Source organism: Scedosporium apiospermum (genome assembly GCF_000732125.1).
Source record: "Scedosporium apiospermum strain IHEM 14462 chromosome Unknown SEQ_SAPIO_0097, whole genome shotgun sequence".
NCBI classification, from domain to species: Eukaryota; Fungi; Ascomycota; class Sordariomycetes; order Microascales; family Microascaceae; genus Scedosporium; species Scedosporium apiospermum.
Window position 1 is genome coordinate 213,173 of NW_015971798.1, and position 139,376 is coordinate 352,548.

The 139,376-nt window shown below is 51.4% G+C and overlaps 20 protein-coding genes and 5 pseudogenes across 20 annotated transcripts; 13 read left to right on the forward strand and 12 right to left on the reverse strand.

Annotated features, from left to right (window-relative positions):
- Nucleotides 1-3,283: 3,283 nt before the first annotated feature.
- SAPIO_CDS5130 (uncharacterized protein) lies at nt 3,284-5,061 on the forward strand (the record flags this gene model as incomplete). The annotated part of the gene is made up of 2 exons (XM_016787520.1): nt 3,284-3,638; nt 3,722-5,061. 2 exons carry the CDS (start codon nt 3,284-3,286, stop codon nt 5,059-5,061), a joined length of 1,695 nt encoding a protein of 564 aa, XP_016642851.1.
- A 941-nt stretch (nt 5,062-6,002) lies between these two features.
- SAPIO_CDS5131 (uncharacterized protein) lies at nt 6,003-7,251 on the reverse strand (the record flags this gene model as incomplete). Its single annotated transcript, XM_016787521.1, has 7 exons — nt 6,003-6,175; nt 6,228-6,485; nt 6,540-6,568; nt 6,655-6,677; nt 6,755-6,834; nt 7,078-7,109; nt 7,211-7,251. The coding sequence occupies 7 exons, from the start codon at nt 7,249-7,251 to the stop codon at nt 6,003-6,005; spliced, it is 636 nt and encodes a 211-aa protein (XP_016642852.1).
- A 16,835-nt stretch (nt 7,252-24,086) lies between these two features.
- On the forward strand, nt 24,087-25,658 carry SAPIO_CDS5132 (annotated as a pseudogene; the record flags this gene model as incomplete).
- A 2,452-nt stretch (nt 25,659-28,110) lies between these two features.
- On the reverse strand, nt 28,111-29,744 carry SAPIO_CDS5133 (uncharacterized protein; the record flags this gene model as incomplete). The annotated part of the gene is made up of 2 exons (XM_016787522.1): nt 28,111-28,524; nt 28,608-29,744. The coding sequence occupies 2 exons, from the start codon at nt 29,742-29,744 to the stop codon at nt 28,111-28,113; spliced, it is 1,551 nt and encodes a 516-aa protein (XP_016642853.1).
- Nucleotides 29,745-30,008: 264 nt separating this feature from the next.
- Nucleotides 30,009-30,440, forward strand: SAPIO_CDS5134 (uncharacterized protein; the record flags this gene model as incomplete). The annotated part of the gene is made up of 3 exons (XM_016787523.1): nt 30,009-30,011; nt 30,073-30,279; nt 30,357-30,440. 3 exons carry the CDS (start codon nt 30,009-30,011, stop codon nt 30,438-30,440), a joined length of 294 nt encoding a protein of 97 aa, XP_016642854.1.
- Nucleotides 30,441-30,658: 218 nt separating this feature from the next.
- On the reverse strand, nt 30,659-31,862 carry SAPIO_CDS5135 (uncharacterized protein; the record flags this gene model as incomplete). Its single annotated transcript, XM_016787524.1, has 4 exons — nt 30,659-31,266; nt 31,338-31,369; nt 31,602-31,765; nt 31,836-31,862. The coding sequence occupies 4 exons, from the start codon at nt 31,860-31,862 to the stop codon at nt 30,659-30,661; spliced, it is 831 nt and encodes a 276-aa protein (XP_016642855.1).
- Nucleotides 31,863-32,210: 348 nt separating this feature from the next.
- Nucleotides 32,211-35,072, forward strand: SAPIO_CDS5136 (uncharacterized protein; the record flags this gene model as incomplete). The annotated part of the gene is made up of 3 exons (XM_016787525.1): nt 32,211-33,186; nt 33,261-33,529; nt 33,597-35,072. 3 exons carry the CDS (start codon nt 32,211-32,213, stop codon nt 35,070-35,072), a joined length of 2,721 nt encoding a protein of 906 aa, XP_016642856.1.
- A 754-nt stretch (nt 35,073-35,826) lies between these two features.
- SAPIO_CDS5137 (uncharacterized protein) lies at nt 35,827-37,908 on the reverse strand (the record flags this gene model as incomplete). Its single annotated transcript, XM_016787526.1, has 5 exons — nt 35,827-35,862; nt 35,946-37,018; nt 37,127-37,265; nt 37,749-37,815; nt 37,904-37,908. 5 exons carry the CDS (start codon nt 37,906-37,908, stop codon nt 35,827-35,829), a joined length of 1,320 nt encoding a protein of 439 aa, XP_016642857.1.
- Nucleotides 37,909-40,561: 2,653 nt separating this feature from the next.
- SAPIO_CDS5138 (putative coatomer subunit gamma) lies at nt 40,562-43,699 on the forward strand (the record flags this gene model as incomplete). The annotated part of the gene is made up of 5 exons (XM_016787527.1): nt 40,562-40,637; nt 40,743-41,053; nt 41,144-42,455; nt 42,537-43,355; nt 43,467-43,699. The coding sequence occupies 5 exons, from the start codon at nt 40,562-40,564 to the stop codon at nt 43,697-43,699; spliced, it is 2,751 nt and encodes a 916-aa protein (XP_016642858.1).
- Nucleotides 43,700-45,664: 1,965 nt separating this feature from the next.
- Nucleotides 45,665-47,119, forward strand: SAPIO_CDS5139 (putative CDP-alcohol phosphatidyltransferase class-I family protein C22A12.10; the record flags this gene model as incomplete). The annotated part of the gene is made up of 3 exons (XM_016787528.1): nt 45,665-45,972; nt 46,074-46,216; nt 46,317-47,119. 3 exons carry the CDS (start codon nt 45,665-45,667, stop codon nt 47,117-47,119), a joined length of 1,254 nt encoding a protein of 417 aa, XP_016642859.1.
- Nucleotides 47,120-48,765: 1,646 nt separating this feature from the next.
- SAPIO_CDS5140 (Hsp90-like protein) lies at nt 48,766-54,581 on the reverse strand (the record flags this gene model as incomplete). The annotated part of the gene is made up of 2 exons (XM_016787529.1): nt 48,766-48,987; nt 49,059-54,581. The coding sequence occupies 2 exons, from the start codon at nt 54,579-54,581 to the stop codon at nt 48,766-48,768; spliced, it is 5,745 nt and encodes a 1,914-aa protein (XP_016642860.1).
- Nucleotides 54,582-61,457: 6,876 nt separating this feature from the next.
- On the reverse strand, nt 61,458-62,275 carry SAPIO_CDS5141 (uncharacterized protein; the record flags this gene model as incomplete). Its single annotated transcript, XM_016787530.1, has 2 exons — nt 61,458-62,068; nt 62,125-62,275. The coding sequence occupies 2 exons, from the start codon at nt 62,273-62,275 to the stop codon at nt 61,458-61,460; spliced, it is 762 nt and encodes a 253-aa protein (XP_016642861.1).
- Nucleotides 62,276-63,962: 1,687 nt separating this feature from the next.
- SAPIO_CDS5142 (Allantoicase) lies at nt 63,963-65,135 on the forward strand (the record flags this gene model as incomplete). Its single annotated transcript, XM_016787531.1, has 2 exons — nt 63,963-64,062; nt 64,153-65,135. 2 exons carry the CDS (start codon nt 63,963-63,965, stop codon nt 65,133-65,135), a joined length of 1,083 nt encoding a protein of 360 aa, XP_016642862.1.
- Nucleotides 65,136-65,836: 701 nt separating this feature from the next.
- SAPIO_CDS5143 (Dil and ankyrin domain containing protein) lies at nt 65,837-68,587 on the forward strand (the record flags this gene model as incomplete). Its single annotated transcript, XM_016787532.1, has 4 exons — nt 65,837-65,984; nt 66,136-66,512; nt 66,604-67,005; nt 67,073-68,587. The coding sequence occupies 4 exons, from the start codon at nt 65,837-65,839 to the stop codon at nt 68,585-68,587; spliced, it is 2,442 nt and encodes an 813-aa protein (XP_016642863.1).
- Nucleotides 68,588-75,959: 7,372 nt separating this feature from the next.
- Nucleotides 75,960-79,107, forward strand: SAPIO_CDS5144 (GTPase activating protein; the record flags this gene model as incomplete). Its single annotated transcript, XM_016787533.1, has 3 exons — nt 75,960-77,479; nt 77,564-78,680; nt 78,748-79,107. The coding sequence occupies 3 exons, from the start codon at nt 75,960-75,962 to the stop codon at nt 79,105-79,107; spliced, it is 2,997 nt and encodes a 998-aa protein (XP_016642864.1).
- Nucleotides 79,108-97,726: 18,619 nt separating this feature from the next.
- Nucleotides 97,727-98,860, forward strand: SAPIO_CDS5145 (annotated as a pseudogene; the record flags this gene model as incomplete).
- Nucleotides 98,861-108,158: 9,298 nt separating this feature from the next.
- SAPIO_CDS5146 (Hsp90-like protein) lies at nt 108,159-116,007 on the reverse strand (the record flags this gene model as incomplete). Its single annotated transcript, XM_016787534.1, has 3 exons — nt 108,159-113,230; nt 113,307-115,678; nt 115,877-116,007. 3 exons carry the CDS (start codon nt 116,005-116,007, stop codon nt 108,159-108,161), a joined length of 7,575 nt encoding a protein of 2,524 aa, XP_016642865.1.
- A 4,011-nt stretch (nt 116,008-120,018) lies between these two features.
- SAPIO_CDS5147 lies at nt 120,019-121,125 on the forward strand (annotated as a pseudogene; the record flags this gene model as incomplete).
- A 645-nt stretch (nt 121,126-121,770) lies between these two features.
- On the reverse strand, nt 121,771-123,769 carry SAPIO_CDS5148 (uncharacterized protein; the record flags this gene model as incomplete). The annotated part of the gene is made up of 7 exons (XM_016787535.1): nt 121,771-121,953; nt 122,045-122,461; nt 122,579-122,947; nt 123,021-123,371; nt 123,446-123,526; nt 123,587-123,656; nt 123,756-123,769. The coding sequence occupies 7 exons, from the start codon at nt 123,767-123,769 to the stop codon at nt 121,771-121,773; spliced, it is 1,485 nt and encodes a 494-aa protein (XP_016642866.1).
- A 1,974-nt stretch (nt 123,770-125,743) lies between these two features.
- SAPIO_CDS5149 (Uncharacterized protein) lies at nt 125,744-127,152 on the forward strand (the record flags this gene model as incomplete). Its single annotated transcript, XM_016787536.1, has 4 exons — nt 125,744-125,874; nt 125,954-126,021; nt 126,121-126,716; nt 126,808-127,152. The coding sequence occupies 4 exons, from the start codon at nt 125,744-125,746 to the stop codon at nt 127,150-127,152; spliced, it is 1,140 nt and encodes a 379-aa protein (XP_016642867.1).
- An 880-nt stretch (nt 127,153-128,032) lies between these two features.
- On the reverse strand, nt 128,033-128,773 carry SAPIO_CDS5150 (uncharacterized protein; the record flags this gene model as incomplete). Its single annotated transcript, XM_016787537.1, has 3 exons — nt 128,033-128,040; nt 128,151-128,487; nt 128,711-128,773. 3 exons carry the CDS (start codon nt 128,771-128,773, stop codon nt 128,033-128,035), a joined length of 408 nt encoding a protein of 135 aa, XP_016642868.1.
- Nucleotides 128,774-129,562: 789 nt separating this feature from the next.
- SAPIO_CDS5151 lies at nt 129,563-130,345 on the reverse strand (annotated as a pseudogene; the record flags this gene model as incomplete).
- Nucleotides 130,346-131,648: 1,303 nt separating this feature from the next.
- Nucleotides 131,649-132,914, forward strand: SAPIO_CDS5152 (annotated as a pseudogene; the record flags this gene model as incomplete).
- A 509-nt stretch (nt 132,915-133,423) lies between these two features.
- Nucleotides 133,424-134,967, reverse strand: SAPIO_CDS5153 (TFIIH basal transcription factor complex p47 subunit; the record flags this gene model as incomplete). The annotated part of the gene is made up of 2 exons (XM_016787538.1): nt 133,424-134,258; nt 134,387-134,967. 2 exons carry the CDS (start codon nt 134,965-134,967, stop codon nt 133,424-133,426), a joined length of 1,416 nt encoding a protein of 471 aa, XP_016642869.1.
- Nucleotides 134,968-136,224: 1,257 nt separating this feature from the next.
- Nucleotides 136,225-137,492, reverse strand: SAPIO_CDS5154 (uncharacterized protein; the record flags this gene model as incomplete). The annotated part of the gene is made up of 5 exons (XM_016787539.1): nt 136,225-136,770; nt 136,871-136,964; nt 137,035-137,225; nt 137,324-137,359; nt 137,463-137,492. 5 exons carry the CDS (start codon nt 137,490-137,492, stop codon nt 136,225-136,227), a joined length of 897 nt encoding a protein of 298 aa, XP_016642870.1.
- Between the last annotated feature and the right edge of the window lie 1,884 nt (nt 137,493-139,376).

The window sequence follows — 139,376 nt, forward strand, 5'->3', positions numbered from 1 at the left end:
GCGAAGAGTCACTGTCAGCATGGCAGACAGACAATGCGGACTCGAGCGGTGGATCATTGGTACTTTTTTCAAGTATTGATTGCTGAACACGAACTGAAGAAACAAAGTACGCCCGACATATCAAATGGTAATCCATGAAATGATATAAACTACGCATAACAATTAGGAAATTTGTGCCTTTTAAAAATTGCTTCTTCTCTTCTGGCATGCGATCCTTCCCGCTTTCCATCGAGGCTCAGTCCTATGCATTGTACAAGTAGACTTGCATCCTTATCCGAATGCCATGCGACTTGGTTTCTCAATGCTCCGACTCTGCCCAAATGTGGGGAAGGACCAGGGCTACATTTCCCATGTTACCTTGCATCAATATAGTGTAGTTTACACTAACATTGATCAATTGGTGCAAAACGAACCCCCGAAGATGTGCTCCCACCATCGAAGCATATCGCATGTGCCCGAGACGATTGGCTCAGCTCTGTGGGACTGGCTGGGTCCTTGAGCACCTAAGGCAGTGGCTGGCATGCTTGAATTTACCTTGTTGGGAGAAAAATCCGACCGAGGAAAGTTCCTCAACCACATCTCGCGTTCAGTTCAAGGCATTTCCCAGAGTCTTGATTCTTAGGGTCATGTCTAAAACGACTAGTATGCGCTATGGAACTGCCGACTCTAGGATGCTCATGGTTCAGGGTTTCTTCCCCTTTGGGTCGAGATCTTAAGAGGATATTGCTTCATCGGGGACGGTAAAGCCCCCATGAGCCCACGTGCCGAGAACTGCTGGACGAGTGGCCTGGACCAACTCTTGGTGTTAATACTCTTCTTCTTTTCGACCTCCCCACCGGAAAACCGTTGTTGCCCTAAATGCATGGGGATGCATCCCAACTCCCGCGGACCCCGAAGATGAATCAAGGTTGCTCTAGCTTCATATCGTGGTCTTGCGTCGATTGCCCGAAAACGTTGATATCTTTACCTTTGGGTCGGCCCTAGCCGGAGAAGCACCCTCGTGATGGAAGATCCTACACCTACGCCCCGACGCGGCTGTTTCTTTTTCGTGTTGAAATGTTCCTCCTGTCGGCTGTTTCTGCCCCCCAGATTCGATCTGCGGGCCACCGTCTTCTTTTTTTGTTGGTTCTAGACTGGTCGAAGCGTAGATCCGCAGTCCCATCTTTTGCTTCGAAGACTGCGCCCTGAAGCTGTGGCCATTCGCGGGTCCTTTTGCGCAAGGACTGCGACCCTGTTTAAGCATTTTGCTAGGAAGCCGGGCGTCGCGTTGCGCTTTGGCCAACTAAGCACCGCCGAAAAGTTTCCCTCTCGAATCACCATTGTTTCATGGATGAAGTCGGCACCCTCCGTTCCGTATCTGCAGGTCGAAGAGAGCAATTGAAACTGGATACATCACCTCGAAAACCGATTGGGCAAGCGTCCGTGTGATTTGTTTGAACGTTGTTTACTTTGTGCTATTGTTCGCAAGACCGGTTTCTCTTTTTGCTCGGATTTGGGAAGTTCGTTTCGTCTTTCGCTGACAGCCCAATCTTCCTGCTCGCGTGATGAGACTTCCTTCACGCCCCAAGCTTTCCAGCCTAGAGAAAACCTCCGGGGGCCTTTAAGTCTCCTCTACACCCGCTCGCTTCCTCCAAAAGGCCTATATGGAAGATAAGGCCTGCGAGCTTCTAGGGGTTGAAATAGATTGAGCAGATATCTGTTAGACCAACCCCCATTTCCCATAGCGATGTAGATTGGATTATCAGGAGCTGCATATGAGCGGCTCAGAAACTTGGCTTTACCACCCGAGAATTCATGGGACAATATATTCGCTTTATCGATCGCTACCAAGGCAATGGCAAGAAGTCCATGGCATCCAAAAATTAAAAGTGACTCAAGTAGTGGTTGACAGTGTTGATCACCACCTCCTCGCTTGAGTCGTCCCGTCATTAGTGTGCTTTCGTACGGCCGGTTCTGCAAAATGCAAACTAGGAACTAATATTAAAGATCCCACATACGCGGGAGCATTCATTGCCGAAATAACTTGATTTTGGAAGGCCCGGAATCAACTTGGAATATTCCTGAGCCACGAGCGCAGGCGCCGCTGTTGATTCGTTACTTGATAAGCTTTCTCCAATTCTAGGCGCTATCTCTCACGACCTACCCCCGCCAGTATTATGAAGTAAAATTGCCCTACAAAGGTATATCTAGAAGGAAAAAGAATAGAAGATGGCCCGGACCACGATGTCTCATCCGGCGAACAACAAACCCCGCAGTCGTTTGGCTGATATTCCTCTCGGAATCTTTTCCAGAAACAAGATGTTTTTTTTCTTGAACAATCCTTCCCCAGAAAGATCTTCGAACCCAAGAAGAAGGGGGGTTCGCCAAGTGATTCTTGGGTCAGACGCCAAGAGAGCTAAGCTCTGCTTCCTCGATTCCCTTTGGTGCGCCGGGAATGTCATCGTTCTGGGCACTGCACTGGGTCCCCCTGCGCCGAATGCTTATACCTTTGTCGCCAGGAAGATGATTGATTAGTATTATACCAAGGGGGGATCATTGATGCAAATTCTCCAGATCCCCCTCGCCCTCCTCCAACATGCGTGCATTGCAACATATAGGCTAAGATCATGCAACGACATGGTCCAATTGACCCCCCACGAAAAAGATCGTGAATTATGTAATCCCGAAAAATGTACAATGTCAAGTATCTTCTGCTCATGTAAGCGGATTGGACATTGGATTCTCCGTTGGAACAGAGCAAGTTTGAACTTTGGTTAACACTGTGTCAACGAACGACGCATCACGACTTCGTCATCGTCGAGACTAGATTTCTTGCCACGCACTCTTTAGCCATTGTCTTCTTCCCATCAAAAGCTAATTCCATCGCCATCTCCTCGAGACGCCTAACGGTAACGACTAACATGTGCGGGGGAAGATACGTCTAATTCTCATCCATTTCTTCGCCCAATCGCCCATACTCCACAGCCACTCTCCCCCCTAATTATAGCTTGTACGCCACATCTTGATGGCTGCAGGAACCACCTCACCTACCAACTTTATTCATTTCCCCAACGAATCTTCAACGCAACACGTATCGTCAAGACCAAACCTCTTGCTTTTCTCAACATCACGCGACCCTTTCTTGCGCCTGCGCCTGCGAAATTAGACGCTTCCATAATCCTAATGTCCTTATAACACCCGCCTCAAACAATCGAGATCTAACCCCCTATAAAAACCGAACGAACGAACCACCCCTTAGGCCGAAGCGCAAGGGAAGAAAAAAGAAAAATCCTCCCATGGCCCGATGGCCATCTCTCTGCCGACGCGCACGCAGATCGACTTCGATAGGCAGTTTCCTAACTCGATCTCCTCGCCGGCCCTAACTCGCTCGAGCACGGTACCGACGAATCTCGGCGGTCAGAGGACCGACCGATCGCATCTCGCGCCCGAAGATGCTTTCTACGCACACTCGCCCCCGCGGCGGATACCGCCGGCGGTAGCTTCCGCCGCTGGTGATGGCCCTTCCTTGCTGAGGCAGAGGAAGAGGAATGGAGGCGTGAATGGGTCGGGGACGGGAACTGGAACGGGAACGGGGACAGGGCATAGGTCGCGAAAGAGGAGGCGGAGCTGGAAGAAGCTTCTGTGGGTGGACAGAGTTTGTAGGCGAACCCTCATGCCCTTCACTGTTTTTGGTATTGTTTTTTTTTCCCAACGAGGGTCATGGCTGACTTTTCTTCTTCAGATCCCGACAACTATACAGACCAAGCGACATTCCTCGAACAACTCCAACGAAACCCCCGCCTCCAACCCTACGACTTTTGGCCCCTCGTAGCCGACACGACTATCATAGTGCAGCACGTCTGCTCCGTCATAATCTTCGTCGTCGCCTTCGTCGCCATTTTCCAAGAGCGCGTCACGCACATCTCCATCGTGACCTACAGCTCCGGCCTTACCTTTCTCGGCTGGCTCCTCTGGGAGCGCTGGGTCGCCGACGCGGAGGATCGAGAGGAGGAGCAGATCACGGCGGGGAACCCGCCTCCTACGACGACGTTGACGCGCGGGGGGAGTCGTCGGCGGACGGGCAGCATTCGCCGCAGGGCGACACTTCTTCAGGAGGCGAGGGCGATTCTTCCCACGGGTCTGGGCATCACGACTACTTCGTCGACGACGACTACAACGACGACGACGACGACAAAGGAGAATCTCAATGCCGTATCAAACCGTCTTCAAGAGTCTTCTACATCCGCGCACCGCCACCATAACCACCATCCCCCTAGGATATCCGCAAACGGCAACGGCGCATCTTCTTCCACAGTCACCTCTTCCTCCTCGACCTCTCACCTCGCCGATTCGTCAACCACCACCACCCGCCCCAGCTCTATCCCAACCCCGCGGAACAACACCAGTAACACCACCAGCAGAGGCACCGCAACCACCACAATCCCCGAAACCCTCCCCCCAATCCCGCAACCCAACCGCACCCACGAACGCCTCGCAACCATAAAATCCGCCCTCCTCATCTCCTCCATCCTCCTCGGCCTCTCCCCGATCCTCAAATCCCTCACCCGCTCCACCTCCTCCGACTCCATCTGGGCCATGTGCTTCTTCCTCCTCACCATCAACATCCTCTTCTTCGACTACTCCGGCGACGTCTCCGGCGCCAACTTCCCCGCTTCCTTATCCACCAACGCGGCCCTCATGGCTTCCACTATGCTTGCTTCCCGCCTCCCCTCCACGGGGCAGGTCTTTTCGCTCACGGTGCTCTCTATCGAGGTTTTTGGGCTGTTTCCCGTTTTTCGGAGATATGCGCGCCATAGACCCTGGCGGTATCACGTTCTCCTGACGACGATACTCGTCCTCCTCTCCGGCGCGGGCGTCGGCCTCGTGCTCGGCGACGTCAACGCCGCGGCCTCGAGGACCGCGAGGAATTGTCTTTTGGGCATGTTAATGGGCGCTGTTGTTGCTGCTTTGGCCATGGGCGGGTGTAGTTGGTGGTTGATTGGGTTACAGAAGTATAAGAATGAGATTAATGGGCCTTGGGATGCGGCGAGGCCGGTTATTATTAGCAGGAGGTATTACTGAGTACTTTCTTTCCTTCTTACGGTTTTTTTTTTTCGTTTCGCTTAATAGATTGATGTTGCTTTTTGATTTTTGAGGTTGGTCGGTTCGGACCCTGCAGTGATATAAGGTCGTGAGATGGACGGATGGTGAGCAAACAACACGAGGCTTCGAGATTCCTACAAACGTTTCGGGCGAGATTCTCTCACTAGCAAATGTCACCTCTAGAAGTATGCCCCATGGATCACTCCCTACGCCCACGGCAGGGGCTCTTGACAGAACGGCATAGACATCGCGAGTCCATCCCAGATTTTATCAATCAAAGCCTCGTGTTCGAAACCGTGGCATTGTACATAAAACGCTGAAAAGAAGGGGAGAAGAAAGATACAGGAATCAACCTAAAAATAGAATAGAAATACGCAACGCCTGCTTTGCCATCTACATCCATCCATGTGATCAAAATTCCAAAACCCCACAGGTGAAATCCAGACGGAGCTCGATACAACCGACACCAAGGGGTCCGGGCCATGACAAGAAGAACATGAAACTGAGAAGGCGCGAGATAGCTGCAGGAAGAAGTCCTCAATTCTTCCCGTAGTGGTCCAAGAACAGCGGTGAAAAACAAATATAAGAGGAACAAGAAACAGAAAAAAAAAAGCCATCGATAGTGCTGCCTTGGACGTTGCGCATGGAGATGAGAAAGTATGCAGTGGTGCTATGTGTTGTCTTTTCGTGTAACATAATGTAAACCCAAACTCTTCGAGACTCATGTCGTGTCATTCCCATGAGTGGAAGATGCAAATCGAAGAAAAAAAGAAAAGGAAAGAGGAAAAAGGTCCAACGGAAACGTCATGTCGATACGGCATAGCTCATTCATGCGGATTTTCTTTTGCTCGTAATTCAGGTGGTGAGTGTCCCCGTAAGCGGATGAGTCGTGAGTCCAGCCAGGGGGTTGCTCGATAACCTCAAAGAATGATGCAACGAGGTGCGCCGTCCTTCTTCTTCCTCTTCTTCCGGCGCCTGCTGATTCTGTGGACGGCGTCGAACTTGTCGTCACGGTCGTCAAGCATGTCGTCGGATAGATCATCTTTCCGTAGCATCTGACGGCAGAGGTCGATGAAAACTTCGTTTACGTTTCCTGGGGCTCAAAGTCAGCAAAGGTAAGTGATTTAAAAGTGTGTTTAACATACGTCTCGTTCGAGCACTAGCTTCATAGTACGGCGCACCCCACTGCTGCGAAATGCTAAATGCCCTAGCTCTAGGGACAGCCCGCTGATCTTCCAGATCAGCCTTGTTTCCGACAATGACGATAGGAACATTTTCATCGTCCTTTATTCGGATAATCTCCTCTCGGAGCTGGGCCAACTCGCCCAAAGATGAGTTCGAGGTAATGCTAAACACAAGTAGGAATCCCTGCCCTGTCTTCATGTACAGGTCCCTCATGGCCACTGTGGACAAAGTCAGTTTGTGGCTTTATAAGGAGGGAGAGAATTAAATCCTACCGAACTGCTCCGTTCCCGCCGTATCGAGACTACGCCTAGTTAGCTAGAGAACTTTGAAAAGAAGAAGGCAATACGACGGGAGTGGCCTGGCTCCGTAGGGGGAAGTCGAGCTCACATTTCCAAGACCACTTGTCGATTCTACACGGCAGATTAGCTTCATCCCATCTAACATACTCCGCCAGAGGTTGTGTCTAATTGAGGAACAAACGACTTACATCGACATTGATATGTGTCCTATACGTGTCCTCGATGGTCGGGTCATAACTCTCAATCCACTCATTGTGGACGAACTGGGCTATTTCAAGCAACTTGTCAGAATCTAAGGCCAACAATCGTTCTCTAATCAAAGCTAGAGGCCGCGACGCCCCTGATCGGAGGCGAGAGACGTGGGGGGGAAGCCAAAATAAGGCCATACCTGTGAGACATGACTTGCCAACACCCCCTATTCGCACAAGAGAGAGAGGCGAAATCAGTGACTTGCCCACGTGATCTCACTTATGGGCTAAGAAACCCAGAGGTGCAAAGCGGGAATGCTTACCAGCGCCGAGGACGACGATATGCAACTCACGGCTTCAAGCGCGGTTTCAGTCAGTTCAAAGACTCAATTTCGAGAGAGATTTGCCAACTTGTGGTTGCGATGCCGCATCAGAACTTGGATGGATATGACTTACCAGGGTTGAAACCGACCAGCGCGGAGCTGTGACCGACTCATTGCGCCGTCAGTAGTTGCGGAGAGCCGAGCCCAAACTAGGCCCGGATCTCACGTCGACTTGTTGAAATTTCAGTCTCCTGAAAAGAGGGGGGAGAGAAAAAAAATTTAAAAGAAAAAAGAGCCAATGGTCCGTTCTTCTTCCACTCTCGCACTTTTTCTTCTTCGGCTCTTCAAGAGTCAAGCAAACAGCCCTCCGGCTTGAACAAAGCTTCGGGGGTCGAGGTTGGCAGTATTAAACGTAGCGCCTCCGACTTTTTGTGTCGTACCAGTAGCAAACAAGGTCTCGATAGAAAATGAACAGATGAGCGAAGAGAGCGCGGCGAGGCCTTTAATGAAAATTCCTCATCCACAACAGATACCGGCAGAGCTGGGTAGAGTAGGGCTCGACTTTCAAGTAGCAATGAATAGGAGGCTTGTTGGGGGCGGCGGCATCGGGTAGCGGAATATTGCTACTGAAAGAAAACGGCGAGATTCTGCAGGTTGGCCCCCTCTTTCGTCAGGCTAAGGTGTATTATGTCGGGGGTATGTGCAGAAGAAGCTAATTGAGTAGCGTAAACGAAGCCACTAAACGATGTTGCTTAAATGGAGGGACTGGCTTCTCAGAATATAGACAATCTTCCCTGTTTAGGAAGCAGGAAAAGAGACAGAAAAAAAAATAAATAAAAGGCTCGCCCCTCTTCTCACAGAAAGTGCACACCGTTCCCTTTAAAGGAAGGACTGATTAACCAGGGGTCGACTGAGTTGCCACGCTAGAAGGAAAAGAATCTAAGGAGAGAAAAGAAGGGAAGAGCCAGGGCGTCAAGCTATTCCACTTCTTGGGTGTACCTGATAGCCAAAGCCAGAGACCGAAGGGAGAAGTAAGAGGGAAAAAAATTGACGCTGTAACTTTATAGGAAGCTGGTTCCAACAAGGGAAGCAGACAGGGGTTCCGAAGGCATCCAAAAAGAAAGGGCAAAAAAAATGCGAATAACTCCGGTAAGAAGAAGAGAAAAAAAACCAACAAGGATTGGCAAGACGTGGTTGGGTAGGATTCTCCTGCAATCCTGGAATTCTCAGGGTAGGTTGGGCCGGATCTCTGGCGGGGATGTTTCCCGTCGGTCAGGTCCTGCGGGTGGAGTCTGGATTCTGGATTCTGGATGATGCCCCTGAAGGGAGACAGATCTGGGACTCCCTTCTCGTAGGCTGGAACCCCTTTGACTTCGTACCAGGTTACTGGTTAGTGTTAATCGAACGGGATTTAGCGCCAGATATGGGAGAACCAGACGGGCGGGCAAGAAGTGTCAACTGGGCGAGATAGGATAATGTTTAATCCCAGACCGATGGCTAGAATCAGCGAAGCGGGGTTCAGAGTCAGGGTCAACGGAAACCAAAAGAACCACGATGGCGAAAGAGGTTGGATGGACCTCCAATCTGGTATTTCGGAAAGACATCAACTGGGAAGGGCAAGAAAAAAAAGATTGGAAAAAATTTAGAGTAAAAGCAAGAAAAGAGGCGGAGCGCAGGCTCAAGCCAATGGCAGAAGAACGAGTACACGGAACATGAAAATGTCTTCTCACGAGTCGGAGGACGCGTATGCGCTCCCTGCAAAGGGAGGAAGCTATTGGAGCAGCGCGTGAATATTATGTGCGAGACAAAGGCAAGGCCGAAAGGGGTTGAGATGTGCGTATGTGGAGGCCTTGTTCCATCGATGGAACGTTCGAAGGGATTTCGGGAAGTTGGGGCGAAAGAGGATCAACTCGAATGTGGGAACCAAGCATCAATTGATCAATTGGACAAAGTGCACATTGAACCTTGCAACCTTGCAGTGCAGGCATCAAGCTCGTGAATGTGAATGGGTGACCTGTCCTAGCTCCATGGCGGATAGCGCCTAGCGCTTCCAGCCAAGATGTCTGTCTGGCTGGCGAGTTTCCGATGCAGCAAGCAGGTCCTCAGTCCTCTCACTTTGTGGATACCTCAAGGTGGCCAACCTCGAGTGCAGAATGCCCGAGCACAGCTCTGTGCTCCGAAATCAGACCTCTCCGGAGCCCCGTTCGGCAGACAGCGGACCTATCAAAGGGCGGGATCAACGATGCCCACCGCAGCAGCTCGAAGGTGAGTGGAAGGTGGAGATCCACAGAGTTTCCGGAACCACTTGGAGGTCGTACAGCAGTTGTCAAAACTCATCCCCAGCAGCACGCAGCTCTGAGTTGGTCAAGACCGAGGGGCGGGTCTAAAAATAAGAATTGGTAGAAAAGAAAAGAAGGAGAGACAAAATGAGGAAAAGAAATGAGGGGGAAAGGCAAGCCCGAACCTCTCAAGCGCGAGGATAATAGTTTAGACGGTTCATCAATGTGATATGTGATATATTATACAGCAGCCACAAAGAAGCTAGCAGCCTCTCTCAAAAGAGAGGAATTTCTCTCCCTCGGCTCAGGGACCACCGCCTGGAAATGTTTCATCGGCCAGCGCATTAGGTCGAGCTCAGTGGCGAACATCTGGCGAGGTCAAAGAGCAGCAAGCTGGAAACTGGAGTCATGATGGAGATCAATTGCTTATTCAGGCTCAGGCACAGACACAGCCTCACAGGCACAGGCACAGGCACAGGCTCAGGTACAGGCTCAGGTACAGGCAACAACTCCTTCCTGGACTTCCTTCAATCACAAGCGCGACAGCGACACGGTAGTTTTGGTCTGAAGGGGCAAGCGCGGAGCGGGACCACTGCAGCGAACGAAAGTAAGATTACGGAGTACAAGACATGAAATTGATCAATGAGAGCTTGACATGTGCTCTCAACTTGAGAGCTCTTGGTACTTGTACTGGTAACCTCACTACCGTGGTGTCGCCTCGCAGCAGCTACGTATCAGCTACCTCGGCACCACTGCAACTTCCACGGCTGTGAATTTCATCTGTGTATCGTGGTCGCTAGCACTTACCCATCTCAGAGGAGTCGAAGACAACATGGGCTGACGGGGATTGCAGGAACCCCTAGTCTAGCCTCTATGAGAACACGTTACTTGCAGGTGGTCCTGTCCGGTCTCACCATCGTGTTAGTGGATTCTTCCAAGCCAACCACTTCATTCCATCCTTAGTGTCCAGAGGATCCTGAGCGACGCGGAGCTGACAACGCGAAAATTCAGGAAGTAATTGATCTGTCACCGACGACCTCCACCTTCCCTCTGGCCAGAAAGGAAGGCAGAACCCAACATTGAATGTTCCATTTTCCCTCAGAAGCACATCGCACGAAGAAAGACTCCAAGTACTTCGTACATTTACCATTGGCGAATCCAGCGATGCACACAATACGAAGTCGATTTCAAGGGACTCGGAAGGATGTGGGTCAATCTTAGCACGCTCACCTAAGCGTTGCATCGCATCGAGCCCCCGATCATCTACACCAATCGACGTGAGCAAAAGCAGTTCAAACCACTCGTTTTTCATCACCCCAACTCATCACCAACAGCCAACTTGCGTCCATGCGGGATGGGGATGAGATGCAGATAATCAACGGGGGAAGTTCCCGGCAACCGATAATGGACGAGTTGATAAACCGGTGAACCCAACCACACCAATGGAGCGGATCTCTGCCCCTCCATCATCAATTTGCTGATGTCTTTTTTTTTCCATTTTTTAAATTCGTGCGCGCCTAGACTGTCATCATTGATCTCTCTTTTCTCGACTACACTAAACCGAGTCCTTCGGCACAACAGCCCCTTCCTTCCGGGCAAGCTCATCTGAGCGACGGAAACCGAGTCCACAAAGAGGACAAACATCAACCTATTTTTTAAGCCAAGAGCGGGGAATTCCCATTTCTCGGGCTCACATACCCACTCTAGCCGCAGAAAACGTTCAAGTGTGGAGGGAGGGGGTTTTACAAGAATTGCTCTGGAGGGCCCAGGTCGGCCTGGCCTGGCCATGCCCAGACCAACCAACCAATTGATATGTAGTTCGTGTGCCCACCACCTGCCGGGCAGTGTGCTATTAATCCTAGCGCCTTCGATGTTTCGTTTCTGCAGTTCCTCAAGCATCAAAGGCCCGTTTTCTTCAATATTTCGAAATATTGATCCACTTCCTCCCCTTTTTGATGTTTCTGACACTGAGCAAGGAGCGGGAGCATCAGTAATACTACATTATCTTTTTTCGAACGTCTGCTTCATAGTGAAAAGACAAAGGGGGCTATTACCTCACAGTCAAGGACGGACTCATGCAACAGAAAAGATCCCTTCGTTCCTGCGTTGGCACAGCCGCGCCCGTAGGAAGCAAGAACCTCTTACCGAGCCCTTCCCCCTCCCCCACAGAAGTCGAGGCAAAATAGCTCGGATATCGTCATTTTCCCGAGTCCTCACATATTTCGTACTTCGGATGCACTTAAAATCTCTCGCATCCCTGGCAAGGGTTTGGAACAAGCCCGCCCTCTTCTGAGACCCCGATCTTATCGGTGAAATCCGAAAGAAGGAGAAGAAAAAAAAATTTTTCTGGAAGCAGGAAACACGGGAACACAGGTACTGCTTCGTCCCTTTTCTCTCGTTTTTATCATACCGTCTCTCCGGTCGTCGTGTAAAGTGTTCCTATCCTCGAAAAGAGAGAAAATAAATAAAGCAAATGAATAAAATGAATAAACCAAAGTAAGATTCAAAAAGTTAGGGCTTCCTGCACTTGAACGAAAAGAGAAACTCAGTAGTATGCACTCAATGGCATGCTGCCCACTTAGGGTATAAATCTCATCCTACAACGGACTCTTTCGTTCGTTGCATCAACCGTATCCATGAATCTGCATCAAGGGCCCCGGTTACCCGCTTGAAGGACCAGGCATGTGAACCGCTATCCTCGAATTACCAACGACATTGCAAGGTGAGGAGGGATTTTCCCAAGGGCTTGAAGAATATCATGCACCGCTATTAGTTGGAAGCCTGTGAGCGTTGCATGACTCTCTCGGATCTCGGTCTCGGTCAAACCATCCCTCCCTCGCTCGATATTCGAACTATTTTTGCTCGTAGACATCCCGTTATCCGTCTGACCGCCATATAATATTGCATCTCTCAACCTCAATGCAGCCCCCCGTCTTACTTGCAAGGGTGGAAGAGTAATTCGCATCCGCTTGTTTCACTCAACAGCCTGCGACTTCGTTTGGACCGTGGTTCATCCTACATTCCCTCCCCCAGCAGAGAGCATCACTTACCCGTGAACAAACATCACCCCAGGAGGCGACTTAAGGCCATAGCCACTGAAGCGGACTTGTAACGTAAGACCTACCTGCCCTGGCGTCGTCTTGCCGCCAGAGACAACTTACCGGCGCGTGTATGTGCAAAGTTATGACCCCACGCCTAGCAAAACGCCTCCTGGTCTCATACCCCCGAGGCCCGCGTTCAGGGGAAATACGGAAGCTGTTTTCTTATTGTGACGATCGAGCTGATCTAAAGCACTATCAGCCTTCGATGGTGGCAAGATCGGGTGGATCCCATGATATAAGGTCACTTTTGGTCGTTTAAGAGCTGTATGTACATATGTGACGCTGAAAAAAAGAGGCAGCAGATCCGTAAAGCCCGTCGGGTCCTTGGGTCGTCCTTGTAATACAGACCCGTCCATCACAGGAGGCTTGTCCTTGACGGTCTCTGCTCGGAAAACGCGAGTTCGGCTTCCCGCAAGTGCCACTATCGTTGTGGAAGGGCTACATAGAACCCTAACCCTAATATCTGGCGAAACGGCTGACAGCCGGTTATCTAGCCCAGATGATACCCAGTCGATTGAGCTAGAATTTTCCATTCGAAGCTGTCCGACCTACCTGCCAGTAGACGGCAGAGGCTTCGTTTCGCCTAGAAACGCCCTAGCGATTCTCCGGTCTCTCACTTGCTCTGAGTCGCGGCTCCCAATTTACCCAAACACTATCCGTCTGATGAGGAGTGGGCCTGAGAAACCGAACGGGCTTGATGGAATACCGTGGGGGCTTCATACGTGCTCCGTGAACTCGCATGCTCCCAGTACGGGAATTGCCCCCATACGAAGAGGGAAGGGAGAGGAAGACTGCTGTGGACTGTTGAGGCTTGGCGCGTGGTTAAGATAAAGTAGCGGGTGTGTCCTGGGAGTCGTAGCAGGCTTTGCCAAGGGCAGTGGGTGAACCTAGCCGGCATCTGACAACTTTCATGAGAGGATCTTCCGAGAGCGATGACTCGATAAAGTCTCGTACAATGGAGAGGCGAAAGAACTGCGGAGCCGCAACGACTCTGGGAAAAAAAAGCAAGCCAAGAAGCGCCGCGCCGATGTCGTCTCGTATGATCATCTTTTGCCCTTCAGCCTACTCCGGCGAAACAAGAGGTGAAGGCTGGACCCCATCCGATCCACGGCGCGTCACGAACCGGCCTCATGGTCCTCTCATCTCGATATCAAAGCAATGGACCTGCCATCTACAAGAATTGCATCCGCGTCCTCACTATACAGGTTCGCCATGGGGTATACGTAATAACCACCTCTTCGCAAGTTGACCATCCTCCTAGCAGGGGGCGCGAGAACCGTCGGCTCAAATCAGGGCTCTCAGAGGACAGTGAACGGAGAACAAACAGCCAGCACACGGGGCCGTGATAACCAGAGCAATATAGGTTTGTTGAGTGAAGACGTTGACGCAAAGGGCGGGCCCACCCGGCACTAAGCCGTAGTGGCCAGCTTTAAAACTAGCCCGGATATAGATAGTACGAGGGCTTTGAGCTCCAAGCCATTGACAGCATTGAGCAAGACAATGAACCCAAAAGGCGGAACGGCTTCCGATCGAAGAATCGCAAGATATTGGAAGAGGAGGCTCGGATCAATCTACGAGCCGATCTCTTCCGTACTTTTCGTCTCTGGACGCCGAGTTCCCGACGGGGGAACGGAAAAGGACAGCCCCTCTCCCGCATGGGAGGGGTTTCCACTTCTTTCTCGGGATAAGATTCTCAGAGTCCAGCCCATCTGTCTTAGAAAATGTCCTCGACGGAGCACTGCAGCCGTGGTCCATGACTCGAAGTAGGATCTCCTCCCCAGACACACCGAGTCGGCCTGGATCACCTCACCTTCTCTTCAATCTCTTAGTCAAGCCCATCTCAGCGTAGAAACCGGCCCGTGACGTGGCAGGGCCCCGTCTAGAGAAGCGCCTTGGTGGAGACCCGCATGGATGGCCTTTGCTGCAAGAGCCAATCTAGACCTCAACCATGGATTTGCTTGGCTTTCAGAGAGGATGCTGCTCTTCTCCTCTTTTGTTTCCGTTTTTTCCTTCTTCACTTTCTTACAACCCTTGTCCTCTCCTTCCACCGGACAGGCACACGTGGAGGCACGCCGCGGTAAGATTTGGGCTGATCCCAACCCCATTGCCCTCTCAAGAAGCAACAGTATAATGCCTAGGTATTCTGAGGAATATTGTCGACGTCGCGCAGATGTTGGTAACCTCGCCCTCAATCGTGGCTGATCAACCTCATCGCCGCTGTCCCTCTCTCCTCTCTCTTATAATTTTTCGTACTTTGATGTAGTGACCAGAATGAAGGCGCCCCTGGTTGTTTCATTTACATAATTTGCTTTGGGATAAAAAGATTGTGGGGTACTGGGATATGGGGTTACGGGGCGACACCGAATGACAGCGGATTTTGCGGGGAGCATTGGGAGTAACCCAATCTGGGGAAGCTTGCTGGATGCTAGGGAAGAGGGCGATACACTATCAGGGTTGGATCCGTAGCCGCTGCAAATGTGATATTCTCTCAATTGGTCGTGGGTCTCAGTATTATGATGGTCATTTTCTTCACGTCTGGACCCGCAAGACTAGAACGTTAGGGCTGAGCTGGGGCAAGATGGAAGTGATGATCCTTGCGTACCTTTTCCCTTGCGACCAAGCCGATGGGCTGTCTTGATTGGATTACACTATTGGTCACGCTCAACTTGGTTTCTTGAGGAGACACCAGACATCCAGCGCTCGGATAGCACAGCATACGGAAGCAAACATCACTTGAGATAGGAGAGGAGATAGGTGTGCTTGTAGTTTCCAAGCCTGGGGAACGCTTCTCCATGTCTGAAAGAATGAGAAGATCGACAGACACGAGATGCGGCTCTTGGCAGATCTCGGGAGGAGTGAAAAATACGCGATATAACACATTGGTAGACGGAGAGATCAGGACCATTGTCAAGATCTCGAGCTCATCGGTTCCGTCGACATGGCGATTGACGGTGGTCGCACAGGATCTTGGCTGAAGCAAGGGATTTGAACGAGATTTTCTTTGGGTGTACTGAGTATAAAAGCGCCGAGTACGATGCTGCTTGACAAGCAAACACGCCGAATCCGGCCTAGGTTGCTGCAACGGGCTTCGCCCCCGGATTGTTGGGGTGGAGGGACGAAGTTGGCAATCCTCTTGCTGTTCTGCGAGCACTAGCAAGCTACACCTTTGAAGATGCACTCGCGCTAAGGATCGGGACTAATATAGTAAGATATTACACTAGTTTCGCTGGAGGACCGAAATACCTGTTCTCTTCTCGGCCATATTTTGCGTCGGGGTGAGCTTTGGCGTCTCCGCGAGTGCAGACGATGGTCTTGGGTCTTCACAGACGATCTGCTATCACCCTCGTCCGGTAGGGTAGCATTTCTACTGTGCAGTATGGCAGGGTATAGTCGGCATTAGGTCGCTGAAGAACTCATTCTCCCAGATCCGGCCTGGCTGGGTGACTTTTAGCGCCGACAAAACCTGCTCAAACTCCGTGTTCGGGGGATGGCATCGTCTCCAACGGGTGAAAGAGTCAAACGAACTTGGCATTGAAGCGGCTCCAGCCGCCCATTCGCCTCTCCCAGGCACGGTAAGGGGGGGCTGGACTCTCAGATCCCAGTTGACTTTGCTTGTCCCTCGAAAAATAGTTTAGCTTCTGGCGGACTCAGGTGACTGGTTCTAGCCCGGAGTATATGAAGGAAAGGTGGCAGCGCTATTGTAGCGCCATCTTAAACTAGTTTATATCGTCGGTGGAGGACCACTCGACGAATAGGGCCGCTTCTCCCTTGTTCCGGTGTGATGTGAGACCGATGGATCAATTGAAGCGATGTGGACCAACTGGGTCCCTTGAACCGGAAACGACGGAGCGAGATTGACTGATGGAGCGAAGCTCCACTTAACCTGCCTTGAACTCCCCGGTGGACAACTTCGCCACTCTCATATCATCGAGGGTTGACCGGGAGTGTAAGCTGCGTATGCGTACTTTTCCTGGGCGAAACTTTCATTGCTTCGAGAACTGAATAAAGTATAATCCTTTGCTTCCCTTGGCCTGGCTCCGACACTCTGAAGGATGACACATCGTCGTTGAAGATCGCAAGGTCCCATTATGCTGGGATTTTCCGGGGAGGATGCATTGCAAGCCCCCCCGGCACTCCTCTGGGTGCACGTGCGCTCTTCCTCATCCGCGCAGGAGCACCATTATTATCAGACAAGGATTGACACTGGTTCGATTCCGTCCTTCGTACAAGTATTATTGATTTCGCATCTCGAGATAAATGTTACAGAGGTTCTCTGGACATTGGATCTCAATTGGACAGGGGTAGAATCGAGATCGCTCGTAGCATCATTCCGTTAACGTTTTGCAGGTTAAATACGGCGTTTCCCACCGCCGTTCGACAACCGTTTGAATCGCAGCGCCGTCCACAGAGACGCAAGCCCCTCTTCTAGCGCATACCTGATGCAGGCGGTCCTTGCCTCCTAAGATCCAGACCAGCAGTCCAGTGCTTCAGGTACGCCTTCTTGGGCGAGTGGCTGGCGGGAATGTACTCATTCCATCTTCAGTCACTGCTGCAATTTGGGAACCACGCGAACGCCAAGCTTTTTGCAATTGATCGTCTTTGTGGTACGACAACGCTGCCCACTAAATAGGACGCAGAGGGGCATGGGGTCGGTAACCCAGCTGGTTGGATTGCCGACTCTTTTGCAAGCCGAGTCGACCGATGCACCCCTTGTCGAGTAAACGCACGGATGCTGGCTTGGTGTCAGGCTCCCTGTGCCATTGGGCTCCAGAAAAAAGGCTCCTGGGTCAGGGTTGTTAGGGACACTCGTGACTACTTTTCACTGCTCAACACGACGTAGCGCTATTGACAAGAACGGCTAGCTGAGGCATACAAAGTAAACTACAGACGGGGAGCGACAGGGGCCGATGATGTCTCGCTCCTCAAGAGAGTGCTGGTCTTAGACAGAAGAGGGTCGAGAGCTTGAACCTTCGGATCTGGTGGACTGTTGGCTCTTGGGTGATGGGGCACCCTTGCGGACCGGCCGCTAATTTTGGGGGCAACCCTGTACATATCTCTTCAGAAAATAACTCTGCATCCTCCTCGAGATGTTCAAGTGGTGTCCCAAGACAGCGTTGTGGTCCGACGGAATATCCGAGAAATTCGCAGTTCGATCAGGGGATAACCGTAACGGCAACAGGGCGCAGAAAAAACGGAGCAAACGGTCGCACATAAAGAGGACCCAGGACGGGACGAAGAGGGGGCCAAGCTTTTGAGAGCTACATAGGGGCTAGGAGGGTGGCACGGAAATGCAAGTCCGGTTGAAAAAGATCCATGGTCGACATTTTCACGGCTGCATATGTACTTCGTACATTCTATGAATGCAGAATTTGTAGAATTGTGTTCACTCTGGGGAGATTTTTGCAGGAAGGAGGGATGGTTGTATCGGAGGTACGAAGTACCTCTTGGGGCGACGAGGTACAATTGTACTTCGTACAAAGTGATTACTCCGTAGATTAGCTGGACACCATCATGTGCGATCGGTGAGAAGAACGTCTGGAGATTTGATAGGAGGGCAGAGGAGGTGTTAACCGGAGTTTTATCGAGGTTAAAAAGCGTTGAGAGGGGGTCGAAGATGTTATCGTTGCCTCTCACCTGCCGCCGCCGTGAGAGACCGAGCATGTGCGATCGACATTTATACTAGTACTATTGAAGACATCGCGGCGTGAGGGAAGGAGCTCCAGACACCATCACAGCTTCCAGTTGTAATTGCCGTTTCCTGCAAGTTTGCCTGATAGTGTCTTATCTCCAATAAACAAACGAGGTAACAATGTACCAACCAGGAGTACCACACCACATCACCTACCAGGGTCGGGGACGTTAGAGGAAGGGACGCAATCCTACTTCGTACTCGAAGATAATTAACAATAACACGGTTGTGGTATAGATTGCACTGCCACAGGCAAGGTCCTGGCGAGGCGGGATTGATTTGAGTTGACCCAGTTGAGAAAGGCGCCGTGCTCGTCTGGTCCATCACGCCTGTTTCAGGGCCCTGAATCTGGAAGTGGGCTGTCTTGGGGCCTCTTTGACAACATTAGCGCCACGGCACATTCGATCACGGACCAATGAAATAAATCCCTGTCGTATCTCGTCTCCCATCCGTTATATTGTACCGCTTTGTTTCTCCTCAGCACTGCCGGTTCTGTATATTAGATTGGATCCAAATCACGTCTGGAGCTCGGTACTAGGTGTGTTTTCCCGCGAATACAACTGCAACTGCCCACTGAGAAATTGTTCTTCATATCCCGAAGCACGACTCCGCACGAAGATGCTGTATGTTCTCTGACTGCTCTTGACAATGGTTGGCCCGAGGCTCGCTCCAATTGTTCGACGGCGAAACGGGTGTCCCCAAGCATAAGACAATCTGTCTTGCCTGGATGTTGAGCTTTTTCAATCAACCTATCAAATAGGAGAATCCTCTCCTGGACGGGCGCTGCTCCGAAAAGGTGCGGATGTCTCTTTCGAGACATACATCTACGGGGTAATAACACCCTATACTGCGTACTATCGGTCGCCGTCTCCTACCGTTACTAGAGTTCTAATTGAAATGCATGTGACTACGTGGAAACGGGAGGGAATTACGGGCTGACTAGAGTTGTATTATATCGGATGATGAGATCAAACAGGAAGACGTCAATCCCTCACCCGACACTTGGAATTTTGAAACACGGTGAGTGCTTGATGAGTATCATATGGTGTAACGCGCATCAGTTCGGTCTGGGGTCTGACAAGTTCTCGGTGACCCGCCCTTCAAGATTAGCTCGAGAACATGACTATCATTGGCGATTTTCTTCTATTTTCTTCTTAGTTTTCTTCATTATTATGATTTGTTAAGGGGCATCCTGACCACAATCCGAGGTGCCAATCGGTTTGTATATTATTAATGCTCCATACCTCTATCTTTGATATTTGCGAAAAGAGGAGAAGAAGAAGAAGATGCTATACAATAGGCAGAAGCTGTGAGGGAAAGCTATCAGCCCGTCGCGTCATTCGTCCCCCTCTGCATTCTCCGAAAATCAATTACTCTGAAACCGCGTTCCATCCGGTCCACCACCCTGTTTCCCTTCGGAGACCCAGGGCTTGGTAAGCCTAGAGACGCGCCGGGGGGATGTGCTGCGGCATGCCATGGCATTGCCTCATTGGACGCTTCCGTCACTAGAGGCCGACCGCATATGTATTATGTGTGAGGTCTTCCTTTGTTACCCTTGTTGCAAGATGCAGATTACTAGACACCCACTGGAATTGTGGACAGCAAATTACGATCACAGGAACTTCGCATTGCCTAAAGTTCAGAAGCTTCAATGGAACATCAAGTCTTCCTCTTCACTGGCCAGGCGGATCGAGGCTTGAGAGTTGACTCTTGCTTCACCGAGGCACTCGTACGCTCTCGCCTTTTGGTGCCTTGTCTTCATTTATTGGCTCTTATCTGCGAATTATACTGGAAGCGAAAAAAAAAAAAAAGCCTCGTGTCAGGTTATCTAAAGATAGAGGAAGAGAGAGAGAAAAGAAAAGCAAAGTATCCATATCCCGTGGTCTGGTACGGCCCGAGAAATGACGATAGCGGGGTATCAGCTATCGTCATCGGGTAGACTACAGGATTCGGAACCTCAGTGCGTGGATCAAGGGGTTCCCGAGTCCTCCGCACATGGTGTGGAGACCTGAAGGAAATCCGCCCGAAAACGCCGCTTTAAGTAAATAAGAAGTAGAGCAGTCGAAGCCGATCTCTCGTTTTAGCATCGTATGTTGGGGATATACCTTTTTTTTTTTTTTTTTTTTTTTTTTGGTTGGTTGGTTGGTTGGGGGGACTGTAATGATGCTGGACTTCGGCGTTGTGAAGACGGGTCAGATATCCAGGGGAATGGCATGTGCGTCGTCTCACAGACCAGGTACTTTGCTCTGACAGGTTCGGCCCATTCCAGAAAGAACAGAAGACCAAAGGTCAGTGGGAATCTTGGCAAATAACCTTTCCTAGTGCTGTCTTGAGAGCTCGGGGATACGACAGGCAATCGAGACATTGGAGTCTACAAAACAAACACGACCAGAGCTCGTTGTCCTCGTCGTCTACTTCATACTTCGTCCTGGGAAGTATCCTTGTACTCAAGAGTCTGTTTAATTGATTGCACTTCACAATAATGCTCACCTGCACCTGATAGCGTCTGGACAAGAGCGGAGCAGGAGCCACTTTAACCCGCCTTGGTTTAGCTGTTTTCCTCTCGAGGGTGTCCAGTCACGGAGCCTCATTGGCCAGTGTGACCTGATATAGTTTTTGACCATATCGCTCCAGCTCGCGGTATAGAGGATACTTCGTACATTAATGTGGACCAATCTCCACTATCAATGTACCCTTCTACTGCAAGACCGCACACCTGTGCTGCGTTCGCCTCTTGCCGATAATCCACCCGCACACATTGATTCAATAGCTGCATGTCGTGCCGGACAGTGCCCTCCATAAGGCTATAACGCGGGTCAGGCTGGGCGACGCAACTTTATTCGTCCAGACCTGGAGGCAGGCACACCCTCGAAGATTGACGGGAAATCATTTGATAGCTTCCCGTCGGCTGTTCGAGATATCGCCATCCAACTTCTTAGAGGCTGCTGATCTGAATACTACGAAATATCGGTTCTTCCACTCTCAAATCCCTCATGGCCCTAGGCTCAGATCGCCGAATTGTGAAGCTAAACTCGAAAAAGCTGACAAGAGAGCGCCGCGATTTCCAAGAGTTGACACTGGCTATCAAGAACTTAAAACACGAGAAGAGTAAGTGCGCAGATCCACGTGAATTGGAACCCGTTCGTTTCCATTTAAAAATAGCGCCGTCGCTCTACCCATGTTGCCAACGTTCGGGAGGGATAAGGCGAAACTGGGCCGCGCGTACATCTGTGACGTGACCGGAAGTCGCTCTTCTTATGCAACAGATCGACTCGAACCATCCATAATTGTGGTGTAGGTTGTACAAAAGACGATGCGGTATCAGGAGTTGGAAATTTCGGGCGACCGCTCTGAGACCCTGATAAATCCTCTAGGGGAAAAAATGCGCTCCAGTTAAAGGGAGGGCTTCAGGAACCCGAGAAGTGGCAAAATTTGATTTGGATGGGTTTGATTCTGAGGCGAGCGGGGGATCGTCCATTTGAGTCATCCTCACTGGCAAAAGAAAAGAGGTCTCAACCCTGTCGGACTGTACTCCGGAGTGGTGCAACTTTGAAGCAGAGTGGCCGACAAGGGAAAAAACGACGCTGAATGTGACAAATCGCCCAAAATGAGGTACAGGCCCACCGACCCTGCACCTCGATTGCAGGCAATAATGTCCCCTCTTGAGACAAGATTCCAGCTTCCACAATGCCCCGGCATCCGTCCGCCAGGTTGGGCACAGTGGACCGTATCTTCCCGTGACATAAAACTAGAAGTCTCAACTCCTCTGTCTATGCAATCCGCTGGGGCGTGCTTGTACCTAGTGCGGTCACTGCTATGCTGCGTGTTTGCTTGACAGACTTGCAGTTGGCAGTGCAACATTCACGGATGATCAGATCACGCTAGTGTCGCTAATACCTCGTTGATAGCACTAATAACTTAGCCCATAACCTTACTCTTTGACTCTCACCAAGGCATGAAACCTTGCTTCATTGAAAGGCGAGGGGAATACTAGTGGACAGATGTCAAGAAGTAAGGAGTGGCGGCATTTCTGGTTGTCTTGTAACCTCAACTGTCTTTTCGAGGATTCTAGAGTTGAACGAACTCGGAGGCAGTCGCGCTCGGGCGTTTTCAGGGCTGCACCATCCAACACCATGACGTACCGAGTACTTGTGAAGAAAGCCAAGTGTGAAGGCATGTGGGCTTACTCCTTCCAGCAATGAATTGATAGGAGACGACCTATAAGCTCTTTGCCTTCAAAATCTCTGCAGGCTGGTTCGGTGGGCAGCGCGGTATCTGATACTTTCGGACCCAGGCTGGCACGATGGAAGCTTCCCAGATTATCGTCAAAGGCTCGGGAACTTACTCGATGGGTATTTATTATGACGCAAGACTTCTCGACACTTGCCTGAATAAGCGCACGTTGTTGCCCCCAGATTGACAATCTGACCGTTGAAAATTGGATGGCTCCTTCGCTTCCAGACCAAAGTGGTGGTGGATTGATCTTTGGTCTAGTGTCGTTGACGGCCAGCCTAGCGAGGTACTTACTTGGATGGATCAATCTGTCCCTCCACTACAAGGTACTTGGACCATATTATGAGGGAAGTTGAAGTCTGGAGAAATGGGAAGGCAAGTCCAGGAGGTTGTTTTGTCGTTCCGTCACATACTGGCTGCTCTTTCTTTTCTGACGAGCTCCTCCCCTCTAACCAACACCCAATCCAACAACTTTCGACTTTTAGTCCATCCAGGCCCCCCCTCCACAACAAAAAGCAATCGGCAGGTACAGCAGAGCAGAGGTGTGCCACCCCGTCTCTGCAAGTACTTCGTAGAATTATCTGTAGGCACACTAATAACTGGGTCCTAATGTACTTGTACCGTATTACTTAGACATACTTGTATTTCATAGCTTTCCCTCTGGTCCAACTCACTAGCATCCATTTCATGAATACACTTGGAAATGTGGGTTTTAATGTACAAGTACCTACAACGGTATACCATCCATTCTCATCCCCAGCCCGAGAAAGCTCAGTGTTGTACTTCGTACCTCAGTCCTGATATCAATCGCTAATCTCGAAGTACTTCGTGCATGTACCAAGGTACTGTGCCCCGTTCTGCCACACTATCTCGGTACCTCGCCGTTTCCTGCCCCAAGTCGAGCCAGTTTCCAGTCGCCCCAAGTTCCCAAGTTCGCAAGTCTCCAGTCCCACACAGCACACCACCCTCCATTCCTCATCTCCTCCTCCTTTCTCATCCGGTCGCGTTCCTGCCAGGCTATTATTGTGCCCGCTGAGCACGACATTATTAACCTGGTGCTTCTTCCTTTTGCATTTTGCGACAAACCACTAACGTCGAACTGTCCACCCCGTCCCCAGTCCCTGCACCTTTTGCACAACGCCTTGTTCCGTCCTCCCACCTTTCCCCATCCCACCAAATTCCATCTCCAACCCCCAACTTTTCCATCGAGCCCTCTTTTTTTTTTTCTTACCACTTCCGCTACTGCCTGCATTTCCCCCCTTCCCGCAACATCTTTTGCGCCGCGCCGAAAAGTCGTCATCGAAACACATCTTAAAAAAAAATTCCTTCAAGCGCGTCTTGTCGCCTTTCGTGCCGAAGCGATCAATTCATCAAATCACCCTCTAATCCGATCCGACCTTTTTTTAATTCCCATCGCTGACGACCGATTCATGTCCCTATTTGACCAGCATTGTTCGTCTCCTTGTCCACTTGCATCACTCGCTCCTTTTTCGCCACTTGACACGATCCATATCCCGAATAGCGTCACTCCCGCAACACAAATTCTTTCCCGCGCATGCGTCTCCATAGATGGCAATGAATGGTGAGCAGAGTGTGACGGGCGCGTCGTCGGTCGCGTCAACAAAATCGCAATATCCTCTCGGACTCACGACAACTCGCACCAACCAATATACCCAAGTCCCTTCGAACACCGCGAAATCGACAGCGATGGCCGGTTCCGCATTCCTCGCGCAGTCCTCGACTTTCACCCCCGGCATCGGGCCTCAATTCCATATGAAGCAGTCTACGCATCCCTTCGATCGCGACGCGACGACCAAACCAATCGGTACGCCGTTTGGAACGACCCCGTCACCACCGGGCACTTCGTCCGTCCTCATCCGCCAACTACCCCTGAACACGTCCGAAGAACAGCTACGATTGATGGCCGTTTGGTCCAAGGAGCTTATTAGCGTCGAGGTCCTACCTATCGAACAATCGGGCGACCCGGGATTCCGCTCCGCGATCATGAATTTCAAGTCCCCGGCTGGCGCGCAAGAGGCAAAGGCGATGCTGGATGGCAAGTCTAACATTGCCAACGACGCTGACATGATTGTGGAAATTCTCGCCGATACGGCGTTGTCGACTAGTTCAACCGCCTCGTCTTCGGCAGCCTCCTCCACGGTCAACTCGCGACAAACGTCGCGGTTCAAGAGTGGCCCGTTCCAATCGCTCGAAAACATCTCCCCTCCTCTGAATGGCAGTGCGTACACCGGAACTGAACTCCCGACTCCCGAGTCCAGTGTAATCTATCAAAACCTCTTCTCGCCGCAGTCTCCTATCGGCAACCATCTGACGGAGCCCACGCGAATTTCAGGCAAGTCGCTCATTAAAAGCAACGATGCCGCTGATGATGATGAGACTGGCGAGCTGCTCAAGGATCCTGTGGCCTACGCAGAGAGTGGCGCGACGGCCCAGCGACGTGCGACAGCGCCCCAGATTCCCATCTCTCGGATGGCAGGCCTCTCGCTCAATACAACGGCGCCCGGCCCGTCGTCCTTGCCACAATTTGGCCATCCCGCAATGGGCGGTATCCCTACCCACCCAAGCGCCATGTCTCCGTTGATGGCGACAGGTTCCGGTCGACCGATGAACTTCCCGGTTACTCCCCATTACCCGAGACACAACTTCCCACCGCCGGTCAATCCCGCTGATCAAAATCCACCGTGCAATACTTTGTACGTCGGCAACCTTCCGATAGATACGTCCGAGGAGGAGCTGAAAGCCATCTTTTCCAAGCAGCGAGGTTATAAACGCTTATGTTTCCGCACCAAGCAGAACGGACCCATGTGCTTCGTCGAGTTCGAAGACGTTTCCTTTGCGACGAAGGCGCTTCACGAGCTGTATGGCCAGCCTTTGCACAACAGTGTCAAGGGAGGTATTAGACTAAGTTTCTCCAAGAACCCTCTTGGCGTGCGCTCTGGGCAAACTTCGGCGCAAAGTAGCTCGGGCGCGATGGGTGGCCTGAATGGAATGATATCTGGGCAGGTAGCTGGCTTCACAACCGCGAGCGGTCCACCTCCTGGACTATCCCTACCTCCCGGATTGGCACCTAATCGTGGGGGCTACGGTGGAGGACCAGGAGCTGGACCTCATGGCTACAACGTTCCCGGCATTCCATCGTCAGCGCATACTTGGGGTGCACCGGGCTACAATCCTGCCATGGCTGCCGGCGGCTCGCCGGCCAACACGATACACAATGCCACATCGAATTACCTACCCCCGCACATGATGGGCTTGTGAGGGCCAAGCAAATCACGGGGCAAGTCTCGTTTTGCTCGTTTCTTTTCCAACAACAAAAAATAGCTCTCATCATCCTTGGGCTTGATAACGGTGGTTGTTCGATTCCCCCTTCATGTTGTTCTGTTGCCTTTTATTTCCCCCTTTTTTTTCTTTCATCAATTGCGCAGTTGTCACCATCTTCGGGATCAGGGTGTTGGGCGTTTTTTTAGGAATGAAGATATGTCAGGGATGGGAATGACGGGAAAGGGATACCTGGGAGCGAAGGCGTGTACACTTTGGGGCATCCACGGCGGCAAGGCTTCGGAGCGGACTGACGCGACCCGCCCCCTCTCGATTCGATCGGCTCTTGCATTCTTTCAGTTCGGCTATCCCATATTTCTGTTCGGTTTTTATTTCCCAGTCAAGCCACTCTTCTCACCTTTTGGAGTGGTAGTTTTTTCATCATGGCTGCATTTGTTACTGCATTGCGAGTCTGGCATATCTCATCTTGGCAAGGGCACCAGCACGGGGACCCTCTTTACTTGTTTTGGTTCTGCTTGGAATCGGTATGGTCATAACTGCGATTTTATCCAACTCTTCACGATTCCCATGCACATCTGCTCAACTCTTTGATATTCTTGGCAAGCTCGTTTGGGACGGACCTTGATTTAGGTGGAGTTGGAAGACTTGTTCGAGTTGCCTAGTCTGGACTCCCAAGAGTTGGACGAGGGACATGCTTCGGTGTTATTTGTGATTCTTATCAGTGGCATGGGTCAGGACCTTGCAGTAATCATTGGGACCTCCAGTCATTTCTTCCACGAGCGTTTTCGATTCTCATTTTACGATTTCTGTCTGCTTTTTTTCAGCCCTGTTCACTCCTTGTTACCATCACATACAATATAGCCTGGCGCGTGGGAAGGATGGGAAATCACTTTCATCTCAGGTTGTGGTCAACGCATAAGACGCAATACCGGTCTGTATCGCACTTTGCCACTGGTTAATGGTCTTTCTGTTTCTGGACTGTTGTTAGCGGGTCATTATTACGTCGACCGCATCGTTTTTCTGTGCTTTTTTTTTTTTTTTCTTCTTTTCTCTCACTTCTTTTTTAACTTATGGGCGGAAAAACACAAATTTAATGTGCGGCTTTATTGTCAACGTGGTCACGGTCGATCCTCAGGAGTGGTGATGACATTTGACTTGGGAGGCAGGGCGAAGCCGAACGCATTAGGAGCCTTCGCTCGACGGAATGCGAAGCGGACGGCAAGGCCATTCAACACTCTCTCCGGTCCCGTATCCATTACCTATTAGCGCAGATATGAACCTACGCCATGCGTTCGCGAGTACTATTTTTATCGTCTTTCTTTGGGAGCGGTTGGCAACTTGAATCAACAGATACAAAACTGGGCGGGAGTAAAATGGTCAAGAGAAAATTGTCTGACACAAAAGAGAAAAACAAAAAGAGGGAACTTCGGGCAAGGTCATTGGGAAAACGGCCCCCATCATCGCATATACGAAACTCGGGTTTGGGGCGGCTTAGACGGGAATCGAGGCGTCTTCCTTTGCGACGGGGAACTGATCAATACCATTCAACATATCCGGTGCCGGCCTTTTTAAGACTTTGCTACGAGGAAGGAAGCAGAGAGTATGCGGAGGTAATATGAACAAGGGATTGTCTTTTTTTGTTTTGGGCCAGAGTTTTGTAGGCATGGGTTGCAAAGAACAAACGGATATTGGTAGCATACAGGAGCTCGTGGAGTCTCCATGGTTTGGGTTTGAAGAGCATCATTGTAGGAGGAGGTCCTCGACACTTTTCTTATTGCCAGACTTTCGGTTTGGCGCTCTCACTGGGGGTTGTCTTGAGAGAGAAATTCAGGTACTTTTTATTTCTTCCTAGCTTATTCGTCTCGTTTGATGGAAGGAAATTCGGGTCTCATTTCTTAACGTCAACTTTTTCATGTCTGTTATCCAGGTCCACTGCATTTGAGCGACATTGGTCTTCATCCCCTTATGGTCAGATTCTACTTCTTTTCCCTCGTCTTTCCCTGAGCGTCTACACAAAGAATACTTTTTAGGTGGCGGATGTTTCTACTTTCCTCTCAATACACAACCATTCTTCGGTCTGTATACCTGTTGTGTTCTTATTTGTCTGTGACAGTGTCCCAAGTCGTGGGTGCCCTCTGCACTCGTGCCCCGAGGGCGTTGGTAGTGATGTAGATATCAATAGATATTCGGAGGCGCTTGGTGTATGGAAGACAAAACATGATCGATGCTGATTGTACTCGAAACATAATTCTCAAAGGAAACTCAGTTCTTTTCGTGGTTCCATCTGACCATGCGCCTCAGTTCCCAAGCAACCGACCCAATAATATACACTCATGTCATGAACGTCTAAGCAAGGCGAGAAAGGGCAGCAGAAATACATATATAGAGAGCAAATCCAGAAGGACAAAAAAAAAACGCATCTGGATTCATCTCACCCTTTCCGACGGAGATACTCCATTCCCACCTCCTTACCCACCAACTTGCTCCCAATCTTCGCCTGGAAGATATCCTCAAGGCTCTCGACAAACTTGCCAACATTTGGCAGATCCTCAGGAGTGCCGCCGTTCGCGCTCTCCTCTTTTCCGGGCGGTGGCTTCTGGGACTTGACCTCTTCCCACATGGAGCGGTGGGCCTCTTCGAGGTGCATTTTGAGGTTGGAGGAGGCGCAGGGGAGCGAGCAGTAGATGATGGCTTTGCCGAGTTGGTTGACGCATTCTTTGCAGAGGGAGACTTGTGGCGTAGCGTCGTCGGGTTCTTTAGGGGCAGGGTTCGTCGAGGATGTGTTGCGGACTTGGAGGCAGTACTTTCCTGCTTCGCAGGTGTGGCTGGTCTCAAGATGGCGCTCCTAGTAAACTTTTGTTAACCTTTTTTTTTTTTTCATTTCTTTTTCTTTTTCTTTTTCTTTTCAAAGAGAGTAGACAAGCTTACATGGGCCTTCTCGAAGCATTCCATAGAGCAGTAGGCGACCTGCGTAGTCTGAAGCCCCATGTGCACAAGCACCTGGCACAACGAACAAGCAATCAAATCCTTCGGGTCCACAGCCTTCTTACACGCCTCGCACGGTGGCATATCATAAAACTCCTTGGGCAGCTGCCGATGCTTCTTCTCAGACTTGGCGTTCTGGATCTTCTTATGAGCCATCTTCGCCCTCTGCAGCTCGTCCATGAGCCGCCTCTTTTCCTCCACCACGATGCGCCTTTGGCTCCGTTCCTTGAGCGCGCGCTTCACCTGCTCGACGCGCTTCGCGTGCTCCGAGGAAGGTTGGTTCTCGGCGGGCGCGAGGACAGGGGTGGCGGCTGGCTGCTGCTTGTCGAGTGCGCTGCGTCGATCGGCATCTACGGCGTTCATGACCTGCTCGATGGAGAGGTCTGGGGTTTCTCGGTACATTTCTGCGTATTTTTCTGACCCTTCAAGGATCTTGCCGGATCCGTTGACTTCGAAGAGGAATTGGATGACTTCCTCCTTCATCTTCTTCACGTCCCCCGTGTCCTCGGCGCGGGTGACAGCCGCAAGGTAATCTTCCAGGTTAATCGGTCGGCCTCTAACCCTCCCGATACCTTTGCGCACCGCGCGCGCGAGGTCTTCAGTGGACTGCGCATCGTCCGCCAGAAGGCGACCGAACTCGGCCCCAAAATTCTCCGCGACGTCGAGAAAGTAAGGGTACCGCGCTAACACCTCGCGATACCACGCCGCTTTTTCCTTCTGCACCCTCGCCTCGACGTCTGATAACCGCGCCCGCAGCTCCTTAGCTTCGTCTAGGAGATGGGCTAATTCCTTCAGCAAGTCGTCGCGGCCGGAGAACCACTCGTCGCTGGCGTCTTTGCTGAAATACCGCTCGCGAATCGCTTCGATGACGGATCCGTAGTGTTCTCGGCATTGTATTACGTGCGCTTTGTTGCAGGAGGTGTGGCAGGTGTCTGTTATGGCGGTGACGCGTTCGACGCATCGGCGCCGCGAGCTTCGGAGGTTGCGGAGGGTGTGTGTCCAGTCTTTTATGAGTGGCAGGGTGTAGTCGGGTTGTAAGCCCCGGGGTTGGGTCGCGGGTGCGACAGCATTGGCGGGCATGTTGGCGCGTCCTTCTAATTGGAAAGGGGAATAGAAAACTAAAAGGAATTGAAGGTATTGATGATGGGATGTGAGAAGGTGTGAGCTTTTGATGTTTAGTTAGTCAACTGTGAAAGACCAACTGAGAGGTGATTGTGATTACATAAGCTCCAACCTCAAACTTGCGTCTGAAAGCCAAGCTCGACCAAGACTTTGCGAAGCTGCAAGGTTCTTCTTCGCATCACAAAAGCATCTCATCAGCTTTTGAAACAAACCACACTAACCATGGTATGTGTTTTACGCTGTTTCGATATTTGTTTTGTAGCACTGAAACTAACTTTCTACGTAGGCCGACAAACTCCGCACGCAGCAAGAGCTCGAGCGCCTTCAGGCGAAATATGTAGGCACCGGCCACCCCGACACGTCGAGCTGGGAATGGCGCACCAACATCCACCGCGACACCCTCTCGTCCATCGTCGGACATCCTCCGCTTATCAACTACATTGCGACGGCCGAGAACGAGCCTATTCAGATTGTGCGCGCGAGGTTGATCAGGGTACGTTCCCGATCCCGCCTTGTCTTTCGATTTGTCTATGTAGAGAGTTGCTAACGTGTTTTTCGTGAGTTTTCTAGCAAATGCTGCAACCTTGTGGTCCTCCTCCCCCGAGAGAGGAAGATATCCCGATTCCTGCCGAAATGATTCAGAAACGAAAATAAGCGAGGAAAACATAAACTAGACGACAAGCAGATGGAGAAGGCTCATCCCTGAGATTACGCGGGTGCGAGAAGTCAAGAGTGCTAGAGAAACGGCTTCGTCGCATGGGTATCATCACTGTTTTGTGCTACTCTACGGTAGCTAATCTTCATCTCTCTACTGGCGGGCGGCTGTCATACGTATGGGCCAACGCTATTGTCCCTTTTCGGCCCCTCAAACCTCAATCATCCTCAGCATAGCGGTTTCGCGTTCCTCGCCTACCGCTCCGCCTCGGTGCCTCTTCCGCCATCCGCGAGTTCCCCTCTCCATTATCCTCCTCGTCTTCTCCATCCTGCTGCGCCTCCCGCGGCTCCTCACGCGGTTTCGTACCAAGGCTTGCCGACAGCTGCTTCTCTAACCTCGGCGTCGCGCCTCCAAACACCTCCCTAATCATGCCCGCGACTCCTTCGGGACCAACCTCCTGCTTGCCCCTAGGACCAACGAGCCAACTTATGTTTTTATCCTGATCGGCCGATATATTCTCGACTCTCTTCGCGACGTATCCCGACTTTTCCATCTTGGTTAGGACGTCGTCCGTCTTTTCTGCTCCGAGCTTGCTATCAGCGTTGAGCCTATTGAGGTATCGTTTGAGCTTTTGCTCAGTGATTTCGCCGCCGTTGAGCATGATGAGCGCGATGACCATTGTGTAGAAGCCGACGTAGGTCGCTTCCACTTCGGCAGTAGGGGCTTTCGAGGGCGTGACGATGAGAGGATTTTGGAAGGGCTTAGGTAATGTCGAGACGAGGATCCATGTCTCGGCAACTTTTGTCTGGCTGTTGGCGCTTATGGCTATAGTGATGGCAGAGGGTGTTAGCAGCTTTAGGAAGGGGGTGACATATTGAGCGAAATAGAATCGAAACCTTTTCTCTTTTCTTCGAGCGTGAGCTTCTCTCTGGTAGGGAGTTGCATCATCTCCATCCCGAAGACATGTTGTAGCTGCTGTTGCGCTCGTGTGAATACTTTTCTGAAAAGACGAGGGTGCTCCCCAAGCACTACACTTCTCGTCAGAATAATGTTTTCAATCCCAGGTATTTCTGGCAGGATCTATCCCACCTTTGTCTCTTATCCCCTGCCGCCGTATTGGCGTTCTGGAGAACTCGCATGATAGCGCATATCGAACCAACTTCGTCGCTAGCTGTTCCTCGAGGCCGCCGCCGGGTCTGTGGTCAATGTCCATTTCGTCGTGGTTATCTTCGTCTCCATCCTCCGCAGAGTCGCCATCGTAGCCCCGGCGATTTGGTTGAATTGAAACATCTGCTTGTTCCGTATCTTCCTCGTCATATTCCGTCTGTTGCGTTCAACCAGTTAGCGAACATGGGCGAAGGGCGCAATCAAATTCAAAAGGGTAAGAATTTTACCTGGCGACGGCGTCGTGGGGGAGCCATTCTGAAATAACAGGAAAAAAGGTCGCAATTTGGAAAGAGGATTATCGAGCACGGGGGTTTATCTATGACTTGATAGCGTTGAGAGGCGATGCTTTAAGCTGCGTTGTCTAATTCACATTTGCGCTTTGGAGGGGTGTGGTCAACGCGCCTTCCATTTACGCCGGATTTGGACGCGTTGAGGTGGGTCGGAAAATCTTTGTTCCTTATCGATAAGAGCAAGGAAATGGAAATTTGATGTATGCTTAAGCTGGGGGTGTCCAACATTTTGCTTCGATGACCCTCTGATACCTAGCAGCTTTCTCTCCTCTTCTTTTAGTTGTATAATTGTTTCATGTAAATCTATTCTCAATGCTTTCCAAAGCTGCATACGCAGCTCGTGTATGCCGAACATGTCGCGTCCAGCTCCAGCTCAATAACTGCCACTACAGGCCGGCCATACTTACTCCTCAACCCTTACGTTTTGGAAGGCTGCGATACTCGACGAACACTACCGACGATGCTGATCACAAGCCCGAAACAGCTGAAAAGCCCGTCGAGGAAGCGAAAGAAACCGTCGGTGAAAATGCTACCCCCGCGGTGAAGCCGGAACCAGCGGAAACCCTCGCGACCGAAAGCGACAAACCTCTCGAGCCGACGTCTAAGCCAAGGCCGCGCAGGAATGTCAGGCGCGGCATCAACCACAGATTCGATCTCGAGACTCCCAGTCTTGGCATGGATATCCTCGGCAAGCCGGGCCACACCATAGTCCTGCGCGATCGCAAGAGGAAGAGGAGAGAGCCGCCAAAAGTAGTCGAGGAAGACCAGGATAAGGGCGATGGATCAATTGCGAACCAGCTCAACCTCGAGGGGAGTCTAGAAGACCAGGATCGGGATATCACGGTCGAAGAAGCTCGGCGAAACATCGAGGAACTGCGGCCGAGCGAGTCGCGCGACCTGCTTGCGCGGGAGTTCGATGAGCTTCTTAATACCCTCCTCGACGGCTTTACCACGGCGCAGTTGGAGGACTACATGTCTTCATCGATAGCCATTAAGGCAGGCCCAAGAGATGTGCCTTTGTCGGATAAGAAGAGGCGGGACGTGGTGAAGCAGGTTACGGGGAGCCTGGGGACAAAGTTGAGGTATCCAATTCCACCACGATACCACTGGATCAAGAAACAGTACTCCTGGGTGCCGCCGTTGGATTATTATTGGGGCAGCTCGGCGAAGGAGAAGATTGCGTTGATTATAATGCGCATGTCTTGGCGTCTTCAGGTCATGGAAGAGACGCCGCATATCGGTGAGGTCGAGCTCAAGGTTGATAGCTCGACTCTCAACTTTCTTCTTAGTGAGTTACTCCGCTCCCCTCCTTCCCCCGTACCACGGCCCTTTTTTCCGGATTCGGTCTAATATATTTAATAGCGGAAAACCGAACCATGAATACCATCAACAGGCATCTTGGCGACGGTGCCGGCATCAAGGCCGTACCCGACAAGGAGAGACTGCACATCTTTGCCACCAGGTCGAAGTATGAAACAGTTCTCGCTCAATTGGACAAGTTTGTCTCCAAGATCCGGCACTCTACTATCCCAATGTCAGGTTTGGGTTCCAAGAGACTTAGTAAAGAGGACCTCCGTCAACTGAGCATCTTGACCACCACATGGCTTGAGTATGGTACCGGTTCAAAAGTGGTACGTTTACAGGTTCTTTGTGATATGTGTTTAGCCCCAGCTCCTAACACCAGACTGTCTTCTCTAGATCCACGTTTTCTGGCTCCAAAATGAGAAGCGCCCGGACTCCGTTGAGTCGACTAAGGATGTCATCTACCGCCTTCTCTCCCATGCGACGCAGCAACCTGGCCTCACGAGACCGTCCTTCGACATAATTTACGATGAGACCAAGATCAAGGAACGTGACCTTTTGCTCCTCAGGCTTTGGGGCGACAACCATGAGCTACCATGGGACAAACGATACCATGTGTGGTCTAGACTTGTACATCCAGCGCTGCCTAAGCCGGCCTATGAACAACCGGTTGTTGAGGAAGAGGTACCAGCGGAAGAGGGTGTCGGTCCAGCGTCGGAGACCCAGACGGAAGATAGTTCGACAACGTCCGTCGTGTCTGAAGACTCTGCCCTCCCTGCCTCGACAGAAGCAGCGCAAGATGAAGCCACCACGATCACGCAGGCTAACTTGGACAAAGATACGGACGAGCCATCCACGGCTGCATTCAAGCTGCCCGCCATACGTTGGGCTGCCGCCGATAACGCCCCAGAAGGATGGCACCCACACACTACCAGCACGTCTGCCACATTCGGCCACGTCCTTTACCCTTATACCTCATCCGAGCCCTACACACCCCTCAAAAAGGGCGATTTCCCCACCAAGCTCCGCCCCGTCTCCCCTCCACCCTCCGCCTTAACATCTCTACAAGTCCCACCCTCCTCCGCACCCAACGAGACCACCACCAAGATCATCCTCCGCTTCGTCCCCCACCCGGAACTCCCCAAGCCCGAACGAGAAGTCTGTCCCGACCTAGAATTCCACCTGCGCATAGAGCCCTCCCAGCTCTCGGGCCCGCTATCCTGGCCCTCAACCACCAAGCGGCTCTTCGCCGTCAACGAGCGCAAGGTCAGCCAGGTTCTCCTCCCCGGCTCTCCTGTCGACGCCGAAATCACACAATCCATCATGCACGAGATCCGGGCTGAGGCCCTCGAAGCCTCCGAGCCCCTACGCACTTTCTTCGACCTTTCCAAGCTTGACCTCTCAACGGGGACTCTCCTGACACCTCCTTCACTCTCCCTGCCCATCCCCACAATGTTCATCCGCCGTCGCACGGAGAGTGACGATCTCTCCACCACCTCGGGATCGAACCTCACCGACACGACCAATGCCAAATTCCTCTTCGCCGGCCTAGAGCTCCACACCGAATCCTCCCTCCCTTTCCACGGCCACACCCTCCGCTACACCTCCGTCGAAGCAGGCCACCACGCAGGCCGCAGCGCCCAGCTCTCCCTCGACGCAAGTCCCTCCACCACACAAACCACTACCACCACCACCACCACTTCTACTACCACCGGCGATGACATCTCCCCCGACCCAGAAGACGCCGCCAACAACCTGCCCGTCAGGTCCTATCTGAAAGAGGTCCTACAGGTCGCCAACGGGAGGTATTTCCCTTGGATCGGCTCGAGGCCCGTTGAGCATGTTGCTTCGGCGGATGAGTTGGCGGCTTGATTCACTTCGCCGGTGTATTTCTAGTTTTCTTGTATTTCTTCTAGATTTCTGTCTTCTTTTGTTTAATGTTTATATTTATTCTCCTCTTTTTTTTAACTTTCCATTCCATTTTCGGGAGGGAGGGGGATCGATTTAGATGGGGACTACCTGTAAAATATAGAACTTCTCGGACTTTTCGCATTAAACTATCTCTTTGAAACTTTCGTTGCGCATTTGTTGGTATGGCTTGACCAGAAGGAGGAAGAGAAGCCTATCTTTGGAGGGTGGAGAGTTGCATAGGTGATAGCTTGGGTGTTGAGCTAAGTCGAAAAAAAAATTGGAATAAACCTTTGATATTTACGGGCATTAGATACGAATGCTAGAGCATCAAGCACGCCCTCGGCATGAATACAATTAAGTCGAGAGAGGATACGGTAATACTAGCGATAGACATCACGATCACATTGACATTTAGGAACACGCCAGAGGGCAAGAACAGTCTTCGGGAGAAATCACTTCTTCGGGCTCTATCTTCTTTTTGGTTGGGGGGTACTAAAGCACATGACAAAAAAAAAACCTTTTCTGTCTGCAGATGCCTGGACCATTCCATCTCCCTACGTGTCCCTTAACGACACGAGGTAGTCCTTAAAGTGCTCATGCATCTTAGAGCAAAAATGATATTATAGCGCCATCGCAGAAGTGAGTACAGGTCCGACGAGCGAAGTGCTTCGCTTGATTGCCCGCCGGAGGAGAGGGAGTTTTAGGAGGGGGTAATTTATTTCTTGCCAGCCTTGGCAGCGGACTTGGTGACCTGGAGAGCGACGACAATGGTTAACATGGATGCTCGGTTGAGAAGAGGGGGAAAGAAGGGGAAGAAAAGTTTTCAATACTAACCTTGGCGGTACCACCGACGGACTTCTCAACGGACTTGATGACACCGACGGCGACGGTCTGACGCATGTCACGGACGGCGAAACGACCGAGAGGGGGGTACTCGGTGAAGGACTCAACACACATGGGCTTGGAGGGAACCATCTTGACGATGGCGGCATCACCAGACTTGACGAACTTGGGGTTGTTCTCGACCGACTTACCGGTACGGCGGTCGATCTTCTCAAGGAGCTCGGCGAACTTGCAAGCAATGTGGGCAGTGTGGCAGTCAAGAACGGGAGCGTAACCAGCACCGATCTGGCCGGGGTGGTTGAGGACAATGACCTGGGCCTGGAAAGAGGCGGCACCAGCGGGGGGGTCGTTCTTGGAGTCACCGCAGACGTTGCCACGGCGGATATCCTTGACGGAGACGTTCTTCACGTTGAAACCAACGTTGTCACCGGGGACACCCTCGGTAAGCTGCTCGTGGTGCATCTCGACGGACTTGACTTCAGTGGTGACGTTGGAGGGAGCGAAGGTGACGACCATACCGGGCTTGAGGATACCGGTCTCGATACGGCCGACGGGCACAGTGCCAATACCACCGATCTTGTAGACATCCTGAAGGGGAAGACGGAGGGGCTTCTCAGTGGGACGCTTGGGGGGGTCAATGGAGTCGATGGCCTCGAGAAGGGTCTTGCCGGTAAGGGTGTTACCCTTGACCTCACGGACCCAACCCTTGTACCAGGGGCAGTTGGTGGAGGGGGTAAGCATGTTGTCTCCGTGGAAACCGGAGATGGGGACGAAAGGAACGGCCTTGGGGTTGTAGCCGACCTTCTTGATGAAGTTGGAGGTCTCCTTGATAATCTCCTTGTATCGGTCCTCGGACCAGTTGTTGGTGTCCATCTTGTTGATGGCAACAATGAGGTTCTTGACACCGAGGGTGAAGGCGAGAAGAGCGTGCTCACGGGTCTGGCCATCCTTGGAGATACCAGCCTCGAACTCACCAGTACCGGAGGCAATGATGAGAATGGCGCAATCAGCCTGGGAGGTACCAGTAATCATGTTCTTGATGAAGTCACGATGGCCGGGGGCGTCTGTAGGTGGTGGGAGAACGACGTATTAGTACGCGGTTCATAATTATCGTGGGCTAGAATTGTGCAAGGCACAAACAGGCACAAAAAGACAAAAAGACAAAAACATACCAATGACGGTGACCTGGTACCTGGGGGTCTCGAACTTCCAGAGGGCGATATCGATGGTGATACCACGCTCACGCTCGGCCTTGAGCTTGTCAAGAACCCAGGCATACTTGAAGGAACCCTTGCCGAGTTCAGCGGCTTCCTGTAGAATGTGTTAGCTGCCATGCCATGCGATGCTCGTCATGATGCATTTGGGCACAGATGCCAGATGCCCCAGGCCCGCCAAAAATGCGCTGGCTTTAGTGGGGCCAAATACCCCGCCGCCTAAAATGGCAAGAGGGGAGGGCAATCTCAGCGAACCCCGCCAAGCAGGGGTAGGAAAAAAAAAAAAAAACAAGCGCATTTCCAGGCCACAAGAAGTCGGATGGAATAAAGGCGAAAAAAATAGTCGAATAGGGCAAAGAAAGGGAGAGAATGAATAGACAGAGGGAAGATGAAGTGTGTTTGCTTGCCTTCTCGAACTTCTCGATGGTACGCTTGTCGATACCACCGCACTGGTAAATCAAGTGACCGGTCTGTTATCCGTGAGAGTTAGCCCCGCCGTCCAGGGTCATAGCAGATCGCGGGGTTGCGAAAGCCACGACGACATCTCGCGTCGAGGGGACGACCGGGGGTTTGAACTTACGGTGGTCGACTTGCCAGAGTCGACGTGTCCGATGACGACGACGTTAAGGTGAGTCTTCTCGTCCTTACTGCGGCGATTGTTAGCATCGGTTCATCGACCGCGCGCCGATGGCGAGCGATCAACGCGATGATGAAAATTTTTCCTTGTCGACTTACCCCATTGTGAAGGTTTGATCTGGTTAGAAAAAAAAGTGGAAAAAAGTTGAATAGGGAGATGGAAAGGAATTCTGAAGCAGACAGTTAGTTCGCGACGCTCTCAATGATGATGAAGATGATGAGAACGATGGAAAAGCATGGAGAAGAGGATAAACATACGCAGATTGGGATGCCAAATCGATCCTCGGTGTGCGAGACGATCAGAAGAGTTCAAAAGTGTGTGATGGATAGAGGAGAGGGAGGTGGTGTTTTTAAAGGCGACTGGGGAAAAACGAGTCGAGGGAAGTGAGGGGCAAAGCACTTTTTTTGGGAGGGGTAGATTTCAAAGTTTTTGTGCAGGCCTGGCCGGGAAACCGCCATCCCACCTTTAGGGCAAGTCAATAAGTCAATGGGATGTTCCCTTTCTGACCAATCAGAGCCTGCGCTTTCCCGACCCGCGAAATACAAGCTCGTACCTTGATTGTACCTTCCTAGGTTTCCTGCGCTTTCCAGATTCCAGATGCCCAACTTGCTCCAGTCGCGCCTAACAAGTCTCCAGTGCTGCTTCCTCCTTGCCGTGACTCACGTAATGAGCAGAGAATTGCATTGCGAACGAACGAACAAGGGAGTCCATCATTCCAATCTCGTACTTCGGTACTTCGTAGCTCATAGCTTGTAGCCCGCACTCCCTCGTTCTCGTTCTTTCTCGACTGGCCTTGGAAGTCGCCGCCTCTGCTTCGTACACGGACGGTCCTTTCCCATGGCAAATTTTGGCCCGTTTATGTGGGGAAACCTGAGACTGCCACTGTGGCAAAGCGACCCTCCAATCCACTCCGTTGCTCAACACAACTTTTTTTCTCCCGTCTTGTTCTCCTCGCTAGTCTTATCTACTAGTCTAGTTTAAGGTAATTCTCCTGTGAAAGCTCTTCCTTCTCGGACATCTCCTTGTGAGAATGATACGCGACCGAGGCCCCCAAGCCTAAGAAAGTACGTGTGTGGAGTGGTGCCTACGGAACGCCATGGAGAGAGGGGCGCGAATGGAGGGGCTAAAGAAAAAAAAATTTCAATACTTTCGATGGCGGGGTAACTTGCAGCACAATGTGAGACGAAAATCCGGGAGCTGTGTCCTTGCTGTCCCCCCTGTCCTCAGAGATGGATGCCCATGTCCGTGACCGACGCGGCATAGAATAGGCTGCTGTACAAAATATAACAGGTTCTTTTGCGCTGGACCAAGCATGGTCTGGCCCTGGTCGAAAGTTGGACCTATGCTACCTTGTTGCATGTGTCCACAAGGTCCAATTTGTTGACGTCTGTTGAAGTTTAGTCTAGGAGCAGGCCCGATGATACTACACGACGCTGGGCGACAATTGAGGTCGAAAAGAGCCCACATAGGACGCCGCACACCAAACCTAGATGATCCACCCCTGGCGAGAGGAAGAAGCAAAAAAAATGAAAATATGGAGTTCGCAGAGAAGAAGTAAAATTGGCCGCTCTACTCGCCGCATAAAAACACTAGCAGCGCGCAGAATAATATGAGCGGTGGGATTGGCATGCAGCGCCGAGCTGACGAGTACCCGGCATGTACCTGTGGGATCTGATGGTAAAAATACATTTCTGATAATGCTGGGATTCCTGCTGTGGCCAAACGGCAGCCAGCACAGCCTTCTTCCCCTCCATTATCTGCGAAGTAGCTTGGAGGGGTAATGGTGCTTTGATGATGGAAAAGCGTAATACAAAAACGGATGGATAAGTCGAAATCTCAGACGAGCTGCGGCCTTCATTCCACACCGCATTACTCACACATAAGCGCCGGTGACTCTTGAGTCTCTGGGTGGTTGGTGTTCCTGAGGGACTGAGCTACTTCGTAAACTTATATTCATGTGATGTCCTCTCGCGGCAAGAGGACCCGAAGCTGTTTGAGTTTTGTTCTTTGGTCGGATCAGATGTCAAACAGCCGTTGATTCCCCCGAGGGTTTTCGCATCAATGATGTTGTGGGATGGAGATGATAGGCTTGTTGGGTCGCCAAGTTCCATCTAGGTCTGCTCGTACCCAACTGGCCTTAGAGTTGTTCTGGAAATCAGTGTCTTGGCCCGTGACAGGGCGGTACTTCAGAACAAACACAAGGCAGCATTGATCCATCTCCCCTCAATACAATAAAACATATATTACGCATTCATGGAGATCACATCGGTTTATAAATTGGATTTTTGAGCTGTGATACCCTGGGGCTGGAGGGAAAAAAAAATTAAAAAGAAGAAAAAGAACAAGGCTCTAATTGAGGTGTGTAACTTGGTAAAGGATGGAGTCTGTCTCGAACCCGGGCCAATGCAGTAGCAAATGATGATGGCTCTAGCTATCACTCTTCAAAGCTGGAAGATAACGAGAAAGGATCGACGAAGACATCAATTGATGGCAGGAATAGCTCCAGGGTCGAGGCTTTGCGGGCTCTGAGCATTTCCCAAACGTCGCCAGATGCCAGCTGTATGACACTGGAGCTAAGACCGTGGCACCTTGTCCAATCGAATCACGTGACTTTGTCAACCGCCCCTATCGAGCATCTCAGACGTCCAAGCTCGCAACGTGGTTCGAAGGGGGGATACTATACACGCACACTTCACGTCCTAACCTACCGATCCCCGACGCCGTAGACGAGGACCCCAATCCCAAACTCGCCCACCATGAGCTACGGCAAGAAAGACGAAGACGCCGATTTAGGCCTCGTCAAGGTCGATCGGACCCAGGTCTTCCAAGAGGGTATGTGGCCCAAAATCGACGCCTAAAGGCGGTGATGCTGCGGTCCATCACCGGTATACACCAGAGAGAAGCAGAACCAATAGCTAACTTGACCACCCCAAACAGCGCGGTTGTTTAACAGTTCCCCGATACAACCTCGGAAATGTCGTATCCTCCTTACCAAGATCGCACTCCTCCTGTACACGGGGGAGAAGTTCCCCACAAATGAAGCTACCACGCTCTTCTTTGGCATCTCGAAGCTATTCCAGAATAAGGATCCCAGCTTGCGACAAATGGTCCACCTAATCATCAAGGAGCTTGCCAACTCCGCCGAAGACATAATCATGGTCACCAGCACCATCATGAAGGATACTGGCGGCAGCGCCGAGTCCATCTACCGACCTAATGCCATTCGAGCTCTGTGCCGCATTATCGATGTGAGTGCCGTGCTATATATCCCGGGTGTAGTCGATTGCAGACCTTTAGGTTTGATATATTAGAGCTAATGTAGGTTTTCTTGTATCTAGGCTACCACCGTGCAATCGATTGAGCGAGTAATGAAGACGGCAATCGTGGATAAGAACCCATCGGTATCTTCCGCTGCCCTCGTATCCTCCTATCACCTTCTCCCCATTGCCAGGGATGTCGTTAAGCGATGGCAAAGCGAGACCCAAGAGGCTGCAGCCTCGACGAAGTCCTCGGGGGGCTTTTCCCTAGGCTTCTCTGGCAGCCAGATGCCTGCCAACAACTCGACTATGACGCAATACCATGCCATTGGACTCCTCTACCAGATGCGCATGCACGACAGGATGGCGCTCGTCAAGATGGTGCAGCAGTTTGGAGTTGCTGGTGCCGTCAAGAGCGCCGCTGCGGTTGTCATGCTCGTCCGGTTAGCGGCCCAGCTCGCCGAGGAGGATGCCTCGCTGAGGAAGCCCATGATGCAGCTTCTCGACGGGTGGCTGAGGCACAAGTCGGAAATGGTCAACTTCGAGGCCGCCAAGGCCATCTGCGACATGCGAGACGTTACCGACAACGAGGTTGCGCAGGCCGTGCACGTCCTCCAGCTCTTCCTCACGTCGCCGCGCGCCGTTACCAAGTTTGCGGCGCTCCGCATCCTCCATAGCATCGCTTCGTTCAAGCCCAACGCCGTTAGCCCTTGCAACCCCGATATCGAGCTTTTGATCTCTAACAGCAACCGGTCAATTGCCACGTTTGCCATCACGACGCTCCTTAAGACGGGTAACGAGGCAAGCGTTGATCGATTGATGAAGCAGATTTCGGGCTTCATGTCGGAGATTACCGATGAGTTCAAGATCACCATCGTCGAGGCTATCCGAACCCTGTGTCTCAAGTTCCCGAGCAAGCAGGCTGGCATGCTCACGTTCCTCAGCAGCATCCTCCGCGATGATGGCGGCTACGAGTTCAAGAGGGCGGTCGTCGAGAGCATGTTTGACCTGATCAAGTTTATCCCCGACTCCAAGGAGGAGGCGTTAGCGCATCTATGCGAGTTTATCGAGGATTGCGAGTTCACGAAGCTGGCCGTCCGCATCCTTCACCTGATCGGGCTCGAGGGCCCCAAGACGGCTCACCCGACCAAGTATATCCGTTACATCTACAACCGAGTGGTTTTGGAGAACGCCATCGTCCGGGCGGCTGCGGTGACTGCGCTCGCCAAGTTTGGTGTTGGTCAGAAGGACCCCGAGGTCAAGAAGAGCGTGCGCGTGCTTCTTACTAGGTGCCTTGACGATGTCGATGACGAGGTCCGTGATCGGGCTGCGCTCAACCTTAGCCTCATGAAGGATGAGGAGGACGAGCTTGCGGAGAAGTTTGTCAAGAGCGGTACGTCTAATCAAGGAAGCAGAGTTTGTACCTTACGTGTGAGAGATTTCTTTTTTACTAACTAGCGCCTTCGTTACACAGACGACATGTTCTCCCTCCCATACTTTGAGAACCAACTCGTTCTTTACGTCACGTCGGACGAGAAATCTACGTTTGATTCTCCATTCGACATCTCCAAGATCCCCGTCGTCACACGCGAGCAAGCCGACGCCGAAGACAGGACAAAGAAGCTAACGGTGACCACGCCCTCACTCAAGCCTCCCAAGGTCGGCCCCACAAAGACCAGCGCCTCGGGAGCGGACGCCGGAGCGTCGGCCGCAGCTGCTTCTCAGCGCTACGCGCAAGAGCTCATGCAGATCCCCGAGATGCGCGAGTTCGGCAGTGTGCTCAAGTCGTCTCTCCCCGTCGAGCTCACGGAGGCCGAGACGGAATACGCCGTCAGCGTGGTCAAGCACGTGTTCAAGGAGCACATCGTCCTCCAATACGACGTCAAGAACACGCTCCCCGACACGGTGCTCGAGAACGTGTCGGTCGTGGCGACCCCGGCGGACGACGAGGAACTGGAGGAGGTCTTCATCATCCAGGCGGAGAAGCTGGCGACCGACGAGCCCGGCAAGGTGTACGTGGCGTTCCGCAAGGTCGAGGGCGAGGGCGCGCTCCCCGTCACGCAGTTCTCCAACGTGCTCAAGTTTACTAGCAAGGAGATCGACCCCGCCACGGGCGAACCCGAGGAGACGGGTTACGACGACGAGTATGAGGTTGCCGAGTTTGAGTTGGCGGGGAGCGATTATGTGGTGCCGACTTTTGCCAGCAACTTTAATCATATTTGGGAGCAGGTTGGTGCCGCGGGCGAGGAGGCGCAGGAGACTTTGCAGCTCAGCAGCGTCAAGAGCATATCAGGTAGGGCCCCTTTCTCTGTTGTTTCTTTGCTTTCCGCACCACAGATTACACGGATTATCTCATCCGAGAACCATGATCTTACTAACACGGTGGGAAACCCCAAAACTACAGATGCTACGGAACAACTCATCAAGGCGCTCTCCCTACAAGCGCTCGAGGGTACAGACGTGCCCGTCAACCAGACCACGCACACTTTGAAGCTCCTGGGCAAGACGGTGAATGGAGGAAGGGTCATCAGCAGCATCAGGATGGCGTACTCGGCCAAGTCTGGAGTCACGATGAAGATTGTGGTAAGGGCCGAGGAGGAGGACGTGGCTGCGTTGGTTATCGCTTCGGTGGCTTAATTGTGTTAGAAACAAACACCGCTGGGAAGATGTTACAAAAATCGTGGGCGATTATTGGGGGGAGGGAGATGGGGGCACAGATTGGACTGGCGTTCTTTTTTGCCTTGTTTTCTTGTTTTTATGAGAGAACGAATATAAATGAGCATTTCTCTTTTTCTTCCGACTTCTTGCACTCTTCTCTTCTGTTTGCCGTTTGGCGTGGTCGTCCTTTGCCTTCGGTCGAGGTCAGAGCAAGACGACAGATTTGATGTTGGCGTTTCCGTAGTGCGTAGTGCAGTGTGTAGTGTGTAGTGTTTCGTACTGTGTACAGTTCTAGGAACGCTGTCCGAAAGTCCGATATCGAGCGAGGCTTGGCTCGAGATCAAGTGTGGCTGCCTGCGTCAGTTGGGGGTTAATAAAAATGTCGGCGATCTACCTCTGTACTGCGGAAAATAGCCTTCGTACGATAATCATTCTCTGGAATGCATGATGTCTTCGAAGCTAATCAGAGAGAGATGGTGGCCCACGAGAACAATTTCGGACTTTTGAGCCAAGACCGAGATTCGGACCATCAAGGCGCACCGGGGTCATCATGTCAAGCCACCCGACTGACAACACGTTTTCACCGTTTTATGGGCGAAGAGGAACTGACAGCGGACACTATGAAGCACTGCAACGGCGGTGAAGTCTTCTGAAGTTTGTAGTGATGAAAATCATGAGCTTCGGGTAGATTATCGTGCACGGACGAGATGTTGCCTGGTCCGACGTTTGCCATAATAATCTACCTTTGCACGAAGGTATAGTTTTAGCATTGAAGGAAGCGGTCTCTCTAAGAAGAAGCACGTCCTTGTCAGAACAGGAGGGCGGATGAACGGGTAGAACCAACGGCCCGAGTCAAACAAGGGTTTCCCACCATAAGTCACCATAAGTCACCCCCATGCTGCAAACACCATCGACCCAACAGTCCAGCCCAGCCAGGCGTTCAAGAGGGCCAGATCAGCACATCATTGGTTCCTGGCTACCGACATGACCTATGTCATACCTGCACCACACTGGAAAAGTATGCGTAGGCACAAGGATTCCGAGATGGATGGTATCACCAATCTGTAGTGTAGTGTGTAAACTAAGCTCTGGGAGACTGTGACAGATTCTGCAGCGCGTGACATCTTGTCTTGTTAGGACAGAAAGGGAAGAAAAAAGGCATGATGCACATGTTGGTCGCGTGGGCGCAAGAGCCAGAACTTCATCCCCAGAAAGGGGCAACGGGGGAAATGAACGAGAGAAGATGACGATACGATACATCCCGCTTGTACCCTCCCTCCTCCCTCCACACGCGGGTTGTGTGTGGACGCGACCCTGGTCGAAATCTTGCAATCTTTGGCCAGATCGTCATAAAAAAAAGATTGGCGCAGGAAATTTACACACCTCCCTTTTCCAGGAATTTTTCTTTTCTGCTTTCGCTCTGCAGGTATTTTTCGGCATCATCGATCTCGGCATCATCCACTGCTTTCGGGAGACCCAAGGAAGAGTCAAGTCCACTTCGGTCTTTCTCCTGCATCGCACCTTCCGCAGGCTTCTAGTCCCCACTTCACCGCTTTCGAGTTTCTTTCTTTCTTTTTTTTCCGCCTCCTTTTTTAATAGCATTTTTTTTCTTCCCCGGCGTCCTGTGTTGTTTCTCTACCCGTCCGAGATCCCACATCGAATCTCGCGTTCGTTCCCGGCTACCTCTTGTCGCGAAACGTTGGCTTTCATAAACAACAGCAACCCTTAACAAAGGACTCGAATCTTACGGTTCCTGATTGATGCGACGCATTTCCCGGTCGAGCTCGAAAGCCACTCCGCCGTCTCCGAGATCAGATCCGCTAAACTCAATCTTTGTCGGCCCAATAGCTCTAGCTTCCAAACAGAAACCCAATAAAAAGGACCTAGACACCGTTTCCAAACAATCGAGTTGACACGAACGGGCAACCGAAAACCACCTCCAAAATGGCCTACCTACGCAGCCAACACCTCCCCAACCTCAAACAATACAAATACTCTGGCGTCGACCGGTCTCTGACCTCCAAGTACATCCTCAAGCCCTTCTACACCCATGTCGTCATCAAGCTCTTCCCCATGAGCATGGCTCCCAACCTCATCACCCTGACCGGCTTCATGTTCGTCGTCGCCAACTTCCTTACGCTGCTCTGGTACAACCCTTCGCTTGACCAGGATTGTCCGCCGTGGGTGTATTATTCGTGGGCGTTGGGCTTGTTCTTGTATCAGACTTTTGATGCTGTGGATGGTGCGCAGGCGTGAGTTTTTTCCCTTTTTCTGTCTCTCTCTCCCCGGCGTGTTGGCGCAATGCTCGAGTCGGAGGGTGTTCTTTGACTAACAACGACGTGATGTGGCACAGTCGACGAACGAAACAGAGCGGTCCCCTGGGCGAATTGTTCGATCATGGCGTCGACGCGCTTAATACCTGTCTCGAGGTTCTCATCTTCGCCGGGTCGCAAAATATGGGTCAGAGCTGGTACACCGTAGCCACCCTCTTTGCCTGTAAGCTCTCCACCAGATTTCCTTACCCCCGTTTTCCAAGCTCGGGCTCTTTTTACCCCGGATACACACAGCAGAGAAAACTAACAATCTCTCCTCCCAGCCCTGCAAACCTTTTACGTCCAAACCTGGGACGAATACCACACCAAGACCCTAACCCTCGGCATCGTCAACGGCCCCGTCGAAGGCATCCTCCTCCTCGTCGGCGTCTACGCCCTCACCGGCTACAAAGGCGGAGCCTCCTTCTGGCAACAACCCATGCTCCCCACCCTCGGCCTCTCCTCCACCGCCCTGCCTCTCCCCGAATGGCTCTACAACCTCTCCTTCACCGAGTGGTACATGGTGCAAGGCGCCGTCGTGCTCGTCTGGAACACCCTCGAGTCCGCCCAAAACGTCATCCGCGCCCGTCGCGCCCGCGGCGACAAATCCCGCGGCGCCCTCCTCGGCCTCTTCCCCTTCTTCGCCATCTGGTCCCTCGTCGTTTCCTACCTCTATCTCCAGCCCACCATTCGGACGAACCACCTCGTGCCCTTCGCCGTGTTCGCCGGCGTCGTTAACGCGTACTCGGTTGGGCAGATGATTACGGCTCATCTCGTCCTCCTCAAGTTCCCCTACTTCAACGTTCTGGGCCTCCCGCTGCTCTTCGGCGTCGTCGATAGTCTGGGCCCGCTTCTCCAGGCCCATTTCGGCTTCGGGTGGCCGAGCGCGTTGGGCGGTGGCGTTTACCAGGTTGCTTTTATGTTTTGCATGCTGGGCATGGCCATTGGCGTCTACGGATCTTTCGTCGTCGATGTCATCGTTACGCTGTGTGATTATTTGGATATTTGGTGCTTGACTATTAAGCACCCCATCACCGAGGGTCGCATTCCTACGAATGAGAAGAAGAAGGAGGAGAAGGCGGCGTAAGTACGAAAAAAAGAAAAAGGCGAAGATCAGAAAAACCTTGAGGGGGAGAGAAGGAAGGGTGATGGAGGAAGAGAGTCTTGCTTCTTCTGGATAAAGGCGCCCCGGTATATATAACTAATCTGTTGCGGGAATGGGAAACGAACGGTGTATGGGCATGGACAAGGATGGGAGGACGATGTCGACGATTCTGTTCCGCGGTACATAACGCTACGAGTAACATGTCGGGCAAAAGACACGACGATGGGAGGAGGGCAGGGATCAAGTTCAACACGACGAAAGAAAGCGGCCCAAACGGGGTGGAACCGCCATGAATGCGTTTCGCTGGGAGATATAACTTATTTTTTTTTTCCCTCTTTTCTCCTGTATATGCATATTACAGAACCATCTTATATATATCCCCATAGACGGAGTTGGAGGCGCAGAAACTATGGTATTTTTGTTCTTCGAGACGAATAAAGGAGAGACGGGGCGGGCAGCTTTATTTACATGGGTTTACTTCACTCTAGAATTATTTTCTTCCTCTTCTTTTTCCTCCTTTATACCCCCTTTCTTCATGTTTTTAGCTCCCTTATTAGACAGATTCAAGATGGGACAAAGTGTCCAAGTCCAAGTATAGTGAAGAAAAACCATTGTTGTTCCGATCTTCAACGTCGAGCCTCACTCAACCCTTTAGGCTGTCACTTATCCAACTCTTTGCTCTCTGGGCCAACTTGATCCAGGAGTCGGCGGCTCAGATATGTATATTAAGCGCGACAAGCGATGGACTGATGCCGAGAATCGTAAACTCGAGCTTGGGGGGTATCGTGAACATTGAGAAGTTTCACTTCTCCCCGAGCCCGAAACTGGAACCTTAGCCCTTCGTCCTCTCTCTCCCCACTGATTTTTCACTACTCTAGACGTTCTAGGATGGGCAAATAGATGCGCCTATATATCAACCCACGAATGAACAGAAAGGGAAAACAGGTATACATGCCGAACACAGCCAATATGGATTCTCCTCCCTTCCCAGTATCCCGTGCGCCCATCAAGCTTCACGAGGGCTAAAAGAAAAACAACTACGAAGCAGGGAGGGTGCAAGGGGGTGGAAGAGAGAAGAAGTACAATACTCCTGTTTCTTATAGTATTCCTTCTTCTTCTTCTTCTTCTTCTTCTTCTTCTGGGAAGAGAATGACCCATATGTTTCGACGAGAAGAGTCGGTCACCTAGAAAGTGAGGGTCAATGATAGAAGTCGAGTCGAGGATAAGCAAAAGCGAAGTGAGGAAGCGGTAGCAGGCCCAATGTCTTGATTCTTACGAACTCTCTTTTCTTTCCTGTGTCATGCATGCCCAAGACCGTCTTCGCCAGTAATAATAGAAGACCAAAGCACGTCAACAAGAGAGAAGAACCAGAGAACCAAACAATGATATAAAGATATAAAACTAAAGCCTCCACTCCAGAAGCACAACATTAAAAGGTATTAACACCCAGACAGCGAAACCCAACCCACTCAGTAACGCCCCATAAACATGTTTGTTCTTGCCATCCCGAAAAGAAAGAATAATACACGATATCAAACAAAGTACCGAGTTCGGTAATAACCCCGTTTTCCTAACCCCCCGGTTTCCATTTCCCCGTCCGTTAAGTTGGTTTGCGTCTTTTCTCTTTTTTAAAAAAACTTCGACATGGCTGTGCTAAGGTCGATGAAATCGACGGGTTTGGTGATATAATCGCTGAACCCCGCAGCCAAACACTTCTCTTGAACATCCGACATGACGTTGGCCGAGAGCGCAATAATGGGCATCTTGGCCCTGTTACCCTTTAGCTTCTCCCAGTCCCGGACTTCGCGACACGCTTGATAACCGTCTTTTCGAGGCATGTGTAGGTCGCACTGAAGGTAGCAAAGTTAGAAACCCAGTACAAGCAGAAGATCAAGGAAAAAGGGAAAGGGGGTGGACCTACCAAAATAAGAGAGTAGTACCCGTAGGGCCTCGAAAATACCATGTCGACACAGTCCAGTCCATCCGTCGCAATGTCGACTCCGACACCGACCTTCTTGAGGTACTTGGTGAGAACTTTCTGATTCACCGGGTTATCCTCCACAAGCAGCACCCGGTACCCCTTGTTGCCCATGCGCTTCTCGATCTCCAGGTAGCTAGCCTTTTGGCTTTCGACCATCTGCTGCGCCGTCGACCGGTTTCGGTCGATGCTCAGATCACGCACCTTGTCAGGGTCGAAAATGACTGCGAATCGAGAAGGTTTAACAGGCTTGTAGATAAATGTGATTTGTTTTTCGCTAATCAGCTTTTCGCACGCCGTGCCTGACGCCAGCTTGATCACCTGCTGGCGCTGTACCGTATCCGAGAGAACTAGGATGATGACGCCCTGTCGGTTTGGCAACTTTGTCGTCTGTTCTATGAGCGCTATCACCTCCTCCGGCGTGGGTAGGTTGAGAACGATGTGAGTGAATGGCGGTCCATTCTCCGAGTTGATCAGCTTCCGAGCCTCGTCGGCCGAGTCCAGAGCCTTAATCCGGCAAGGCACGTCCCTGGGCAGCGTCGTGGCAATGTGCTGGCTCGTAGCCTCCCTGCTGTGCGTCTGGGGGCACACGATAAGAATAGAATAGACGGGTGGGCGCGGGTCAGAAACCATCTCCGGAGGACTCCCCTCGCATGGGTTTGGTAGTACTACCTGCGATAGATCGTGTCCGGTTGCTTTTGCTGCTTCGCTGAGACGCACTAGACCCGCCTTGATAGATGGCACGGATGACCCTCCCGTGAGCGTGGATAAGCCGGATTGAGCTGAAGAGACATTGGAGCTGTCACTAGATTGAGGGCCCGAAGAAGTAGTCGAAGTCAAGCCCGCATCGGCGTCTGGGTTGTTGCGAGACGACACACGCGTTTTGGGGGGCTGTTGTTGTTGTGGTTCTTGTTGTTGTTGCGGCGCGCTAATAGCTGACATTGGAGGAATTGTGTTGTCTTCATGGCAGTCATGGTCTGCTGGGATTGATGATGGGCTTGGTTGTAGCTCTGGATAATCCTCTTCCGTCGGCAGACCAAATTTCGCCGTGAAGGTAAAGGTGGAGCCCTTGCCCGGGACTGCAGTGCCTTCCATCTTACCGCCATGAAGCTCGACAAGTTGTCTCGAGATCACGAGGCCTAGTCCGCTGCCGCCGTGCTGGCGCGTACTGCTGCCATCGATCTGGCTGAATGGCTTGAAAATGAGCTCGGCCTCTTCCTTCGTGAACCCTCTGCCCGTGTCAACGATGGCAAACTCGAGCTTGATCTCGTTCGATGCAAGGCCGGAAGCGTCATTTCCGCGATAAACCTTGCACCGACTAAACACCTCGCCTTCGGACGTGAACTTGATTGCGTTGCCGATGACGTTGAGGAGAACCTGTCGGATTCGGATTTTGTCGCCCTTGACATAGGCAGGGACGTCCTCATCCACGATGTAATTAAGCTCCAACCGCTTCGCAATCGCCATAGTAGATACCAATTCATTGACGTCCTCAATCAGAGCTCGAGTATGGAACCATTCAAATTTGAGCTTCATCATGCCCGCCGCGACTTTGGATAGGTCTAGGATATCGTTGATAATCATGAGAAGGCTGTTGGCACTGGTCTGGATGGTGTTTGTGTAGTCCCTTTGCTCCTCGTCGAGTTCGGTGTCTTGCAAAAAGCTCACCATGCCAGAGATTCCAATGAGTGGCGTTCTGATCTCGTGTGACATATTGCTGAGGAATCGGCTCTTCGACTCCATCGCTTCCTTCAGCTTAGCCTCCAAGAGTTTATGATCGTTGATGTCCGTCGCAGAACCAAAGTACGAGTTCGCGCCGTCGCCAAAGTCGACATTGTCAATCTCGACACAGCGGACAAGATGCCACCGATATTCCCCAGACTTCGACCGAAGTCGGACTTCTGTCGTGTATGATAGTCTTCCGTTACTATCTCTCGCGACTTTGATGACTCCCTTTCTCGCCAATTCATTCAAGTCAGACGCCGAAGCTGACTCAAGGTTGTTTTCATCCTTTCCCTGACCGATGCGGCCATTCAGATGCAAGTTGGTGATGTCGTCGGGATTGAGTCCGGTATCGACGTGCCCCGAGATGTGACGCAAGAAGGCCGTCGCGCTGCCAGTGAAGGCTATTGGATCCTGAGGAATGTTTAGCTTCTTCTCCGGGCTCTTCTGCGGGGATTTCGGTTGCGACTCGGAAGGAATATGGCATTTAGCGAGATCTTCAGGGTGAACATATTCCATAAATCCCAGGCCCAGAGAATCCTCAAAGCTTTGGCCTGTATAAGACATCCACTGCTCGTTCGCCGAGGTGATACCCGAATTGTCCGTGGCTGTGAAGATGATCTGGGGAATAAGGTTGGCCAGCAGCTTATGCTTGGCTTCCGATGCCGCGAGCTGTTCTTGCCTCGCCGCCTTGATTTCGGCTATTCGCTGATCGTGGATGTCCATGTATGATCCAAGGAAATGGTGGATCACGCCACGCTTGTCTCGAGACGCAACGGCTCTCGCGTAAAACCAACGATACGCCCCATCGAACCTCCGGATACGGACAACTCTGGAAAACTGTTCACCAGTGCGTAAGCAATGGCTCCATGCCTTGAGATAGTCATGTCGGTCCTCCTCGTGGATACTACCCCACGGATCGGCAATCAGATCTCCAACAGACAATCCGCGGTAGGTTAGGTACCGGCTGCTAACCCAAACGACCTCCCCAGTCTGTGGAAGGGCAACGAATACATGGGCGGGAAGGGAATCAAGAATCAGTCCTTTCAGTCGATCCGACGGCGGAGGCATTTCGGCGTTGCTCGCGGAGACACCGCTCACCATCGAAGCGGTCCGGGACGGCATCGGCGGTTTCGACGTGATGGTGGAACTCGGTAGAAGAGAAGGAAACGTGGTTTCAAAGTCGGCTCCGTAAGAATGCAACCTCGTGTGGCGGTGTTTGGGAGGCGTTGTCTCTTGGGCTTTGGATGTCGTCGAGTCGGGTGCCCCGAGTACCGCATCGGCCGGTTTGCTATCAGAAGCAATGGAGTCCCCACGTTCTCTTGATAAGATAGATGTTGAGCCTGCGGCGGCGTCCTCGCCACTTCGGCGTCGACGATCTGTGGCTACCTTAGTTTCTAATAAGTCAGATCCTTGGGCGCTAGTTGTCGAGGATCCTCGAGGCCTCCGCTTCTCGGTTTCCCTTGACGTAATTGCAGTCTTGCCCCTGCGACCCGCGTTCGCAGACGCCAGCTCTACTCCAGGGACGATTGGAGGATGCTGCGCACGAAAGTAGTCATCCTCCGTCTCGGGGACCGGGCTCATTGTCATAGGGCCCTTGTCTGGCCTATCCGGCAAGTTCGCCTGGTCCACCACACCTGGAGTAACCATCGGAGAGCCTACTGCACTCCGCGAAATGGCCGAATAGTCACTAAGGCTGGTTATACTTCCTGCATGGGAGCTCTGAGTTTGAAGATCCTCCGGGCTCAAGTGGAGCATGGTAGCAAGGCTTGAAGGGATGGTAATGGGCCGTCCGTCGGATGTAACTGCCCCAAACCCGGGTGTCTGCGGCCTCCTCCTCTTCATGCCGGCAAGCTCCGTCTCTAAAGTAGAGTAATGCTGGCAAAGTGAAAACGACGTCGCGAGATGCATGGATAAATGGCCTAAAGAACGGCGTAGATTGGACGGATAGGGTATTACGGGGCTTAGGATTGAGAGGATGGCAACCGGCGTCGTTCGTCTGGGCGAAAACTCGCTCCCAGGGGCCGCATCACCGCCTAGGGTTGACGCCCAAACCTCCGGCCTCGGATTCGCGTTTGAGTCGGAGGGGAACGGTTGGTGAGGACGAGATAGGAGGACATGGTTTAACGGAATGTGTAGTACGGATGAGGAGTTATCGATGCCAATTGTTTCTGGCGGTGATATTGTCGAGTAATCCGGGGATGCCACTCCAGGATTAAAAGAATCTTCATCCACAACAGCATCTGCGAAAAATGGGTTCTCCTTTGGATCTGCTCGGACAGCGGGAGACGGAGCAGGTGACTGGGTCCAAGGGGACTGTGGTGCCTGTTCGTATTCCTCATATTTTGGTGATACCGGCCGGCGGTGGAGCTCCTCTTCAAACCGGGCTTTTAATCTCCCTGACCGAGCTCCCTCTCGTGATGATGTCACCTTTGATGGTTGTTGACCTGCAGAGGGACCACCGACGTCTGCTCGCCGAATTGATGAGTCCGACTGCCTTCTCTTCGCCGGATCCTTCTCATTTGGCGCCGAGACGGGCACATTGGGGGGCTCAGCAATATCAGGGTGCAGGTAGGGATATGTTCGAGTCAAGGCAATAACCTTCCCTCGCCCGAGAACTTTCGTCACACTCGCATTATCGATCAGAGGATCCGCTTCATAGTCGAGGGCCTGCAGAACTGGCAAGACCCGAGCCTTGGGCATCCTCCGCTGGCCTAGCGATGCCTCCCAGGTTGGTGTATCATCCCCATCGGCGGCAGCAAGTTGTTGCAGGGCCGACTTGCTCAGGGCGGGATGAGATGGTTCCTTAGCCGAGACCACCGACGGCATATAGCTCTTGCTTCGGGCTAATCCGCTCGGCCTCCTTGGGGGTTGGTCTTGTATGCCAGTCTGATCTTTAGATTCTTCAAAAGCCGTGAACGAATGGCGGCTGGAGAGAGTTGGCCGCAGTGGGGGTGCTTCGGAAACCTCGTCGGGGTGGGAGGGTAGGTCAGGCGCAACGTCGGCGGGGTCGGGCGTGTCCGAGACGCCGCCCGCACTTCTCTCCATGTAACCCATACTCAAGCCATCTTCTTGGTGTGCATTATAAGTAGCCCGTTGGCCCCATGGCACATTCTCAATGTCAGTAGTATCTGCAGGGACAGACAGGGTTACACGCTCAGCCTTGTAAACCTGTGTCATGATGTGGACAACAGTCTCCCACCAGGCATCAAGTCCAGGCTCCGCCGTGAGCATTAGCGATAGGTCAAAAAGATTCGGGGTAGGATACTCGGCTGCATGGCCCCGTGAGGCCTCCGGAGACATCGAGGGACCATCGGGATGGAAGACGAAAGGCGAAGGGGTCGCGTCGGATAAGCTAGGTAGGTCACGTTCGAGGAAAGGAAAATTGAAATGTGACAGTTTCAGAGGAGATTGGGACGAGGCGGGTGCCCATGAGGGCTTGGTAGAGTGTGAAGATTTTCGGGAAAAGGACTGCATGCGAGGGAAAGGATATGATGGTGTTGACGCGGTCAGACCGGGAGTGACCCCGCCACGGATTGTATTACCGGACTCCGTCGAGGTCGTCGTCAGGTTAGGATTCACCAATTCTTCGATGTGGGTTTCGGCGGTTTCTTCTTGAATCGGGGACACACGTTTCTTGTCGGACGCCCCGGCCATCGAGTTTATCGCAGACCTTTCCCTCATTTCCAAGTCCCGCGCCAGGCGCTTCCTATACTGAGTTAGCGGGCTTGGAGCGTCGGCCATCTCCCGGGAATATCGGTCCTGAAGCGAGTCTACGCTATTGGTCGGCATGTTAAGAGGCAGTTTCGCAGGTACCGTCGAAGATGGTACGTCATCTCGGAGATTGGACGGGCCTAGGTCTAAGGTCGAATCTATTATGCTCTCGGAAGACAGGCGGCTTCCGTCTCTAGACGAACTGGTGGCTGATGGAGGAAGATCCAGAGCATTGGGGGACGACGCGGGAAGACCGTGGATGGGCGCTAGGATTGGTGAGGTTTGCGACAGCGGCATATTACATCGAGAAGTCCCATTCTTTATATCCCCGTAGGATTCTCCATTTCGTGACAGCAGGATCGACGCGTTTGGATCGGAAGAAGACGGCAATGACGATGGTTCGGTAGGCTGTTGTCGTCGTCGAGGGAGAGTGGCAGTTGATTCTTTCCCGTTTGCGTCGAAGCAAGAGGAATGAGGTCTTACCATTACCTACCTCCGCTGGACCTCGAGAGAGCAGACCAGCTAAACCGTCCCAGGAAGCAGGCGCCAGAGACAGATATGCAGACTGCAAACCGGAGGTGAAAGGCAAGAGGTAGACGTCAGCAAGGACGGTCTATGAGGTGATGTGGTGGGGGGACGAAGCGTGGCGTCGAAGGAAGAAGTCGCAAATTGCAAGAGCATGCGATTGCGTCGCGATGATGGATGGACGAAGAAGTGGGATGGGAAAGGTATCTCCAAGGGCGAGGAGAGAAGAGGTTGGAAAACAGCAGGTACCAGTACGGTACGGGAACAGGAAACAAACCCGGACAAAGGCACTACTTCCAAGAATAGTAGAATGCACAGAATACACAGGGTTCTCTTAGTAGGGGGAAAGGAGTGCTGCTGGGTTGGAATGAGAAGGCGTCGTGTTTCGAGAAACAGCACTGGGTGTGAAGCAAGAACTGTGAGATGAGGAAGATCAGAGCAGGGCAGGGCAGGGCAGAGCAATCAATAACTTGGACAGACCAGTTCCAAACACAGCATGATCCAGATTCTCTTCTCTCTATCAGACAAGACAGGGAAGTCGACAACACTGAGCACTGCACTGTGGGACCTGTGGAAGAAGTTGCGGTGGGAACATTGAAGGGGAGTTTGGAGACTTGGAGTTTAGCTTGTCCACGTCCTTCCTTGTTCATCAATGACAGCGTGCCCGTCCCTTGCTACCGCTTGTACCTGAGTACCTGTTACCATCCGACCCTGAAAAACAGGTTATGACGTAGCCAGAGGAAAATTTGCAAGGCAGTTTCTAACACAATTCTCCACTTCGGGGGAACGTACTCGGTACTTGGGCCTAGACAGTGCATTTCTCGGTCTTATACGGCAACGCCCCACATGTTTTCGTGTTTCTTCACAAGGCAGGACAAGTGTTAATTCATATCCAAACTGTAGGTCTCCAGTACTTGTACCTTGGCACCTCATTTCTCTTCCTTGTCCACTTCGGAATTTACAAGGCCTATTCGGGTACGTACCCAGACAGTACCAATAACATGGACAGCCACCGTGTTGGATCGAGATTGGTGTTACGACGGATTAATCTTGTCCATAGACTCATTCACTCATCCTTCCGGATGGCGTCCGAAAAAAGAATGATCAGACGAGTGCCCGGCGTCTACAGTGTATCTTCCGACGGTATTATTCGTTCGATCGTTTAGGAATTGCGCAGAGCGGGGGATTGCGAGGGGAAGGTTTAATGTTCCTTCACTGACCCTGCTTTCCAGAGGGTGCCTGGAAACTTTGACACTATCAGAAGTTGATAAGGGGCTGGCTCGAAAGAGGCTGCTGGCGGCGACTAGTAACAACAAGAGCCATTGATATTTGCTGCCTCAAATTGGCGGACGACATGGAGGCAACGTCGACCTGGACTTAGACGAAACCCGGGTAGTGGTCGTTCGCCCCCCCAACAGCGCCATCGTCGCCGCTCGCCGCCCATTTACTAATATAGGATTACTATAGAGCTTGATCTCTCAAATGGTTGCAATGGTAAACTAGTTGCCATTCGAGTGCAAATCGCAACGAAGTGGTCGATGATGAAGTATGCGTAGTGAGAAGATGTGCAACGGAGAATAGGAACTAATAACACCTAAACTAGAATGCTTCGGCAGTTTGATGGCCTCAAACTCGGGATAGGCACTCGTGACTACCTTGTCCGGATCAGCTGGGAAGACGGGAGAAGGCTACAATCCGCGTTGAGGTAAAAACACTAGAGAGGCAAAGCACTTCGAAATCATCCCATTTTGACGCGGTAGTGGATCCTGTTGGCCCCGACTGGGTGGCGAGTTGAACGGCGAGAACGTTTTGTCCGTCGTACCACCAAGACAAAAGAGTCTCACTACCAAGATCAGCCAGCCGCTGTTAAGATAACCTTTTTCTTGTCGTTTTTGCCTTGATTCAAATCCGGCCTCGTCTCCGTTTAAAGGATGCCAATCGGAGGATCTCCCAGAAGATGCAATTTGGGGACTGTATGCAGGGTTACGATTAATGGATTAATGGGCATTAATGACAAACCCCCTCTCCCTGCCATGAGACGAGATGAGGACAAGAACCAAGACCCAGCCCTCTACGAAGCTTACGAAGGATAGAGGCTGACTTCAAACAAATAATCTGGAGGACTGAATGACAAGAAATTGAGATTGCTCTAATATACCACAGGCACCACACAGTGCAGCACACCGCAGTGGAACAGCAATTCGAAGGTAGTCGAAGACCAGAGCTGCATTTGATGACATGGGGCTGGGATCGGGGACTGGGGCTGGGGCGGCTTTTATTGCGATATCATCATCAGCTGTGCTGTGTCCTGCGGTCCGTCCTTGATTTTCACCTCGTCGGTCTGCAACGATCCGCTGGCGCTGGTAATGTGTCTCTCCAGCTTGACCAATCACGAGAGCGATCCGAACTCCAAATTTACAATTCCCCTCCACAAGCCGGACCCAAATCGAAAAAACCGTGTTCAGATTAATGTCGGTCTCCATGCATGCTTCAATGCAAGAGACGGCAGCAAGACCTGGGGGAACTGGGTGAAAAGGGGAACCGAACTCCAGGACAAGACCCTCCCATGGGGTGGGATACTTGCAGCCTTTCGTACTCACGAGATAGCTTCCCACGAATCGATGGAATTTGACTGCCTCACCCTGAAGATTCCGTCCCTAATTTTCATTCCTTTCGTTTCTTTCGCCTCCCGATGGAGAAAAAAAAAAGATTGCTTCTGGATGTTCGCTTTTTTTTTGGCCTTTCCCAATAGGAAATATCCCGACGCCATGCCGTATGTACTTGTACTCACAACTTTGTACACTCTAACTTGTATTTGTAAAGTACTGAGGTACCCATGTCCAATGAGCAATGCCCTGGAGAAGTCCACGACGACGCATGGTGGCGTCAACTTCGGAGTGACGTCATATCTATGTTTGGCACCCGCCTGATGACCAGTTCGGAACACTCCCCGTTCCTTCCATTCCTCCACACAGGTTGTTCCGTGCATACCCACCACACCTTCCTTGTTTCCCGCAGGCGATGGGACTTTGGGGTATCGTATAAACGGGGAAAAAAAAGGAAAGAAAAAGAGAAACATTTAGGGATAAGGATATAAACCTATAACGCTGGCCGGAAAGCAGTGACCAGATGCGTTTCTGGGAAACGAACCACCTTTCAACAACCCCATGCTTGCAATGAGTCCGCTCCTCAACAATTCCGAATCTGTCCACGACGGTTTGCTCACCTGACTCCCTAAGAAGCCTTCTGCGTACTAAACTAACCAAGCACCTCAACCCAGTTTCGAACTGGACAACTCATCACCACCAGATGGAAAATAACGAGATCGTGCAGGCGTTGTGAACGTGACCGTACTTCGGGCTTCAAAAGCACCTCTCTGCACGTTGCTTCGAGCGGGATTTGAAAGAGCCCGACCCCCACGCCTCCAACCTCGAGTGATAATCAACAAGGGGTTTAATGGCCGAAGCCTTATAAATCCCCACGCTCTGAACGCCACGTATAGAAATCATAGAAATTTCTCCTTCAAGTCCTCTAGGGTGCAATTGGGAGGCTGGTTTCTTTCGGTTACGTCTTAATCTGCCGAGGATGACGAACGGACGACAACACGTCGGTGTAAGGATATGCAAGGATGATAATGCCTTGGTCGTATTACTCTCTGCGTGCGTGCATTTAACATGTCTACACCGTCGAGACTTGTTTTCGCCGTAGAACATAGGTCTAGCGAATAAGTCGTAACCCTGCGTAACCGGGATTCATCGGGGCTTGTTTCACTTGTTCCAAGGGAAAGGGCCGTCTCGTCCATCCTTCCCGTCAAACCGGGCTCGAGATCAACATATTTCCCATCTAAACTTCGAAGCGGTGTGATATCACCAGTAGCCGCCCGGCTCACTCTGAGCTAATTCTCGTTCTCGTCACTTCTATGCATATATATTATGAGGGGGAAAAAGTAAAGAACACGACGAAGAAGATAGAAGAAGTGGGCCCGGCTGTCGACCCGTTTCTTGGACTTTTCTAGTGGCAAAGACCTCCTGAAAGGTTATCTCCACGGGCTCCCATGCGGCTGTTAACTCGTCGCCATCGCGGAACGACAAGTTAAACCTTGAGGACTAGGGGCGCGTGTGGCTCTTTAGGTCGAGGAGGGCGCATATCTCGCACGCGGAGGGAGTAGCCTAGATGCCTTCAGCCACCCTTCTAGCGAGGGGAAAGTCTCTTATGAAGCTTTTCCTGTTTCCTTGTTTCCGAGGCTATGAAAACTCTACAAACTCGAGACGTGTTTCATAGAAGGCGAGACACCCTCTCTTGCTGCATTTATCGTTTACGATCACCGTGGCCATATTTTCCTCCTAATCGGCTCCTCCTTTGCTGCACTGAGAAAGTGAAAAGGCGACTGCCCACTCCTGTGATGGCCAGTATTGTGCGACATGCTATACGTCATGACGTCGGCTTGGAATCTCTAAAAAATATTCATATTGCTGTCGGAATATTTCGAGGCCAAGTGGACGTCCGGAGAGCCTTTTCGTCCACACGCCTCTTCTTTTAGAATATTTTCCCTTTGCGCCTCTCTAGACTATTACCGATGGAAAAGAAAATGACAAGGATATTGTCAAATATGCCAACTAGCACATGGGATCCAACTACTGTGGATTTATAGGATCTCATGGTTCGTCGGTGGCTAAAAGGGAAGCTCTTCAGATCGGGAGTAGTCCAGCATTTCGATGGTGAGAGATCCCTAGCTTGGTGGAGTTGATACTCGTGCTCCGTCTCCTTATCCGCTTTTAGCAGCCCGAATCTAGTCCCGGAAATCCCGAGGTGGTATTGAGCCCAAAGAGGCTTTCACGAAGAAGCTTGATTCCTCGACAACTTCCCCTACCGCTAGACTCCCCACCACTGCTGCAACGGAACTACGGCACACGGGCAAGGCCGAGTTGTGACATACGCGCTACGGAGTAATCGCTGAGTATTGCCCCATTATGTCCTAGATCTACGCATTTTCGAAAGCAAAGCCTTTCTCAACTTCTCTTTATTTTTTTTTTAAGTCTATCCGCTCGAGCTACAGTGTAGTGCTTATAGGATATGGCAACTTAGCCCTTATGAGCCCGCGTAGGCGATATTACATTCTTGTTTTGAGTAGACTTACACGCTCGCGTCGTGTAGATATTACGACGGATGCTATAAGTAATGGAAGTACTGTTGTGGCTAGAAATATCATCACCAGTTCCGACGGCTGTCGGTAGTTATAGTATGGAACAATGGTCAGTAGTCATGGTTAGAAAGGATGATGAGTATTCTCTCAATACATAGATGTTCCGGCGGGAACTGTAATCCTTTAAGTACTGCCCTAGCCAGCCGTGACGATGAGTACATCTGCGACGGTGAGTTCTGCCGGTGGTGAGTTGCAACGACTGGAAGAGCTGGCGCCCCCATAACAGTAATATAACCTTACCCAATCTGTCCCGGTTGGAAAAAACAGATTTACGGCATTGTCCTAGGTGTGAAGAGTAAGTCTAGCGGACTATTTTGGAAGAAGCTTGATGAGAGCGGGAATGATGCGAATACCCGAGGGCGGACATCAAGGGAATATTTTAGTCGAGCCCACTCTTAGCTTCTCCCAGTCCGTTCAGAGCTCAGGGTACAGCTCAGTCCACAGCTTCAACCCTCAGAAGCAGTTGCCTGAGCTCGAAGGGCGAAATAAGAGCGGCTTTCGCTATTTTGTCCTTCCATATTAATGCGAGGGCGTCTTGTATCCTGGTCTCAACAGCGCCGAGGCTTCGACCGGAAAGCACCGTGATGCATTCCTCGGCCTTCGCTCATCCAAAGCTCCTACTCCAGCCCGTTTTCGCCAGGAAGTTTAGAGCATCCCCCGCCAGCTCTAAGGGTAGACCCTGGGTCTTGTTTCTAGGGTAAGTTCACGGTCGTGGCTAATTATACGAATTGCCTTGGATATTATCCTAGGGATAGACGTAAAAAAACTACTTGCTGAGCTCTAGCGGGAATTCCTTTCGGGATGGAGATCGGCGGTCGGCGGTGTGTAGCTACCGAGTGTGTCTCAGTCTTCAGCTCCATCGTTAAGTGGTTGAGATTCGTAGATATATATTCATGCTGAAAGTCCGATACTTATCGTATATCTCGGGAACGCCTCCTGACAACCATTAAACCAAGTCTCATTCTTATAATCCCTGTTACTCTTTCCTATTAATACTCTCAAGAAATTCCCAAATTAACACAGAGTAAACCCAACTTTTACTCCCTGCATGCTCTCATCACCGCAACACGAGAGTCAGATAAGCGTTTCAGTCTCACCGCTGATTTGTGTCCAAGGCAGCACCGCTAATAAGCTACAACCCCCCTCTCCCGACACTCCAAAAGCCAACATTCTCAAACTCAGTAGCGGCGACGCTGTCCAAGCAACTTCCACAGGTGAACTCTAGGAATGACCCCCAACAGAATAAGGACCGACAACCCAAACACCCACCAGAACTTAATCCCGATATCCTCCCCAACGAACGGAACACCAGTAGCACTCGCCACCGTCACCAGAAGCAGCACGAGCGAGAGATATCCGCTCCACCGATGATACTTCCAGATAGACCTCGCACGCTCCTCGGAGCCGTAAAGCGAAGGCGTCGCCCACATGGTGAAACCCACGGCGTACTGCAGGAGAAGCAACACTGCAGTAACGGCGCCAATGTAGGCGTGCGCGGAGTGGAAGTGCGGGAGTTTGTTGACGTGCTTGTTGTATTCGATGACGGTGATGCCGGTGATGAGGGAGAGGAAGGAGATGAGATGGAGAGCGGCGTGGATACGCGCGCCGGTGCGTTTCTGATCGGGGGTGTGCGTTGGCTGTAAGATGAGGATGGCTTGGATCACTGTGACCAGCAACAGAGATTGGGCTAGAGGATGACCGGAGAAAGCGATCCAGGGACGACGGAGTATGAAGGCCCAGATTACGGTGAAGAGGACGACGGCACCGAGTTGTGCAAGAAATGCCGTCCCTGACCCACGGTTTAGCTTCCAGGCACCAGCAATTGAGAATGAAGAGCGGTCATACCGATGTAGAGGTTAGCAAAGATTGGGGAATCGTCGCGTTGCAATGCTCCAGCAGCTCTGGGACCTCCGAGTAAAGGCTCCATTTCCGGTATTTGGGAGCTTGGCTCTTGGGTTGGGTTTTGGGTTGCTTCTGTGCCATTTGGGGTCGCCATTGTTGCGATGGGAGCTTCACAAGCTCTTATTATAAAGAAAACAGCAGTTGTTATGACACGTGGACTAGAGTCGATTACTGCCGAGCTCGATACCTTGCGGGGGGCCTTCGAAATTAGTTCACGGACTTGAGACGAAAGGCGTTGAGCGGACAGTCGAGAAACGAGCTGCGGGGAGCTTACTCAGTCCACAACAAATCTAACGCGGACCGGCGTATTCTCAAGCTTTGGTGATGTTGCCCGGGTCCTCAATCGAGAGAGCTTCGTTTTTGATCCCGAAATACTTTCACCGAAAATCACGATTGGATATTATCTCGCTAGAAGGGAAATGAACACCGGAGAAGTAGCATGATAGATCGAGGTGGAAAGTGGAGGAAATGGAGTCGGCGGAGATGTCAGTTGTTCTCGGCATCTTGTGAGTTCCCGGAGGAAGCTACACTAAAGCTGCATATGCTTAAGCAAATCCGGATCAGATTGACGCAATTCGGCGGGATGGTGGGGTAATATAGAAGGGGAAGGTGCCCAAAAACGGCGGCAGGGGGGCTGGCGCTGACAATTCGCGCCATTTTAGTGGTCCATCCGGGTTCAGAGCGAGGAGGTACATTGGTTTATCAGAACATCAATGATCAAATTGATTTGATTTCAAACGTTGTGCCTCAGGACTTGGAGCAAGTCATCAATTATCTTGGGCATGCTGAATCAGCCAGTGTTACGTTCTGGTTACGCATTGGCAAGAGTACACAATTGCACAATCAAGATATTATCAACTTGTTGAGTTTGTTTGTGTCCGTCAGTTGCACCAATGTCAGGTCAGGAGCTGTTGTTGAGGCAGAGTGACACAATTCATCAATTGCCTGTGAGAGAAACACCAATCGCGCAAAAGTCCGTCCGGGGGGCGGTTCTTCGTTTTATTCAAATGGTTTCAGTAACCTTTAAAACCCTAAGCAGGGGCGTCTCTCTGGACATGCAGCCTCGCTACTGACTCGGGAACTCAGATAAACGGGAGTTGGGAAGTCGCAAGAGATGGCGACCATCTCTAGTCTCCCGCCGTGCTGTGACAATGTGATTTTCTCAAGCTTCATTACTTCAGTTTTCACTGGCACCTGGGGTTCTCTCTTTACAAGCCATGCATGTTGCACCTGTATTTCTCTTAACCCACGACGTGATTTCAAGTATCTTAAGTACGACCAGCAGCACCCGTGGAGCAAGCGGTGTGCGTGTGTGCATTGCATTGAAACTCGAGAGAACAATGAAGGCCTAGACCGTTGCCGGTCATGGCTACCGGCTACAGCTCCGGTTGGTGCCGGCTGTCCTATTAGCTAATAGACGCCTACAAATCAAAATCGCCCATGTCCTATCGCAAAGCCGCTGATGGTTCCAATCGGACTAGCACCGGCCGAGCTCTCAAGCGCAAGTCGTTATCATCAAACTTCTTTCGGCCACAAAGGGTACCATCGGGATCGGCCGATGGGTTTATCGGCGTTGGCCATGGCTATGGTCAAAGCGAGTCCCCACTAGACACATATATTCGAGATGCGTGTACTCCGGACATCGGTGCCCGTCTTTGCCTCACGTTTTTCTTACTTCCTAGGTAACTCTCTCTCTCATACTACGAAGTAGTGCCACGTCCAATCCATCCTCGTCCCCTTCCATATAGCCATCCGCACCTGCTTGTGAATCTAAGCCCAATATGTCCGTACTTGATGATATTTCTTACCCACTGGACAATGTCGATGCCAACCGAATCGCCCCAGGGGATATCGACAAGACGTTCCGCTCCCACTGTATTGGTTAGTAGTCACGCGACACCTTCACGAAGAGCCCCAGACTCCGCACCGACACCCGAATTCACTAATACATGATCCTTATCCTACGATTAGACATGATATCAACTGCAATCGGTGGAAAAGTCCTCGCCTATTCCGATCAATGGTTCGCCGAAGCTACCAATCTCCTAACTCCTACGCCGCCAATCAGGCAACCTGGCAAGATGGTCTACACCGGAGCCTGGTACGACGGGTGGGAAACCAGGCGTCACAACCCCGAGGAATTCGACTGGGTTGTTATCCAGCTCGGCGTTGCCTCCGGAACCGTAGAGGGTGTTGAGGTAGACACGACTTACTTCTCCGGTAACCACGCCCCCGCCATTTCGGTCGAGGGCTGTTTCAGCCAGGATGACGAGGAAGTCATCTCCTGGAAAGGCAGCAAAGGAAAGTGGGAAACCATCCTCGGGCTTCAAACATGCGGGCCCTCGGAAAGGTTCGCGTGGAAGCTGAACAAGCCTACAGAGAAGCAGTACACGCACGTGAGGCTGAACATGTATCCGGACGGCGGTATTGCCAGGTTTCATCTCTACGGCCACGCCATCCCCGTGTTTCCCGAGGATGAAAACGCCATTATCGATCTTGCGGCGGCTCAGAACGGAGCCGTTGCCGTCTCATGCAGTGATCAGCATTTCAGCAAGAAGGATAACTTGCTGCTACCGGGGCGAGGGAAGGATATGGGTGATGGGTGGGAAACGGCACGGTCAAGGACAAAGGGCCATACGGATTGGGTTATTGTGAGGCTTGGAGCCCCGGGATTCGTGCAAAAGGTGATTGTTGATACGGCGCACTTTAGGGGCAACTTCCCCCAGGCGGTCAGGATTGAGGTCATTAGCTGGGAGGGCGAATCGGAACCGGGCCCGGAGGAGGAATGGAAGACGATTCTTCAGGATTCAAAGTGCGGTCCTGATAAGGAGCATGAATTCGAGTGCAAACAGGGCGATGCCACGGGAGCTGTCACGCATGTAAAGCTCGTCATCATCCCCGATGGTGGGGTGAAGAGACTGAGAGTGTTGGGCAGGAGAGAGATTAAGCCGTGATAGTATCGAGACCTGTATGAGCTAGCCATCTATTATATAATAAGGCTCATCGTGTCGAGCGAGAATGGTGAGACGAAATGCCTCCATATGAGATGCCGTGAAGGATGGGCTCTATTTGTTGAATCGGAAAGGATCAAATTGATTCTCGAGTGTCCATCAATCTTGATATTACTGTGTGGGTGCGGGGTGAATGTGGCTAAGTCTCACTTTCACCGTGCTAGTTTAGGCCGCCTGCTTCCCACTGTTTGGAGGAGAGTCCCACCAAATTTGGGAGTTTCAGTTGCATTCTGTGGGGGGCGGATCTGTTTGAGGCCGACCCAAGCCACAAACCCCTTGTGGCTAACAAAATGATCAATTAAATCAATCGATCGATTCGGCTTCCGCTCGATTAATCGCTCTGTTCGCGGTCCCCAGAACATACGTAATATTATAGAACACTTCCCACGACACCTCGACACCCGACACTACGACACTCCCGACCTGACGACAACCCCACGCGACCACTCCCAACAACCAGCGACGAACATCCCATCCGAACAATAGCCATATCGTCGCCGACGTAGCGCAAAGACACTGGCGAGGCGACACAGCTAACCGTTGTATATTTATTTGCCAAGTTGGCACCTCGCAACCACCTACCACAAAGCCTAATGATTTAGGGGGGGAACAGCCCAGCGAATCCCCCTGCCCCTCATTCCACCATGGATCTGGGTGCTGCTTCCGACGGCGGCGATGGCGGAGGGAAGAAGAACATAACCCTCCCCGATGACTTGCCCAAATCGCTAGACGACCGGAGGGTGGTGTCTACAATACTACTGCCCGAGACGGAAATGTACGATGGGTGGAAAGGTGCGTCGCGACTCGAACCTTGGAGACGATCCAGATCGAGATGAGGCTCCCCACTTCTCAGCACGGGGAAGATCTCGGAGGACGAGAGGGAGAGTGATTTTGGAAAAATGACGAAAACGGGCGGAGAGCTGACATAAATCATGGAATTTAGGACAGTCACAATTCCTCACGTCCCCCATGTTGGCGAAACCACTAGACTTTGGGGACCTTTCGCTCAACGATAGGACCTACCCCGATGACGAGTTACGCAGCCCTATGAGCAACGAGGCGAGATTAATGGAGATGCTCGCTGCGCAAGCTGCCCATTCCGCCGACCCCGGCTATGGAGACGAAGATACCCTTGCATCCGATGAGAAGATCCCCGCAGAGAGGAAGCGAGAAATGCTTCAAAAATCCTTGAATATGGCTGCCAGCAATGGGGACATCGACCGAATCCAGAAAATCCTTAATGGGAAGGCGAGAGCCTTTGTAGACGTAAATGCACCTGACGAAGATGGAACACCGGCTCTGATTTATGCCAGCTGCTTTGTAAGTCAAAAGTCCCCCCACTCTCAACCCCCTTTTAATGCCCTTCGCCTGATAAGCGCATCGCGGCCTAACTAATCTCCTTCCTTGGCAGGGTCACGAGAGTGTCGTTCAAGCGTTAGTAGATGCCGGCGCCGACGTCGACAAGCAAGATCGGAATCAGTGGACGGCACTGATGTGGGCCATGACGAATCGCCACAAAGGCATAGCGAAGCTTCTTCTCGATCACGGAGCATCTGCAGAGCAGAAGACATCGACCGGACGGACAGCCTTCGACTTTGTGCCTCCCGATAGCGACATGTCGTACTACCTCCATGATAGTGGCTACGGCCTCGGAACGGCGGGCGTGACGGACGACTTTTATCGGCCGGGGTTCTCTCAAGATCGATTCGAAGAGGAAATGGCAGCACAAGAGATGCGGACACGGTTAATGATGGATAGTGCTCGTGATCTGGAGGTGGATCTCGGAAATGTTGGAATAGATGACCAGCCTGAGGTAAGGTGTTACACTTCGTCCGCCGCCAACCCTCACTACGAGGTGCCTAACTAAAACATTAAAACAGCCTATCGACGAGTTCGAAGAGGATCAACAAGAATTCGATTGGACACGATGCAACCACGACCAGATGTTTGTTTTCCAGGAGTCCGAGCTAGACGCCATCTTGGATATCGTTATTACGAAAATGACGCCTCAGCGGTCACCATCGCAAAAGCCGGTACCCGCCAACATGATCTTTCTTTCTGCGAGATATGCACACTATCATGCAAGCCCAGAACTTCTAGCGAGCTTGCTAATCACGGCCATGGACAAGATCAACGACGTAGTAGAGAGATATCAATGGGACATGACGATACTCGCTTTTTGGATGTCGAACGCCACGCTCCTACTACACTACCTGAAGAAAGATGTAGGCCTCGTCGAAGCCACGGTGGAGTTCCAGGCCCAACTCGCGGAGCTGATCAATGAGATCTTTATCCTCATTGTTCGCGATGCCGAGAGGCGTATGGACAAGGTCCTCGACGCCGCCATGCTCGACCACGAGACTATTCCCGGGTTCGAAGACATCACGTTCCAAAACGAATGGAAGATCTTCAAGCGAAAGACCCAAGTGAAAGAGGAGCCGATAGAAAGGCGGTTCCGACCTCCCTCGCCCAAACAGCGAGCGAAGCCGGCGCCGCGCAACGTCACCTCCCTCCTCTCGTCCACGCTCTTCGTCCTTGACCTGTACGACATCCACTCGGTCATCACAGCGCAGATCATCTCGCAGCTCGTGTACTGGCTCGGCGCTGAGCTCTTCAACCGCATCATGTCCAACAGGAAGTACCTGGCGCGGACGAAAGCCATGCAGATCCGCATGAACATCTCCATCCTGGAGGACTGGGCACGCGTCAACAATAGGCAGCCCGAGCACTACGAGGGCGGCGACATTAAGGCCTCAGGCGAGACCACGATGGAGGCGTCGAGGAGGCACCTTGAGCCGGTGATCCAACTCTTGCAGTGGCTGCAGTGCTTCTCGTCGCTCGGCGCAGATGACCTCGAGGCGCTCGTGGGGACATTGCAGCAGCTTAGGCGGTTGACGCCGCAACAGCTTCTTCACGCGGCGAAGCACTACAGGCCTGAAGTTGGTGAGAAGGGCCTCCCTAAGAGCGCGATACAGTACCTTGAGGCTATACAGAAGGAGCAGGCGTTACAGCGCGAGAAGAGGAGAAGCCGGAGCGCTCCGGCGACGCCGACCAAGCCCTCAAACGGGCAACAACAACTAGAACTACAACAACAAGCAGGCGAAACAACACAAGATAATAACGACAATAACTACCCAGCAGGAGGCGACGAAGATAGCGACGACGAACCGCAGGAGCATCTACTCCTCGACCCGGCGCTCATGCTGCCGTTCACGCTGCCATCGGTGACGGATATGCTCGTGAGCTACGGGGCCGGGTTCGGCGGGATGAACCGCGAGAGGGAGAGGAAGTACATTCCTACGGTGCCTCCCGAGTTTCTTGCCAAATTGGAGGTGAGCGGGGCGCGGAAGGGACCTATGTTTGAGGAGAAGGATTGGGAGAATGAAGAGCTGTAGATAGAATGGATAGAGTCTGAGGCTGGGAAGAAAATCCGGGGGTGGTTAGAGGGAGAGGAAAAAACGATTGTCTGAACTTGTCACGTTTACCCACTACTTTTCTTCCCTTTCTCCTTTCTTTCTTGTTTTTTTCCCACTTTTTTACGACGGGCTGGCCTCGGATACGGCTTAAGTGAGATGCGTCGACCCGAACGAGAACTCTTGGACGAGAGAGGAGCCACGATAGAAATGCGACCCTGGGGAGACAGTCGATCAGTCGGCAAGCGCAAGAAATAGGAAAGAATACCCAACACGGAGGAGAAAAAAAGAAGCGAGATGCTCCCCCATGTCTAGCCCGAGGCCAACTGGTCGAACAACGAAGGAATCACGGGGATTCGAGACGAAAACATCAGAGAATATTACTATAATGTTGCATTCTAACAAACAATTTTCGGATTTGCAGGCGGAAGAGGGTCGTTTGTCTTTGAGCCATTAGATTATTTTTTTTTTTCCTTCTTCTTTTCGATTTTCTACCATTGGGGTTTTCTTAGCTTCTTTCTAATGCGTTGTAACATTCCTTCATCCGATTTCTCTTCAGGCACGAACTTCTCGTCGCCCTATCATAGATGCCTAATCTCGAGGGATTTTTCTTCTACTACTACCCTTTTTGGAAAATATTCCCCAGAGCCCGTTCGAAAAAGGGAAAAGGATTCTACTGGTCCAAGAATGGAACGGAAAAAGAGATTATTATTTTCTCCGTCTCTCTTTCTCTCCCTCTCTCCATCTTCGGCTAGCCGTGGGGAACACAAATGCGAGGAAGAACACGTGTGATGCGGAGGAAAGATGTTAGTGAAGTCGGTGCTTAGCTGGTTCCAGTAGGATGTCGCGGATGGGGCTGCAAGCTGGCTGCAAGCTGCAAGGGACGAGGGGTAGCGTAGGGCAGATATGTGGCATGCCAGGGGAAAACGAGGAGGAATGGAGGGCAATGTTGAGATGGGGTGGTTTGTTCGTTTGGTAGAGTGATGGTATTTTTCTGAGGGATTTTAAGGTCTGGAGGGCTTTTTTCTTTCTTCTTCTCGTGGCAGGGATTGTGAAAAGGATCTGAGTCCGACCGTGAAGGCTTCAATGTTTGGTGTAAGTCGGAAGAGAACCTGGGCGGTTTTGCGGGATAGTGGAGCCTGATTTCGAGGGCAGAGCCCGACGAAGGGCTACGTGGATGGAAAGGACGGGGGAGGACCACCCGTGGCACATTTTTTTCTTTTCGGTTGCACGTGTGAAGCTTTTTCGTTTTTCTTTCAATACTTTGTGATAGACCGAAACTCTTCGGAGATGAGCGGGAGTTTTGCCCTGCCCTTGGCAGAGAGCACGGGGACTGTATCGGAATGTCTTGCTCTCCGAGGGGGGAAATGGGGCGTTTTCTGGTATGTACGGGGAAGGCATCTGAGGGGAAAGATTTGGTCACAAACACCTGCTATTGAACACGGAAGAAGGGTTCGGGGAGCACTATGACGCTATTGATCTTTATAGCCAGCTACTCCACTGGTTCGTTGGGAACGGAAGACGGACAGTAAAAGTAATTAAGCGTGGGATGGGGGGAATGAGATTGAGACAATCTGCGACTTGGGGGAGCAAATAGATTGTTTCCGGAGTGTTTTGGAACTACGCAAGATCAAGATCAAAACGAGCTGTAGGAGAAATGGTCCCCGTGATGAACTCCGAAGCGTCTTGGTTGGTCTCCTGGCCCTGACAATGGTTCTGACAATGGTGGTGTTTAGATGAGAGACACGCAGCAGGCGGACAGTATCAGTGTCGTCTGGAGGAGAGACGCCGGAGGGAATCGTAGATACCAAGGGAAAAGGTCGAAGATAGGCGACAACGCAAGGACCAGAGGGGAAAAAAAAAAATAACGGAAGACAGCTAAGATTGCATGCACGCACTTTGATAGAACAACGTCCGATCCCGATGGATGCCCACCCCAGTCGACATTTGCTGTTACTATTCGGGGTCCGGGCTGTGGGCTACAGCGATCACTTTGCTTTTTTCTTGAATAACTTCAGCCCTCCGAACAGGGTTCAAGGGACTGAGAAAGGCTAGGGACCTTCGAGATGGGATGATGGAAAATTGACAGAACACGGAGAGTGACAATCCAAATTTGGACGATCCCCACAGGAGCAAGGAACAGGGAAGCGGAGACAGAAGAGGCAATGGAGACCCTAGCATCAATCCTTGAGATGGCTTGCCCGAGGTTCACTGGCGTAACCGAGTATGGTTTTCCTGAATATGGGAAAATGGGCGACAGCCTCGAGGAGAAGTCGAGCACATGAACAACGCACTTCGCAGGAAAGAAATCTACGAAAAACGAAGTAAAGGATGGTATGACGGACTACGAAGCAAAAGAGAGATTAAAAAAAAAGCAATCCAATTTTTCATCGGACTACAACGTCCATCGTGTGCCGGTCAGTGGCAGGTGCATCAGACAAGGGTCCCGATCCAACGATCGTGATCCCTGTTGAACCCTCGATTTTTTTTTCCTCTCTCGTTTGTTCGTCGGGTCCGACAGAGATGAGAGAAGAAAAGAGAAGAGAAAAAGAAAAGAAAGTCAGAAAAGGCAGGGGTCCAAGTTCGGTTCCCCCCTTGTCGGGTGACTTGGCTAAATGGCCACGTCAATCTGGACGTTGATGCAAGGGTCTTCGGAGGGCGTTTGCGTTGAGAGCGTTAGGAGCGGTGGGCTCAAGAAGGAGGCGGGATCGACTGCAAGGGACGCAGAGCATGGCAGCAGAATCACATGGATTCTGTGGAACGGTCTCTGATTAAATGTGATGGTCAATTGATCAATGGCATCAAATTGCATCGACCCGGAAAAGATACCAGAATCAGCTCCTGTGAGGTTCGTTATTGGTTGCAGAACCCCTCGTGCTCAGTGTGTCTGCTAATAATATGGAGGGCATGAATTTAACGTGATTCTGCCCGTCTTTTTTCCTCGGGTTGCTTGCATCCAGCTGAAGAGCATCACTTTTGCTCTGATGGTGATGGACATCCGCTGCAGCCAGTGAGCGGGCGTATGCGACCTCCAGCTCCGGAATGTTCTGTAGTGTAAACCGGAAGCTATGCCGACTTTTGCGAAGTCGTTTACCTGTGTACAATTTGGCTAGTTCGCGAGGTACATCAATGAAGTACCAAGTGCCTGGCTACTTCGCAGTTGTTGAACCACTTTGTATAGGTACTTTATACTCCTCCGCTCTTTCCCAGAGAGCACGCAGGCTTAAAGTACTGTACTTATTCATCATGGATGCTCGAAGTACTCATTGTCTTCTGCACCGCGTGAGAAGCAGGATGGAGGGACTTGAATGTCTACACTAATACTTCACCTTCGTACATGAACTTGGAGGAAACACGGTGAAAACCCGCCATTTTTGTCGGCTCAAGCTATTCCCAAAGCAATCAGCCTTCCGCCCCTCCCGATAGATCGGTAAAGCCGTCTGGGGCCGGGGATTGGCGGGCCGGACTGGCACCCTTAATCTGGAGCATTATCAACTCAATTTAGAGAGTCCCAGCTTTATAGGGTCGCTGCACCGTACTCGCTTCGTCCGCCGTCTGTGCCATGGTCCTTCAGGTGAGATATCAATTAATGGCAAGACGATTGTTATATTATTTCCCATGCAGCGGATATGCAACGAGGAAAAGCCCCGGGGTGGCGACACCATTGAACAGAGCCGCGTCTGGGGGGTTACTTCTCGTGCCTCGTCGCGTGTCTGCTAGCCCGGTCACCTCCAGACTTGTACCGTGAAGATCGGTCAGGTTCGCCTTTCGCCCGCTTGAGTGGCTCTTCCGACTTGAGTCACTTCACGAGGCATAGAAAACTGTTAGTGTTGCCAGCGAACAGGGATCTAAAGTGCGAAATCCCCACTTAATTCCCCAGTCTGAATCCGAGTTTGTCGTGATGGGCGAGCATCCATACGTGGCTAGTCAGGTTGACAGGTTCACCACATACCGGAACCGGAACGTTGAAATCATCCTTCACAAGGCATACAGAGGTACTAGGAAGAGAAATCGGACGAACTTGGGAGTTTGTGGCTTGCAGCATCTGTCAGGGGTAATCGACGACGACAGCTCAGATTTTTGCCGTGGCAGCCTCCCACGAAGTGTCAAAAGAACGAAGGAGTAGTGTTTTTTTCTTCTCAGGGACCATGCTTGGTTTTCTTTCGCGCATCATTCCTCCGGCTCCATGTCGACACCCTGTTCCCTGTTTTGTCTACCGTAGCAGGTACTCGCCTGATGGGGCTACATTCCGTTAAACTGCGTTTCTGTCTTTTTCTTTTTCTTTTCTTTTCTTTTTTTTTTTTTTTTTTTTTTTTTTTTTTTCTTGGCCTTTTTCTGAGTGTCTCTCTTCTCCTTCTCCTAACTATCGTCACTCCGAAACATGTACTATTGGTATCACCATGTCTTCCTTGGAAACAACGCAATGACGAGAGCAACCTGATTCTTGTCGATTGCCCTCCGATTGCCCTACGATTGCCCCATGAAATGGCCCGAGATGTGAGCGTTTACATCAGACCCGTTTGCAATTGCTTAAATTATGCGTAGAATTTGTAGAATGATCTACCTCGGTACACACAAACAAATTCCTGCAAAATCGCTCAGAGCAGCGTACACGGATCACTGGGCAAATTACCGCTTCTCTAGCAGTATGCGAGATCATCCGTTCTGCATAACGGTGTAAACCACACCTAGTCAGCTTGCCTGGTCATATCTAATTTTTTTTCTTCTTCTCCTTTGCCCTTGGAACTGCTCACCGCGAATACAGTGGAGACCAGACCTTGATGATACCACATGATGGGACTGAATTGGGGCCGGAACCCGTTACCAGCATTGAATTGATGAATTGAGTGAGTCCCACCGCTTGGTAGTACTCTGGAAGAATCGTCACATGAGTCCCTGGAACCAGGGATCACAGACCCCTAAGTTATCGTCGCTCGTCAATCCTCGAACAACGACTGGGTCAGAACTGGAGACACCATTCCGCACGGCTCCCCGCCGAATACCAACAAGTTTGCCTCGGAGGGGGGGATGGATAGTGTAGATAGATTGATGAAAATTTTATTCTCCGCCGCTGATTCCTCCGTCCATTTTGAGTGCGTGCAGGATTACACTAGGTCTTCTCCGCATTCCCTCCTGTTCAAACCAGGTATGTTTCCGCATTAGGGAAATGGCACGAGAAAAGGATTCCAGTTGATAGCCGAGGAAATTATTTTGGCGGAGCAAAAAAATGCGCGCCTTCTCTGGAGATGAGCCTTTACCCTTGGCCCAGTATACTTTGTAAGTCACACCGTCGGTGGTCAAGCGTTTCTGAAGCACACATCAGTATCTAGGCTAGGCATGGTGCGCCTGCTCGAGTGACTACGATAGTGATTGTTCAAGTTTGCTTTTTCCGTTGGTTATCTGCTGAAGGAAGCAAGCACTTTACCTACGGTTTACATTTTGCAGAGTACAAGATGGTACAACCAAAGGAGAGGTGAAGAAGTGGGGACGCACCAACAGAATCCACAATTGCATGTACCAAAAGTCCATGGAAGTCGACATGTAGTCACTTGTACTCTATGTACGAAGTACCGAGCCGGTGTTGCATTGGGAAACTGGGATGCCGCAAGACCAACGATGTGTCTGTGTTTGTGTGGTGCAAAAAGCAAGACGGGACCCAGCTAACATCGGAGGACCAAGTCAGAAGAACTCTTTCCGCACTACAATAAATATGTTACATGCTTAGAGGTTCAAGTTGAGGGCTAAAAAGTAATGGGAAACTGAGAAAAGAAAACAGGTGAAAAAAGAAACGAAAAAAAAAGGGAAACAATATATATTCACATCACACTGAAAAAGAAGCACGAACAAGTAATCACAGGCCGCCCCGAGTAGGCAGAAGGAGTATATGAAATTCCATCCCCCCACAATTTAATCAACCCGTCCTCCACAAGGTCCTTGGAGGTTGAATTCGATCAAATCGATGTTATTCGATTCCTCCCAGACTCGCTTGGCCTTGCTGCTCTGGTAGCAACATTCTGCCCTCGTTCTCATTAGTTGGACCCTTTCCCCGACTTGCTGGGCCTATTTCCTGCAAGTAATTAAATCACAGGTCCCAAACTGCGGAGGCAAAAACGGGACAAACGACAGAAGCGTCGACACGTCGACGTCCCCTTGCTCCAATTCAACCCAACGCCCACCAACAAAGCTCGAATTGGACCACATCAGACCAAACGCAGACGACAACACGACTGGTCCATCTCCTGGCCCTGTCTCGCGTTTGTTCTTTATTCTCTCAATTTTCTCAATTTTCTCTTTACCTCTTTTGTTTCTGCCCCTCTTATTTCTTCAAAGGCCTGTCTCTTCCCTTTGAGCTTTTTTTTTTCTTCTCTCCTGGTCCAAGACCTTAGAGTCGTACCAATATTGGCCTTGTTTATCTGTCTCGCTCTTCCTCATCCATCTTCTTCATTCGGCCTCGTCCGCTTCCCCGTCTCTCCCCGTCTTATTACTTTCAGACATTCCCGCTCTTAAGATCCAATATTCTCGGATCTCTCTGCACTTCTTTTGAGTCCAATCTCCATTTACCCCAGACACACTCCGGTGGGAATAGCTCAGCTTCATCAGCACTCCGTCCTCTAAGCTTGCCCTCGTTGCCCGACCATATCCAAGCATTGTGCGGTCGATATTACCTTGGCCTTCGTCAGCAGAGCTCGACCTAGACGGATTCACTTTTCTGACCGCCTCATATCTGGTGAGTTTTACCCTCTTTAATTTTTCTTTTCCCTCACCCTTCTCATTTCCTTCTGCTTCTGGCTGCTGGTTTGTTCACATCTTCATTGTTACTTTCTATTGTTGGTCGAGCCTTCCCTTCCGCCTTTTCACTGTCGACTTCCCCCACTCCACTTACACATGATTGGAGTTGGGAGTCGTGTAATTCGTTCCTTCCCAACCGCGCCCAACCCAAACAAACCTCTTTCCACATTGTGTATTTGTTTTGGTATCTCCTCGCTCGTGCCTTCCGACCCGATTAATGTCGTCTAGCCCCTTTTATTATCCTTCGCCAAATGTCTCTCTCTCTTGAATACTGCGAAGCTTGAATTCTTTTGTTTTCTAATGTTCAAAACTTGAACCAGCAACCAAACAGCTCCCCCATCATACCCTGTCTGCCCAAGCGTCAAGGGTCCAGCTCCACCGTTGCATTGAGGAAAATCCACACCAAGCCGGGCGAAGCAGCCCGACCAAAGCTCACCGACCAGACCGACTGCCAATCGCCGATAACCACCGAAGACAGCTTTTCCGAATAGAATCGCGCTGCTCAGCCGGCACCCCGGCTTCGAAGGGACAAATTATCAGCCCGATGCCCCCATCCGCACTTGCCATGTCGGCCCCCAAATTTTCCAGCCTCCGCTCATCAAAACGCCGGACATCGTCTTTGATCCCGTTTAGGGACGATACCAGCCTTGTCGCGTTTAGATATGAGCAGACCGTTCAGGCAGAGCCTCCCATTCCCATACCCGCCCCCCGAAACCCGCCCTCGCGGTCACCCTCAATCTCGACGCGTACGACCTCGTCGAATCCTGCAACCCCATTTCTGATAGGCGGCCATTCACCTCCCATGCCTCCCGCTGAGGAGCATCCAGCTTTAAGAAGTGATTTTTCCTCGACCAAAAGCGGCGAAGAGTGGAAGAGGGATTCTGGCTCAAGCACCGCGTCCTCGGCCACAACCATCTACGAAGAGGAGATTGACACCCCGGTCTTGTACGAAAAGGAGGGATTAGAATCTGCTCACCAATCTTCTGTGCTACCTGCAGTTGTGGAACAGCCCGATCTCGCTGAGTCGCTCGTCGTGTTCGGTGATGATTCTGCCAGGACCATTGAACAGCTCCTCGCAGACGCCCAGCGCTTTTCGTGTGACACCAACAATCCCAACAATAAAAGCACGCAACCGGAGCCTCTTCACCCTGCTGCAGCTCCGGCCCCCTTTTCCTCGCGAACTCTTCTGCCCCAAGACCCCTTGCAGAATTCCCTCGATTCTCCCAAGTTAACTAGCCCGACGACGACGACGACGACGACGACGACACCACAGCGGAGGCTTGTTAGGAGTTTTAGTTTCCGCGTCGGTGCATCGAATCGTTTGAAAAAGAAGAGCATAACGGAGATGCCTAGGGGCAGTGAGAGCAGCAACGATATCAATACGACGACCAGACCTACAAGTCCCATTTCTACCATGTTTTCCTTGTCGAAACGACCCTCAAGTAGGCGGAATGCAAGCAGCGACAGTGTTGTTAGTCGCATTGGGCAAAAAGGGCCAAATTTCGGACAATCCTCACTAGATTCGGCAGCTAATAATAATAATCACGACGATGCCCAAGCGCCACACGGACCACCACCACCACCATCCCCGAAACGCCCCGCCACCAATCACAGCTCACGCACTCCCGACACCAACTTCGCACCTATTTCCATCTCCATTCCAACCGACAGCCTCCTTGATGATGATTTCATGACCAATGTCACCTTTTCGAAAAGGGGCAGCATAATGTTCGGCGGAAAACGCGCTATTTCTGGCGAAAATATGCCTGATAACTCGACTACAGAAACCGACAGCGACGCTCCCCATCCCACGACGAGTTCAGCCGCCAAAAGCAAGATGAACGACGCGACCACATCGACCAAGATGGACGCCGCCGCTGCAAACAAGTCGGCGGAACAGCCTCAACAGGCCATGCCACGCATTCGCGTTCTCCCTGCAGATGTAGAGCGGGAGTCTGTAAAGGTGAGATCGCTCTATGAAGCTGGGGATGACTTCAACTGGGAGCTAGGAGCCCCTCCGTCTTCGACGGGAGAGCGCCTTGCACCCACCCCTGAAGACCCCATTGAGAAGGAGGTGCATGACTCGTATGGTTTCCTTGGTTTTCCCGGAATTTTCAATCGTGGTCTGCATAGAAGGCTAACTTCGGGTTTCTTATTTACTGTGGACAGCAGCCCCAGCAGCGTGGCCGAAGCAGGACCGTCAACTCAACAAACTCATCGTATTTCAACATCCGCCGACTCTTCAGCCCGGCCGCACGACTTAGTCAGGCGCGAGTATGAGCTTGCCGGCGGTGCTGAAGACTGGCAGGATGTCGACGGCGCTGATGTCGACCGATATGGCTTCATTCGATCTCATCGTCTGAACACACCGACCGGCAGTTCCTCCCGGCGCGGACGAACAACTTCTAGGAGGAGAAATGTCTTGACGAAGCGGGACCCTTCCGAGCTCAATAGCGCCCGCGTACCTAATAGAAAGGTTTCCGCGAGATCTCTGCACACGCAAGCATCTGAATTCTCGGTGGCCTCGAGGCGCTCATCGATATCCACCTTTAGGCAGGCGGCAAATCTGCTCCCTCACAATAGAGACCGCCGGTGGGCCGATGAGGCTGGCGAGATGCTCACGCACACCCCAGGAATCACTCACATTACCGAAGATGAGAGCGCAGAGCGGCTCTCCGAAGCACTGAAGCAGAAGGAATGGGAGAGGGCGGAGAAGTGGCGAAAGATGGCCAGAGTGGTTAAGAAAGGAAAAGACGGCGAGGGCATGGAATTTGAGTTCGATACCAAGAATCCGAAACTGATCGACCGCACGTGGAAGGGTATTCCCGATCGGTGGCGAGGCGCCGCGTGGTACTCGTTCCTCGCGACGAGCGCCAAGGCGGACAAGGATGCGCCGACCGAAGAGCATCTTCTTGCCGAGTTTCACCGACTGCAGAAGGAGTCTTGCGAGTACGATGGCCAGATCGACTTGGATGTTCCCCGGACCATTAGCCAGCACATCATGTTCCGTCGCCGATACCGCGGTGGCCAGCGACTGCTCTTCAGGGTCCTCCACGCCGTAGCGCTCTACTTTAGCGAGATTGGCTACGTCCAGGGCATGGCCTCGCTGGCGGCGACGCTTCTCTGCTATTTTGACGAGGAGAAGGCTTTTGTTATGATGGTCCGCATGTGGCAGCTGCGTGGACTGGAGGAGTTGTACCGTCCTCCTGGCTTCGAGGGTCTGCTGGCTTGTCTCAAGGATTTCGAGACTCGCTGGCTGGCCGGAAAGGACGTTGCCAAGAAGCTCGTAAGTTGGAAGGACAAGAAGAAGAAGCAGCATTCTTGGTCCACGAGATAGCTAACAGCTTCCTTAGAACGATTTGGGTATTGACACCACCGCATTCGGGACTCGCTGGTACCTTACGCTTTTCAACCTATCGATCCCATTCCCTGCGCAACTAAGAGTTTGGGATGTCTTTCTGCTACTCGGTGGCCCGTTTGCCAAAGGTTCGCCATCCTCGGCAGCGGGTTTATCCAAGTCGGACGATGGGCGGCTGGATGTTTTGCATGCCTCCGCCGCAGCCCTTATAGATGCTCTGAGCGAGATTATCCTCGACTCAGACTTCGACAACACAATGAAAGTCCTCACATCATGGATTCCTGTTAAGGATGAGGACCTCCTAATGAAGGTGACGAGAGCCGAGCTGAAGTATAATGGTAAGAAGAAGGGTTGAGCACTCTTCCTCTCCTAAGCTGCTGCAGGGGACAGCCTTGACAGGGCGACATAATCAATCTCCTTTGTCTTGTTTTTTCGTCTCTTTTCATCCGTTTCGTCTTTTTTTGCCTTTATTAGCGTTGCTGTTTGAGAGTTTTACCTGCGGTTGCGAGCGATTCTGGTCCTATTACGGCCATTCTTGATACCCATCATACCCAGTCGAGTACTTTTTCAATCTCATATGTCTCCTGTTTTCTGCTCTTTGTAAACACTAAACACTGCCATACGGCGACTTTATCTCTCCTTTGTCTTCGTCTTTTTTTTTTTTTTTTTTCAAAAAGAAAAATCGCTCCCTTTTGTCCTTGAAGGACTGCAGAGCAAGACGTGGGTTATGATCCTTAGAAAGGGTGGCTCGCGGTTAAACAAAATACGATAAAAATGGAAGGGATGACATACATGGTGAAGGGTAATATACGTTATTATGAGGGGTACATGTACTAGGGAAGGAAAAGAAGGAATGATAGGATTACTGAAGAGGTTTTGGAGGTTGAGTGCTTGGGAACGATGGCGGAGGGTTGTATAACTTAGGTGCAGAAGGGTTGGTTATTCCACTCCTTTAATACCCAACTTCTTTTCTGTGCTATATCAATTGGTATTCTTACTCGTGATCCTGTTTGAGAGTGTATTAAGTTGTCCTTGGTGGTATGAAGGCCTTGCTTTTGGTGACCGGCTCTGTGACGTTGGGGAGCACTGACAGAGGGTATCCTTTGGGGGAAACGGAAAGGGCAACAGGATCAATACACGATGGCAACAATCTTAGCTCTTATTTGTCCACTAGGAGCAGCCAGAAACCGAGCAGAGTCCAAGGAACTGCACTGGGATTCTTGTTAGGCTTCGTCGAGGTCGTTCGAGCCACCCCTGAACCTCTTGTGGTGCAGTTCTCTCGCCGGACGGGGTGTGTCATAGGTACGTGTGACCGCCCGTCGGTTACCTTGATAAAAGCCTGGAGAGAGAACTGGTTGAATCACAGATGGACGGAGACCTCAATTAAACTCGTTGGTGCGCTAGTTGGACATTCATATCGACATTGTCTTTAAGACCCAAATCACCAAATCACTCTCCACAACCTGTTGAAAACCACTTCACCAGAGAAACAAACAGTTCCAGAAAGACCAAAAAAGAAACGAAGAGGAAACAAAAAAACATACAACACCAGGGATTCGCTGGTCGTCACCGACCCAACTACTAGTCTGGCGCTTCGCAGCTTGTGTACAGGGGAGCGGACGGGACCCTCAATATTCTGCGAGCTATGGTCGTATGTACTAGAGGCTGGTTTAAACTTGGGTTATATCGTCAAGTTTCGAAGTATGGGGGAGGTAGGGGTGGGTTGGCTCTTTCCAGTGCTCCGTGATTGACTATCCTAGTGAATTTGACCCATGACATGCCTCAACTTCTGGAAAGGAGTTGACCTTAGCGGCTTGGCCGGCTTGAGATGTCCCTTTGAAGATGGCTGTTTCAACAACGACGCTGTAGTTAAGTCGTGAGCAGGAAGATCAGACATCGAGGCCCCTTCGTGGCCTAGCCCAACGCCGGCAATGGCAGGAGGAAGCTTTGGACGGAGACACGAGCAAGTGTTAAATCCTCGGTGTTCTATTGTGCATGATGGCCCCCTTGTGCCCTATGCGAAACTTCCTATAGTTCTGTCGTGACGCAGGAAACGCAAGTGTTCAAGATGGTATTAAAATGTTCGACGAAGGTAGACGTAGTGTCACCCCCCTAATTTAACCCATGTCGATGAACATTAAGCTGGCGAAGTAACCTAGCATAGTTCACATCGTCTACGGGTTGAGCGGTCTCGTGAGTACCCCATCAACAAGTCCCCATCCGCTGGCAGCGCTGACGTTCGGTCATCGTGAAAGAACGCCGTGAGGAATTTCCGGCCCGGCTGGGAGTTTCCCCCGAGGGAACGCCTAATCTATCATATTCCCAGTCTTGCCTTTTACCAAGGGAGACCGAACTCCGGGCTCTCTGGGGTCGGAACCAGGGCAGCCCTTGAGGATAAAGCGACGTGACGGGGATCTTAGTTAGGCAAGATCCAGTCCATCCCTTTTTTTTTGGTTCACTGGTATTAGGAAAGAGAGCGAGGAGAGGAACCAGAAAGTGCATCTCATATACTCGAGGACCATTTCCATAGTCAATGGCGATATAGAGACCATCCTAGAATCCTGAAGGCCGGCGCCCTCGGTACCTCTAGCTCACCATCCCAAAGGCATGCCCCAAGGCTTCACGCAGATTCCTGCGAGCACGATGGACTCGATGAAGATTCAATCCTCTGTCGGATCTGATCGACGACTGAGATTCCCATTATCGAGACAACGTACCGTTTGTGAGTATTGCCTAAAGCATTACATCCTTTTTATTCTTCTTCAAATTTGGGATACTCCGTATTTCCATCTATCCCATGAGAACCCGGTCTAGGAGTAGGGCACGCGGAAGATAAGAATGGACAGGTAACTGGAAGAGAAAGGCCCTGATACTTCGGGGAAACATCGACGTCGTGGTATTGCGCGACAGGTCAGCATTTATCTTTCTATAAAGGTTCAGAGAGCACTGCCCGCCAACATCTTGCATAGTTGACTATCATCCACCAGGCCCATGCCCCGGAGGCGCAAGAAACGAGAAGGTGTTCGAGGGCAGAAAGGGTCATCGCGCTGGTAAGAAGGGAACCAAGGCGGCCAGCTCGAGGCACGACGTGAAGAAACAAAGAGATCGTCCTTCGTTCGCCCCAAAGCACATCATTATCCCGTTTTCCCTTGTATCTCATCCTGAAGCGCTGTTTGAAGCTCTAGGTGCGCCAAGTCTTCAACGCTGCAGACAGTGAAGTGAACCTTGGGGGACACATGGCCGTGTTTTGAAACGGGGCGATGGCCTGCTCGACGGGGATACAGCAGGAGCCCTGTTGAAGGTGACGGTTGGGACAGCTTGGGCTGTTAGGAAGGGTGGGGGAGACCTTCGCCGCAATCTACTTGCAGGCTTGCTTCTGTACAGTGCTCTTCTATCTCGTTGTTTTCTTCTCCCGTGTCTGTTTGGTTTCGCCCTGTTCGGGGGCTGCATACGAAGAGGAATGAGACCTGACCTGGCCCCGGGGCCTCGGGGGGTTGACGGCATCGGGGTTGTTTCAAACTTGACGGAAACCACACAAAGATTGATTATCCTCTATTTTATGTGTGCGTTTTTTGGCTTGTTTCCAGTTTCTTGCTTCCTCTAGAACTCGCATGCGTGGTTTGTGCGCGTCTGCGAGATTACCAGCCTCTTGTTTTTTTTTGTTTCTTTCTTTTTTTTTCGGTACAAAAAAGGAGGGCCTCAAGGTACGAATGTTTTAGCGTCGGTACTAACGGGCGGGTGGGATATTGGAGGGTAGATGCAGGGTGTGATTTTCTGTCTGCTGCAAGTATTTCTTGCAGGAAGCAGGAGGAAAAGGAATTTATTTTGTTGCTGGGTTCCGTGATGTTTGATGCATCGAAGGTGAGAGAAGGAGCAAGGCACGAGCAGGCACGAGCAGGCACGAGAGCAGGGGTGGAACTGGAACTGGAACACGAACACGGGAGGTTTTGCTCGACATGCACGATGGACGAAGCCACGAAGTAGCTGTACTTCTTGATCGATTTATGCAGGTTGGTGCGTGAGCGATCGATCTTTGGGGGTTTTAGCAACTCTGTTATCAACTCTGCAAGTACAAGAGTTGTGTGGACTTTCTTACGTCCAACAGACCAAGACGTGAAGAGAGCTGGGACATGTTGAGAGTGTTGCTAATGGGTTGCTGAGGGATGATCTGGCCTGTATAATTTTATACTTGCTCATTCATCCTCGCGTCTTTTTTTTTACTTCCATTCTCGACAAGTTGGGCGGTTGGACCTCCTCTCACAACACACCGACATTGGCACCGATACCTTGCATTTTTATTCCTCATCACCCTTGGCGTTGTGAGGCTGCCCACTGCATCCAAGGTGGATCTGGTCGGATCGGATGGCGTCGTAATAAATCCGCGACACCAGTGCTTGTGACATCGTCCATATACGAGGTGTGAAGATGCCCCGGGGCTTCTCTTATACGGGCCGGCGCTTACGACGTTCTTCGGGGAGGGTTATAAATCCCCCGAGGTCTTGGATGGATTGGGCAGAAGAGGGTTATATGCCGGAGTTGAATGGTATGCGCGATATGTGTCTGCGTTTCTTCTCCCACGCCCCATCTTTATGGCGCCGCTGTCAGGGGATGGGAATGAGTAGGAAGTGGATCAAGTCTGCGACTGCAGTGAATAGTCTATCGGCAGTAGAGAGCGAAAGATGGACCCGCATCGGCGTTCGTTCTGAAGAGAGCAGACTCCCGGACTGGACCGGCGCGTTACAATATTGTATTATAGGTCACGGATTTTACATATATGCCTAGATATCAAGCAGCAAAGCTCGCTCTGTCCACTCGTTCTCCGAATCCCAAGACCGTCATCGATGTCCAGTTTAAAGTCCATCTCGAAGCTTCTCGGACAAAACTCACAACAATACCATCCGGGATTTTCGCTTATACTTAATCCCTACTTGTGCCAAAACGTCATCTGACTGGACCGACGGGTTCGTATGCTCGATTCCATCTCGTATATTGCTTCACCACCTCCCCCCGCTCACGAGCCTATCACGGTCGTCTGTCAACCCTAGCCTCACGGTCAGAAGAGCACACAGCACTATATCGTACATATAAAACGAGCTATCCTTTATAGAGCATCACACCCACAGCTGACTGTTTCCCTTCTGTATTACTCTTATTCTCTGATTTCGTCTTTCCTACTTTTTTTGTCGTCCTACCTTTTGCGACTTCGACAGACTGACTACATTCACGCAGTCATAGTATTCTAGACATAGAGAGTGTTGCGACAGAGAGGGAGACATCACTGTGACCTGCAAGGAGGATATACTTTGTCGTAAACGACTCACATCTACCTTTCCTTGCTCTCTTCTTCATCGCTCGGGATTTAGTTCAAGTTTCTTACCCCCACGACAATCGGGCGGATAGGGTCCAAAACCAAGTGCCGATGGAGGGGGAGATGCTATTCCTGTCCCCGTGAGGTCATGCCGATGGCTGGGTTCCAGGTTATCGGGAGGGTCTTCACTATATCGAGATTGACCGGTGATAGTATGGTTCCCCCCGTTATTGGTCTTTCTGCCCCAATATAAAAAGCTCTATACTCAGCTTTCTTCGTCCTGTATGATACGTCGCTAGGAAACACGTTCGAAGATATTGGCCCGCTCCCGGCAACAAAGGATACAGAGTGTAGAGAGCTTTACCCTCTCTCCCCATTTCATTGGCCGTTAATAGATCAAACTTGAACCAGGTAAACAACCAGCCATCCCGCATGGAGAGAGAGCGCGTCGAACCGTCAAACCTCGAACACTCTCTTGCACACCTCCGCTGCAGTACGTCCACCACCCGCCATAAACCTGATCACGAGGATCTACCAATAAAGAACCGCCTCCGTGCATTCTTTCTCCCCCTCCTCCACCTCGTAAACCAGATCAAGCAAGCCTCCTTCGGGAATGAACAGCCTCCCAGTATGAAACGACACCAGCTCGTCATTTCACAGCCCCCACGGTCAAAAAGGTCTAAAGCGTTGGATTAATATCCTAAACAAGCCGCAAAAGAGCCCGGACTCACAGAAACGAATGTAGAGAACGGCATTTTTACTTTCCCCCCATCCCCACACCTCCCATCCCCAGTCGTTGCATGGTCATGTATGCGCCTTCTCTACCCAATCGATCTCCCGACTCTGACTCGACGACGCTAGGGCGGTAGTACAACCAAAATGCTTCCCCGTAGTACGACGCGGATATCCGGATGAAGAAACGAACTCTACCCGATGGTGCACGAGGAGGGAGGGGGCGTGTGTGAGAGTAAGTTGGAGACCTTACTGCTTCTGGAGGGCATATGGAACTGACATAAAGGTTGCTATGTTGTAAGGTTTGTCTTGGCATGTTCGGGTTGCGAAATTGAAAAGGGAAGTGCTCCCTCCCCGATGCGGCCGAGCGAAAGCTTGATATTGAAAGACGAAACTCAAAAAGTAGTCTCATGAGGGTCTAGATGGACGGCCAGGCTTCGGCTCGTAAGACTGGAAAAGCTTCTCGGAAGAGGATTGTAGGAAAACGGCATTGTACCAACCAAACTCCTGGGATTTCGGGGGCCTCTACATACTTCCTTGGAAGGAAATACGAGCTTGGCCCCTTTGGAACGTTCCACGGGATTTTGCTCGCCTCACTCGACCAGCCTTGTGGATGGATCGTATCCTCCCCGTAGAGAGTAGGACGAGTCCCACGGCCTCTAATGTCATCATTCGGAACTGCGAAACCCTTCGCCCAGGATTGAGGACATCGCCGAGCTGGGCTCAGCACAGCACTCTTTGTTAAACGCGACGTGCAAAAACAGCATCTCTCCACGTTATCCTTACGGTCTAGATCGTGAGACGATAGTTTACCATCCATGCTGTGTATGGTATCCCCCCGTTAAATTTGCGCCGTCATTCATGTCGGTCCGAACTTGGTAACGAAGAGGTGTCGTCAAAGTTTCCCTCTTTTGCTTTTTTCCCTCTCCTCGACCCTTTTTTTTTTTCTTTTCGTTTTCTTACTGTTTCTGACGTCCTTCAAGCAATCCCTGGACCGGTCTGACGTAGCTCATCGAGACCTTTCCGTCTTACTACGTGAGTTGACGCATGCGACTCAAGTCCCCTCCCTTCTGGCTGAGACATGGTCCACAGTCTTGCCTCTTTGGGCCAGAGAGAAACAGGAAACTTCCATCCCTTGGACCCCTCGGATGGGTTCTCCGCGAAGTAACTAGCACTGAGACTTGCGGAATGCTATTTCTCCCATGGTAAACATTGACGCTTGTGTCGAGTTGGATGCCTCCGAAAAACAGGCTCTCGCCGCCTCTTAGCACAGTTCGCTTCTCGATCAAGAAATGAATCAATCATACCCGTCGAGACACCAATAACAGAGTGGCCATAGCAAAGATTTCCTCGTTGATTAGGCAGTCATAAGAAGATAGGAGAACAGAAGGGGGGAAGGGGCCTAGTTCAATGCGCGGGTTGAGGTCCGGGTTCCTTCAAGTTCCAGTTTACATCACTCTAGATAATGAAATCATTAAGTATCCAGACGTTACTCCCAGAAACCCTCCATACGGATCTCGGACTGTGCAGGCTAGTTCTCTAAGCGAAGAGACACCATTGGACTTCTCCTCATCCATTCATATCCAACACCTTGTGCTATTGCAGGATACGGAGCCACTGAGCGCACAGCACCGAGGCTCCTTGTGTTAGTTACGCCACCCAATTCCATAGACATATCTCCCCTGAGTTGTTTCACCAGTCCTGGGGTTTTACTTGCGGCGTGATTCACCGCCAGGTTGTCATCCACACACCGCTGTCTTTGTCTTTTTCGAGAACTCCCCTCGCCCGCGAGGAACACCAAGCCTATGGAGACCCGGGGGAGTGCAAAATCCAAGCACTTGGTGTCAGATGATAGACGCGAACGCCGCCATTAGGATCCTGTCCAATCCCGCAGCCGACGGATCGAGGTCCTCCTTCGATCTTCGGCGTTCTTGAGGCAACTAGACGTCCAGCGAAACTTTGTTAGCCTGGATATGTGCCCACTCCACCGGCAATCAAGCCGCAAAGAGATAGAGTTCGGTCGATCTTCTGTCTCACAGCGGGAACGCCACCCAAGAACCTTCCATTTTCGAAAGATGTCAAAAAAACCATAATTTCTATAGACTTCACCGGAGGCCATCCACACAAGCAACTGACAACCGACGCCAAGTCAAACTTAATCGAGATCACCCTGAGTCGAGCTAGCCATTCGGAACAATACTTCGTTCCTCCTAGGGATTTTTGCGGGGGGAAGGGAAAAAAGTCCCGGTTAGGTCTCCGAGCTAAGAAGAATGCGACTCGCCCTCTTTGTCGGAGAACACAATGGTTCCTCGCCAGGCCGCCCGACGTCTCCTGTGGCGGTGGGCTAAGTGACAGACCCCCGTCATGGCCGGTGCGACCCTAAAAAAGGCTCGTATTCCAAATCCTACAAGGACACGATAGGCTCATTTTTGTGGGAAAAAGGCCGCAAAATGCAATGCTTTTTGGCCGGACCTGGTAGTAAAATTGTGTTACCGCGTGTCAGGTATGTCGACCCCAAGAATGCAGATGGTGAGCGCCCGCGATGCTCCGAGAGTAGAGGGTTTTTGCTATTCGTCGTTGCTTGGATCATTGCCGAAAAAGGGAGCTCTGTTTGCAAGAGCCAGGACCTCGGGGCTGGAGCCATGCTTGCCTGCTGTCAGAACGATTCAGCCCAGATGTGCGCAGCACGGAGAATAATACCCCATGCAGCTATGTATGCGTATGTGCGTAGAACAATTATACATAATTGTCTTTGAACGAAAACGCACGCGCCTGCCAAATGTCAATATACTTCGGACCGCCAAGGTCAGAGACCTTGACTGCCCCTGCAGCAACTCGGACCAAGTATCTAACACCGTTCCCTCGTGCAACAACCAACCTCACCCCCGCATCCCCTGCGACAAGTGATCACCGGCTCGAGCCTCGCGGCTGAAGGAACGTCTTGATGTGTTCGTCGCAGGAACAATCCAAGATTTATTTGTCCCCATGTCACCTTAGGCCCGAGGTGTCAGCCCCGGATCAGCTGAGACCCTGACGAGTAAATCATGCCAGACAAGATCCTTTCATTTTCTGCTCTCGCTCGTTATTGATCGCTCTTTTTGGATACCTCGGCGAATGCACCTTGAATGATCTTCGCTTCCGGCACTTATCAGGGAAAACCGTCGGAGAGGCATTTTCAAGGAAAAGGGGGAAAGGGAACGGGGGTGTTAAGATAAGAAAGTTTAGCAGTTGGGTCTGGTGAGGTAGAGGAGTCCGCATGCTGGCACGAGCTGTTAGGTGCAGCCTATTTGAGGGAAGGAATCTGGAAGCCAGAGAGGAACGTAACGCATCGTAACCTTTGATATTATAGGAGGGCCTTGCAGTGGGGTGGAGGACACTAATCCTTTCCGGGTATCCCCATCGACACGCCGGCTCGTGTAGTGTTTTTCACTTCGTCGGAAACTGCGGATTGTATTCTCGAATTGGTATCGCCAGCTTGCTTTGGTGTTTACGCACATGCTGCATGGGGTGCGGCTGGTGGAAGCCGATTTGGGCTGTCTCCGAGCAGTGGAAGGTATGAGCGGCTTAAATGAATTGATCCCACATGTTATTGTAGTGTGTAAGCCAGGAGTAGTCAAACAATCAGCGCTGGCGCTAGCGCCTTACCATTTGTCTCATTAGGCGGAACAGTGAAGCAACCGTCTGGAGTCAAGTTCGAGCTAGACTAACCAGTTATGATCTGGAGAAGACTCACTGAAGTCGAATCTGGAAAGGGCTGATCGCTTGTTGGTGGGGGTAGCACGCTGAACAAGCACACTACACTACTCGTCATACTACCACACTCTAGCGCCCCTTTGTACGTAGTCTACACTAGTGTACGAAGTAGAGACTCGTGCACGCCAGGTAAACTACAGTAGCATGTTGCCTGCCCACTTGCTCCAAACACCGGTGGCGGGCTTCCTTCCAAACCCGGTGTCCAGGCACCACCCTAAGGAGGAGCTGGGGTGGCCAAGGTCTGTTCAAGTTCAGCGATCGCTCGATTAGGCCATAATAGAAGGGCATAAGGGCCCAAGAGTGGCATGGATAGCCGTGGTACCTCGTTTGGGCAGAGCAACCTTTTTTGCACTTTTGGCATGATTATCTGGTTAGAGAGCCGGTCCGGGCACATGGACTATTTCCATAACAGCTTGGGTCCGGGGGCTGGTCCAAAAGGGGGGAAGGAAGAGGGTTGCAACCTATCAATCTTTTTGGTTTGGGTAAAACCACGCCTGGAGAGAGGGGTTACCAAACCTTGGCGTCTTTTGGATCGCTCAGGGACGAACGAAGGAGAAGTTTGGGTCGTTGCCGCGGGATGAGGCTACAATTGTTCGGTTTGGGTTTTGGGGGGAGGACCTTTGGTGCTTTGCTTGCCATCTTTGTCGATCAAGTGGGCATGAATTTTCAAATCCAAAAACCAGGATCAAGATCAATTGAATGCGCATAAGTCAACTGGAATGAGCGAGAGGAGCAATCAAATGGATGATCGATCAATTGGCCAATTAGAAAGCCCATTAACTGTTACAAGCATTTATTCCTACACTTGATGTGAGCATCATCATTACGCACTCACTTTTGGCGAAATTCGCCAATCGGTACAATATCATATCAACATTGATCCCATCAATTGATACATTTACATTCTCCATCCCGTCAACTGCTCGGTACAAAACTACCTTCCCGAGACGAGGCAAGTGCTGCGCATGTCGGAGATTGCTCTCCCGTATTCTCTGGGAAGGGACGATGGCGTCGCGAGCGGGCACGACCTGATGAGAGGCCCAAGTTCCCAAGATACAGCATCACATGCTGCATTTGGCAGATCCAAGAGGAAGGTATGGTGAGTCTTGCATGCAGGATCGCAGCAACCGACTTCATAGTGCGCTAGATATGCGGCGACCATAATCTCTCTACGGCGTGCTTGAGAGGAATAGGAATAGTATGGCCTCTGGCCGAGATAGGGTCCAATTGATGCATCGTTGTTGCAGTTGCAGCGGATTTGTAGCAGAATTGTACGACCGACTGTCCTTCGCACTTTGTGGTTCGTACTTTTTGCCTTGGCCTGCCTGGGCTGCGGGCAGCTGTTCAACTTCGTATGTGCATTAAAACATCAAATTATGATCCAACACAGCATTGAGGCGTTACATCAAGCACCGCCCGTTTATGTGAAATGCGCCATAACACGGGACCGTGTTGTTGGTAAATAAGTAAAATTGGTGGTCTGAGTTCCAGCACGACGACAGATCGCCATGACAGATCCGATCACCCTTCCCCCCTTCGGTCAGCAATGCATGACGACAAAGCACTTTCACACCGAATCGGGCGAATCCTCGAGCCTCAAAGAGAATCAAGTCACACCCAAGAGCCAGTCATGGGTAGCCTAGAACAGATTATCAATGCATCAATTGCCATTACCGAGAAACTGTGGCTTGCACGCGATATAGGTCAGGAGAAAGTATTATAGCCACAGCCAGGGGACCAGGGAAATCTTGCGATGGAGGGTAATTACGCTCTCAAGCCTACACAAGCCACTCGGGGGTAAAGCAAAAATAACGAAATAAAAAGGAAAGACTCCAATCTGCAGCCATGCATGCGTCCCGTGCGACTAGAACACGCTCCAAATATGAAAAGGGAGGGGGCGTGAGCTTCGTTGATGTCTCTCAGGAAGGTCAAGGAAAATATCGCCTACATTCATTCCATCTCGACGGCGAGGAGACAAAAGGGAAAGAGCATGGGAAAAAAGTAAACGAAAAGACCTCATGTCTGCAACGAAGTACACAAGTAACCTAAATCGTGGTTAACGTGTCATCTGCTAGCCTCCCAGTAATATGCGTACATGCATTAGGTCATGCAGGTCCGGTCGACATACGACGCGTCTGGTCTGTCGAGCGACTCTTGTGCTTTCTTTCTGCGAAACTAGTCGGGAACGGCGGGAAAACCATACATGGACTCATGTCTTCCGTGTCACACTTCGTGTTAACACGCCTCGGTGGTGATGAACGTGGATCTGGTAGATATTTGATAATCAGTGTGCCCGTTTGACGATATAAAATCTTCTAGCGGCCAGCCCTATTGAGGAGATGTCGCTTGTACTTTGTACCACCGTTTTTCATCGTGTTGGTTTGAAAGACAGCCACAAGACGTCGATTGCTCCACCCCCGTTACCATGACTCGGATCACGGAACCATGTAATGACGCCAAGGTAGTTCTCCATGGATTCCTTACAGGGAATTTCCTTTTTAATTGACTTCGTGCTAATAATACTGGTCAACCATGACTGGTCTGATCCTGGTCCCGCAAGCTTAGACCCCGGCCAGGTTCAGGGCCAGATTAGGACTTCGTCAGCCCAGGTTTTTTCCCATTTCCGTTCTGAGCTCCACACGCACAATCCAGATCTCGTTTATCGCCCTCCTGACCAATCAGGTGTCTCCACTAGACCAAGAAGAGCGATCCCGGTTCCGCTCTCCGTTCTCCGGAGTCGTGCCCTGACTTGATGGATGATGCTTGACCACCTGACGAGTACGAAGGAGAATTCTGGGGTTCAATTTTGAGGCAGAAAAAAAAAAAAAAAAAAAAAAAAGGTGTGGAGTACTTCGTAGTAACAATTGCAGAGGGATAATAAGAACCAAAAGAAGAGAGGGGAAAGAGGTGCAGAATAAAAGGTGAAAATACCTTCGTAAAAAAGACTGCAATACAAGAATACAAGTCCAGCTGAAATACCAAATACCTAGCTTCTTGCCCCGTCCTACTTGAACGGTCCCCAACAGTCTCTGGCGTGATGATTTACACGGCGCATTTTTCCCTCATCGACATAGCCCCCCCTTTTTCTAATCAGTCTCCCCTTTTCTGCTCTTCTCCTGCGTCCTGTGTCATTTCAAGGTGTAGATCACCACCAGTGTCCACTAATGATGTTATCCTATAGGATCAACGCAGAAAAACACCCTGGTTCGGATTGTTACCCTAGGGTTCTCTCGGTCAATGGATCAGAGGGAAGGAAATTGAAGGAAAAAAAAAAAAAAAAAAAAAAAAAAAAAAAAAAGCGAGGAGCAAATATCAGCCTCAAGCATAAACCTGGGCGTGGATCAAGAAAACCCGCTTGGCTGCTGAGAAACCTCCAATTTTTTTTTCCCCTTTCTAGTTTCCTTTTTTTGAATAGATGTGGACGAAATAGGAATCATAAACCAAACACACGCATGTTAAGGATTTATTTTCAATTATTTACAAATTTTGGGACTGACGCTGACAACATGCAGCAGAGGATACGAATAAATATATGGAGTTGGAGATAGAAAAATGTGTAGTTCTCCCATGTCCCAACTCTGACGAAGTACTTCGGAGACGCCACGACTCCGGTACGCGTTCCCGAAAAAGAATCAAATGTTGAGGAACAGACCGGCCACTCTAACTCAATCAGACAAGAGCAGCGCACTCTTTACATAATTCACCAAGCGTTTTTTTCGGAGTGACGCCTTATTTCTTCAGTGGCTTTCCGTCCCTGCATCGAAAAGGGCCGACGACCGAGGAGAATTACCTCTTATTTGGGAAAAGAAGAGTCGGAAAAGGGACAAATAATGGAAATACATACGAAGCATCTTGCAGGCGCCAATTTACAGGACGCAAGGCCAAATATTAGTTTCGTTTTGTTCTTTGAGGAATAATAAGTCTTGGGGAAATGCTCCCGTGTTCTTTCTCGGAATGGTCTCCGGATTTCTTGCTTAGTTCCGCCATTAGTGGTCTGGGCTTTCTCCCCAAACCACTCTCATCCCGCGTGTTTCCCCATACTTTGCGTATGAAGTATTTGTCGACATTCCCTATTACCGGAATAGGCAACCCTTGAGATATCGCGAACAAAGACCCTGCAGAGATGGACGACTAGAAGGTACGAAGTACACCGCAATCATGCTTCGTAGGGCCAGACCAATCCTTAATTTCCAAAAACAAGACGCAAAAAAATTGGAAAAAAAAGGAAGAAGGGCGAGGCAGCAAAGGCTAGAAATGTTAAGAGAAGAGACATGGCTCAAAATAAGCGGAGCGAGGAATGATGCCATTCGTTCCCAACAAAACCCGCTGAGCCATGCGTGTTTCTCATGTTTCTCTTGTGGTGTATCGCCTCTTTTCCTGTCACTTTGTTTTAGTTTATGGCTTCATAATTGTCATCGCCGTAGCCGCCGGGATCAAGTTTATTTTTGCGACTTCCGACAGGAGACACTCGCGATTTTAACCGCCATCCCCCCCCCCTCCCCCGAAGAGCAGGAGGGGCGGAAACTGGTAGCGGCGCGAGAGAGCGCCAGATGGAGGATGAGCGACGAACGAATGCCGGATCGTCGCCCCTCACCAATATATTCCTAAAATATCTTATGCATTGATGCATTGGGTGTGTGGGAGTAACAAAATAGGGAAGGGGAATTTGCATCAGCGTGGCGAAGCCCCACTCCGGTTTAAGCTGTACGAAGACGCCTTCTCATGCGACAGAAATTCTGTACGCGACCGAGGCAAAGCCAGGATCGACTTCCTTAAAAAAAAAATAAATAAATAAATAAATAAAAAAAATAAAATAAAATAAAAATACTGACCACGTGGGTGGTAGACTGAATCCGCCCAAAGATCAATGAGAGACTCAAACGGGGTGCCGAACACGAATGAACGAGGTGCCTGGGTGGGAATACTGATTCCGGCTGTTGTGGATGTATGCCAGAACTTCGTACAAGAAAATAGAGTTGTTCTTGTGTTGGCTGTTCCCTTTCCGTACTTGGTACTCCTGACATTTGTGCGATGTTATTAGCTCCCAAGCCAGGATTCCTCCACATTAGACGCGGGAAATCTCCCAGCAAATCGTTTGTGCGCCATCTGTCTCCTTCGGGGCATATGATCTCAGATATTATACGTCCCACGCAAGTGCCCCGTGCCCTCCGTCGCTCCGATTCTGCCTGTTCCAGCACGCCAGATCTGCCACATCCTGATGCCCTAGATCGGAGACGCATTCTCTCTCTCCTCATGACAATCGTGTCGACCTCTGTTCAGATGTCGATGCTCTCGAGAACTGGCGCTCCTTTTATTCTGTTACTTTCTCTGGTGATACCTAGATCCCTGGAATCAGCTCCAGCCCCACAGAGGGCAATCTCACGACCTCCTTTCCTTGTGCATCAATCCTTCGTTCTCACTAACAGTGACTTAGATGCTGGACCCCGTCCCCTGACTCCTGAATTGTCCTTCCTTTTTCTTTTTTGGTCTTGTCAACCCATATATATACCGGGGCATTTGATTAAGCCGCTGTCATAAGAGCAAGCGGAAATTTTTTTTCTTTCTCGCTCTCTAGGAAAACTGTGTTATGTACTGTCAAGTCTTGGAACAGGGAGACACTGTGACCCACAAAACCATCTGCTGAGGCCCGTCCATCCGCCTCGGGTCCGCTGCTCTCCTCGAGCTGCCTGACGAAATACAAACGCCTCATGGAACCAATTGAGCCTTCGCAGGGAGAAAGATAGACGATACACACAACTGGCGTACAATTGCGAGGCCCCGGCACCGACCAGTTGTGCAGGCCACACCCTAAACAAACGACAACATTATCATAATGTTGAGGGAATCGACTACTTCGCAAGGGATTCGCCTCGTACAGTATCGCGGGAAACACGCGTGAAGGGCAGCTTGCTTACAGTCTAATATCATCCGGAAGGACATTGGATGCAGTCGGTTCCCCCCGAAAATGAGCGCCTCCTTTAGTACGCGTCGAGATACACAACGCGAGGCCGATAAACTAGATGCATGTATTGGAAGGCCACAACCACAGCCACATACGAAGTATACAAATACAGACGAGGTCAGCCTGCAGCGACCTGCAGACCTGTTTTTGTTTACTATCAAGAGAGAAAGGCAAAGAGGGAAAAAAAAAAAAAAAAAAACTCGCCTCCTAAATACAAAACCCAGAACCTGGCCTCGGTATCGAGTCACTGGAATATCTTTGTGCATGCAGCTATATTAACATGATTGATCATGCAGCGGATGGTACCATTCCCAGCAGCCTCCAACATTCTCATGGCGGGATAGTCGGCGGCAGGGAAAGTTTTGAGGCCTCCCCACTGCTGAGTCTGTTTCTTCACTGATGTTTTGGGCAACATCGGTGATCATGATACGCGAGGTAGGCCGTAAAAGCGGCCAGGTCGTAGCCCTAGTCTGTAGGCTCCATAACTCGATAGCACGAGACCAGTCTGAGCCTCGGGCCGTGTGGGCGGGGAAGAATGTTAGACAAAACCATTGACAGAACCTCTTAGACTTGTTTACGAAGTGGTTTTCAAGATACTGAGAGGGGGGAGTTTGAATTGAATCTCGAATGGGAGAAAAGGAGACGAGTCAAGAAGGACGACAGAGTCTTGTTTGGCAAGGTCCCACGGTCGACTCCTGCCTTTTATTCTCGCAGGATCAGGATACGTATTAATCCTTTTCACATATGAAGCCACACAGTATTACCGGCCACGTTCGGCTCATTCTGGCGTTCTTCGACTTTTGCCAGGCGTATGTACTCCACTTCCCTCGGCCTGGACACACCAAGACCAAGCTTGACCACGCGGACTGGGTCTGTCTTGCCCCAGGACGGGAGCAAGTCCATCCAAGGGAAAACCCCTCAGCCTGTGAAGCTAACCTAATTAACTCTCTCAGCGGCACCTGCTCCTTACTTCTAGTGCACACCAACACTTCATGTCATGGTAGACTCTCGAGAGGCGTGGGTGTAGAGTCTAGAACTATGCGCGTCCGCTATTCATCAATGACTACTTCGCAGGAGAGGTGCAATCGTAGTGTACTTTGTAGTGTCGCGATCAATGACCAATTCGTTTTGTACGTACCGAGTCCCCCAGATTCGTCTTCGTCTCTACCTGCCTTATCCCAAGTCCCCCTAGGCCCACTCGGGACCAATTCGATCTTCATTATTCTCCTCTCCTTCCACGCTACTGTCCACTTCTCTCCCGCTGCCTTCCTTTCCCCCCGATTCCTTTCCACCCTTCCATCTTTCTTCCCTTTCGCTTCTCTCCTGGTTCGACGCGCTCCCACTCGTTCTTACTTTCTTTCCATTCGGCCACTCATATCGACCCCGCCACCTTCCTCTTCTAAAAGGTGTGGGCCTCGTCATTCGCTCAACCATTTTTCTCCCCCTTGGCTGGCCACCTCCACCTTCTTTTACGCTTTCTGAGCCACAGAGCTTTACACACCAATTTACACGCACACGCGCACATCCGCCCACACAACACGCATTTTACCTTCTGCCTGCCCTGTGTCTGACTCGAAGTCTAGCCCTCAATTAATCTTTTTTCGTCCTCTCCTCGCCACCCACTATCTTGTCAAGTAAACCTTGATTCTGCCCTTCTTATCTCTCCGGACTGTCATTGAACTAAGCTTCAACGACACATTTGAGCTTGGTTGGTAACCCCCTCATCAATAGGGCCAGTCCTCAGTCCTAAAGCCACACCACCAGCCGGAACCTCGCGTTATTCTATCACGTTCTTCTTGGTCGCAGAGGCTCTCCAAGGTCCAGTCGTTGCTAATATTACAGTGCTACCGCACTTCCTTCTTCATTGGTTTTCGTCTTACCACCGGCCGTGCTTCTTTCAATCCTACTCCCGCTCGAGATCCCAGGAACCCGACGGGGAACAAATTTTTTTCCCCCATCTTTTGCCTTCTTTTTACCTTCTGAGCAAACGAAAACGACCTGAAGTGCGCGTTTCTGTAAACGAAATAAACAGGACTGACCCACTGTCGTGCATCTGGCCTTGTTGTTACGGAGACGACTTCATCAGCCATAAGTGTACAGAACCCGCCCAACTGACACGCTGTGGCTGCAAATTCCCCTTCACCAGGCGGCAGCTGTCCACTTTTTTTTTCTTTTCTTTTCTTTTTTTCTCTCTTTTTTTATTGTTTTTTCCCTTTTCCCTTTTCGTCGACGTCTCCCCGCTGCAGTCTGCACTCTATTCCACCCTCGACTCAGACTTTTCCACTCAAAAAAAGGTTCCTGTCGTCACGAACAAGGGTCCTGTAATAGGCCCACCCAGTCTTCGTTCCCAGCGCCCTTGGTTGACAGACAACACTGATCGAGTATTTGATCCAGTCCACTACACACCCCCTCCAAGTCCCCTTCCACACGACCTTGTTCTCTCCCCACCCCACCCCACCACCCCCCTTCCCCCCCAACCAAGCCCTCTCTCCCGCGCCTGGTCTTGGAAAGCCGCAAATAACACACACCCGGGCTCTCATTACCACCTAGCGCCGAGTATCTTGTACATGCGCCTCTAGCGTCCTCCCCCCTGCTCTTTGATCTGCCACTCCCCTGCCCTTGACCACGACTCTACCCTTCCCCCCCTGTCTCCTCCTCATACCTGCCGACCTTCCACCTAGGTTCCGCTTCTGTCTATGGTCCAGTTGTAGACTCGTTCTCAATAACCTGTCTAAATTCCTCTCGGTCAAGCACAAGCATCCGGGAAGTAATACTACTCCCTAACCCTTACTGCAACCCTCACCATATCGGACGTACTCCCTTATACCAATGCGACCCGAGGACCAATGACCAAATGAAGTTGGTCTCGCCTGTCTCGCGGTTTCATAATCCACTTCGCCGCCTCTCGACACTACCGCACCTGAGCTGGCCGCCATATCCAGCTTGCTTCTTCAGAAAAGGTTATATCCACTTCCCACCCCCCACCCAACCTTAGCTTCTTCCACCTTCACTTCACTCGTGGACCTTGCGCATCATATCACCATCCACTTGTTTATCCATTGATCCTTCGGTGCCTTTAGTTGCCTGCTCATCGAGTGATACTCACAATCGATGCTCCCTACTCTTTGCTCTGCTGCTTTATCTCTTCATGTTGTGGTTCTCGTTGAAGCTGTGCTCTTGATGTTCTTCTTCTAAGACAATCGGTTCTAACCTTTGACGATGCTTACTGTCAAGCAGTCTACGCCCTGCACCTTCAAGTCGGTCCATGACCTTCCGACCCCTCCTTCTACGTCTCGATCCTCCCCTCCATTGGTATACCAAGACTACTACTACAGGCCGGCCTCGGCCTCAGCTATACCGCGGTCTCACAGCCCACAAAGACCGCCCATGTCGGCCCATCATCGTCCTTTGCCGCCTCCGGCAGCCATGGCCCTTCCTCCTCAACAGCCGCCTCCGACTTCTGGTCCTCAACCGCCAACGTCTTCTCTCGGCCACGCTCCCCCTCCTCCTCCTCCTCTCCATCACCCGCAGCAACCGCAGCACCCACATCAATCAACTCAGTCGCATCCGCCGCCTCCCCCGCAGCAACATCCACAGCATAGCTCGAGCCTTGGTCAGCTACCAGCACCACCCACACAATGGCATGGGGGCGAGGATGCCATGAAGAACTGGCTTGTTGCGAAGGCGGAAGAAGAACGGAGAAAACAGGAAGAAGAGCGTACACAGCAGGAGACACTGCGCCTTGAACAGCGAAGATTAGAGCACGAGATCCTGAGAACGTCTTTAGCTGGAGGCATACCACCTCCTATGGTCCCGATTGTGTTTGCAGGCATGGGTGGTGGTACCCTTCCGCAGGCTGCGTTAGAATGGGCCCAGCAATTCATGTCCTCGCAGGCTTCCGGACACGGCCCCATAGTACCTCCCCAGGCAGGAGGGCCGCTTGAACGACGAAGAGACTCTCAGGGCCAACTCTTCTCCCAATACCAACCATCGGTACCATCGACTCCTGGCGGCACGGGCCAGCACCCGCCTTCCACATATACGTTTCCCGCTTCTCCTACGAGGGGAAGAGGCCATACCGTCCCCAGTCTACCTCTAGGCGGCGGCCGGTCGCTTGGCCCGATACCCAGTCTTCCCCATCTGAACACGAACGTCCCACAACAACAACCGCATCACCAACCTCCAGGTCCTCCTCTTCAGCAGGCGGGCCCCGCGCAGTCAGAATCTCAGGCTAGCCCGATCTACTTCCACCATTGGCAACCTCCAAGCACCCAGGGCGAGAGCGGCGGGTCTAATCAACCTTCTGCACCATCTGGTTCGTCAAAGCCCAAGAGAAAACTCACTCTAGGCTAGACTAACGTGAGATTTTTCTTGTTTTTACCACATTAGCAGGCGAGCCGCCGAGAAAGCGTAAAGCGACAAGTTTACACCATAGCCAGTCAACTTCTCACCCTCGACATCGATCCCCACCATTTTCGCAGCAACCTGGGGGACTCTCCAACCCACCTAGAGGGCTCAGGAGGACTCACCAGCGCCAGCAGAGCGATATATCATCTTACGCATCTTACCGTCGCAGGGAGCAGGAGAGCGTTGGACCCCCTCCTCGGAGACCCTCGCCGGGGCATCCACAGCTCTCGGGCGGGGTTTCAACGGGAAGAGAGGGTGTAGGCGGGGAAGACGAGAAACCAAGAAGCGGCGGCGGCCATACGGTCTCTTCGCTGCTCTCGAATGAGCCTTCGAGGAGTTCTCAATACGATGTATCCGGTGGTGTGGCGAGAAGCCAAGCAATACAAGGTGAAAGCAACGAGGCTTTACAAGAACAATCGTCGCGTAGACGAGCGGGAGACGATCGAGAAGGATAGGTTCTCCGCAACTCAACTCCACCACGACCTCGGGCACCGCGCGTCGAGTCGTTATCCTACCGAACTCCCTCTTTCACCGGCTGGTTCCAACGATGAATGAAATATATACGCTTATAGGTGTACCCCTTTTTAAATCGCTATGCTCGCTTCCGACGTCGATGATTACGAACTCCGCCTGATGTACCGGCGGATTTATTTGCAAACGCGCTCCATCTATTTCAACAGCTCCTTTTTGCTCTTTTTTTCTTTCCTTTTCCTATTGGTTACTGCACGATGACGATCTTTCTTTTTCAATTTTCCTCTCCTCGCGTTCACGGGCATGCCCTAACTATGCTCGGAATAAAGGTCCAGCCATTGTCAAGAACCAGGACGGGTGACCGTAACACTATACCCGTCATGGATGCGCAGATTACCTAGACCGAGACGGAGATTGTGTTAACAGCGAACTTTTTGTTTTCTCTTTGTTACTTTTCTTAAATGTTGCGGTTTCATTCGTCATTGGTTGCATCGGCACTGGAGGAATCATGGTTCGGTTTTACTGTACTTCAACGTGTATACACAGCTTAACATGGAACGGGATTGGGTGTATTGCTATTTTGTTTCCTGTGGTATATTTCTTCGTGGTATTATGCGGATGGTTGGTTCTGGCTCGGTGTTATAACGAGGAGACGGGAATGGCAAGGCTACATAATGACGGGGGGTAGGACGAGCTCCGAATATCACTCCCAAGGTCAAGAGGGTTATTGATATCAAAGTTTGTCTTTGGAATGATCACGGCTCTATGATTATGGTACGTTGAAAATCGGTTTTACCAACTTTGGGCAAGTGGAAGCGTTCTTGCAGAGTGTCAACTTCTCGATTGGCCCGTGTGGCTATCACATTTTTCTTTCTTTTTTTTTTCCCTTTTTTTCAGGACAGGCATTTTAATCCTGGCCAGGGGAGGGTAATTGCCTGGATTGCAAAGAGTTCAATAAGAGGGGGTGTCTACATATCTTGGGTCGTTCGCGCATTATTTACGATACCCCTAGCACAAGGCGGGAAAGCGAATTTAACGTTGTTTCCTTTGCAAGTCTTCTCCAACTGTTCTATGCGGTTTGAGTCGTATTTCAAGTATGCATGCACATATGCAGTCGGATATGGTGTATGGTATGGGTACACCTACACCTACACCTACACCTACACCTACACCTACACCCACATCTACATCTAAGCTGGGCTTTTTCCTTGAAGAAAAGCTGGCCGGCTTCGGGGCCAATCGGTCAGGAGGTCCGTGTGTAGGCAGGCGTGCGTCGGCGTCGTCGCACGAGAAGGAAGAAGAAGAAGAAAGGAGCCACTGCAGATTGGCCATGGAGAGCGAGAAGGGTTAAGTTTGCGCAGCATGGATTCGATTCCTGAAGCATGCAGATGTTGGGTCGTCTCGGCCCTTCATCTCCAAATGATGGATCACACAGTTTTTGTTCTTGGCTTATTCTATTCCCATATTGTTTTCCCCCGGACTAATGCCCGGCTAGCTGGCTGTTGGCTGTTGGCTGAAAACAGACATCATTAGAGTGTTCGGGAAGTTTAAATATTACAGGGTAGCTCAACGTTATAGTAATAGTGGAACGGGAACAAGGTCGTGGCACGGCGGGAGATCGCAATCGCCACGTATTAAAAGCGCGGAAAAGAAAGCTCTCGCAACACACGAAGCCAGAGATATACCAGTTGGAAGTACGGGGAGGGTGCGGTAGGCAAGGGAGGCGTGTACGGAGTGTTATGCGTGTTTGTCAAGAGGAGCACGAGCAGCCCTGAGAAAGTCGGGAATTCTTAAAATATCTTGGCAAGGCAGTCCCGGGGATAATTGATTGTTTGTATAAGCGTTCAACGGAGATCGAATTCAGCCAACCGCCCGAGAAAAAGAGTGAGATGCGATAGGGCGATAGCAGCCTGAAAGTTTTTTTGGGGAATAAGCCCGAGTTGTGGAATGCGGATGGAAGGTCAATAGTCTGTGTGGCTTGTTACAGGTTCAGTTGCTTCTCTCTCTCTCTTTCATTCCCTTTGTTAATTGCGGGGGTGTATGTGTGTGTGAGTGTGGGGACCGGGCGGGCATTTCGGGACGGCATTTCCGTTCGTTTACTTTCACGCTAGGGTGAAAGAGAAAGACTTTTACTACGCATAAATAACAGGTTGTCGAGAAGCAGACTGGGGGGGCATGGAAGGGACATGGAATGAATGGATTGGGTAATATTGTTGGGTATTAAAGCTAAGGCGAAGCTATGACCCCGAACTGCCAAAAGAGGTTTGACATTATTAACATCAATCAATCATTAATGTCTTCTTATAAGCGGCGCTTAGCAGAAGTGGGAAGAGAAAGTGGGACGCCGGGGTGGGTGTGGAAGCCAAGCGAGCGAGCGGAGCGGGGAGACGGTGATGATCAGGGAAGTGACGTTTGGAGCGATAGAAGGGTGGAAGATCACCCAGAGCGCCTAGTGATTTTGACCAATTTTTTTTTACTCGGGTGTTCTCATCGCGATGTGTAACCGATGCCTGGTCCTCTCCTCTTCGCAATGCTCGGGTGTCCTTCATTCCCCCACCGCGTTCATTCCTTATCGGTTTTCCATTTACCAAGGCAGTGGGGATGGAAAAAAAAGAGATCTAAATTTACCTCTGTGCAGCAAATCGAGGTTGTCTGCCGGCAGATGCAAGGGCGTCTATGTGCAAGAGGGAAAAAAAAAAAAAAAAAAAAAAAAAAAAAAGAATGGCTGGAACAGGCAGGGGTGAAGGGAATGTATTCGATGCCCTGAGCGCAAGACGCAGCGCGTAGTTCTGGTTCAATCTACGAATGTAAGGTATTTTATTTGAATTGTTTCTATAATTGTACACGCAAGGTTGGCGGTGTAAGCGCTCTCGCGGCTTTTTTGAGCTCTTCCCCTTTCTTGACAGTCTGGTTAAACTTTTTTTTAGCGTTTGCGCTATTGCGCTAATTTACCAAAGCGGGCGAGATGAGGGCAGGCATTTGGTTGGGGGGAGATGGGGAAGAAGTTGGTGAGATAAGAAAGATGGGGGGTTCGATTATTACGCAATGGGGAAAATGGACACTTGGAATATTAATAGTGAGGCAATATCATTTGGCAGCGCACGGCTCCCAGGTTCCTCCTTTTCGTTGTCTTGTACTTTTCGGTCTTCTTTCTGTGATGAACCACAAGGACAAATGCTCACAACACGGTCGCTTCGGCGTTGTTTCCTATTAATGGGATACTTCGTAACTTGGGGGAAGGGATCTTGTCGATCTTCGGGGGGATAGTACACCTTGAGATGCGGGCTGGATTGCCGAAAGCGGGAAGCATATCGGTTTTAGATTGTGTAGAGGATGACAAGAACGGAATGAAGGAACCAAGAACAGTGCGTCTGTCAAGCTCTGGAGGGGGAGAAAGGTGGTGTACATAAAAGTACTTCAAGGATAATTGGGAGTACGGCTGGCGCATCTGGTTGGTTTACCTCGTCTTGAGCTGACTCGCAGGTCGTCGAAAGAGGCACTGGCCATTCGGGTATTTTCTTTAGCGCCTCTGTACTGTATTTTGTTCGTTTCTGGCTTAGGCCGGGCCTATTTTCGGACATCCATCACATCTCACAAAATGTCGCTTTTTTGTTGTCCTTAGTTTTTTTTTTTACTTTTCCTGTTCAATCAAGTACCTTTCTTCGATTGGGACGCGGGGTCGCCATGCAAGGGCTAACCTCGAACATCGGTCATGTTTCGAGAGGAAGGAATTGCAACGCTGAAAGAGGTTCTGATTGTCGAAAGTTCCCTCAAATTGTTTTGTTGAAACGGAATCTGATTATCTAATTGCTTAGTGAGAAGGGGAAAAAAGCCGAGTTGTTCAGTAATTTTACTCCCTTTTTCTAGCTGCTGTGGTCGAGCCATGGTAGGAGAGACAGCTCGAACCAACGGAGCTGCCTCACTTCTTCCCTCCATCTGCGTCTGGTTGGTCCCTCCGATCTGGGTTGCGTCACGCTGTTACTTATTATAGGGCTGCCCAGAGCTGCAACCTCGATGAACCCATTGAATCGCAATTGGCCGGGGCGGCTGACCCTGGACTCAAGGGTGCTCGGATAATTCCGCCTAATTAATAGAGCCTATGAGGTGCGGCTCAAGCGTCTGTGCGTCCAAACTCGAAGGGAGGGCAAAGCCAGGGGGGAAGTCTCCATGATCATTGATGGCACCCTTGTTGGTCGTGGCGCTTGTATGGTGGGGTAAGAAGCTGCAATTGTGGTTTACAATTTGTATCTCGTTCTTCACCGGGAAAAGCGCGGCTCTTTCTCCCCCCGTCACCGGGTCTCGATTGATGTTTACCGAGCAAATCATTTGATCGGCTCTCGCCAAGTGGGCGTCCCCTTCCCTTCCCTCTCGTATCTCGCTTACAAGGAACAGGGAAGGTGTGATGGTGCCCTTGTATGTCCGGATCTCGCTTTTTGTTGAGTGTACAAAGTACACGTCACGCGAGTGGAAGAGGAAGCGACACCCCAAGCCCCAAGAGGGTTGGACCTGGACCACCTGAAGCGGGCGGGAAGGCTGGCAGGCAAGATCGACCCAGCTTGCATGAACAACACAGCGAGCCCCCGCCACTACCCTCCGCGAAGAAGGCACCCCCCAATTTACGGCAGCTTCGACCAACGCTTGACACGAGACGGGCGGCGCTCAGGGTCTCTTGGCACTTTTGACGGCAGGTGCGGCCCCGATTGTCAATGCTCCCATGGCATTTCTCCACGATCTTGACGGCGGGCTTGCTTTCGCCGCCTACGCCATTTACAGCCAGTAGAAGGCAGACTCCGCCTGGGCCGGCGGCTGCATGGTGAATTGTGGCTCAGACTTAATCAAGTCAAAATCATCATGCCGTATCTCGGTCTTTTCCAACCAAACGAACCTCCCGATCCGGTGGTGCCTTAATATCCACCTTAACATTATGCGTCTGTATACGGCGGCATCAAACAAATTGAGATTCTTTTAATCGCGATGCAGTCGGTCATTTTGCCGCATCCCTTAATCTTCCGCCAACCCCGGAACCGCTCCCGTCATTGCTCGTGGCTGTTAGACGCAAAGAACGGCCGGGCGAGAGGAAAGAAGTTCGGTAGAAGCGTTTCGAGATTTACGAACCGCATCTCATCTATCCGCATGGATGAGATGTTATTATAGGCGCGACGGCCCTGGTACCGGCCGGATTCACTGCGGTATTACACTGCTTCACACTGAGACGCATTTTTTCCACTTCCATAGTTTATTCCGCATCCAATCTTCCACGAACACTCTAGGCAGCTATGGACATCTTATCCCGACTTATTCCTGTTTCTATCAACACCTTCCTGCACTGACATGACATGCATAATACAGATATCTGCGGGCTCGGTTAGTTTGCGCAGCCTCGTTTGCTTTGCGCTCCCGTCTAATGATCCGCCATTTCTGCCTACAGCCTACAGCATGAAGCGCCTCAGTATGGAGCGGCTCTCGCTTCACGACCGCATACTAGGCTACACGCCGCTCTTCTTCTCAGGTGCTTTCTGCCCTGCTCCGAAGCCTGGGGCATTTGTGGCTTGAGGGTTCCCTTTTCGTCCTTTTCTTTTTTTTCTTTTTTTTTTTTTTTTTTTTTTTTTTTCTTGTCGCTTCCACCTTACTTCAGTGTCCCGTCAATTTCCCGTCGCGGTAGGTGGACCATGCACCTTTAGACACGCTGTTGGGGGCCAGAAAAAGTAAAGCCGAACAGCGCCGAATCGCAGCGGGGCCTGCGATGTCCGAACCTCCCCGTCCTCGTATCGCGAATAGGCATCAACTTATGGCTACGGCTTAATCTACGGTACTGTGGAAGAGATGTCTATCTCAGGTTCGTCCCCGAGTTTCCTGATGGAGAAATCTCCAGGAGACAAAGAGAATGTGGGAATACTGGCCTGGCGATGCTGTGCTAGTGTGCCACCATCTACAGAGTGAGCCTTGAAGGAAAAGGGCGTTACTCACTGGTGGCTAGGCCTTGGCTTTCCAGATGATACTCTCGCACTCGAGACTCTTACACAACTACCGGCCCGTATGATATCAGGAGCGTAGCATCCCGGGCGCGGGCCAGCGTACTAGCGCAGGAGGCTTCTGTCAGAACCACATTGTACAGATCCTCGGGTCTTCTCCTCTTGCAGAAAGTGCCACATGGAGGATCGACACCTAGGTTTCTTAGGCGGCCATATCTCGGCAACAAAATTTGGGCGATGCCATTTGCGGTCATCGGACCAAACGACAGCGAGGCGAAGAAACGCGGCACGGTATTTGCGCTCTTGATGTCTATGCGTACCATACTCTCCCCCCCTTTTTCCCCCATTCGTATTATTACCTGTTTCCCTTATCCTTACGGTTGTCGGTGCGCCAGCTAAATAGTGTTGGAGAGACGGGACGCCAGCCGCTGGCATATTCCCCATAGTTCCACGTAGCCTCGTTCATGCAGAGCTTTGATACGGCCCTGGCGTTTCTCTGCCGTCCCACATTCGCACCAGGGTGGAAGAGCTGAAAACCCGTGGGGAATTAAAGAGCATAATAAGAAAAGCAGGGTGTAGGCAAAGACGAAATATCCTGTGAAAGGTAGAGGGTACTTCTGACACCTTAAGGTCCGAAACATACCCAATATCCTCTCCATTTCGATCCTGAAATTTCGACTCGTTACGAGCACTCCCGACGTGGATGCAGGTCGGCTCTAGGCTATGTTCCGGGTTGAGTATGGCTGCTCCTCTTTAATCGGCGGCATAGCCACTGGCCAAAGCTCAATTAGGCGAAGAAACTTGATTAAGCGATGGATTCGGAACCCCTCCATCTCGCTACGTCCCATGAGCCGTCAGCCGTTTGCTCGTCCGGGGAGATTTTCGTTAAGGAAGAGGGAGGTGTACATTAGAGGAGCGAAATGGCAGGCGCCTATAATGAACTGACCTTGGTTCATTTGAATGGTGGGTAAGCAGAGAGACTTTCATGACGAAGTGGCCAGCCGAAATAATTGGCCACCTCTTACGCGATACGAACATGCATGTTCGTCTTGAAGGGGATGTCGTCTGCTTGACGATCCGAAAAGAGATGGCGGGTGAGATTTCACGTCTATTTTGGGCAGAGAAGTTGGGGGGAGGAGGGAACCCTTTCGTCGCTCGCTGACATGGTTGCCAGTCGTGGACGAACTCTTGCAGCGCGCCTATTCCAGTTTCGGGCCTCTAATTGATCAACGGGATCCTGCCCTGCCAACAAGGAATACAAGGCTATATAATAGGATCTTTGATATGGGTTGGCAAATCGCGGGTGGGATATGCACGATGACTCGCGGTGCGGTGGCAGCAAATTAACATCAATATGATAAATGATAGAGTGTCCGATTTAACCCTCGTCGCCAAACCACTTTGGATATGGTTGATCCCCCCTTTCCCTCTCGCTAAGGGACGCAAACTCTCTAGTACTTGCCGAACCGAGGACAACACAGCCCGGGGCCGCAGTTTGACGCGAAGCCCTGAGAGATTAACGTCAAGACTGTGCGCAAAAGTTGACACATCGAAAAGGGTCAGAGCGTGCAGCATCATGTCGGCAGGCGACTATTTTTATCTTGCAGGAATGGCTCTTTTTTTTTTTTCATCATCCGTCTGCTTTCTTCCTTGTTTTCTGTTTCCTGTGCTGGGAATATGCCGAGGCGCCTAGGAACCGCTGTCGCGTCAAGGGCGACTGATGGGGAGAAAGCACCCCCGTTTATAATACGCTTTGTTAAATGTTCGCTCACACCTCTCTTGGCGAAAGGCGTGGGATAATCACGCGTCACGTTTCTTCCGTTCGCGCTCTCCAGTCCGAAGTGAGGGAAGGTGTTCTGGCGGTCCGCTTGACGGCAAGATATTGGACCATCATCGGGGAGCAAATAAAACGCGGCCCAAACCAGAAGCTTTCCAACCGCGGAGGGAACAGCTGCTACTGTTTTTCGAGACCCGCAAACTTTAGCTCGGAAGAAAAAGAATGTTCGCTTGTTCGTTTTCCCATTCTTGCTTTAATATGGCACTCGGTCACAGTGGGAGAAGGAGTTCCCCTGGACACATTTCGAGAGATACGTTGTGGAATCAAAGGAAAAACAGGTTCCGTGTCAAGAAAAAGAGGATGCATGTACGTACTCTTACAGGAAAAAGAAGAAGACGAAGAAAGAAAAGAAGTTGGTATCATCCGATTTGCCCTCTCCGCAGCAAATCCACATCATCCCCGATCCTTCACCCATTCCCCACCAAAAACCAGGTATAATCATATCCTTACCCCCTTCCCTCGGGGGCCTTCCGTCTCCGAGCAGTAGCTGATCAACACGCTCTCGCCCCCTCTCTCCGTAGTAGTGGTAGTAGTAGTAGTGGTAACATAACCCGTTCCATCCACCCTACAACCCGTAAAAATGCTCCGCGAATGATGCAAAATGCCGTCCCTTGACCAAGAGCCGAATCGGGTCCGAAGTGAAAAGAAAAGAAAAGTAAAAAAAAAAAAAAAAAAAGGCGTGAGAAAGTTGGAGGACCAGAAGAGGAAGAAATGAAAAGAAAGAAAAGGAACCATTAAAGAGTTCAGGATCGAGTCCCCGGAAACACACGCCTTTCTATTTGACATTATGAAGAATCCCAGTAATCGCCCGCCCAAAGAGACAGAGGAGGGAAAAAGTTACAAGACCGGCCGTACAACAATAAGTAGAAGTAGGCTAGGAGATGGAAAAAAAAAAAAGGGATGAAGGAAATCGTGTTGTATCGGTGTGCGCCAGGTTGCGGCCCCCGTCCCTTGTTCTTCTGTACTACTCGTGACTAGCAGGAGGTTTCTTCGTCAGGACTCCTTTGGGCTTCTCCCTATCAGCAACTATTGGAAGAGCCTGTTGCGATGAGGTCTGAGTCTGTACCTGAGCCACGCCCGGAACAGGACCCTGGGTGGGAGAGACAGCTTGCGTTGTCGACTGTCCTTGAGAGCCGAGATCACCGCTAGTTCTATTCTTGACGAGCTTGCGAGGCTGCCGTTTGGTAGTGCCGCCACCAGAGTCTGCCGCGGAAGCCCCGACATCTGACGACTGCTGACCGCTGAGCGAGTTGCGCCCTGCACTAGAGGTTCCACTCGGGGGAGCAGCATTTCTCGACGAGTCGTTGTTTGAGACGGTTCTCGGATTGCCATTGACACCATCCTCGTGGTTTCCGCTACTGCCTAACCTTTGTGGTGTTGACATATTGCGTTCGCCATCCCTTGTGGCCACTGCGTCCGCCGCCGCCACTGGTTTCGGCTCAGGGCTCGCATCCTCCGAATGCCCAACATAAGCCTCCAGTTTCTTCTTCAAAACGTCCGACCTCACCGGCTTCGCAAGATAATCATTCATCCCCGCCGCAAGACACTTCTCCCGGTCCCCGTGAATGGCCGACGCCGTCATGGCGATGATGAGGACCTTCCGGACCTCCTCGTTCGAGTCCTTCCGAATGACCTTCGTGGCCTCGTAACCGTCCAGGATCGGCATCTGCACGTCCATCAAGATCACATGGTATGGCCGACCCTCGGCGGCTCTCCGCCGCAAGCCTTCGACGGCTTTTTGCCCGTTCTCGTATGCGTCGACGTTCGGATACCCTAGTAGCTTGACGTACTGGATGGCGATCTTCTTGTTGATCGGGTTATCCTCGGCGATGCAGATCCGTAGCTCGTCCTTCGGCACCTGCGACAGGTCGATAAACGGGTTGGATCCCAAGCTGTGATCTGAATCCGAAGACGACTCTGCCGGCGACACTCCGGTTCCGGTCAGCGAACTCGGCGAGACGGGCTCCGAGCCGACGGCATCCCCGAGCATGGCGTCCGCCGACGCCTTCTCGAACGTGACCGTAAACCAGGCCCGGGTACCCACATTTTCTTGGCTCTCCAGCTGAATCTTGCCCTTCATCATCGTCTCGATAAGGTTCTTGCAGATGCTGAGGCCCAGCCCGCTACCTCCGTACTTGCGCGCCGTGCTGGCATCGGCCTGGCTAAACGGCTGGAATAAATTGGCCAGCTGTTGCGGTGGTATGCCAATGCCGGTATCTTCGACCCAGAAGGTGAGTGCCACCTTGTCCTGGGTATCGGACTCCACGCGCGCCCCGATCGTGACCGAGCCGTTCTCGGTGAACTTCAAACTGTTCCCTATGAGATTGCCGAGTACCTGATGCAGCCGGATCGGGTCTCCGTAGATAAGCATGGGAGGTAACTTGATGTCCTGGACGATACTGACGCGGCCCGCCTTCTCACGGTTGCTGTAGGACGCAGCGCGCACCACCTCACTAAGCATATCCCCGGGATTAAACGCGCTGACATAGAGTTTCATCTTGTCTGCTTCCATGCGAGAAAAGTCTAGAATGTCGTTAATCACGGTAAGTAGCAGATCGGCAGACACCCGAATGGAGTCTGCCATCTCCTGCTGCTCCTTGTTAAGGTTGCTCTCTCTCAAAAGTTCTGAGTTGCCGATAACGCCGTTGAGCGGCGTGCGCAGCTCGTGAGATACGTTCGCCAGGAAGATAGACTTGGCCCGCGCCGCCTCCTCCGCTAGTTTAACGTTGCGCTTGGCTTCGGCCTCGGCATGCTTGGCCTTGGTCTCAGCCTCGAGGGCTTTGGCCAATGCATCCTTCTGCAGCGTGAGTGCAGACACGTACTCGGCCGACACCTTTTCGATCGCCTTCATAGCCATTGCGTTGGAGTAGCTGATGCCGATCTGATTGACGAGGAGCTGAAGCACCGTCACGTTGCGGTCCGTGAACGATCCGGGCTCGCCCTCCAGGTAGAGGACTCCCAAAAGCGGCTTCTCGCCATGCGATATCGGAATGGCGATGACGGCCTTGCTCCTTGGATTCCGCTGGAGCCAGGCTTCGCTCACGTTGCCAAATCTCTCGTCGCTCAGGAGATCGGTAATAAAGACAGGCTCCCGGAATCGCGTACAGTAAAGGACCACGTTCTCTGCCACAAGTGACGTTCCCGAGAGTGGCAGACCAGGTATGTGAGCCGACGCGCCCCGTTCCGGATCTCCACTGGCGGCAAGGCACCAACCATTGTCGTCATCCGAAACCACAATGGACGCCAATGTTGCTGATCCGCCGCAGGTTTGTAATATCGCATCGCACATGGTCTGCAGGAGATCCTCAACTTGAAGCACTGATGACATCGCTTGCGAGGAGAGCAAGATGGCATGTAAATCAATCATATCAAGTGCCGGCAAGCCAGCGCCAGCCTCCTGCTGCATATGCATAGAGCCGGTCCACGCTCCGATACGGTCCCCCTTGGTATCGGAGAGTTGCGCATTTTGCTCCAGCTCATCGTCTTCTTCATTGTTGACATGGGTGTGATAGGGCACGTGGCCCACATCGGGCGCAAAGTCTGTTTGGATACCCGCGTCCGCGAGGCGTGGGTACACGCGGGCATCGTATAGGAGACCGGCGTGCTCCTCTAGAATATGGTCAGCTACACCTAACGCCCCGAACTGTCGGTATAGGCTAGTGGCGTCTCGCAGGACGGCCCGCGCGGATCTCCTCGCGTTGCGTCGGAGGAAACACGCGCCTAACAGATAGCTGCCAAGAGCTTCTTCGAACAAAAACCCGTTTTCAGCAGCATGGTCTAGTCCTTCTTCATACCGTTGAATGGCGAACGCAGCATTTCCTGAGAGTTCTTCGACTTGAGCACCCAAGAACTTCGACCAAGCGAGGTAGTTGACGTTGTTGACAGCCTCCCAGTCAGACACTTTCTTCGTCAAATCCCTCAGCTGTGTAATCGCGTCATTAACCTCCGCTTTCAGCTCGTCGGTATCGGCCAGCCTCGGATCTGGCAACTTTTGAAATATCCGCGCTGCGAGCGCGAGGCCATACGCAACCATCGTCAATCGAGTATTCCGCGAAGACCACAGCTTCGATATGTTTTCAAGGCATCGGCCACCCACTTCGACGGCCTTGTCGTAGTGTCCGAAAAGGAAGAGAATGAGAGTCTCAAACGTCTCGTACACGAGTAACGAGCGGTTTCCGTTGCGAGTATTGTCATGTAGCCACTGCTTGTAGACAGCCATGTCGTGGTGTTCGTCAGTAAGCACATGGTTAGGCTCCGAAGTCCTCGTCTTTCCCTGAAGAGCCCTGCTCGTCTGCCGAACAGATATGAGTACGGTGCCGCCGCGAGAATCCTGATGCCAGTTAGGGATCTCCTCGCATCCAAACTGGCAATACGCTTCGAGGTCGGCGCAGTTCTCGCTTGCGTAAAACCTCACAAGTGCGCAGATGCCGACACAAAGGATAGTCGATATGCGATCCCCGGCCACGGCGGCGTACTCCACCAACCCTTCCATCTGGGTAACGGTATCGCTTAGGGGGTAGTTAATATGCGCCAGGAAGTTGGCGAACATGAGGAAGCCCCGGGAGTTTGTGAACGGGTCGTGGTACTTGTCGAGAAGCTTCATGGCCATCGTGGAGAGGTCACACGAGAATTGGACCATATTGAATCGGGAGAGGGCGACGACTGCGAAATGCATAAAGGCCATGCCTGATTGCGGAAGGGCGCCGGACTTCAAGTGAAGGTCCATCATGGTTAGAGAGAGGTGGTAAAATTGTAGCGAGTCGATCCACCAAGCGGCACTGAGAGTCTCAACAAGAACCGCTCCGATAGAGGCAAGGTTCTGGTCAACTGGTTCTCTCGAACGCATCAATTCGTCCCGATCTATTGTTTGAACCTTTACGCAGAGGCCCTCGAACCACTCGTCGCATTTCTGGTACGTAGTATTTTCGTCGATCTCCACGCCGAGAGCTAGAAGACAGTCTTTGAGGGACATTAATGTAGAATCGGCGTCGCCGCTCTGCGCAAAAATTCTCGACCGTAAGACGTAAGCCGGGGCTTTGTCTAAAGCAGATCTAGCGCTCTTAAAAATAGTTGAGAGGAGGCTGTTCGCGGCCGCATGGTGGCCCATGAAGAGGGCACACTCTGCAGCCCGTAGATAGAGTTGGATAGTCTCTTCATAAGAGACATCTTCCGCATCGTCCACCCAAGGGTTAGGTTGTAGCAGCGCCACAGCGCTGCTGTAATACTTCGCCGCGGTGGGCCTAGCACCGTTTTCGGTGGCTACTTGGGCACATTCGAATAGGAGTTTACGGAACGGTTGTCGGATCTTAATACGGCGCCTGATAAGATCCACAGCCTCACAGATGTGCAATGCCGTGCTCTCCTGCATTCCTTCATCGCAACTGTAGTGCTTGAGGAGCGTCTGCGCAATCGCGAAATGCATCCTTCTCGCTTGGCATTCCCTCAAGGCAGCCGCAGCTTGGATGTACCGGTCATGGGCAAAGCGGAAGACGTCATCGGAGTCGCTAGGGACTAATATATATGCTTGTATAGCAGCTTGGAGGCCCGCGACCGCGTCTTGCTGCGAATAGGATTCTAAGGGTGGACAGGAGCCCTCGTCATCAAGGTCACGAGTAAATTCTCCATTCAGCAGTCGGAGAATAAGTTGGAAGGAGAATGCCTGCCCAAGTAGAGCCGCCCAGGCGAGTATAGAGCGGGAGGCTGGCGGCAACTCGCTCAGACGGTGAGTGATGAAGCCAGTATCGAGGACATCATAATCCTTCTCACCCCGGAATTGATCAAACAGCTTGTCGAGGTCGAAGTGCCACTGGGTGTCTCTGTAGTCGTACCAGATGCATTTCTTTCTATGGCACGCATTTAGCATCTCCCGCATATAGAACGGGTTGCCGGCCGTCTTGGACTGGATAACGAGAGACAGCGGCAGGACCTCCTTTTTGGGCCTGCTAAGTGTGTCTGAGACGTATTCCACAATATCCGCCTCGATTAACGGTTCAAGGACGATCTTGGTGATGACCGGTCCCCCTGAACGCGAGATTTCTGTTAGAATGTGTTAGTTAAATTAGTCGAGAGGGAAAAAAAGAGAAGAGGAAAGCCCAAGGAAAAGGCAACATACGTTCTGATTCGGGCGGGTGAAGGATGCGATTTACCCTCTCAGGTGAAATCTCGTCCGGTCGGTACGTCACAATAATAACCATTCTCATCCTCGCAGCGATGATCTGGGAGATCAGCTCGAGAGACTCATCATCGGCATAATGCAAATCGTCAAGGCAAAAGCAGATGAACTTGTGGGCAGTGAACATGCGCAAGACATCGAGGAACGTGTTAAGCAGGCGCGACGTCTTGGTGGCCGCACCGGCGCGTAGGAAGTCCTGAGAGCTCTGGCAGCTGACCGATGATATCCGGGATATCCTGGAAGACGCCCCCGGGGAAGAGGTTCGCCTCTTGAGGGGTGGTCGTGAGGATGTCGAGGCAGATCTCGCGGTTCCAGGTGCAGCAGGCACGCTGCCTCCACCGTCATTACCGTTGCCGCTCACATTCTCTTTCTCCTTCTCCTTCTCCTTATCCTGGCCAAGTAGGAACTCTGGTAGTCCGAGGAGGGGGTGAAGCATGGGCCAGGCCGGTCGCACATATTGCTTAAGTGCCAAATGGAATGGTGTTTCGGTGTTTCGTTCGCCCCAAATCTGCCTAAAGAGAGAAGAAAGAAGCTTGAGAAGCGGGCCGTACGGAGTCCTTCTCGCAGTGTCGAACTTTGCCGTCGCACAATACCCTTGCCGCCGCACGTCAGCCAGCACGGACTGCACCAAAAAAGATTTGCCTTGCCCGGCGACACCCTCGATGGTAACGACTTCGGTATGGCCGCGCTGACGAAACTTGGCCGATCCGAGTTTCCGCGAGAGGCTCGAAGAGGAGGAAGACTCGACGGCGCTATGACGGTCCGCCATGGCGCTCTCCATCAGGCTCTTCGTTTCGAAAGATACGGAATGATGACGATCCCAGGGCTTAGGAATTCTTGCCGCGGGACCGGACGCAGGCGATGGCAGGGTGTCACTATTGACGCTATTGATCGTCTGAGTTTCGGCTAGGTGAGACGGTTGGAAGGGGTTTTTTGGCTGCCTGGGATCGGAGCATACGGTGGCAGCATAAGAACTGCTGAGTCTATTGTTGCCATCGGCGGAGCTGGCGCCCTCACTTGAGACATCGGCGCCGTCGAGGAACTCGTTGGAGAAGCTAGAGGCGTCGGAGAAACGGTTGGCACCGGCGCCCGTCTTCTGGTTAACGGAATGGCTCAAGGCAACTCGCTGGATAGCCTTGAGAAGCATGGCCCGCTCGGGATCCCGTCCGATCATCTTGGTGGGTAATATGAAGAAGGAAGAGACGTCTTTGGTTCCAATGTCTAGTTCCTGAAGCGCGGGCCAGTCGCAGTCACCGAGGAGTTCCTGTATCGTAGTAAGGTCGTGCCGAAGACCGCTCGCCGAATGATATCGTTCCCCAACATTCTTTGCAGTGCACTTTTGGATGATTCTACCAATCACGTCCGGCACATCGAGCCTCATCGTGGAAACGGGCGGGATGCGGCGCCTCAGGACGCCCTGGACGATATCGAGGGGAGTTTCGCCTTCGAATACGGGCCGCTGGGTGAGGAGACTCCAAAATAGAACGCCGAGGGAGTAAATATCGGTCCTGCTGTCGGGTTCGGCGGGCATGCGACCGGTCTGTTCGGGACTGATGTACAATAGTTTATTCTTGGCACCGAGCTCCCGCGATAATGCCAACCAGCCCGTGCTGGTCAGGCCATGTTCGAAGGATCGAACGCCAGAGCCGAAGGAAACGAGTCTAACTTTGTTGGTTTCTATATTATAGTGGAAGGCATCGCCCCGGATCTCGCCATGAATCATGCCCAAGCCATGATGCAAAATCTCGAGGCACTGTGCGGCGCCGATGGCAAAGTTGAGGAAGTCTCTTAGGTTGATGGGAGGATCGAGGGGTAAGTCGGTTTTAATGTGCGCATGGTAGGTATCTTCGAATTTGCGAGAGGTGTAGAAAGCGGGACCCAGGTCAACGAGTCTGCGGAGCGCATTAGGGCCCGGATGCTGATAGATGGCAAGCACGATAGGACCGCGGTCGCCTTGGTGTGGAGTTAAGCGGAGGAGATCTAGTGGTTTGATAATGTGGTCGCCCTGGGGATCTGCGGATGACACTAAGCTCTTGGTTATGTGGAAGGCTCGCTCTTCGCGGACCACTTGGTAAGATACACGGGCAAGGACAGGTTCTTCAATATATGATATCTCGGGCACGTTCGGAGCCAGGGCAGGCGGAGTCGTATTCGAGGATTCGGAGCTTAAATCGATATGGAAGTTGGGAGATACGTAAATATCGGAGGGTGAAGGTCGCCCAGAGGGGAACCGACAGGTGGATCCCGGACTCGAAGCATGGTGAGGAGGGCTTGAACTGTACGGGGAGACGAAGCGAGTTCCGCAGATGAGCCTTCCAAGGACACAGGTGTCAGCGGGCTTGTCGAGAAAGAGACGAGGAAAATCCAGCTAAGAAGGACGTTGAAATAGGAATATCCCTCTAGGTGAGAGGTGGGGGAGAGCAGGGGGTAGGATAAGGGAAGACGAGAGAAAAAAAATGCGAAAAAAAGTACTAAAATATTAACATAATCTTGCGGGAGATACTACTCACCAGGCATCGAAGCTGGTATGGACAGGGGCCGTGGACTCATCCCAGGTGTAGCCAGCGATCTGGCGGAGGCGCTCAAAGAGCCGCACGGGAGGGTCCAACTGGTCGTCGGACACGATAGCTGTGGTGTCCATGGTCTAGGGCAGTCATATGTGGACACGCACGCGCGCGAGTTCGGCCGACAGGGTGGGAAGGGGAGGTGGTTTTGAGGCCCTATCTACCCATCATCGACGTAGGCAGCAAGCGGCGGTCGATACGGGCATATTTCATCAACGGTCGTTGTCGTGGTTGTCGGAAAATTTGAGGGGGCCCGCCGGGGTTTGTGTGGACGTTGAGTCGGAAGCAAGGATAAGGGACGAGGCGGAGAAGTGCAGCAACCAGCTCCCTGGATCCACACCTTCGCTATCCACGGACGGTCCAGCAATGTTAGCGTCTGCACTAATACTCGATCGGTATTAAAGGGATGGGGACGGGGATGTGGCTGAGACCGAGCACAATGCAGAGAGCATCAACAGAAAACTATAACAGCACACAAAGGAAGGCAGGGAGCATCTTAGATAGACATGCCTCTTATGAAGTATGTAGAAACACTTAAGTGTCAGCGAGTAAGCTCAAATAATGCCTGTTTTTGTCCTGCAGCAAACATTCGAACCGTAATAAGCCATAAACATGGCTAGGAAGGGGGTGCGCCACAACAACATTAGATGCTCGTTGCACTGGTGTGTGGCTGATACAGTGCTCGAGGCTGGGTTTGTTAATTCCATACTGTGGAAAACCTGGAGGGCTGGTCAGGGCCTGGCACCCCACGTTACATATGCAAAGTACATATTACTGTGTACCCTTGTACTTCGTACCGAGGTACTCGTTACGAATTCTAGCGTCAGTCACCTTTCGAAGCATTTTCCAGCCTATGGATTATGAATTAACACAATTACGCATAGTGGAGGCTACCCTGGCCACATGCAGCTGCAGTATTGAGGTCCTCAAGGCGAAACAACACCAGCCGTCTGGTATTAGCCCAACATCGATGAGACAGAGAGCTGTGGTGTACCTCGACGGTACAATATAGTGTAGTGCGAGCTCGCAGTGAGTGTACTCCGTACCCGTAGTGTAACCTTGATGATCGCCAGGCATCCCAGACTGGGAGGTAGTGTACGAAGTAGACTAACACAGTGCAAGGCCTTTCGCCCCCACTTTGATATTTAATACCTCAGGCACCACGCCCACTTCGTGAAACGGGACATTGAAAGATGTAAGGGTCGACAAGTCCATTCCACCACCAGGTCACATCAACTGATAGCAGCCATGCTTTTAGGTTATTAGCTCAACGCCTACAAAGTACGAAGTAGATGTCCAAGTCCTCCTACCATTTATTACGGAGTACATGACCGGGTCGTCTCAAGTATCGGTTCCGCACAAAAGCCCTGTGTCGCCTCTGGCGAGCATTCTTCCAGTTTTTCTTTTCTGTGAGCTGAAGGACTTGAACGAAGTACCTGGTCTCATCCGCAGCCTGGTCGGGTTCCAGTCCATAAACACTACCCGGCCTTGAAACAGAGAGCGCAGCGAGGCTAGCCAACAGCAGGAGAAGAAAGAGGGGGACCATGGCCAACTCCCCTGATCAGCGACGAAGGCCCACAGTCTCTGACCGGGACAGGAACCATATTTAGGTTTTCTTAATCCGATCCAGATCTGTCGTGCATCAAACTGGCATTTTGGCTCATCGGTTCAAGGGATAGACCGAAGCACCCTGATGTGACCTCCACTCTATCTCCAGCATGAGTGGACGAGGATAGATGATTACAACAGGCGGAGCCGCACCTGCCCCACCTCCTTCCCTTCGGGCACGGCTTGAGAAATTAGCCCGTGGTGAAATCTCCATCCTCTGTCAGTGAAACTACAGTGGTCTAGGCCTCATGAGGGAACTGCGAAGAGGGGATTTACGGTTAAGTATAAAGTCACAACTGTATAATACTTCACTAGTTCCTTCTCGCGCCTAGTGTAGGCACTTTCGTAGGTTTATTAAACTCAATGATGCGGTGTTAGTGCCGCTCAAGATATCCAATTGATGGATCTGATTGTCCGGCCAAGACAACTCGGAATCTCAAACGCCAACAACTGCCAATGGTAATAGCAGCCGTGGTGGGTCTTTCTTTCACAATTGAAGGTTGAATTTGAACAATAACTGATTTCGGTTCCACAGTAATTCGCTAAGCAGCGGAAACACCGGAGAGACCGGAGCAACCGGAGAGGAAGCGCCGTGTCTCTCCTTTCCTCACGTGCCGGCCTCGGCCGGCTGTGTCGTGGGAAAACATCCAGCGTTATCTATAGCCGACATGCGGCCAAACATATCTGCTCCGTAAATGTACAGTTACCGGCGGCAAGGAAGAAAAAGGGAGAAGAAAAAAAGGAGAAGGAATTAAAAGGAGAAGGAACAGAAAGAAGGAGGAGAGGAAATGGGAGGTCATCAAAACACCTCTCTATACTATGCCTTGTTGAAGTCAAGCCCGTTCGCCGACCTAATTGCTAGAGAGCTCTGCTTCAAGTCAGGGATGTTCGGTGCGAGACTGAACAGTCTACGTCGAGCAAGGCGTCACTGTCCACCAGAGAAGTGCAATCTTCCTAGGTGGTCTTGCATGGGAATTTGGTCCATTTCAACTGTTAGTTTATAGACCTCCACCATCATGGCGACGCATCGAGGCCTCTGCCCATATCAATGATATCATCCCATATTGAACAGCAGGGCTTCCCGGACTCGGGAGTGCTTCCACCTGCTTCTGCTACTCTTCCAGCACCAACGTGAACCGTGGGATGCCATGAGAATTGCGCCTAGAGTTTGTAAACAGCCGTTAGGAAAATGTTGCTCTCGTTCCGCGGGTGCCCTCAAACAATGACCTGTACCCTCGAGAACACGCAACTGGAGCGGCGAGAACTTCTCAGGAGTGAGTATTCAAGGTTCAATACGTAGCTGGCCATAGTAGAGCTTAATGTATCCTTGCAAATCGATCCGTATATACCATACGAGGCAGTATGGCCTTGTCCTCAACGTGCCGTGATGCCGGGCTCGTTTTGGTGGGAGCTTGTCTGATGGCTGGCCCCTAATACACGCTTCCTAACTTGTAGCATCAGTATCCGCGTACCGTATCTCATAACAGACAGACTCGTAGCCGTGTGAGAAGCATTCCGGAATTTGTTCAGAGCCGTCCTTACCGTAAGTATGCAGTCTAAAACGCCCAAACCTCTTCGCATATCTGTGCCACTGGGTTCCTAGTGCTGACCTCTCGGGATCCTGCCGGTCCTGTTACCCCTTAGATACCTTCCTTGCCCAATGAGGCTGAGGGAATGCAATTCCACAGGCTTCCTAAAGTGAAAGAACAATTGCCGTTTCCGCGTTCAGGGAAGTCCCCTTTGGGAACAAAGGCCTCTGACGCGGACTGGATACTGATTCATTCTGCTTTCGTTCTTGACCAGTGCAGAGGCCACCTTACATGAAAGAGAATGCCCGACGAAATATCTCAAATAGCTCCATGAAAGCTATCGAATATCATAAAACAGTATTGTCCACTTCCCCATACGTGTCTAGGTCCAAAACACTCCTACACGAATGTGCTAGCTCAAGCGCGACACATCGGACACATCGAACACATCGACTTGGGATCAACCTCCGACGGCACAACTTTCTGGCGTTTCCCACAAAGGTGGCAGCTTTTCCCAATCGCCCTATATATCCGTCATGGCGACGCCGACTAGCTTTTCACGGCATGGAGACGAGTTTCTGGAGGAGAGTTCTCAAGACACGAACTCAGACGAATCTTGGCAATATCCCCCTGAGTTTTACGACCGTTTGTCCAAAGTTTGGCTGACCCCCGGAGCCTTGAAAGAGCTCAACCGCCGTAACCGTATCCTTCGCCCCGCGGTTTTGCCCCGGAGGTCGAGCACACATTGCCTCCCAGACACCGTCTCTATCGATCGTGGCCTTGCCCATTTTGCAAGGTTCGGCGGACCAGACTTGTCTGATCTAAGAGGAGTAAGAATCTCACGCAGGAACCAGAGACTAGAGGTTTACTTTTTTTTTTTTTTTTTTTTTTTTTTTTTTTTTTTCTTTTTTCATTTTCTGATGAACCTCGTTTCAGTATGCCGATCCGACCATGGGAGATCAGATCCGCCTATCGACAGCGGCTCCCCGCAACCCCCAAAAGACACGCCCGTATGATAGAGAGTTCAGTCAACATCTAACGGATCACAACATCCACACTAGGTCTTCCTCGTCAGAGGCAGACCTCACGGAGCTCAGAGAAGCATTGGCGGTTCAGCTCCCGTCGGTCTACTACTCAGCGCAGGAGTTCATAAATATCCGGTCCCAGTGTCTGAGCGCCCAGAACGAGGAGGATGTGATGAAAATTCTATGGACCATTGCCGGCCCAGATGATATCGGCCATCCATCCGCCATGAAAACGCAGTTCAATAATCTCGCCGCGATTGCAGACGAGACTGCATTAGCCGAACCGGACTTATATTATGGCGCGCGTCCCGAAGAGGTCTCCCGACAGCTCCGCAATGAACTTGATAAGCTAATTGTGCCATCCAACTGGAAGAATAGGCCGGTGGTGCCGAACTTCTTTGTGGAAGTCAAAGGTCCGTCTGGCGCGGAGTCCGTAGCCGAACAGCAGGCCCGCATTGACGGCGCATTGGGATGTCGTGCTATGCACAGCATACGAACTTATGGCATGGTGGAATCCAACGAGTATGACGGCAAGCCTTACGCCTTCAGCTGCACGCTGACCAGCACCACCCTCGTACTTTATGCACACCACATCAGTGGACCAGCTGCTTGGGGAGACTTGCCTCATTACTTTATGACCGCAATAGATCAATGGGCACTATGGACCGACGTCGAATCTCTTTGCCGAGCAGTTACTGCCTTCCGAAATGTTAGGCTGTTGGCAAAAAAGTACCGCGACATATTCATCCGGGCCGCAAATGCTAGAGTCCCGGGGAAAGCCTCCATCCCGCGGCCTCCGGGAGGCTTAGAAATACCACACGCCTACGACACATCTCCGCTCCCCCAGACTCCATCGGTCGGTCGTAGGTCGCAACAGCAGAGTCAGGTGTCTGCGGATGCGGTCTCCGATGATCCGCAGAGGAGCCCTAAGCGAAAGCGAGTCAAGCGATCAAGCTCAATCAAAGGAAATTCGCCCAAGCGACCCGCCCTGTTGATTCATCTAAAACGATCGGGAAGCTTGGAGGATCCCTAGTTCGTGGTGGGTACCTCCCCGGTTTTGGAAACGGTGAAGTGGTCCGCGAGATTTGCGGATACACTAAATAGATGTCGTCGGATGCGGACGGGGGCGGTCGTGGTCTGCATGTGATGTGATTGTTGTAGAAATTTTATTTCGCCACAGCTTCTTCTTCAAAGATGTGTTCAAAGAAGATGTTCTTTCATCTATGTATATTGCTAGATTGTTAGACAAACCGGATGCTATTAGAAGCCTACTAGAAGCCTGCTCACACGAAGACACTTATACCTAGCCTCGTAGCAGTTGTACATGTATACCGAGAACTCCCAACTTCGGGCTGTCGCCAAGGTATGCACAGGTACCTTTGAGGACAGCACTGGCATCAGACATGGCGGTGAGAAAGATGTGCGGCGAGTGGACGACAACGTGGGCTTGCAAGATATGTCGGCACGACGTGGAAGTGTACAGTAGTTGTCAAAAGTTAAGGCTGAACCTAATCAGCTTGGCAGTGTGTGCCCCCTGGTTAGAAGTACTACCTGCCCTAGATTTCCATCAAACTCCGGCGAGCGTCTTATTGAGAAATGGAGCAGCACCTTTGAGCTTCAAACAGGCACCAGCGTAAGACCGTATAGCGATATTTATGGATAGTGGATTGACTCATGTTTAATTAAGTCGATTGCCGGCCCCAAGCCTCGGTGTTATATCATTGTCCTGATTTAAACGGCGCTCACCATTCCGGCGATTATTCACGACGTTAGGGTAGTTAAGCGTCAGTTCGATGCCACCGCTGACGATGTTATCAACCGCTTCCACCCCGAGCATGAAAGAGTGATCTTGGTTTCCGACCTAGACGAAGGTCAACGAGTCGGAACAGACAATGAGGAATGAAGATCCTCTAGCATCTTTTTGGACGAGTGAGAAATAAAACTCCGCTTACCTCATATTTCCAACTCCCAAATCTGCCTCGAGAGTAGATGTCCATAGACCGAAGCTTTGGAAGTAACTGGTCGAGGACGCCGTCTCTTTCGATGGTCGGCGTAGGGTATCCATGGCCGAATCTCCTATGGTACGTAGATACAATCTCATCCTCTGGCTGAATCACATCAGTGTTGAGAAGGCCCTGAATGGATTTCTCCAGGAGTGTATCGTGGTCAACAGGCTTCATCGAAGACTCTGAGACCTCGAGCATGATGGACCAGTAGGGCCCCGGCTTTGCGTCGGTAGAGCTTGGTTTGCTGCCGTTAGCTAGGAACATTGTTGGTAGCTCGATATCAGCAGACGGCTGATTGTATGGCGAGTAGTTGGAGAAGATTGTGGCGCGATAAAATGGACAATCGTCTTCAGGGAAGTACAACTATAGAAGGGCTGTCAGCATATCTCCCCTTTTATCTATCGGGAACATTCATTATTCTACCCAGCATTTGTCGCCAATTGCGTCTGGGCGCTCACCACGGAGCCCAACTCCAATAACATGGGTCGACGAGTAGAATAGCTGCTCTGTCAGTGCCACCAGCGCCCCGTCCTCCATTACCCCGGCGAGGTTATCGACTGCCATCGTTGATATCAATCTCTTGTACTGTATTGTCGTCCCATCTTTGAGAGTCACCAACTTTAATCCGGCATCCACCTTGACTACCGTACTTCCCTCCCCAAAGAGTTTCATCTCATCTGGAAGGGTTGCAGCAACGGCATTCCAGATGCCACCCGTGCCGCTCCGAGCGGGGAACCGGAATGTCGCGTTCGGTCCCCAGCCCCCTGCGACTTTGCCCAGAAGAACGTTCCTGACGACAGACTTGACATCCGGGGCAGCTACACGCTCGCCCAGCCAGTCACATTGCATCTAAGCCTAGATGTAAGCCTTGACGAAGAAAAGAAAGACCAACCACATTCCCGGATTGCAGTATGATACATACCATAGTTGTGGGCACCGCCCACACCTTCCAATTGTACGGGCGCATAAAAATATCAGCGATCCCCTTCCCCGTCATACGCAAGATCCACTCGTCAAAGTTGGCGGGTTTCGTAGTAGCTGTCCGGCATTCCATTGCGGCATCGATAAGAGCATCTATACAGTGGACTTGATCTTCCTTGGGAAGCATGGAGATGTTATTTTGGAACGGGTAAGGTACCCAGAGTCCCTTGTACCTCACATAAGATATGCGTTGATGGTGGTACCAGTCTTCCTTATTCGGAAGAGCCTCGTCTAGGCAGTCGTCAAAGTACTTGTAATGAGAGAAGATGACATGTCCGCCGACATCATACAACTACCGCCTCTTAGTTAGAATGGCGATTGAAGTTCTCACGAGTAGCGGTTAGTTGATGGAGACAGAGCACATACGAATCCCTCGGGGGTAACGTCGGTGGAGGCAAGACCGCCGGGTTTTTCGTTTGAGTCCACGATTAGCCACGAGGGCCCGTTCTGGAGCACGTCTTAGTCTCACTATCCGGTATCAATGGAGCCAGGGAAGAAGGCGGTTACGATCTGATGAAGACGTTTGGCAGCACCAAGTCCCGTGGGACCAGCACCAATAACCAATACATCGACATTGCTGGGCGGAGAGGTTAACCGAGCGACCAATTCTAGCGAAGACTTAGGGAACGGCAGTGTGGACATAAAACCTAAAGAGATAAGAAAGCTAGCTACCTACATCTGAGGTGTCATGGACGGCGACAACATCCGTCTGCGAGGCAGTATGCGGAATGAAGGGCCGAATCGACGAGAACAAGCGCAACCGGGCTCCGGAAATATATCTACCTTGAAGAAAAGAAAAAGAGGGAAGAAAAGAGGGCAATGAGAGAATGAGTGTGGATTGAAAAGAGTAAACCGTAAAATACATATAAAAAATAAATGAAAAAGAAAGAAAGGGACAGAAAGAATGTGTGTGTGAGAGAACACTACATCTCGCGATCTGGGTAAATTTAATGAATCAATGATGCCAAGTTAGATGGTATTAATCCATCAATTATAGTCAACTTCACACAAGCGTTTGGAGGATCTGCCCAGTCAAAGTACGAGACGGGGAAGACGACAGAATGTGAGGTTTAGAACTCGAAACTACATCTAAGAGATTGTTTAGCCTTGGCGCGGGCTGCCGAGGCCCCCCGATAGCCAAAGAAATTCGCCAGCAAGCCCTAGGAGCGTCGCTGTCAGTGCAAGGCGATCGTTGGTGCTTCATCTGGACCAGTGCCTGGCAGTAGTGTAAACGTAGTTCGTGCTTTGTGGGTGGATGGTTCCTGGATCCGACACCGCCGACGCTCTGTGCTGTTCATTAATCGCTCCAGATCTTTTCAGGGGGTGGCCACAACCTAAAACTCAATTTCAACTGGCCACAGTTGGTTCCAGCCCAATGTCGTAACGATGCAGGCACTTCAAGTGCCACCAATCGACAGGCCTCATTTAGCACGGGATACGGGATATGGGATGAGCCTATGAAATGAAGGTCAACAATCAAGGGCTAAGAAGCCTCAGTGCTGAATTAAGTCTTGTACTTGCTGCTCATAGGAAGTAGGCTAGAAGCTGAGAAGCTAAAAGAAGAAAAAGAAAAAAAAAAAAAAAGGAAAGGAAAGGTCTTACACGCGCCGCCTGTGGTCCCAACTGCTCTACGGTGGTAGACCTGCAGCTTTATGGCTTTTTTGCCTGGGGTCTAGACTGACTTGCAGTTGTCGCCAAGCTGGGGTGCGGATGTCCTGCAGGTTTATCCGTACCAAGCAGTTCGTACCCTGTAGTGTAGTTCACTTAGTAGGCCTGCAGTGTCCACAAGGTGATGTGATCCCATCGTCGGATGCAACGTCTTTGTCCATCCAAGACCACGCTATACTATTTTCCGCTGGATTTCTCAGGCACAGCCTGGCTTGACCAGGAACCCTAGCCCCTGATAAAAACGTTAGGCTCCCCTCCACTGACGCCTAAGAATACCTATGTATGAAGTGCTCTCTTTCATTTCTAGAGATGATGTTTCTGGACAGATGTGGACGAGGACAAGTTGACCTGTCAAGTCTCACAGTTTAAGACGGCGGCATCAGCCGATCGGCCTTCCAAAAGGCCAGCTTTGATCAATGTGACGAGAATCCTTCGGTAGAGCCTGAAACCGATCCTCTGCTTCCTCCTCGACTTCAACAAAGGCCTCAACTTTCGCTGTTCCTGACGAGCCTCGGCTGCCCAGGAAGCCATTAACGTTCTCTTAACTTCCGAAAAATAACCTTCCGTGTGTGACGACAGTGGACATCTAGCTGTTCTCATCAAAAGATCCGCCTCAACCTGCAACATTCCGCGCCGTTTCCGGAATCTTACTAGGTACAGGGGCAAGTAACCATTAATATTAGCCGCCCTGGTGTGTCGAGACTCGAGTCCATTGAACACATACCTCGTATTCATACCAATAAGGGTACAACGAGGGGCTTCTCAATCGCCTGTCCAATTGCGGTACTGCGCCTTCACGACACGTTGGGTCTGCGACTTCGACAATCATGAGGTAAGGTCTGGACTCAGTCGCTGAACGCCCTTGGATGTTTGCCGCCACCAATCTATCTCAACCACATTCATAAGACGGCGCTTCACTCTGAGAACCCTAAATTCAATTCCACTCAGAAGGAACTCACATATCCCAACTCTTCGTCCTTCTGCACGTAAGCCAGTATGAACAACAAGGCAGGGCTCCTTGAGCCGAAGGAAGAGGATGGTCCGATGCTGCCAGTGGCCAACCCTGATCTGGATGGGAAATATCCTCCAAAGGCGAAGCCCTCGGTCCCCGCAGCGGTCTATGTAGTGTAGGTTTCATTCGTCATCGAGTTCTCTCGTCTTTTATCCTAGCTGCGCAGATACATAGCTAACATGAGAGCTCATTAGATCTTGGATCTCCCTCAGCTCCGCAGTCATCCTCCATAACAAATGGCTCCTCGACAGTCTCAATTTTCGTAAGCTTTAATACGATGCCTCGCTTGACGGAATTAAATACTTATACTCGGGAAATGGAAAAAAAGGCTATCCAATCATCTTGACCACCTACCACCTAGGTCTCGCCGCCCTCCTAACCCAGATCATGGCACGATGGACAACCCTCCTCGATAGCCGGCACAAGATCAAGATGACTCCCCAAGTCTACATGCGCGCCATCCTCCCCATCGGCATAACCTTCAGCTTCAGTCTGATAGGCAGCAACCGCGCCTACCTCTACCTCTCGGTCGCCTTCATCCAGATGCTCAAGGCCACCACCCCCGTAGCCGTGCTCCTATCCGGCTGGCTCCTTGGCGTTAGCCGCCCCAACCTCAAAGTCTTGCTCAATGTCTCCATCATCGCTTTCGGTATCCTCCTTGCTTCCATTGGAGAGATCGACTTTGTCCCCATCGGCGTGTTCTTCCAGCTGGGAGCCGTCGTGTTCGAGGCTACTCGTCTTAGCATGGTTCAAAAGTTACTCACCGCCGAGTTCAAGATGGATCCTCTTCTCTCCATCTATTACTATTCCCCCATCTGCGCTGTCCTCAATTTCATTGTCGCCTTGATCTGGGACATTCCCAAGGTGACCGCCGCCGAATTCGCCAATGTTGGCTTCTTCAATTTCGCAATTAGTGGCATGTTTGCCTTCTTTCTCAACTTGGCCGCCGTCTCACTCGTAAGTTTACATACCTATAACCCTCCTCAGCTCTCTTTTGGCCGCATTCACTCTTCTTTACTTTTCTTCCAAACGTTAACACGTCGAATAGATCGGCAAAACTTCAGCCGTAGTTCTCACCCTCTGCGGTGTCCTCAAAGACATTCTTCTCGTCACGGCCTCCATGATCATCTGGGGCACCGAAGTAACCGCCCTCCAAGCCTTTGGCTACTCGATATCCCTCTGCGGCATCATCTACTACAAACTCGGGTACGATGCCGTCAAGAAATTGTTTGTCGACGCTGGTAGCTCTGTCTCCTCCCTTGGCGCGAGCAAACCTCTCTTGCGTCGCGCTTCCTTGGTTGCGGGCGTATTGCTCATTGTCTACTTGTTGCTACGGAGCTTTAGGCCGTATTCTCCGTTTGATCGGGATACCATGCTAACAAGCTCTTCATGAGATCGCGTTCAAATTATTCCGGAGCCCTTTCCCTTTTCGACATGGTTGGATAGACGATGATTGTTTCTTTTCTTTTTTTCTTTCTGTTTTCCCTCGATTTCTTTCTTTGAAACAGGGCTGTGGCTACTAGGCGTTTGGAGTCCTGTTAGTCCATAAAATATGCATGTATTATGCTATATATGGGTGGTATGAAAATGCTTGTCCAGTGAGTGTATCCTGGTATTGTAATGATAGACGCGGAGGGGACTTTTCGATATACTATGGTTAGAAGCTATTCCGATTTGAATGCAGACCAAGGGATTACGACCGGTGAGAGTACATGCAGCCCAACATCGACGGCGCTCTTGATCGACGCCCCTGTGTTCTGGGGTTCGCCGGAGACGTTCCCACGACGACGTCCATCCTTGAAAGCACCTTTACCGAGAACTCACGTTGGCAAACTGATAATTCACGGGAGTTAACCCACAGGGGACAACTTGACAAATCCATCCTTCTAATCTCTAAAATATGACGCCAGATCCGGATTATACGGAAGCAGTGGTACCAGAAGGAGTCGGTCGCGGGTATATCCATGCCGATGGGTTCAATGTTTCCATTTTCGGTTCTCTCATCCGGTGTCGAAATTCCCTTTGCCCACAAAGGGGCCCACCTAAATCCGAACAGTAGGAAAAAAAAAAGAAAATGAGACCTCGGGAAACACGTTTCATTCATCACTGCCAACAACCCGACACAGACATAAAACGAGGAGAACTTTTCTGCTTGGTCATATCAATGTGTTCTTTTTTGTATTGAGCCCGTAAAACCGACGGTTCTTAAAATGCCATTCGGATGCTGTTAACAAGCCAACCCAACTCCCCAGCCAAGTGATAAGAGGAAACGCTTAGAATCCTGTATAGCGCAGTGCCCCAAGTTAGTCGCGATATTCTCCAGAACGAATACTAGGGCCGTAGGCGGACGGAGATCTGGTTGAAAGGGAGGTGGGAAAAATATGAACGTACTCAGAGGTGTGAAGAACCACCTGTTCTTTCCGCTAGTGTATCGGTCCTCGAAGACCTTCTTGACCGTCTTCTTGGCATCCTCGCGCTGAGAAACCTCCTTGAAAGTGTCCGCCGAAACAACACCCTTGAGACCCTCGAGTTCGAGCGTGTATCGCGTAGGCATGAGGTGGTTGTAGTTTATCACCTTGATGAAGGGCTTGATCTTGGATCGCTTCTCTTGGCGGGGCTTCGACATGCGGCGGGTGATCTTGGAGGGGTATCGCTCGATGCCAGCTACGATGGCGTGGCCGAACTGGTGAGGCTTCTTGCCATTGTCGACGGGTTGAAGGATGACGACCTGCAAAAAAAAAAAGGAATGGGACGTCAGCTTTCCATATTCGCCAGCACCCCCCATACAAAGCCCCCGTAACAATTTTCATTCAGTCACGATCCTCTCTCTCCCTCTCTTCCTCTTCCTCTTCCCACTATGTGAAATCTTCCTCCCGCCCATGGGGATTCGCGCCGGGATATGTATGATACGTGACTGAAAAACGACGGAAATCGAGGAGTAATTGTCGTACCTTCTTGCCGGCATACCGGCCTCGAGTGATGATGGCGACACGTCCGACCTTGAGGAACTTCATTTTGTTCGTCTGTCGCTGGGTGTTTGGTGACGAAATTATGGGTGGTTCCGCTTGGCTTGAAGTCTGAAGTCGGAGGGGGGTTATTTTCCACGAGAAATTTTGGGATTGTGTGGGCTTCAGAATTTTGGGGCAAAGAGAGCGGATCACGTGCCGGTATTTTTCCGATCAGACCAACCTTCTGGCTTCTGCGACCAGACAGAACAGTGGACCTCAATTCAATTGAGAGCAGCTGGCCTGCTTCGTCCAATTGTATGGCCCGTGCTTGACTACGGCATCTTCCGAGATTTGACCTTCGCCTCGCAGTCTTGTTTGGTCACAAAGAAGTCTGACTCCCTCGCAGCATGACTCTGATCTCGGCCTTGAGCAGCTCTGATTGATGAATTTCTACACGAGCAGTGCACTCTAGCAAGACAAAATGGCGCCGCCAACATACATCATCTCTCGGACTCTCGACCCGATTTTTGCTGTCGTCATCGGTGTTGGCGCGGCTGTAACACGGATACGACGGGAAGAGATGGAGAAAGGCAGGACAAACAACGAGATTCTCAAATTAGCGCTTCGGTACGTTTTTGAAAAGAAGGCAAAAAATATATATAAGAAATACGCAAACAACGGTAATGATCATAAATACTAATAATTGCGCATCAGGCGTGTCGGACTCTCCAAGCAAACTCCATAATTCCTCCAACCCAAAATTCATAGACGCCGATAGCGGATCGAGACCAGCCTCGCTATCCAAGCAAGTTTCGGACATAACTTCATATAGAATGGTCATAATGTACAACATCATCATGCGAACGCCGGACCGTACTCCTTCTTCATTGCCTCACGAACCATTTGACCGCAGAGTTTCGCCGTCGGGTTTACGCTGACGGCGAGTCCCTTGGCGATCTCGTTTCCGTACCTGCCGCCCATCGCGAAGTCTCCCGCTGCAGCCTCTTCAAAGTCCAATTTGGTCCAGGAGAGTTCACGCCTGCTCTCTGGAATGGCAAGGTTGCCGGGGAACGATTTTCCTGTTGCGTGATAAATGGCGGCACGCTGAGTATACGACATCGATAACGTCTTGGCTGCCTGGGGGGAAATGGGAGTCGAAAGAGTGGTCGGTGATAGCAGCCTAATCGAAGCATCTAAATCTTCCAACATTGTCTTCGCAGCACGTTTCCTAGTGTTGCTGTCCGGTTGCGGAATTAAAGCTTTGGCCGACTGGGTCCCGACTAAGAGGTTATCGCCGTACAGCCTTCGTAACGCCTGGGCACGGTTGTTCCTTGCGCTGGCGTAGTTCGGGAACTCCTCAATAATGTCGTCCAGTTTGGACAGGCACTCTTTGTACCAAGCCACTGGCTCCGGGATCGTCTTGGGTTGCAAATTGGCAAGCTGCAACTCGAGTTTTTGGATAGAGAGAAGTATCTCCCGCTCTCTATTCACAATCTTGGTATAGACCTCCCCGTCGGTAACATGGGGATCACGAGGTAATTGAGGATCAATGGGTACCACGGCGGTTGGGTCGGTCTCAGGATCCTTAATCTTCTCAAGGACGTTGATGTCGTTTCTGCTGAGCGAAATGTAGGCCATCTTTGTTTGCTAGGAGTTGCGATGCTGGCGGCGTGCGGGCTAGCGGCGTGCGGGCTGTCGGAGTGTTCGGAAGTTCTTCTAAGAACGCAACGCAAATTGGACAAATTCGCGAAGTGATATTCAGGATTAACAAGGATACGAGTATAGATGAGTTGAGTCCTTGGAGATTATACGAATAGGTATGATGAGATGCTGAGGAGAAGGGTTTCTCGAGATCGAGGGGATAATCGAGAGATACAACCCGGGGGCTAGCGGGTGCCTCTGGCGAATAGCGTTCGAAGGGATTACATCGCAGCACTGTCGAGAGCGGAAATCGGCGGAGCATGGGCCCATCTAGACTCCATGACCGGAGATAGGCACTGAATCGGCCCCATTGCGTTGAGACAACGAGGATAACGACATTTTCCCACCCCAGAAAAAAAAATTGACGTCAGCTGTGGACACCCGTACCTTTCGTAATCCGGGTTGTGCGCACAATGAATGGTCGATAAGCCGAAGCTATCAGACCCCGGCCACCTTCGGCTTTCTGCGGTTGACTTAGGTCCGGGCGCCCCTATCTCGAACTCGGTGACTTTCCGCGACGCAAGAACAGCCCTTCCATCAGATGTTCCTCATCCATCTGGGGTGGCTTAAACGCGCTTTCCTTGATTTCCTTCCCGATGGGAATGTGGGCACATGTCATGCGATAGGTAGGAGACCGGCACAACCTGAGTCTGGCCCCGCTCCCACTCCACCACTTGACGCGCCTCCATGGCAATCACTGGTCAGCTCGCGACAAAGAATGCGGAGGGAGTGCGGGATACAAGCGTAGTTGCCGCAGCCGTCACTACTACGGTACACTCCTTCCCAGGCCGAGCGTGGCCGTGTGGGGTAGGCAGGAAGGGAACGGAACTTTGTCTCGGTGAAGTCAGTGCTGACTGCCCGTTCCGCGCTCGAGGAACTTTATACAGCTTCTTAGGCCGAGCGGCGGCTTCCCTTTGGAAGCTATTCCGCCCATCCAACAAACATTGTAGTTAAGCCCCGTCCTTACGAAGTTACGACACTGTAGAAACATTGATAATAAGGGCTCTTTCCGACCGTAATCATCCTGTCTGCTTCATTTCAGTTCAACCGTGAAACCTGGTTAATCCTATTTCAATCATCATCAACTGAGAATAACTTGATCACTCAGAACTCTCTTCCTTAGAAGCCGAGCCCTTGCCCTACCTATAACCTGAAGTCTGATAACTGCTCTTTGTTTCCCCTAACAGTGTCGTACCCCCCGAAGCCTTCTTGGTTTAGTATTCTTTTGTCCCCTGTTGCCATGGCCCCCTCAGCTATCACAGACTCGCCGCCCCAGCGCGCTACCCTTCTCTCCTCCACCGTCCAGAACACAGAGTTTTCCGTCCAGGCTGTCCAGGAACCCGGTCCCAACTTCCGCGGCTACGACCATGTAACATGGTGGGTTGGCAACGCCAAGCAAGCAGCGTCCTACTACACGACGCTGTTCGGCTTCAAGACCATCGCATACAAGGGCCTCGAGACCGGAAGTCGATACCAGGCATCATACATAGTAGCAAGCAAGGATGTCCGATTCGTCTTCACTTCTCCTCTCCGCTCTTTCCACCACCTCCCCGAGGATGAGCCCATCACTCCCGAGGAGGCTGAACAGCTCCGCGAGATGCACGACCATCTCGAGAAGCACGGTGATGCTGTCAAGGATGTCGCCTTCGAGGTCGACAACGTTGAGGGCGTGTATCAAAAGGCCGTCGAGCAGGGTGCCAAGTCTGTCCAGCCTCCCAAGGTTACCCAGCACGGAGAGCACGGCGAGGTGACCACCGCCGTCATCCGCACTTACGGCGATACTACCCACACGCTAATCTCTCGTGCTAACTACAACGGCCCCTTCCTGCCGGGCTACCGCGCTGAGGCGGGGCGCACTTCCCGCGTTGAGTATCCCGATGTTCCTCTCAACCGCATCGACCACTGCGTCGGCAACCAATCTTGGAACGAGATGGTCGCCGCTTGTGCGTTTTACGAGCAGTGTCTCGACTTCCACCGCTTCTGGTCCGTCGACGACTCGCAGATTTGCACCGAGTTCTCGGCCCTTAACAGTATTGTCATGTCTTCTCCAAACAATATTGTCAAGATGCCCATCAACGAGCCTGCCCCTGGAAAGAAGCGATCCCAGATCGAGGAGTACATCATCTTCAACTCCGGCCCTGGCATCCAGCACATTGCCCTGCTGACGGATGACATCCTATTGGCCGTGGCATCTCTTCGTGCCCGAGGTGTCGAATTCATCGACGTGCCCAAGACTTACTACGATACCATGCGGTTGAGGCTCAAGACGGAGAGGAGGAACTGGGAGCTCAGGGAGGACTTCGACACCATTGAGAGGCTGAACATTCTCATTGACTATGACGAGCAGGGATATCTGCTTCAGCTGTTCACCAAGCCTCTGATGGATAGGCCGACGGTCTTCATTGAGATTATTCAGAGGAATTCGTTTGACGGATTCGGTGCGGGTAACTTCAAGAGCTTGTTCGAGGCCATCGAGCGTGAGCAGGCCATGAGGGGCAACCTATAAAAGTTTGTGACTTCTGTTTTAAGCATCTGTTCTTTTTGCACATTGGAATGTATATGTTTGTTGGATATGAGAGACTGTCGGGAACTCGGGCAAGCATCCGCTTGGCAGAGCTGAGGGTCGCCTTTAACGAAGCATGATCATTCTTTGTATTCATTTTTTTGCATCGCCCGCTTTTTTTTGTGGTTGTATTTTCATTTCTCATCCTCTGCACCAAGAAGAATGAAGTTCTTCTGCATCACTCGTGAATATAGGTATCAAACATGGTAGCTAGAAAGCCAGAATGAAATTGTGCCCTCGGCACGTCCCTCACTGTTATTCAAGAAAAATCCTCCTCTATGCTCCTTGTTTTTATAGTTCGTATATTCGTATCGTCAGAAATTTTTGTATGGTTGTGGTCGTGTTGCGTCCGGAAATAGCACCCCCCCATTCCCCTATTGTGTTGTACATGCCATGCTCTCGCGGCCCCATCTTCCATCACTCCCTACCTAACCTATAGCGCACTTTTTACTTTAATCAATGATCATCGCACCGTTCGTGTGCCCATTCGTAGAGTTTCCGTTAGTCTCCACCGGCCGAGCCCTAGGTTTTCGGAGACCGGCTTCGCAGCCGGGGCAATTATGCACCGTCTCGTGGCAAAAGACGTCGCAGTCGACGCAAAAGTGGGAGTGGCAGTTCTTGCAAGCATATCTGCTGCTCTCGCTTACGCCCTTGACCTCAGGAGGTTTCGGGGCTGGCGGCTCAGTAGAAGGGCCCTTCTTAGGGGGTTCGGGGAACGGCGCTTGGCAGGCGAAGCACGCCGTGGACCTCGCGGCTTCCGACCAGGGGACTTCGACGAAGTTGCGGAGGGGTAACAGGTGGTGGTAGGATCTGGCGAGATGCGTCGAGAGGATGAGTGTGAGCCCGCAGCCAGGACAGTCGGCGGGTATGCGGCAGACTTTTGTGCCGCAGCGTGTACACCGGTAACCTTCCCTGAGGGGTTTATTATGGCAGGCGCAGTAGTTGATACCCGTCCCCGAGGCGAGCGTGCGCGAGGGAAACCCCATCATGAGGAGGCTCGCGGCGTTCTGCTCCTCGGTGCGGGTTACCGGCGGTGTGGTTTTGTCGAGGAAGAGCTCGCGGAAGTGCTTCTCGTCCATGGCGACGTTGTATTGCGTCGTGTCGCCGGCGTTTGTCCGTCGGCATATCTCTTCGCAGATGGATACTTGCGCGGCTAGGCCGATTATGGAGACGCGGATGTTGTTTTGGATGAGGCTTGCTATCGTTTCGTTGATGTCGCCGGGGTCACTGGAGAGGATGGCGCCAGAGACGATTAGGACTTCTCGTGTGCCATGGGAAGGCGTATTGCTATTGCATCCGACAAGTTAGCTTTCCTCGTTCCCCGTTATGTGCAGGAGTGCTTCAAAACGCGCTCCCTGCCCCCAAACAAAAGACGTAGACTGAATAGAAAAACCACACCCAGGTAATCTACTCACAATAGTGCACCGCGACACATCTCCAAGGCATTCTGGTAGCTTGGATTACCCTTCGGCTCCTCATCCCTCCACCTCGCCACCTTCTCCAAATGACTCGTCGGATTCCCACTCATCTCACTCACGCTAACCGCCACGCCATCCTTCATCCCAATGATCCCCATCTGCGAAATCGGATTCTGCTCAAAATACTCCTTGACGAACTCGGCCGCAAACGTCATCGTAAGTCGGTACCTCGTCGGCAGGAGATCCTTCTCGGCCATGGCGAACGACATGTCGATGACGAGCATCAGGTGCCGTATGATTCCCCTTTCGAGGGGCGTCGTGTCCCGTAATAACCTCTTGCGCTTCTGCGCCTCGATCACTTCCGCTATCGATAGGCTGCCGTCCTGGCCCTCGACCACGGTGTCCCAGCTTCTCTTGACGTCTTCCCACGCCGCTTTGCGTCCGCCTTTTTGGTGGCTTTTTTTGTCGCGCCGACGACTCCTGGAGGCGTCTCTGGCTTCGGTTGTGCTCGTTACTTGGTGGTCCATGAAGTCGTCCGACATGTCGTCGGCGACGTACTCGCCATCGGAATCTGACATGGTGAATTGGGGGAGTGGATTGTGGTTCGGTCTGCGTGTGGTTGGAGTCGCGAGGGTGCTGGGAGGCGAGAGCGAAGAAGGAATCCAAATCGCAATGCTTGTTGAGAAGCTTATCGGGGAGTGCAGGCGGCGTGGGGAGATTGCTGTGAGGTTTGGTCGTTGATGGGTTTGAGGTATGCGAGGCTGTGAAAAATTACGAGGTCACAAATATCAATGACAGGCAGCGACTGTGGGGAAAGCTTTAGTGGGTTTGTAGCCTTGCCAGTGCTACCCCAGAGGGACCGATCTAACCGTGCTCGATAAAATTGATCAATGCATCAACTGATTTGATCAATTGTCAATTGGCTGGCTCAATTGCACGCGACTCGAATGCGCTAACAATCAGCCTAACATTTTCGGCAGCAGCCAGGCAGACCGATTCGGTCACCTCCTACCAGTAACTTGAGGCCTAGAGGTCATCAATCCATTCGGCGTGCCGAGAGGAAGTCTTGAAGCAATCAATCCATCATGAAATTCATCTGTCCTCCTATCAAATTGTACCACTCAAAGTCGAGACGAAAACAGCATAACATCAATATATAGTAGAATCACAGAGAATCATTTTCCACGTTCCTCTTCATGCATGTATCAATTGATTACTTCGCTCACTGGGGTATACTATGAAGTCACAACTCTAAAACCAACTATATCCCCTACAACCCTTCAACATTGCAGGCTATTCCCACACAAGATCCTCATCCCAAAATAACCCTCCCATCATCATCATGTACCGATTCCCTTCGCCTCGTTTTCCCCGTCTGTCCGAGTCCCGAGCTCTCGACCCAAGGGAAGTAAGCACAATATGTACGTTCCCTCCCCCGGCGAAGTTGTTGGTCATACTCCATCTGTTTTCTTTTCCCATTATGGCGGTCGCGTTACCACCCATCTGGTTTTGGGGGCGACTTAAAGGAGAGTATGAATGTAAAAATTAGGTCAAAAACTTGGTTTGCTGCGCGACTCCTCTTTCGTCAGGTTTCGTCGTGTAGCGTCGTCATCGCCTCGTAATCGTTTCGACAACTCGTGGGCTCCATTATTGGGGGAGCAAAGGAGGGAACATGAATGACGGGAAAATATCCCGACTAAATAGGGGAACAAAAAAGAACCCCGAAAAAAAAAAAACGTCATAAAAGAGAAGCCGCCGTTTAGAATCCCCAACTCCGTATGATGGAACAGATAAAATGATAGAAAATGTGACGCCACCCGTTCCCTCGAAATTGATCAGGGGTAGGTACCCCCGACGGGAACTTGCCAGTCGTCTTCGGTGATGGAGGACCAGAAGATCCACACCAAGACGACGGACAATAATGTCAAGAGAGTTTGAAACAGGGCGCCGTCGATCTTGCCATTTGTACCGCTGCAAATGTGGGAGCTGGCGACATAGTTAATGATCTGACCGCCGGCGAAAAGTATAGCGGCACCAGTCAGATAGAGCATTGGCGCCTTTTCGCCGAGGATGCGGAGGACCAAGATGGCTTCGAGGACGTAAAAGGCGACGAGGAAAATGAGTGGGGCAAGCTGGTACAGGACGTAAAGGGCGATATTGCGGTTAGGAGGTGTCCAGCTCTCATCCCAGTAACCAGTCCATTGGAAGCCGGTGTCGAGGGCGATGTAACCGGTGCCCACTAGGAGGACCGCAGCCGAGCTAACCATTAGGGCTAGGGAGAGCGGTGTTCCATCATCGATGAGTTGGTATCCGACAACAGCGTTGAGCATTAGAATCCACGTGGTCGCGGCGATCAGGCCAATGTGAATTGCTGAAAAGGCCTGTTTCAAGGATAAAATAGGTTAATCGCAAGACTCGACACAATCGGACAGGGGTGATGCAACCGTGGGTGAGACAGAAAGCTGGAAAGACTAGACATACCACTCTGACTTTGCCGTTCAATGGGAATTCGCCAACGGAGAAGATTTCGCAAATAGAGATAAGCAGGTAACCGACCAGGAACAATTGCATCTCGCTACAGATTGAGTCAGTCAAACGGATTCCCCAAGCTTAGGACGGTATCTGGGATGAGGATCGCAACTTACAGTCGACCAACAGCCGCCTTTCTTCGAGAGGATCGAAAGATCAGAAAGATGGAAACGAGAATCGCAATGCCGCAAAGTAATATCGAACCCAAGTTGCCCAAGTGCCTGCCGTTAGACAGAGGAATGCCCTTCAACTGGCAGCTCGTGTCGGTGTCCCATGGTCCAGTTTGGTTGTGGAACTCGGAGAGAACCTAAGGAGTCACACATTAGATTCTAACATTCGTGTTGCTAGCGCGAGACAAGACACTGGTCTTCGTCGCCGGGTCAAGTCAATGGGTTTATTTCATACATTGCAGACTGGTAGAGTCGAGTCGCGACAAAATTTCTGTATTCAAACCCAATGTTAGCAGTCGAGTATATTCCGCAGTGAACATTGAAATGCAGGTACGGGCGCATGCTCCAATGAAGCACTTGGAGTGTTTGCGCACCTCAAAGTTTCCGAACTCTGTTGACCCCATCTTCAGTAGTTTGTCAGTGGATCAACTCGAAGGCCGATCCACAAAAACTTAGAGATCTCGAATTGACTTCGTTGGTGCAGGGCGCAAATGCGACAGTTGTTCGAGAAGGGGGTCTTGGTCGCTCTCGTGGTCGTGTCGAGGTCTGCGTCGGTGTTTTGGTCGTGCTGGTTGAATCGAAGCGCTCCTATCCGCCTGCGCAGCAATCGTGTCGCTGAGAGACAAGTCGGATCGAATGAATAAAAATGTGAAAATCTGTCTCAATAACCTGTCGCACTTTGATTTATTCCCCTTTACTTTTTCCGCCTCCCTTCTCTTTTTGTCCTGTCAACTTGAAAAATTAGGGTCGTGAGGTGGTTGGTAGGTTTCGTACGAGGTGACGAGGTGAGAGTTTGGGGGTTCGGGTCAGGTTGGCAGTTGCTCGGTCGGCGGACAGGGTTATTAGTTGATTTTTCCCCAACCTCGTTCCCGAAGGATCGTCGTCGCTCGCAAAAATTGATTGAATTCTTTCCTCCTAACAGAATAACAGCTCGGATCCCCCTCCTTCTTCGCTTTCGCAGTAGATTAGAATTATCGCTCGTCGACGGAAAATTCGATCGATCGCAGGTGAAACATGAGGTGAGTTGGATGGTGTCTTGGACAAAACAGTGGGAGCGCGGGCGTCGTGGCAGTAATATTGTCTTGGGGAAGAGCGGGATGGCGACCGAGGAAGTGGACCATCCGACGAGACGGGCAGCAATATAAGACTCAATGCCCATTGACATTGACCATTGCCATCTCTCCCTATTGCTTCGTTGCCCCCAGTACCCAGAGTACCCAGAGTACCTAGGGAAGAAGGAGGGATGGTGGTACCTTTGCTCCTTCCACCTTTCCATTCACGGCGGGCTAAGTGCAGGAACGGGCGACGGGTTGGGCAACGCAGCAACGCTTAACCTCCTCGAAGAGTGGGGATGATCCCACACAGCCGATCCGGATATCCTCGATTGTTATTGGTCCCCTGGCGAAATTGAGCCGGCCAGGGTATAAAATGCTAGAGTTACCTTCCCAAGGTGTGGCGTTAATACGGACGAGACTGTGGACTGGTGCGAAGCACAAAGCAATAATGAACGGGATCAATTGTGGATGCTCAGTTTCAACTGCCTCCGTCTTGGGATTTCTGGAATACCAGAAAATGCAGCCAGGAGTGAGAGATCCACCTCGTCGCAGAGGACGATGCAGTCAAGGTTGGCTGCTACCATCCTCCCATCACTCCTTGTCACTCCGGATGCACCTTGATCAGATTTCTCCCGTATCAGATCGATCTTCTTCGTCCCAAAATGCAAGCTTAAAGACCTTGCTTAATTTAGCGTTCAGGGTCGACCAGATCAGGTGCAGTCCGCTGAAATCCACTCGTTCGCGGCGTGGCTTCCCCCATGTGTGAAGGATTGAAGCTCTGTTCCCCTCGTCTCTTCTCACATTTGATTGAGTTATTTCATTTCGGTGATGCCATTCCCCAATTACGACGTATTGCGGGATTGCCTTGCTTGAATGTGTGTGCAGCTGCCCATAAACGAAATTGGCCGAGAAAGCAAGGAATGTAGCCCCATGCAACATCGGCATGTCCATCAGTGCAGCCGAGCATGTCCTCATATTCCAAAGTACCTGACAGCAACAATCACGTTGCCAGGTACATACATCTACGGGTAGCTCCCTCCGGGGAATGAACTCATCTAATCTTTCCAAAAATTAACATTGCTCTGCAATGCCACCAAAGGGAAGCCTTTCTGGTATTCCGCGGTACGAAGTACACAATGTGATACACTTGATCGTGTAACGTTTTGTGTCTTCTAAAATACCATGGGTCATGGCCTTACTCCGCAATTAAAACACGGGTATTCAGTCAGGAAG